At 37.6% G+C, this 144179-nt stretch overlaps 3 protein-coding genes and 1 long non-coding RNA gene across 4 annotated transcripts; 2 read left to right on the top strand and 2 right to left on the bottom strand.

Moving 5' to 3' along the window:
- Positions 1–12320: 12320 nt before the first annotated feature.
- On the top strand, positions 12321–19726 carry LOC103098089 (uncharacterized). Its single transcript, XR_457332.3, has 2 exons — positions 12321–13479; positions 19487–19726. It is a non-coding gene; the product is annotated as an uncharacterized LOC103098089 (long non-coding RNA).
- Positions 19727–57494: 37768 nt separating this feature from the next.
- On the bottom strand, positions 57495–90724 carry ALKBH1 (alkB homolog 1, histone H2A dioxygenase). Its single transcript, XM_001373902.3, has 6 exons — positions 90551–90724; positions 85053–85161; positions 79008–79170; positions 66873–66963; positions 59960–60153; positions 57495–58764 (listed from the first exon to the last, which is right to left on the bottom strand). The coding sequence occupies exons 1-6, from the start codon at positions 90722–90724 to the stop codon at positions 58350–58352; spliced, it is 1146 nt and encodes a 381-aa protein (XP_001373939.2). The 3' UTR covers positions 57495–58349.
- A 78-nt stretch (positions 90725–90802) lies between these two features.
- SLIRP (SRA stem-loop interacting RNA binding protein) lies at positions 90803–96868 on the top strand. The gene is made up of 4 exons (XM_007472729.3): positions 90803–90942; positions 93697–93755; positions 96191–96298; positions 96764–96868. Exons 1-4 carry the CDS (start codon positions 90849–90851, stop codon positions 96824–96826), a joined length of 324 nt encoding a protein of 107 aa, XP_007472791.1. The 5' UTR covers positions 90803–90848; the 3' UTR covers positions 96827–96868.
- Positions 96867–129359, bottom strand: SNW1 (SNW domain containing 1). Its single transcript, XM_001367052.5, has 14 exons — positions 129228–129359; positions 126267–126420; positions 121207–121368; positions 114382–114477; positions 114186–114292; positions 110967–111071; positions 110800–110869; positions 106061–106126; positions 103944–104060; positions 101997–102138; positions 100988–101084; positions 99349–99466; positions 97669–97832; positions 96867–97583 (listed from the first exon to the last, which is right to left on the bottom strand). The coding sequence occupies exons 1-14, from the start codon at positions 129239–129241 to the stop codon at positions 97385–97387; spliced, it is 1611 nt and encodes a 536-aa protein (XP_001367089.1). The 5' UTR covers positions 129242–129359; the 3' UTR covers positions 96867–97384.
- Positions 129360–144179: the final 14820 nt, after the last annotated feature.

Genomic DNA, 144179 nt, shown 5'->3' with positions numbered 1-144179 from the left:
AATGATTGCCTTAATTTCCTCTTCATTGGAGGTGAGTTCTCCCTTTCCATCCATGATATTGTTAATTTGGTTTTCTTCTTTCCTCTTTTTTATTAGATTGACCAGTACTTTGTCTATTTTGTTTGTTTGTTTGTTTGTTTTCAAAATACCAGCGTCTACTCTTAGTTCAATAGTTCTATCACTTTCTATTTTATTAATTTCTCCCATAATTTTTAGGATCTCTAATTTGGGTTTTCTTCTGGGGGTTGTTAATTTTCAAGTTTTTTGTTTTCAAGTTTTTTGATTCGCATGTCCAATTCATTGACCTCTGCCCTCCCTAATTTGTTAATATATGAACTCAAGGATATAAATTTCCCCCTGAGTATTGCTTTGGCTGCATCCCATAGAGTTTGAAAGGATGTCTCATCATTGTCATTTTCTTCAGTGAAATTATTAATTGTTTCTATGATTTGTTCTCTGACTAGCCGATTTTGGAGAATCATATTATTTAATTTCCAATTAATTTTTGATTTGGCTCTCCATGTACCCTAAATGATCATTATTTTTATTGCCTTATGATCTGAAAAGGTTGCATTTATTATTTCTGGTTTTCTGCATTTGTATGCCATGGTTTTATGACCTAGTATATGGTCAATCTTTGTGAATGTACCATGTGCTGCTGAAAAAGTGTATTCCTTTTTGTCCCTATTTATTTTTCTCCATATATCTATTAACTCTAATTTTTCTAAGATTTCATTCATGTCTTTTACCTCTTTCTTATTTATTTATTTGATTTATCTAAATTTGATAGTGGTAGGTTCAGGTCTCCCACTAGTATAGTTTTACTATCTATTTCCTCCTTCAGTTCCACTAGTTTCTCCTTTGGAAATTTCATATATGTTGATTACTGATATTTCCTCATTGTCTATACTTCCTTTTATCAGGATGTATTTACCTTCCCTATCTCCTTTAATCAGATCTATTTTTACTCTGGCTTTGTCAGATATCATGATTGCCACTCCTCCCTTTTTTCTATCAGTTGAGGCTCAATAGGTTTTGCTCCAACCTTTAATTCTAACCTTGTGAGTGTCTACCCACCTCAGGTGTTTCTTATAGACAACATATGGTAGGATTTGGGATTCTAATCCTCTCTCCTATTTGTTTTCATTTTATGGGCAAGTTCATCCCATTTGCATTCAAAGCTATGATTGTCACTTGTGTATTCCTCAGCATTTTGATATCCTCTCCTAGTTCTGCCCTTTCTTCTTTTGCTATATCCTTTTAAACCAGTGGTTTGCTTTTAATCAATCTCCCTAATCTCCTCCCTTAATATGCTTCCTTTCTGGCCCCTCCTTTTCTGTTCCCTTCTTATTTTTTCTAGGGTCTGTTAAGTTCTCTCCCCCTCTCTTTCTCTCCCTTTTTGTACTCCCCCCATCCCCCTTATTTTTCCCATCTCACTCTCCCTGTAGGATAAGATAGAATTCAAGACCCCAATGGATCTAGATGCTCTTCCCTCTCAGAATTGATTTCACTGAGAGTAAGGTTTAAGTATTACTTATTAGGACTCTCTTCCTCTCCTTCTTATAAGAGTATTCTTCCCCTCCCCTTCCCATGTGTATCTTTGTGTGATAAAGATTATCCTATTTATTTTATTTCTTCAAGTATTTTTTGGTGCCATCTTCAATTCCCCCCTTCCTTTTTCTTTTTTTGCATATCATCTTATAGCCCTTAATGCCCCAATCTCTTCCTGTGAATGATTCTTCTAATTACTATAATAGTGAATATAATTTTTAAGAGTTACAAATAACATTTCCCCATATATTAATATAAATATTTTTACCTTATTGTAGCCCTTAAAGAAGAAAGTTTGAATAAAAAAAAGTTTTGAATAAAGTTTGAATAAAAAAAGAAGAAAAAAGTTTGAAAAAAAAGAAAGTTGAATAAAAAAACATTTTCCCCCTTTCCTTCTCTTTCTTATTTAACTTTTCATGTTTCTCTTGATCTTTGTGTTTGGATATCAAACTTCCCACTTAGTTATGGTCTTTTCTTTACAAATACTTGGAAATCTTCTATTTTATTGAATGCCCATACTTTCCCCTGGAAATATATAGTCAGTTTTGATGGATAGGTGATTCTTGGTTGAAGACCCAGTTCTCTTGCCTTTCTGAATATCATGTTCCAGGCCTTGTGGTCCTTTAGTGTGGAAGCTGCCAGGTCTTGTGTGATCCTGATTTGTGCTCCTTGGTATCTGAAATTCCTCTTTTTGGCTTCTTATAGGGTTTTCTCCTTAGCTTGAAAGCTCTGGAATTTGGCAATTACATTCCTGGGAGTTGTTTTTTGGGGATTTAGTGTAGAGGGTATTCTATGAATTCTTTCAATGTCTATTTTGCTCCCTTGTTCAAGAACTTCAGGACAGTTTTCTTGGATGATTTCTTGTTGTATGATGTCAAGGTTTCTGTTTATTTCTGACTTTTCAGGTAGACCAATGGTTCTCAAATTATCTCTCCTTCCTCTGTTTTCCTGATCTGTCACCAGTGAGATCTTTTGTGTTTTCTTCTATTTTGTCAGTCTTTTGACTTTGCTTTATTAATTCTTGCTGTTTTGTAAGATCATTGGTTTCTAGTTGCTCAATTCTGGTCCTTCAGTCCTGGTTTTCTGCCTTAACCTTCTGGTATTCAGCTATGATTTCTTCATTTTTTTTTTAACCATTTCCCACTTCTCTTGCCAGAAGGCTTCCATCTTTTTGATAAGCTCCAATTGAGATTCTTCTAGGGCTTATGGACAATTTCTGTTTTTTTAGAAGGTTTTGCCTTTATTTGAATTTCATCCCTTATTTCTTCTGTAGCCTGGGTTTTTCCTGCATAAAAATTCTTGAGGGTCACTGCCTTTTGTTTTGTTTTGTTTTGTTTTGGTTTGGTTTTTGGAAGGATTTTGAGGCTCCTGTGCACAATTAGTCATCACCAAGGATGTTTTTAGTCAGAAATCTGAGTGAGCTGGGCAGGTTCTCTGTGTATGGAGTTAAGAAGCAAGGATTTTGCCTGAGGCAAGCTCTCGAATCTCCGCAGTCCTTTGCAACTCTTCTCTGTGCTACCTTTCCAGGGGCGCCCAAGGTCTGTGCTCCCCTGCCCACCAGGGTTTCTTGTCTGGCTGCTTTAAGGGGTAGGTCCCTGGTGGTCCTAGTCATCTCCCAAGGACCTAGAGGTACCCCTTGCTCACTCTAGAGGTGCTTCTCACTCACTCACTGGTTCTGGCATGCACTGGCTCTGACTCTGGCTTCATAGGTGGGGTTGGGGGAGGGTGGCTCAGCTCATGTTTGTGTGGGGCCTTTTTCACTCTCTTATAGTGTGCAAATGTCCAAATCCCACATACCTTCAATGCTGCACCCTACTGTACAGTTCCTCTGTTCTTCTGAAAATGATTTTTAAGATCTTTTGAGGTAGTCTTTGTTGGTGTTTGCTGGAGAGAGGAAGTGCCCCACTTCTAGACTGCTGCCATGCTTACCTGGAAGCCCTACAGCTAATCTGGACTGACCATTTAGCAAATTTCATGTTCACCTATCAATATTATTGCCTACTTTACACTTCAACCTGGGGTGAAAGCAGTGGGAATAAGGGGGGGGAAAGGAAGGATAAGACAACATTTTGGTATGAAATTAGCAGGACTTGTGAAATTGTGACAAAATGTTTAGATTTTAGTAGAGGGTCAAACAGAGCTAATATCAGAGTCTAGACCCATTTTGGTGAAACTATGGCATGTGTGCTATGGAGCATACCAAAGGGCTGCTCCCCTTCCCCTCTCCACCTACCTGAGGACATTTCTCCCATCACCTACCCCTCTGCCCAGCAGCCCAGTGGGAGTGCTTTCTCCCTCCTCTGTCTAGGGCAGAGCTCTAATGCTGCATGAGGACTGGAGTTTGGGCACTGTCTCTAAGATTTCTAAAAGGTTCGCCATCACTGCTTGAGACCTTATTAATCAGTCAGTTCAAAAAAATTTATTAAAGACTTACTATGTGCCAGACACTATAATTAAGTGCTGGGAATACAAAAATAAAAAGAAAGTCCCTTCCCTAAAGGAACTTACAATTTAATGGGGGAAGACAAAAGGAAGCTGAAAAGTGGGGTATAAAGAAGATACCTGGTAGAGAGGAAAGATGGAGTTCAGAGGAGTACAAATGAAGAGATGGCTGACCTGAACATCTCCCTTAAAATGGAAGATCTGGGAAAAACTCTCCATTCTCCAGGCAGAGGGAGAGACCTGTGAATGTTAAAAACTGTAAATGCCAAAACTGTAAAAGTTTTAGCCAAACTGGTAAGATAATTTTAGTATTTTGACTTAAAATCTAAATAGGTGGTCACCATGGGAAATTCCCAAAATATGAAAAATACTCAAGTCATTTGGGGTTTTATGGAGATTTTAATTAATATAAATGAAGGAATTAAGGGAAGGAGAGAGAGAGAGAGAGAGAAAGCCAAGCAGTAGAAAAGGGTCTAGGCCAAAATGGCTTAGGCCTGAGCTTAAGGGAGAGCGAGTCAGTCTTTTATCTCTCACCACAAGATCCCAAGCTGGGTTCTTTCACTCCAAACTGAAATCCTCTCCAAAATGAATTCAATTGCGAACTCAATTTAAAAATGGTCTCACTTCAAATCCAAACTCCAACTAACTAAATTACCATTTACCTCTTCCTTTTAAAGAAATTTTCTCTTATGTCGCCTCCCCTAAGTTTTCACGTCTACCAATCACAGTAGACACTTTTCCCCAGGACTGCCCATTCTTAGTTCTCATCTTCTTTGGTTCCCACCTTCTCTGGTTAGATTAAATCCTCTGAGTACTTCACACCTCTTTTGTTAAGCTTGCCTTTTGTAAGTTGCTTGACCTTTTAGGGATTAATTTAACCTTTATGGGTACTTAGCACCTTTTTGTATTAGATCTAAAAATAGACCTAGCTTAAGGTTCTAGCTTTACTATAAGATATGTTAGGGACTTTTCATTATTAAATCAGGAGTTTGCAACTTTATCTTCCCCTAAGGCATTGTCTGAGTAGGGTGGAGTAATTTTAAAAGTTCTCAATACATTCCTGATCAAGTACCTCCATTGTTAAAAATGGGGAATAGCTTAATCAAATCTTCTAAAGTAGAGTCTGAGTAGTTTTAAGATTCACAGACCCCAGGAACAGAGGGTATGGATGATATATGATTCATAACTGAAATGTTCTTGTAGGATGAAAAGATTCTTGAGTCATGATGGAAAAATCTAAAGTTAAGCAGCTAGAAACCAAGAAGGAGGAAATTCTTTTATTTTAATTATTATTTAAAAATTTAAACCTTCACCTTCTGTCTTTATCAGTTCTAAGACAGAAAAGTAGTAAGGGTTAGCCAATTGCTTTGCTCAGGGTCACACAGAATAACAAGAAAAAGTAGTACTGGGAAGGAATTATCTGAGCTAAATTGACTTTTATCTGAAATTTATCTATCTATCTATCTATCTATCTATCTATCTATCTATCTATCTATCTATCTATCCATCTATCCATCTATCTATATGTATACATATACAAGGCATGCATTCATATATAGTTATTCATATATATCTTATACATATATTAAATATATTTTTTATTAACAAATTATATATGTTTGTATGCATAAATATGCATATTTAAATATATACAGAGAATATATGTGAAATGTTCACATGTATGTGTATATGTGTATATTTCATAAAATGCCAAAGGTGGAAGGGACCTTAGAAGAGCTGGAAGTAGAGGTTGGGGCAATGGATGTCAGATATTGCATAACTGAGTAATGAGGTATAAGTGTCAATTGGTTTTGCTTAACTGGTTTTCCTTACGTAAGAGTATGATATTTATTCCATAGGAGTGTCCCATGGTATTGGGTAGGAGAGACATATCAGAAAATGACTATGGCATATTTCAGAAAATGATTATAGCATAAAAAGCAAAAGGCAGCAATAAAATTTGTAGCTGAATAGATTAGACTAAGAAGGCAGATCCCTGAAGCATGTATAGATATTTCTTCCCTAGTTTCAAAGTGACCATGTAGAACACTGAATGAGGAATTTGGATTGTGTGGTGTTTCGTAATTGGCTGCAGAGTCATAAGAACTAGTGACTCAGATTTCTGAATAATAATTGAATAGTTATACAAAAACAGAAGTCTGCCATTACATCTTCCTTTTATTTCTTTAAAGTTTTAAGGAGGCAAGGCTATTTAGAACTGGTCCCAAGAATCTTCTGGGAAAGATCATGATCAACAATATTAAAAATTCCAGTCATTCTGAGTTACTCCCTGGAATTGTGAAAGGAAATCGCCTCTTGTTACAGACCTGGCCCATCATGCAAATGGGAAAGGGGCTGTAGTTTTGTTTCTCACACATCTATGGGTACCTGGCCACAAACACATGGTTATTTCTATTTCTTTGTGCCTATCCTTCCCTCAACTTAGTTTTAAAAAAATATTAGAAATGGAAGCATTCTGGAAATTTTATGAATCTGAGAGATCCAGAGATGCTACTGGCAACCAGAAATGGAAGAAGTATCATTGGAATGGTCATGGCTAATGACTTGGGAGCAGCAGCAGACAGACAGATGTAGAAAGGCTTGACAATAGTGGTGGCTTCAGGGTAAGTAACCCTTAAAGATAGTTTTGAGAAGACTTGAGTATGACGTTGGCTATGGATTTAAGAAAGACAAAGGGAGGGGGCAGCTAGAGAGGTCCTAGGTTCAAATCTGGCCTCAGACACTTTCCATCTGTGTGACACTGGGCAAGTCACTTAACCCCCATTGCCTGGCCTTTACTACTCTTCTGCCTTGGAACCAATACACAGTATTGATTCCAAGATGGAAGGTAAGGGTTTAAAAAAAAAAAGAGAAAGACAAGGATCTTGGGTCTCTAGCTTGGACTGCTCACCTAGTGAGGAGCTACATACACCTAGGACTGTGATGGCAAACCTATGGAATGTGTGCCAGAGAGGGCATGCAAAGCACTCTCTGAGGGCACACCATGCCATCATCTGCCAGAGTTCATTCCATCAGCCTAATGGGAGTGCTCAGGGAATAAGGTGGGCAACTCACAGGCAGCAGAGATGGAGGGGAGCAGAGCCCTTGAGCTATGCATACTGAGGATATTCCTCACTTTACCTGCCCCTCTGCTCAGCAGCCCAATGGGAATGCTTTCTCCCTCTCTTGTGTGGGGTAAGAGGAGGCAGGGTGCATGTCATGACACCAGGTCTCTGGGGAGGTAGGAAGTGAGGCATGGCACACAGTCCCTAATAAATTCACCATCAGTGACCTAGAGAGAGTTGGTGAAGACATGGTAAAGGGAGAAGAAGCTTCCCAGTTTCAGAAGTATTGTCTCATTCATTACTTTTGTACTTTAAATTTGAGCCCAGGATCCCTTGGGATCATGTATGTACAACATCATGATTTGAAAGGGTAGGTATTTTGTAGCAATTGTTCTTACTATATCATCTCAATTAAAACCTTTCATAAATGTCAATTAACTGACTAATTGGAAGCAAACTACTGGGGACTCATGATCAAGTATTCTAAAAATTTTAGTCATGCCGAGTTACTCCCTGGAACTATGAAATAAATGGTCTCTTGCTAGGGACCTGGCCCATCATGCAAATGGAAACTAAGGAAGTAGCCTTGGAGGAGGTGCTGCATTTAAAATTGAAAGAAAAATAAATTAGAGTTACTCTCACAGATTGGACTAACTAGCTTTGTGACTAGCAAGTCTCTCCTCTCTCTGAGGCTTAGTTGTCTCATCTATTAAATGAGGGGAGTGCACTAGATGACCTCTGAGATCCAGCTCTAACATTCTTGAGTTTATGAAACCATTTCTTATCCAGCTGTAAGTAGTTTAAACAGATGCAATGGACTCTTTATGCCCTCTGGGAGCAGATAACAATGACACATAAGGACTGATAGACAACTAGAGTGAAACTGAACCGGATGAATACTCTACAAATCTAAGAATGTAAACCTACAACATTGAGTGCTGAGCAATGAGAGAGTCATAGAAGTTACATCCTCAACTACATTAGGTTATTGAGAGATTGCCAATCTTTCTAATTAATCATAGAAGGTTTTAAGGAAATAATGTGATGTCACTTCTCTCTCTGAAAGCCTATTTCAATATTATTTGTATTCATAAACATCAACCCTGAGTTAAATGCACTTCCTTTTGCATTGGGACATAATCATTTGTGTGTCTTTAAAATTATCTTTTCCCTGGTTTCTTTCCCTGTATCTTCCTCAAGAGGCTTTTTTTTTTTTTGACAATTCCTTTCTCCAATCTCTGCTTTTCTTCCTTCCTCTTCACCATACAACCCCATGGCCACACTTCCTGGTCGCTGGTGCTCCAAAGCACCATTTTAGTCCCTGCTTAGAATATTTTTTGAAAGGACCTGACCAACAAGAAATCCCTGAATGATTAAAGACCATAAAATAGCTTCTCTCAGGTGGCCTACCAGAAGATGAAATGAGGAAAAAAAAAAACCCAGCACAAGTTATATGCCTTCCTCCTCCTCCTCCTCCTTCATATAGCATTTTGTCATCATATAGTGCTTTTACATCCATCCACACATTCAGTCCTTTTGTGGAAGGGGGAGTATGCAATGAGTTTTCTCTCTGTGTGAGTTGAGAGTTCCTCAAAGAGAAACTAAGTTATTAAGACATTGGAAGTAGGATTGCCCAGTGACTGAGGGATGAAGTTGGTGAGGGGAGGGGGGGAGAAAGAAGGGAAAGACAAAATTTTATTTGTGGGCACATAAGTCATCTATTCCTCTTTGCCTCTGCTTTTCTTAGACCTTCAAAAGGATTTCAGGTCCAATATGCAGGTGCCAAGTGTAGAGAAGAAGTAAAAGAGAATTTCCAGGAGATCATGTAGCCACTGCTAATCATTCCAGGGAGCTGGTTGCTACTGCTGTCACAGACTGCCCCTATGACTTAAGTTAGGAGTGAGAAATCTGAGCCAAATCCTGAAAATCAGGGCTGTCTGCATCCTGAGGGAAGAGATGAGACAGAAGGTGATACAGAGTAGTTTGTAGGAATATGTGTCTACCTTAACCATGTGAAGACTTCTCCCAAAGGAAGGAAGGGGTAGATGAGAACAATTTGTTCCAATGGTCATGAAATTGGTGGAAGCAGCACTTTGGAGTGCTTAGAACTTGGTTAAACATTGAAGAAGTCAAGACAACCACCACCACCAGGAATATGGATGGCATAGGACTGGATTGATGGCTGCCACAAAACTTACTTATTGCTAAGAATGCCAGCAGACCAACTATACCCCTAGTACCTTTTATGCCTCATTGCTTTCATTTTTATTTCAGGCACCTGGCATTGCTTCTGGATAGCAGCAGCACTCTACCTTTCATCACACACTTTCTATAACCTAGAATGTGGAAGGAGGGATTGAAACAAATGGCCAAATGAGATAATTATTTGTATAGTACTTGGTACAGTGTCTGGCACGTAGTAGGTGCTTAACAAATGTTTATTCCATTTATCAATCCATTGGGGTTGCTACTTGAAGGGGAAAGGATTTAACCATCTTCTTTTTTATCTTTGCGATAGCTAGTAAGCTCTGTGATCACTGAATGTTGCTTACCTGTAGAAAATGAATATGGAAGTTCAAGACCTACCAATGAAATAGCCCATATGCAGTCTAGGGAGAAAGCCATATATTTTCCCAATAATTCGAATATATTTCATCATCCCCTAGTTTAGAATCAGAGCTCACCAGCAAGAGTTTCCTCCTTGCCAAGCCTCTTGAAACATGGAGCTTTCTAGAGTATGTGGCGGCAAAATACATATTTAGAGGGACTATTCTCTTCTACTCATGTCAGAGAGATCTGAGACTTTTGAGTTGGTGGCTTTATTATATTGCCACCTGCTGGTCATATTAAAAGTGACATCTACTCATTTATCTAGGAGATGGAGCCAATTATTTTAAAAGAGCCATTTCCCTAATTGACAAATGATCAAAAGGATATGAACAGGAAATTTCAGAAGAATAAATAAAAATATCAATAGTCATATAAGAAATTCTCTAAATCACTACTGATTAGAGAAATGCAAATTAAAACAGCTCCAAGGTATCACTTTATACCTATCAGATTGGCTAGCAAGGCAGAAAAGAAAAGTGATAAATGCTGGAAGGGATGTGGAAAAAAAGATATACTAAATGCACTGTTGGAGGAATTGTGAACTGACCCAATCCTTCTGGAAAACAATTTGGAACTATGCACTATGAACTGTTAATTCTTGGACCCAGCAATACCAGCTAGGTTTCTATCCAAAAGAAATGGGGAAAGGACCTATGTGCGCAAAAATATTTATAGCAGCTCTTTTGTGGTGGCAAAGAATTGGAAATTGAGGGGAAGTTCATTATTTGTGGAATGGCTGAACAAGTGATATGTGATGGTGATGGAATACTACTATGCTGTAAGGAATGATGAGGGGGACAATTTCAGAAAAACCTGGGAAGACTTACATGAACGGATACAAAATGAAGTGAGAAGAAGTAGAACACTGTATACAGTAACAGCAATATTTGTAAGGATGATCAACTGCGCAAGACTTAGCAACTCTGATGAAGACATTGATTCCAAACAATTCCAAGGGACTCATGATGAAAATGGCTATCTACCCATCGAAAGAAAATTGATCAACTTTGAGTACAGATTGGAGATTGAGATAATTTTTGCTATGTTTCTTTTTATTGATTCTTTTCAACATAACTAATATAGAAATGTGTTTTGTATGACTTAACATGATATTGACATCATATTGTCAATGGATGGAGTAGAGATGGCAGGGAAGGGGAGAATTTGGAACTCAGTTTTTTTTTCTTTCTAATAAACCCTTACCTTCCATCTTAGAATCAAAGGCAGAAAAGCAGTAAGGGCTAGGCAATGAGGGTTAAGTGACTTGCCAAGGGTCACACAGCTAGGAAGTGTCTGAGGCTAGATTTGAACCTAGGACCTCCCATCTCTATGGAACTCAATTTTTTAAAAAAGGAATGATAAAAAAAAAAAGAACCACACTGTCTTGCTGGTTAACTGCAAAGTCATAGCCTGTCTTCTTGTGGATTTAAGGAAGGTAGGACATGAGCGAGATTAAAGTACTATTGCTAATACAGTACCTCAATAATGAACAAGTACACACATGCACACACACCCTGCTCCACTTACAACAACCATGTGAGATAGGTGGCACAAGTATTATGATCTACTACGCTAGAGGTCAGGAAACAAGTTCAGAATGTTAAGGGACTTTCTGTCAGTCAGCTACAGTTAGTAAAACCAAGACTTAAACTCAGGTCTACAGATTCCAAGTCAATTGTTCTTCTGTTCTTCCTCCAATTAGCCAACTCCCGCATGACACTAGGATTCTTGTCTTCAGAAACTGAATAAAAAAAAAAACAAAAACCCTGTAGCATGGATCCTTCATGATTCTAAAACCCCTTGTTACTTTGAGTTCCTTCCATCCACTGTGTTCATTTCAACAGAAAAGAAAAGAATTATAGGCAGAGCTTTTACAAACGAATATATTTACTACTTCCAGCGTTATCCTCACAAATATACATACTTCCTCCAATGAGTAGGAGGCACAATCCTACTTGCCTTCTGCAGCACCTCAGTTACTGGGTAGAGAAAGGGGAATTAGGTTCATAGTTTCCCTTGGAGTTCTCTTAGAGCACAGTCCCCATTCCAAGTCCAAAACACTCCTTGGGCTTGAGCCTGAGGCACTCTGTCATCTCAGGGTTCAATGGCAGCCTGATTTTCTGGAGCAATTTGCCTGCCATTCCAGCTCCAAAGGTGCCATGACTTGAACTCCCAGTCCTGTGGGCAACACCTGTAATGCTGGAACTGAGGTCAAATGATGAAGAATGGAAAGCGATGCCCTCTAAGTCCATTTCTCATAGAATTAAGGGAGGGTAAGCCTTTGTGTGTTCAGCACAAAGACAAATATGGATGTACTTCTTATTTTTAAGAATCATGACTTGAAGGCAGAGAAACAACTAATGGATTTAGTAAGAACAAAGGTGCCAGGGGTAATGTTTTTTTTTTTTTTAAACCCTTACCTTCCGTCTTGGAGTCAATACTGTGTATTGGCTCCAAGGCAGAAGAGTGGTAAGGGCTAGGCAATGGGGGTCAAGTGACTTGCCCAGGGTCACACAGCTGGGAAGTGGCTGAAGCCAGATTTGAACCTAGGACCTCCCGTCTCTAGGACTGGTTCTCAATCCACTGTGCTACCCAGCTGCCCCCCAGGGGTAATGTTAATGGAGGTATGTTTTCCCACCTGGAGATGGCACATTGGATAATATGCTGAGCCTTAAGTTAGGTCCATCAAATCCAGTCTGAAGTATTGACTAGCTGTGAGTTTCTGAGCAAGTCGTTTAAACCTCTGTCTGCCTCAGTTTCCTTATCTTAAAAAAAGGGGGCAATAATAATGATATTAACCTCCAAGGGTTGCTGTGAAAATCAAATGAGCTAATATTTAAAAAGCCCTTAACACAATGCCTGGCACATAGTAGGTGCTTAATAAATTCCTGCTTCCCTTATCACTCCTTTGTATTTGATTGTCAGAGCCCAGAACTGTATCACTTCCCTTTCAGTCTCAGGAATGGCAGGAGTGAGGGAGCAACAAGGGTGTGGAAAGTTAAAGTATAAAAAAATGTAAGGACTGATTTTGTAAATAAATGGAACTCTCACTGAACTTTAATAAAAAAGAAAAAAAGAGAAGGAAGGAAGGAAAGGCCCAGTGGGTGGGGGAGAAAATGTGTCAACACAGGACATTTAGAGGGACAGGAAGCCAAAAGCTGAAATGAAATATGAGAAGGAGAAGTGTGTTTGTGTTCATGTGTTACCATGTGTGCAGAGGTCTGTTGGCGTTTCCCTGGACCTCTGTATGTGCTTCTGGCTACATTTTTCACTGTGTAATTATTTAGGAAAAAGGTCATGTGTGGATATTGGCATCTACCTTGAAATCATAAGGGAAAGGAGATTAGAGACGTAGATATAAGCTCTGGATCATAGTGTTCATTGCCAGGTTCCTACATGGCTGGCTCTGATAAGGTGTCTTGAAGTTGATCAGAACTTCCTTGGGGGTGGGGAGGAGGTTAGAGACAATGCTGAGAACTGGCGTGAGGAACATAGCCAATGGAGGGGAGAAAAAAAACACAAGGAAAGGTTATAATTTCCAATCCATTTTGCTTTTTTTCTGTAAAATTGGGAGGAAAGTCAGGAAAGCAGATTCCTTGGCAGAGACAATATGGAAAGACAAAGGTTCTGGGGCAGCTAGGTAGCACAGTGATCAGAGCTTCAGACCTGGAGTCAGGAGGACCTGGGTTCAAATTTGACCTCAGATACTTCCTAGCTGTATGACTCTGGGCAAGTCACTTGCCCCAATTGCTTAGACCTTCCTGTTCATTCTACCTTGAAGCTAATAAGTGTATCAACTCTAAGGCAGAAGGTAAGGCTTTTTATTTTTTTTTTAAATACCTACCATTAAAAGATCACTTTATTGCAAATATGAATAATATGGAAATAGGTTTTGAACAATGATACATGTATAACCCAGTGGAGTTGCTTGTCAGCTCTGGGAGGGTTGGGGAAGAGGGGTGAGAAAAATCTTGAATCATGGAAAAATATTTTTAATTAATTAATAAAAATAAATGCCTACTTTATTCTAGGCACTCTACTAGATCACAGAGATACAAACGATAAACATGCCCTCAAGGAACTTATATTTTACAGAAGGCAAAGGGAGACACTGTAGGGTTCTGAGTAATTTTGACATGATCACAGTGATGAATTAGGAAGATTTCTGGGGCAACTCTGGGAAGGATAGTTTGGAAAGGAGACCAAAAATATGCCGGAGGGAGACTGATGTTATAAGGAAGAGAGGGCTATAGTAAAAGTTGATGGTCTGCAGAGGACTGCTGCATGAGGAAAGATTCTGGAATGTTGACAAGAGGGTTGAGCTGAGAACTCAGGAGCTGTGAGGCTCTCTGGGGGTTTGCTAACTGTCAACTCCTGGGAGGATTTTGCTGCCAAATATCTGGTGGAGTTCCTATACCTGTCCTTGCTGTTGATCCCTGTGTTTTCCTTGAAAGATCGTTGAACCTGAAGCCAATCTGAAACAGCATCCAGTCATCTGCAGCTGTCTGGGTCCATCTGCAGTGGGAGGTCTGGGTCCATCTGGACTTGGGATCTTTCCCGTGGGTCCCTGTCTAATTTACCCCAGACCAATACCTCTATTAACCATCAAAGGAGGCTTGGGATAGTGCAGGGGAGCCAGACTTTAGGGTTGGGGATTTTAGGTGAGAGAGGAGAGGGAGGTAAGAATAGTCAATCCAACTCTGAAGACCCTTCTTGCAAAGGTGTAGTTCCTGGGATCATTAGATAGAAATTAGTGATAGAAATCCCCTTTTCCCTTCAAACCTCTTTTAATAATAAAATTACAACATCTAGTAACTTTTGCCTACCTAGTGGTCTGCATGCTGGACCCTAGACCGGGCTTCTGGCCTGGGCAAGGCTGCCTTGTACCCACAGTGTAAAACCTGTTACTGGCCCAAAGTAGTTTACTTATCCTATCCAATCCCATTTCCCAAATTACCCCCATTACACTACATTGACTAATTTCTGTTTTTGTTTTTTTTTAGCCTTTATCTTCTGTCTTAGAATAGATACTAAGAATTGGTTACAAGACAGAAGAGCAGTAAGGGCTAGACAGGGTTAAGTGACTTGTCTGAGTGTCTCAGTTCAGATTTGAACTCAGGACCTCTCATCTCTAAGGCAGGCTCTCAATCCCCTGAGCCACACAGTTGCCCCAACCTATTTTTATAATCACCTTGGAGAGAAGAAATGACAGGCTGAAATAAGCATGATTGCTGTGGGACTAGAGAGGAAGTGGCAAAGGAGAGAGAGAGAATGAAATGATTAACAATGGGATTTGGCATGTGAAAGGGAAATAGAGGAGTCTAAACTGATTCTAACACTTTAAATCTAGAAACATGTTTGTGTTTTCTCATAAAGAGTAGCTAAGGAATGTATTGGACGCCTTCCTCTTGTTCTTTAGTATTTCAGTAGTGCCCTGAGCCACATAGGTTGTCCATCTTTAATACCTTAGTCTTATTACTGATTTTTTTCCCCCTAGGCATACGTGTCCTCTCTACGGGTTGTTTTTTTAAAACCAGTTCCTGAGCTCTATATCCTCATTATGGGAACTATTAAACCTTAGATTTTTAAAATACTTTAAGTGCCTTGTTTTGTCTGAGCCCTAAAATAAAACTATGAGGTAGGGGCTACCATTATTTCCATTCTAGATATAATCCATGCCCCAAGTCCTCCCGAACTCTGGGCTTCGGTCAGCCAGGCTCAATATTAGAGACTAACCCAGGTCACTAATCTTTGGCTTTTGCTTCTGACTGGAGTTTCTTCTGGGAAGCATGTCTGTTTCCACAAATGCAGCCAATGGGATCTCCAGTCATACAAGCTTTAAAGGTGACAAATGAATATTAGGGAAGCATCAGCCTTGATTTAATCTAACAAAAAATTCAGAAGGACAAAAGACTCAGAAGCCTAAAAACAGATGCAGAATATACTTAAATTACTCATATAGTCCTCAAGCATGCTCCAGAAGAGAACTGAATATTTCATTGCCATTAAGCCAAAAGCCTGACTTTTCAGTGAAGTCTCTCTTTCTCATTGTCTCACACAGTCCCTCTTAGACTCATAGAGCCAGCCTATGGCTTAGACTTTCCTCAGAAAGAAAACAACTTCGGGCTTGCTGAACAGGAAGTCTTCTTCCCCCCAGATATTCACTATCCAAATAATTCACAGTAATAATAAGGAATAAAGTAAACGTCTTGTATTCCCCTATATCATAGCTTAAAAAAAATTATTTTAGCCTTTACCTTCCATCTTAGAATCAATATTGATTCTAAGGCAGAAGAGTGGTAAAGACTAGGCAATGGGGTTAAGTGACTTACCCAGGGTCACACAGCTAGGAAGAAACTGAGGACAGATATGAACCCAGGATCTCCTGTCTCTATATAATATAGCTTTAAGAGCCTTACTGGTCTTGGAGTTAGAGGCCACATGAGCTGCTTCTCTCTATGAGGTATATTGTTCATAGCCTCCTTCTCTTAAATTAGAAGGAAAGTTTATTCCCATTAATTGGAGAACAACTAAAGAAACATAATATGATATTATTATTCTATAAAAATGGTAAATATGAAGAATTTAGAGAAATTTGGTCATATTTTTATAAAATGAGTATGAAAATGTATTCTTGTTAAAGCTAAATTAAACTCTGGTCCTTAATGTTCATAAGAGTTTATTAATATTTACTTGAATAAGAGAAGGCAGACAGAGAGAAGGAAGCCTATTCTAAACTAGCCACACCTGGGAGAATAGAGAGTCCACTTCCTGGAACTCCTTCTTTTATTCCTTCCCTTTGCCCCAGATCCATAACTGGATCCTTTCCTAGTCAATGTGCCTGGGTCAGTGTCCCATGACCCACATTCTCCTAAGAGAACTAGATATTACTTAAACATATTTATTTATTTACCTTTTTATTAATATAGAGGTATTTTTATGTTATATGTTATTTTATTCATATACTTACTTTACTTAGCTCTGCAGGGGAAAATTTCCAGATTTCCAGATAAATATATATGTGTGTGTTTGTATATACACACAACCAAACTTCTAGATCCATGACATAGATGAAGACAGGTAGCACGTGTCAAATGTGTGAATGATACAAAACTGAAAGCTTAATAACATGCCTGGTTTTGCTTGAGAACATGTGGGTGGGGTGGGGGCATCTAGATGGCTCAGTGGATTGAGAACCAGGACAAGAGGTGGGAGTTCCTAGGTTCAAATTTGACCTCAGATACCTCCTAGTTACTTAATCCCATTACCTAATCCTTAGCACTCTTCTGCCTTGGAACCAATACACAGCATTGATTTTAAGAGGGAAGATAAGGGCTCCCAAAAAGAAAGGAAAAAAAAAGAATACATGGGTGACCACATGAGCATTCCAAGATTTGGACACATTGAAATCATATGGCCCAAATAATGAAATGAATAGGGATAAATGTAAAGTCAATTATTAACAGTACAAGTAGAAGATGGGGGTAATTATTCTAGGTAAAATAAATATCATTTCTTTTGTGCCTTCAAGTGAGGTGTGAGAAAGGAATTTATATTTTTATTAGATCAATCAGAGATTTAGACTTCCCTTCCATTTGTTTTGAATCTGGGTCAATCAACAACCAGGGAATTGATCCCACAAGCACTGCCCCCTCTGGGTGGTGCCAAACTAATTGAGAAAATATGATTGGTTCTTGGGGGGCAATGTAGGAGAGCTAGTGGGTGAAAGGAATGGCATATAAAGAGAGACCCAGCAAGAAATGGGGGTGGGGATATTTCTGAGACTGAGATTCAGAAGCAGATTCTGGGTTGTTAGGCTTTAGGTTAGGTAATTCTTTACCTCCTTTCTATATTTCCCTCTCTTATAATATTTATTTTACTATAATAACACTATTAGAACTATTAACAGTCTTGTGACTTAAGGGTTAATTTCTATAAATGATGACCACAGCATTTTTTACTCTTATAATTTAGTCAAACCCATTCTAATCATTACAGAGCTCAGATGAGGAAATGATAACTTTCAGCTTTTCAATTGACACAATGCTTGGGAAGGCTAGCTAAGATGTTGGACAACAGAATCAGCCCCACAAAAGATGCTGAGCATAGTCTAGACCTGTGATGGTGAACCTTTTAGAGACTGAGTGCCCAATCTGCACCCCTCGTGCTGAATGTGAGCCCCCTCTCCCCCTGCCCACTTTACTCCATATAAGGGAGGGAGGAAGTGTTCCTATTGGGCAGCTGGCCAGAGGGGAGGGGCATGTGGGAAATGTTCTCAGGCATGTGGAGAGGGGGAGGGGAGCAGCCCTCTCAGGAATTCTCTAGCATGTATGCCACCTGTTCACCAACACAGGTCTAGAGGAGTACCTGAGTCTCATAAAAGGAAATTTAGTGTTGATAAACGTATACTGTTATAGTTATGTATTTTTTAAAAAGCAGCTTGGGGTGGCACAAAAGATCTGAAGCTTTTTGTGGCTTGCAAGCTCAATATGATTCAACAGAGTGATTTGATATCTGAAAAAAGCTAAGGTGTTAGACTGCATTAAGAAAAGTGTCCAGAGCTAGGGAGGTCGTAGACTTCTTGTATTCTGTCCTGGTCAGGTCTATTCTGGAGGCTCCTACTCATTTCTGGACATCACATTTTTAGGAAGACTTTATAAGAATTTTGACAAACTAGGTGGCCAATAGATAGAAAGCCAGTCGGGAGGTCCTGGGTTCAAATTTGACCTCAGACACTTCCTAGCTTTGTGATCCTGGGCAAGTTGCTTAACCCCAATTGTGTATCACTTATTGCTCTTCTGCCTTGGAACCAATACCTAGTGTGGATTCTAAGACAGAAGGTAAGGGTTAAAAAAAAAAGAAAAGAACTTTGACAAACTGAAGTCTGTCAAGAGGAGGGCAAGAAGATGGCAGGAGGACTAGAAAAATGCCATATGAAGATTTATTGAAAGAAATCCAAATGTTTGTCTTTCAGAAGAGAAAATGTAGGGGATATGATAGTTGTCATGAAGTATTTGAATAGCTCTGATATGGTAGAATTAGACTTCTTGATCTACAACAGGTCTAAGTGTAAAGATTAAAATTTTGGGAACTGAGGCAGGTAGAAATTAGTTTCTCTCTGCAAGGAATATTATATTTTTATGAGGTTTATTAAAGGTTAAGGATTAAAGAAAATACAGAATAAGAAAGACCATGTCTAGGCCAGAGAGGCCTAGACAAGATAACCTCACATCATGAAAGAGACACATCTGCTCCAAAATGGAAGTCCAAAAGAGGCCGAGCCTATTCACAACCAGGTTTAAATACCCCATCTCGCTCTCGGCCCAGGTGAGAATTCAGTGATATTAGAGGGCATTCTGGGGAAATGGAGCAAGGATTTCTGGGGATTGAAATCCTGGATTCGAGTCTATTTTTACATAAGAACTGTGGGGAGATTCTACAAAGGTAGAACTAGGTTTGGTATAAATGAAAATCTTACCAACAATTAGATATGTCCAAAAGTTTTGGAAGCTAGTGAGTTTCCCTTACTGGAGGTAATGTGGGTTAAATGACAGCCAATTGTTGGGAAGGCTAGAAAGAAGATTTCTGTTCTAATTCTAGATGGCCCCTTGGATCCCTTTTCATTCTGAGCCTCTGTGACTTGTAGACAACTTGCAGAGCTGATATTAGATCCATTTTATAGATGGAGAAACTAAGACTTGGGGAGAGAAGGTGACTTGTCCAAGAATATAGGCTGTATACATATTCCTCATCTATACCTTTATAATTGACAATTGATTAACAAGAATTTATGGTTGAAATATTTTTCTTTCTTTTAGGTACTGCACAGATGAATCTACATGAAACCCTCCCTAACTTGCTGCTGAAAGTGATTTATCTTTCCTAGAATTTCTGTTGCTGCTTTGGACCCCTCCTTCCTTCTTTATCACATTCAGTTTTGTGTTAATTTTCATCTTTTTTTTATCTGTGTCTTATCACATTAAATTATAAGTTCTATGAGGACAGGCAGTGTTTTTTTTTTTGCACCTAGTAAGCCTTAATAAATGTATTAAAGTGAATTTGTCTCTCTCTGACTTCTAATTTGCCTATCTCTGCCACCGTCACCAGCTAAAGGCCTTCTGTTGCATTATAGTGTGTTAGTCTTGACCAGTCAAACCTCAGCCTCTCAGAAGCAGAGAGAAAATGACAGTAAACAAAGCTGATTCCTAATTTCCAGGGTTTTGTTTTGTTTTGGTTTGGTTTTGCTGTTGTGCCATAATTGGGCACTAGAGGGAAGCTTGGTCTCAGAAATACCACTCTTTGGTCTGGGTGGGACTTAATTCCAAAGGAGCAATATCCCAAAATTTAGATCAGATAAGACCCAACAAGGTCCCTGCACTCATGGCCCTTGCCCTTTGGTAGATGATATAAATCCCATCTTCAATGATAAATGCATTCAAGAGTTGCAGAATTACTCATTCATTCACATGATAGACTTAAAAATACAAAAACAAAAACAAAAATCCCTTACCTTCTCTGTTTTAGAATCAGGACTAAGTACTGGTTCCAAGGCTGAAGAGTGGTAAGGAGTAAACAATTGGGGTAAAGAGACTTGTCCAGGGTCAGACAGCCAGGAAGTATTTGAGGCAAGGTTTCAATGTAGGACCCCCCATCTCCAGGTTGGGCTCTATAAACGGAGCCATCTATCTGCTCCACAATAGACTTTTATTAAGAGCCTATTATAATACCATTAGTAGGTCTATATCCCAGAGAGATTTTTAAAAAGGGGAAAGAACCTACTTGTACAAAAATATTTATAACTGCTTTTTTTTTTTTTTGGTGGCAAAGATTTGGAAATTGAAGGGATCAATTGGGGAATGGTTGAACAAATTATGATAGATGTTGGTGATGGAATACTATTGTGCTATAAGAAATGATGAACAGGATAATTTCAGAAAGAGCTGGAAAGACCTACATGAACAGATGCAGAGTGAAATAAGCAGAACCAGAGAACATTGTATACAGTAACTGAAATGCTGTGGAATGATCAAATGTAATAAAATTAGCTACTCTCAGCAATCCAATGATCCAGGACAATTCTGAAGGACTTATGACAAAGAATGTGATCCATCTCCAGAGAAAGAGCTGTTGGAGTAGGAATGCAGATGAAAGCAAGTGATGATTTATCATTTGTGTATTTGGGTTCTGGTTTTGGGGTTTGGGTTTTATATGATTATTCTCTTACAAAAATGAACAATATAGAAATAAATGTTTTGTTTGATGATACATCTCTAGCCCAGATTGAAATGCCTGCCAGCTCCAAGAGGGGGGAAAGAAGGGAAGGCAGGAGACAAGTTTGATCATATAGCTGCAAAAAACATGTGGATTGTTTATATGGGTATATGATTTGGAGGTGTGGTTTTAAAAGATTATTCTGTTAGAAAAACAACTGCTTGATCACATGGGTTGATGGGGATTATGACTGGGGATGTAGACTCTTAAAATATATATTTATATAAATAAAAAATAGATATACACATATTTTTTACCAATTACATGTAATAAGTTTCCACATAAGTTTTTTAATTTATTTATTTTTAAAAATATTTTCCCATGGATACATGACTCATGTAACCATGGGAAATTCATCCCACACCTCTTTTCTCCCCACTCTCATAGCTGATAAGCAATTGCACTGGGTTATATATGTATTACCACTTAATACCTATTCCTATATTGTTCATTTTTGCAACAGAACAATCTTTTAAATTTAATTTAATTTTATTAATTAATTTAGAATATTTTTCCATGGCTTTTCCATTTCCATTCCAAGAACAAGATTCATGTTCTTTCCTTCCCCTCTCCCCTCCCATACCCAAGGAGCAATTCCACTGGGTTTTACATGTGTCATTGATCAAGACCTATTCCCATATTATTGATGTTTGCAAGTACTTTTTGGGTCTCTGTTTTCATCACAATCTATATAGTTTAGGCTCAATAAATGCTGATGATGACAGTGATGATGCTTCAGACTAACTGGGTCAATTAAGAGGTTTGTTTTAAATTTTATCTATTCTAACTGATCAACCCTATAGTGCTGTTAAGACTTTGACTATTTTTTTGTATCAGAACAATGTTAATGTTTAAATAATATATAAATTTCTGTGTAAGGAAGGGGCCATTAAGGCAGAAAATGGTTTAGTAGGTTGATGAAGGCTGCCAGGGAAATAGTGTTAGGGAGCCTGGAATAGAATCAAGTCAATTCCTCTGGCTCTTGTTCTAGTAAATCAAGAATAATGAATATATCCACATCTTTTTTCAGGAGCTGGTCACATATTTTTCTTATAAATGAACCAAGGGAAAAGTCTTTTGTTTTTTTCCTCTACAATTAAAAAAACCACTATGCCTTTCTTTCCCAACTTGCCTTTTCTAAAGTGGTGCTAAATCAGTAGTCATTGGTGTCATCTGTCTTGTCTTGAATACTCCAATCTCCTTTCTAGTCTCTTTCTTTCTCCTTCCCACTCATTAAGAAAAATTGCTACCAGAATTAGTGCAATGATAGCATCGTCCTTTTCTGCCCTCTTAGCTCCCAATTTCTTAACTTCATCTGCTCTGCTTCCCCTTAAATCACTTCTCATCTCTGCCTTCTTCCTTCCCCTTCTCCATTCTTTGACTTTGCTTGTCTTCTGACTGCTATTTGGTTTCCTTGCTCATTATGAATAGAAGAATTATGGATTAGGTAGTTGAGGCCTCTCCTGAGTGTTTAAAGAGCTCCAAGAATTTCACAGATCCCATTTTACAACTTACATCAGAATCTGCCTTAGATTTTCTCAAAAACTGGCCCCCTCCAACTTTCTTCGGCTTTTCACAATTCACCCTCTGCCTAAAATAAACAATGTAGTTCCCAAATCTACTGTTTCACTTTCAAATTCCATTACAGAAATTCTTTTGCCGATAATTTTTTCCCTTTCATTTCTGCAAGTCTGAGGTTTTCCCCTTCCCCCAGTGAAGAAACCTAAAGAAATTTAAACCTAAAGGAAGGGAACACTGAAGGTCAGGGAAGAGTAAAGGAAATGGCTATCTGGGGTCACTCTTTGGGGGGAATGCTTGGTGCAGAATGAGATTTATAAGAGCTGGGCAGAAAAATCAATTCAAACTGATCTCCAAGTAAGTAGGAATTAGGGGCAGAGCTGTGGTTAAATATATGAAGATGCAAGTGTTCTGAGGAGGGAGAAATTATTGTAATGATAGGTGTCACTTTGGAGCCGGAAGATAGTGATAGTATATGGGTCCTAGGCCCAAATATATCCACTTATCTGTCTCTGTGAGTGGAGATGTGTGGAGTGGTACATGGGGACATGAGAATGTGCCTAAACATGTTAGAGTTTGATTATCTGGAAGTATTTACCTGAGCGTGTGTTGTGTTCAGTTGTATTACCTCTACCCAAGAGATTGAATGGGTATCCTCAGAGTTTTCCCAAGTTTTCATTCCTCTGTCCCTTTTTCTACATAATCTATATTTACCAGCTCTGTAGATATGGCTTACAAATCTACATTTCCATTTCTGACCTCTCAGCTGCCCTTCAGTACATATTTCTAACTCCTAATGGAACATCTTGTAAGGGGTAAATTTTATGGTTGGACTGAATAAATATTTTAGTTGGTCTCCAGGGATTTAAATTCTAAATGCCAATGAAATACTCAAGTCAGAATGGAATTTTATGGTGGTTTATTTACAATAGAAGGAAGAAATTAAGAATGAGAGAGAGAAAGAGAGGGAAAAGGGAAAAGATCTGCGCTGGCCTGGTCTGAGTCAGGCAGGAGTTCAGAGGCCTCAGCCAAGGGCCTCTCCAGAAAGCTAAGGAAAAGGGGAATCAGCCTTTTCATTCACCATGTGATTGTCTAAAGGGAAGCAGTCTGAGGTCTCCCTATAGAGCTCCTCCAGGGTCAAATTCCACGGCCAAGTCCCTCTCATAGGAAGTGATGTGAAATAAAGGCAATTCTTTATGTCACCTCCTGTGTCTTACATGTACCAATGGTGGCTTAAATTTGGCTTTGGACAGCCCAGGGGACATTCAGTTGTTTCTGATTTGTCATTTGCTAACACACTCGGGTCATAGACCTTCCTCTCCCACACTTAATCCTTAAGAGGGGGTATATACATTCCTGGCTGCTAGAATTCTAAAAACTAAACAGGGTGGAGTAAAACTAAAAAAATTCACAATCTCTACTTAGTCTAATGTCAATTCTATCTCAACATGTCCCAAAATGGCATTCTTTTCCAGCAAGCTGGATTCTCTTCCAAATCCAGAATTCTGTCAACGATCAGTAATTAATCACTCAATATTCATTTATTAAGTACCTACTATATGCCAAGCACTGTATAAGGCACTGAAGATACAAACCCAGAGAATGAAACAATCCAAACTCTCAAAGAGGTTACACCATTTGTCTTCTCCAGTCTTGTACTAAAAATTTGGAATCATCTTTGACTCTTCCTTATCCTTCAACTCCTATGCCATATCTGTTGATTCTTCTTTTAAAATATCCATCATGATATTAAGGAAGCCTCCAGAAGTGCCATGATTTCACAGAACTGATTCAAAAATGGAAAAACTATAGAGGATGTTGTAACCCTGCAATAACCTTGAAACTTTATAAAATACAAAAAAAAAAATTCCCTGTAATAATTCAGTCATGAACTTCTCATACACTTAACAATAAAAACTGTACATGCCTAATACTTCAGTGTTTTTACCAAATAAAAATAAGAAACTTCAAAAATTTAAAAATAAAATATCCATCATATTCATTCTTTTTTCCTTTAAAAAAAATCTTTACTTTCTGTCCCAGTAACAACTTGAAGACAAAAGAGCAAGAGCCAGGCAACTGGGGTTAAGTGACTTGCCCTGGGTCACAAAGCTAGGAAGTGTCTGAGACCAAATTTGGACCTGGGTCATGAACTCCAGACCTGGCTCTTTCCATTATACCAGCTCACTGCTCCTACCATATTCTTTTTTTCTTCTCCATTCCCACCATCCTGACCCAATTTGTAACCTCATCCTCTCACATCTATGACCATGAAAATGTGGGTTTCAAGACTTAAATTGCCAAAACTGTAAAGATAATTTTTAGTGTCTTGAGTTAAATAAAAAATAAGTGGTCGCCATTGGAAAAATTCCCAAAATATTAAATACCCAAGTCAGCTGGGTTTTATGGAGATTTAATTAATACAAATAAAGGAATTAGGGAAAGGGAAAGAAACAGAGTAAGAGGAAATAGTAGGAAAAGGCTAGGGCCTTTCTCTTTCTGCCCTTTCTCTTTAAAAGAGAAACTAAGTAAGTCTTTAATCACTCACCACAAGATTTTGTCCCAAGCAAAACTCTAGCGTTCAGAGATCCAACTCCTTCAGAGAGCCTCCTCTGACTCCTGACCTCCAATTCAGCTTCCAAAGCTGAACTAACTTCAGAGGACTCAAGCTCCTTCCTTTTAAAGAAAATTTTCTCTTGTGTCACCTCCCCTAAATTTTCACATCTACCAATCACAGTAGACACTTTTCCTAGGATTGCCCATTCTTAGTTTTCACCACTCTTTAGTTCTCACCTTCTCTGGGTAGATTATATCTTCTGAGTACTTCATACTTCTTTGCTAAGCTTGCCCTTTGTAAGTTGATTGACCTTTTAGTGATTAATTTGACCTTCATAGGTACTTAGCACCTTTTGTATTAGATCTAAAAATAGACCTAGCTTAAGGGCTTTTGTCTCACTATAACTATGAGTTAAGTACTTTTTCATTGTTCAGTAAGGAGTTTTACAACTTTATCTTCCCCTAATGTATGCCTAAGTATGGGTGGAATAATATAAAGTTCTCAATACATTCCTGATCAAGTACCTCCATTGTTTAAAATGGGGAATAGCCTTAACCAAATGTTCTAAGGTAGAGTCTGAGAAATTTTAAGATTCACACATCAGGGCTGGAACCTCTTAGCGGTTCTGTCTTTCCTCTAGTTGATCTGTCTTACTGACAGAATTGGAGGTGGACTGAATCAGAGAACCCTGCCTAGGCACCATTTGTCTATTTCCTCCAACCCCATGACTACCTCATATGCCACTGGATGAAAGTTAGGATGCCCACTGGGGGTACTTGGATCCTACCAGTGTTTAATCCTCCTTACTAGGGAGAGATATGGAAATGGAGAAGTACAGGGAAATAGCCATCAATGATAAGGAAGTGGAAACAGTGTATGACTAGGCAGTGTGGTATATTTCATAGAATATAGGACTTAGGATCAGAAGACTTGGGTTTGAAACCCAGTTCTGCTCTTTGGGCATCGATTTCTTTAGTTATGGAATGAGAAGTTTGTTCTGGATAGTCTTCTAGAGTTCTCTGAATCCTATAAACCCATGCCAGCAGTAGACATCCATTTAGGCGTATTACAAAATTTTGAAGAGATGGCAGTATGCGTCCATAGGGAGAGTCCTTAGGGAGACTGTCTATCTGGAACTTATGCAAATTCAGATGTTGTGAGAGTGGTGGGGGATTCAGGACAGATGGATGCCTGTGTTGTAGAGAGAAGAGGTAGGGAATGGGGTTGTGTCTCATCTACACTCTGCAGTTTGGTTTGCATCAGGGGCTGTGCATGTGTATTGTGGAAAGGGTGTAGGACAGGGTGTGATGTGCATCTGTATGTGGATGTGACCAAACTCAGGGATATGCTACTGTTAAATGAAGCGAGTCATTGCCATGGCAACAGAGCTCTCTGCTCCCAGCCAGATGCCAAGCCCTTAAATTATATTTTTCTGGCTGAAAGCACCTCAATTGCATTTAGTCTCCAAAGCAATGGGACTGTCAGGGCCCCAGATGCCTAACCCCATCTACAACCCTTCAAAAAACCCCAAGAGAGTGTCAAAGGGGAAAACAGTGGTGTGAGTTGGGGGTATCAGAAGCTCTTTCAGTTGTTTTATTTTCCAGAGAGACTTGGAGTCTCCCACTGATCCACTGATAAATGCAAGTCATTAATCTTCCCTTAGTCACATGCTTTCCATGACCTGGTCTCTGGCTCTATTTCCTTCCCAATGATTTGATATTACTAAGGAATCCCTTACAATTTAGTGGGGTCATAGTATACAAGGTAAGCCTGGTTTGGATTGGGCAGACAACATCAAAAGTGTCTTTGTTACCTATTTCCTTATTGTGGTAAACAGTGCATTTCTAAGTGGTGCTGCTTAGAATTCCAGAGTAAGCAAAATGTGGGTCTCCTCTTCAGAAAACAATATCTTAACCTGATTAGTTACATAGCTGTCTTGGAATAATTCTGCCTCTAACAAATGAAATTCTCCTGATTCTCCTGAGTCTATATATGTTAAATTTAAGTTAATTTATTAATTGGCTTCTCAAAATTTCTAAACTAACAAGTGGACCTCCCTTCACCATCTGAACGGATGTCAAAACCCCTCAAAGAACCTGAGGGGAGAAAGGGGAGTCGAGAGAGAGAGAGAGAGAGAGAGAGAGAGAGAGAGAGAGAGAGAGAGAGAGAGAGAGAGAGAGAGAGAGAGAATCATGAGTTAAGGGAGGAAGAGACACTGACTTCTAATTCCTTCCTCCACTGGACATTGTAAGAGGTCTCTGATTGGTGAACAGCCACAGAGGAAGTGGCTTATGAGACCTCCTCCTTCATACCTTCATTGCAGGAAGAGGAGTGTCCTAAGGAAGAGGAGTGTCCTAAGGATGCCAACACATTTTCCACATGGCTGGATCACTGTAGTTCAAAAATGTTGTCTGCCTAGCTCACTGATATCATTACTTAATCAAGTGGCTACTCAGCCCTGTCCCTAAATCCTGTTATTGTTTTTTAAAAAATCTTAACAAAAATGGAGGAAACAACTTAGTTTCATGTCCAAGGGAGGGGGTGTTGTTTGAGCTTTAAAATCAAAAGGTTTCATCCTGACTCTGATGGGGGGGACAAAGAAGAAAAATGATTTTACAAAAATATCACAGTTCAGTATTAGTTTTCCACATGTCCTACTGTTAGTATGGTATGCACCATGCTTTTCTCATTATAGGCAACCTATGGAAAACACTGAGAACAAGTAACATTTAGACAAAAAAGGAAAAGGATAAATCTATCGTAATAACTGTGAACTTGATGCCTGATCCAAGAGAGTGTGAGCTTTGAGATATAAGCTTTAAATTTACACTTCTGGTCAGCTCTTTAATTATATATTTAGAGTTTTCCAAAGCATAAACAGCTAATAGTACAGATATTCTGTCATTGTCTTCAAAGTTACAGAAACTCAATAGTGTGAATTTTAGATTTACTCTACCCTGCTTAGTCTAACAAAACAGGAATGTATACACCCCCACTTAAGGATTAAGTGTTGAGAAGGATGGCCTACGACAGACATGTGCTAGCAAATGACAAATCAGAAACAACTGACAGATCCCCTGGACTGTCCTAAGTCAAGTTTAAGCTACCATTGGTACTTATGAGATGCAGGAAGTGATGTAAAAAATGGTCTATATATTTTGCATCACTTCCTCTCTCCAGCCTTTTTTCATGGAGAGGTGGCTCTGGCTCTGCTGGCGGAGAGGTGGCTGGTGGCAGCATGCTGGGCATCTTGGCATCTTGGCATCTTGGCATGGCTGCAGCTATTGTCTGGGTTTGGCGGTGAGTGTCCTTGATTCAATACTGAGAGAAGCTTAGTAGCTTAGTTCAGGTGAGGCATCTTCCCTGACTGAGCTCTCTCAGAGTTTAGGCTGATTCTTTTTTTTTCCTTTACCTTTCCTAAAACACCATCCTCCTAGGAGGCCCCTCATGTTGGAGGAGGCCTCGTGACTGGAAGGTCTCTGAAATCTGCTTGGCTCAGGCTAGGCCAGAGAAATCTTATATCCTTTTCCCTCTCTTTTCTTCTTAATTCCTTCCCTCTCTATTAATTTTAAAAAAAAAAAACCCTTACCTTCTGTCTTGGAGTCAATACTGTGTATTGGCTCCAAGGCAGAAGAGTGGTAAGGGCTAGGCAATGGGGGTTAAGTGACTTGCCCAGGGTCACACAGCTGGGAAGTGTCTGAGTCCAGATTTGAACCCAGGACCTCCCATCTCTAGGCTTGGCTCTCAATCCACTGAGATACCTAGCTGCCCCCTCCCTCTATATTAATTAAATCACCATAAAATTCCCAAACTGACTTGAGTATTTTTATTGGGATTTGAATTAATCCCTGGCCACCAACCAAATTTATATTTCAGTCAAAAACCCTTAAATTTACCACTTACAATAGAGATAGCTTACTCCACCCACTTCTTCCCTGTAGAGGCCTGGAGAGTCTCTATTCATTATTATTATTATTAATACTACCAAAACTAGTTCGTGGTGATTGGAGATTTGCTATAGGGTTCTGAATTTAGAGGATGTTCTCACTGTGGCTCTTCAGCAGATGAAACAATAGAAGAAAGCACCAACTACCAAGGAGAATGAATTAAAATAGGAAGTTACCACATGGCCTGATTTCTCCCCTTCCAGTAGTCAAACACAAAGTGAGTTTTTCTTTGTTCCTGCACCTCACCCATATTCATTAAAAATTTTTTAAATTCCAAATCCCTCCCCCCCTTTCCATCTTCCACTCTCTTACTTCCTCTCCTCAGTTCTCCTCCCCAAGATGGCAAGCAATCTGATATAGATTTTACATATGCAATCATATAAACCATTTCCCCATATTAGTCATTTTTGGGAAGAGATCTCAAACAACAACAAAAAGAAGAAAGTGAAATATAGTATGCTTTGGTCTGCTTTCAGACTGCATCAGTTCTTTCATATTGAGTCTCTGGGATTGTCTTAGATCACTATATTGCTGAGAATAACTAGGTCACTCACAGTTGTTCACCAAAAAAATATTGCTGTTACAGTGTACAATGTTCTTCTGGTTCTGATCACTTCACTTTGCATCAGTTCTAATCTTTCTGCTCATCATTTCTTATGGCCCAATAACTTTCTATCACAACCACACCACAACTTGTTCAGCCATTCTCCAACTGAGGATATGCCCTCATTGTCCAATTCTTTGCTTCCACAAAAAGAGCTACAATAAACATTTTTATGCAAATCAGTCCTTTTTCCTACAATGCTGATTTGAAGCATTTAATGCTATATGTCCTCAGAACAGCAAAATACTTAGTTTATTATTAAGAAATATGGATAGGAAATAGGAAGGGGGAAATGAAGGTAATTTTATACTGGATTATAACTATACCCAAGATCCCAGTCCTATCTAAATTTCTCTAAAAGACCCTACATCTATCTTCTGCTAGGCTGAAGCCCTCACCTACTTTCCTATTTTCTCTATCTGATAATATAACCACTATCTATCTACCTTATCTACCCAAGTTAATCAATAATCAATAAAGCTATTAAGTACAAAGATTGCTAGTTATGACTCTGATTATTATTATTGTCAATTTGTCATTGCATTACCTAGAATTATTCTAGCATCAGATTATGTGGTTTCTAAGGACCAGCCTACATATGGAGAGGCTTATAGCTGGCTGATGAACTGGCTAAAGGATGACACATGACTAAGGCAAACCATGAAATGAAGAAAAATGTTTTAAAGACAGTCTTTAGTGATCTCTTCCCACTTTAACAGTGATGAGAACAGGGTGGTAGAAAAGGGGACTAAACAATGCTAAGAACCACAAACTTTTTTAGACTAACTACAAATAATAGTTTTATTGTAACAATCTCAATGCCTTGTCTAATGGCCAGCAAGTTGACATACTTCCGAAGGAAGCGAAACATATCAATATTGATATATTTTTTTAAACCCTTACCTTCCGTCTTGGAGTCAATACTGTGTATTGGCTCCAAGGCAGAAGAGTGGTAAAGGCTAGGCAATGGGGGTCAAGTGACTTGCCCAGGGTCACACAGCTAGGAAGTGGCTAAGGCCGGATTTGAACCTAGGACCTCCCGTCTCTAGGCCTGGTTCTCAATCCACTGAGCTACCCAGCTGCCTCAATATTGATATTTCTACAATAAATGAAACTAGAAGGATTGGCTTATAATTGGCTTATAACTTCTCCTAAAAGAGAATGATAAAGGAGTTGGGAGAGTTTATCTTATTATAAAAGAAATAGAACTATCTGGGCCATAATCTGGAATTGAAGAATCCAACTTTATTTGTGGGTGAATAGAGCTGGAGGTCATCACCACACTCAGAATTTATAACAACCTCATTTAGATGTTTAAAAGTGTTTTTTTTAACAAGCTTTTGACAGTTAATTAAGAAAGATGATTAACAGGACCACGTGTTCAGAATATGTTAGAAACATGTTAAAATATTTTGGTAATATTTGCTAAGAGTTAATAAATTGTAGTACAAGGTTAAGATAATATACAATATCAAGCATTTTAATTAATCCTATAAAGAATAGCCTGGCACCCTCAGACTCCGTCCATCACATTGACTCTGGGAGGAGACTTGAAGATAAGCCGGACACATCTCTTGGTTATAAAACTCTGAGGTGACTGTAGTGAGCACAAATCCCCACAAGAGCAAATATGATCCTGGACATGTCAAGGTTGTCTTCCTGTTATCTCATTAGGACAAACAACTCAAGCTGTGTACTCAACATTCCAAATGAATACAACTCATCTCCTGCTGCATGAATTACAGCTCCCCTAGATCACTACAAAGACCTGAAGTTTTACTCTTCCAACAGAAGTTCTTGATATTGTTAGTTGCTATTAAATTCTAATACATTAATATGGTTAATATTCTTCTTGGTTACTGGTATGCTTACATACAGTTAATTTAATAATGAGGTCTATTTCTAAAATCATAATTGCAGTTGCCTAACTAAAGAATTATATGTGATTCCTTCTTTTTATAATAAATGCAATAAAGGCAATTTCCTTTATAATTAGAGATCCAAAAGAAATTAGAAATTCCATCTTGTTTACTTGATCAATATTAATATTTTACTTTACTAATATTAATATTTCTTTCCCCTAATTACATATAAATACAAATTCAAACATTTTTTTAAACTTTGAGATTTAAATTTTCTCACTAACCTCCCCCTTCCCTATGATGGTAAACATTCTGATAGAGATTTACATGTACATTAATATAAAACATTTTTCCATCTTAGTCATTTTGTATAAGAGATCTCAAACCAACAACCAAAAAGGAAGAGAGAAAAATATAGTATCTTTTGATCTGCATTCAGACCAAGGTTGGAGTGGGAGGACCTAGTTTCAAACCTTGTTGTGTGACCCTGGGCAAGTCACTTAACTCCAAATGCCTAGCCCTTACCACTTTTCTGCCTTAGAACTGATACTAAGACAGAAGGTAAGGTGTTTGGTTTTTTTTTTAAGGCTCTTGGTCATTTAGAAATACTCTGTTCATAATAGAAAATTTTTTTAAAAAGCAGAAATTTAAAAAAAAAAGACCTCTGCCACCCAAGAAAACAATATTGTGGAATGATCACATATGAAAGGCTTAGCTACAAACAGCAATGCAATGATACAGGACAAATTCTGAGAGACTTATAACAAAGAGTTCTATTCACCTTCAGAGAAAGAACTGTTGGAGTATGAATGCAGATGAAAGCATACAATTTATCACTTGTTTATCTAGGTATATGTTTTGGGGTTTGGGTTTTATATGGAAATATGTTTTGCATAATACACATATAACCCAGATTGAATTGTTTGCCAACTCCAGGAGAGAGGAAGGAAGACAATTTGGATCACATAACTTTTATACATAGGTTAACACTAGATAAAACTGATGCAAAGCAGGGATGAAGTGAGGATGGTGGAGAAAGAAAGTAGAAAAATATTGTTCAGAATTAGGAAACGAAAGAAGTCAAAAGCTTTCTGTGGAAGCTCCTATATCATAAGTACTTCCATATCAAAGAAATTGTAGCTGTTGGACATGGTAAGCACCAAATAACATGATGGAAAAAATTGAGTTAGATTCTAAATTAAGTTAGGAAATGATTGACTAATAATTTGGCAGTTATTTCTCAATCAACTATGACTTATTTGTGAAAAGATCAAAAGCAACACTAAACTAAAAATCATGAGAAGATAATATGATGTGCAATTAAATCAGCTCCAACCTGATTTGTTCAAATAAGAAAAGGGAAAACAAAGTAAGATAGATAATTGATTTTTTTTCTGTGAGTGTTTAACAACATAAAACAATCATAATGGCAAGTTCAAAAGAACTTGGAAACTACATCAGTCACTTGTTTTAAATGCCAAATGAAGAGATAAGGCATCCAAAGGCAACTCTAGTTTAGGATACAAGGTCATTTGAAAAATCTTAGAGGAATCTTCTGTTTAAAATGGCAATGTCACAGTAACAGCAATAATGTGGAATGATCAAATGTGAAAGACTTAGCTACCCTCAGCAATACAATGATCCAGGACAATTCTGAGGGACTTATGACAAAGAATTCTATACAGACAAAGAACTGTTGGAGTCAGAATGAAAATGAAAGCAGATAAATTTTCAATTGTCTATTTGAGGTTTTGTTTTGGGGTTTTAGTTTTATATGATGATTCTCTTACAAAAATGAACAAATATAGAAATATGCTTTGTGTGATAATACATGCATAACCCAGATCAAATTACTTGCCAGCTCTGGGAGGTTGGAGTGGAGGAAGGAATTAAGGGAGACAAGCTGGATCATATAACTTTGGAAAACTTATGTAGAAATTTATTTCATGTAATTAGTAAAATTTATTAATTAACTAAAAACTAAAAATAAAAAAAATTAAATGCTGATGTCAAAGGTTATGCAGGATCCTACATGTTCCATATATACTCCAATGAAGATATTGTAAGGATAATTTAGGGTTGTGACCTCATTTAAATTAATTTTGGTTGCCAGGGAATATCCCGAATAAAATACCCGAGTCAACTTGGAAATTTATGGTGGTTTAATTAATATAGAGGGGAAAATTAAGGAGAAGAGAGAGGGAAGGGATATAGGATTTCTTCCACCTGGCCTGTGCCAGGGAGAGTTCAAAGTCCTCCGCCACGAGGTCTTTGAAGATTAGAGGCTTTTTCTGAGCGGATAGTGTTTGGAAGGTAAAGGAGGAAAGAATCAGCCTAAAACTCCAAGAAAGCTCAGAGAATACGCCTTACCTGAACTAGGTTACTAGACTTCTTCCAGTATGGTATCAAAGAAAACTCACCATTAACCCGGATAATAGCTGCCACCATACCAAGATGCCAAAACATCCAACACGCTGCCACCAGCCACCTCTCTGCTGCCAAAGATTCTGGAGAGAGGAAGTGATGCGAAATATATAGACAGTTTTATATCACTTTCCTGCATCTTAGATGTCCCAATGGTAGCCCAAGCTTGACTTAGAACAGTCCAGGGGTCTGTCAGTTGTTTCTGATTTGTCATTTTGCTAGCATATGTCTGTCATAGGCCATCCTCCTAAATACTTAATCCTTAAGTATGGGTGTAGACATTCCTGTTTTTGTTAGACTAAGTAGGGTGGAGTAATCTAAAGTTCACAATATAAAAATGTCACCATATTGAATAATGATCAAGAAATCTGAAGAGAAAAAATAGTAAACTGCTACATCCAGTCATAGATTGTACAAAAAAAAAAATAGCCAAAAGCCTGTGGGAACTAGGAGATCACCCCTACCAAGGAAGATAAATGAATTCAGGTAAACTATGCCATGGAGGAAGAGGTAAGAGGAAGAATCTCACACCATTTTAACCAGGGAGATCCAGAAAGTCTTGAAGACTAAGCTCTGACTGGGAATGCTGATTCTCTATATGGCATGAAGCCTGAAACTCTATGAACCTGGATTGTCACAGGGGCCCTAGACTTATATCACTCTGAACAAAAACCCACCAGTCAGTAGCAGGAGTCCTGAAAATTGAGCCCTTTCAAACAGTTATGGGTCTGATTGTCTCATACAATTATACAGGAGGGGGCAAAGCCTGGCCTTAGCACAATGTTCATGACTAGGAAGTGAGATTAGAGAAATGAATAAAGAAAAGGCATCTCCAAATACAATGAAGAAATATTATGAGTTAAAAGAAACCCACAATGTAAATTCCAGAAAAAGAGATTAATTCTACAAGTACCAGCCTGGCTTTGGATAAAACAAAAGTAGGGTAAAAAGACTTTAAGAGTGATTAGAAGAAATCAAACAAAAGATAAAAATGAATACATAAATTAAACAAGATTTTTGGAGGGAAAAAATTAGAAGAATAATAAATTGCTTGAATACCTTACTCAAGGAGTACACTCCCTTGTGGTGAGTAAATTCTATAAAGGTAAATTGAATCAGTGCATATGCTAAGTAAAATCAATTTTTTACCTGTGATGTTTATAATTGTTAAAAAAGAATACAACTCAGATTGCCTCAGTAAGGCCAGTGATTCCAGTGAGAAGGGGATGGGAAAGCTTCTTTATTGACATATAGGAAAGGAGGAGATCTGGATAGCTGGGGAACATGACAATTAGTTATACTAGAGAAAATAGATTGACATTTAGGTGTGGCTAATCATGATCCTCTGACAATTAAGGAATTTCCATTGTTTTATGGAACTCATCTGACTCTTGTAATCTTGTTTGGGAAATCAGAATCACCAAGTTAGTTGTCTCTTTGGGAGAGATCAAATCTCCCCTAATTGAATAAGGACAGGCAAGGACATATAACTTGTCTTTTATGGGGAATAGCATCAGATTAAGCTGTTTGGGGTTTAAAGACAACAAGCAGAGGTCTGAGGGACTAAATGGATGAATGACAACAATTTTTCTTTTCTTTTCAGACAAGCAGGGCAAAGTGACTTGCACAAGGACACACAACTAGGAAGTATATAACAGTCCCTTTCAGACACACCTTTAAAGTAGCTTAGAGGGAAAACTGAAACGGAATAAGAATACTAATATAGTTATAAAAATAAATATGGCACAAAATTAATTACATCATAAAATTAACATATTAGAAATCAGAGGTAATATTAATTTTTATCTTTTCACGCCTTGTAAAATAAAATTAAATAAAGAGAATTTGAATGACTCCAAAAAAACAACAGTAACTATTCAAGCAAACAAACAAAGAAAGGAGATAAAGAAGAGGATGAGGACAGAGGAGGGGAAGGAAGAGGACAAGGATGAGGAGGAAGAAGAGGAAGAAAGGTATATGATATCCAAAAACAACTAAGAAATGATTTTTAAATCATCATACTCCTTGAAAACTATGACCAAAAAACATCCCAAACCAAACCCTAAAACTCAGATACTAAAAATATAATTCAAACTGAAATATTCAGGAATGGTATAGTAAAAATATAGAACTTTCAGGTAAAAAAAAAATAACAGTCAGAAAAAAAGGTCAACCAAAGACCAATCAGGATACACAAGACTATGCTGTAACTACCTTAAGGGAGAGGATATCTTGGAAAACAATATCACAAAAGGGAAAAGATCAAGCCTTCAACCAAAAATAACTTATTCTACAAATCAGCATAATTCTCCAAGGGGAAAATAGATATTTAATAGAAGACTTTCAACCATTCCAGATGAAAATACTAGAATTTAGTAGAAACTTTGAAAATCAAAGGAGTCAAGAGAAACCTAAAATGGGAAGTATATTTGAGCATTTGAAAGGAACTAAATTATGATGAACTGCTTACATTCTAATAGGGGGAGAAGAGGCAAGTATCCTTTCAGATCCCTGCTCCATTCATGAGTCATAGGTAAGTTAAGAAAGACAAAAAGAGGACCCAGAAATGGCTTTGTACTGTTTTGAAAGAGAAAAGAAAGGTGAGGTAAAAATGAATAAACTAGAGAAGAATAAGAAGAAGATGAAAGAACTTAATATTTCTTATAGTTGAGGTACAAGAGAGGAGTATACAAACATAGAGAAAGGGATAATGATAAAGGACATCTCACAAACTTATCTGAACCAGACAAGGAAGAGTTGAAAACACACACACACACACACACACACACACACACACACACACACACACACTGAATTTGGTGTAGAAATGTAGGGAAATAGGCAAGAACAAGTAGTAGGAAGGGGATGGGGTGGTTAGGAGGGAGAGTATGGGAAGGAATAGTAACCAGAAAAACAAACATCAGTTCTGGAGGGTGGATCAAATCAAATGTGTGAAAAAGCTATTACAGTGGAGGGGAAGACAGGGGTAGGCTGGCAGGCAATACTTGTGCCTTATTCTCATCAGATTTGATTCAAAGAGGAATACCATACATACTCAGTTGGATATAGATATCTATCTTACCATATAGGGAAGCAAAAAGGGACAGGGATAAGAGAAAAGGAGCAAATTGAAAGAAGTGAAGATGGATTTGGAGTGTTCAAAAGTAAACCACTTGTGAGGAAGGACAGAGTAAAAACACAAGAATCAACAGGGTAAAACTAGGATGGAGAGAAATACACAGTTAATTATCACAATTATAAGAGAATGGGATGTGAATAGCAGAATGGATCAAAACCCAGAATTCTACAATATGCTCTCTACAAGAAACACATTTAAAGCCAGGAGACACATATAGAGTAAAGGTAAGGGACTTCAGATGAAATAAAAAAAAGTAGCAATCACAATCTCAGACATAGCTAAGCAAAAATAGATCTAATTGTAAGAGATAAGGAAGAAAATTATATCTTGTCAAAAGGTACCATATGCCATGAAGTAATATCAATACTAAACATATATACATCAAATGGTATGTCACCCAATTTTCAAAAGAAAAGTTAAATGACTTACAGAAGGAAATAGTAAAACTATATTAGTTGGGGACTTCAACTTTTCCCTGTCTGAACCAAATAAATCTAACCAAAAAATTAAACATAATAGACTTCTGGAGAAAATTGAATAGGTAGAGAAAAGAATATTTTTTTTTTCTCAGCAGTGCATGGCAACTAAACAAAAATTGACTAGGTATTAGGGCATAAAAACCTCACAAGCCAATGCAGAAAAGAAGAAATATTAAGTTCCTCTTTTTTAAATCATATGCAATAAAAATTATATTCATTAAGGGGTCATGGAAAGAGATTAAAAATTAATGGGAACTAAATAATCTAATTCTAATGAATAAATAGCTCAAAGAACAAATAATCAATAATTTCATTAAAAAGAATTCAACAATGAGATAGCATTCCAAAATTTATGAGACATAGCCAAATAATACTTAGGAGAAAATTTATATCTCTAAATGCTTATATCAATAAATCAGAGAAAGAACAGATAAATGAAATGGGCATGCAATTTTAAAGTTAAAAGAACAAATTTTAAATCCCCAATATTAAATACCAAATTGAAAATCTTGAAAATCAAAGGTGAGTATAAAAAAAAATGAAAGTAAGAAAATCATTGAATTAATAAATAAAGCTAAAAGTTGGTTAATGCAAAACCAATCAAATTATGACAACCAATCAAATTACCAGTATAAAAAATGAAAAAGTTCAATTCATCACCAATGAAGAGAAAATTACAGTAATTAGGAGTTCATTTACCCAATTTTATGACAATAAATTTGATAATTTAAGTGAAATGGATAAATATTTACAAAAATATAAACTTCCCAGATGAACAGAAAAGGAAATAGAAGACTTAAACAAATCCATAGTAGAAAAAGAAATTGAGCAAGCTATCAATGAAATTCCAAAGGAAAAAATCCCCAGGGCCAGTGAATTCCAACAAACAATTAAAGAACATTAATCCCAATACTATAGTAAACTATTTGGGAAAATAGACAAAGAAGGAGTCCTACCAAATTCCTTTCATGACACAAATATGGGGATGCTATCTAAAGTAGAAATAACAAAAGCAGAGAAAGAAATGTATAGACCAATTATCCTAATGAATATTGATGCAAAAAATGTTAATGAAATACTAGTAAGGAGATTACAGCAATATATCACAAGGATCATTCACTATGACCAGGTGGAATTTATCCAAGAATGGAAGGCTGGTTCAATATTGGAAAACAATTAGTATAATTGGTCCTATCAATAACAAAGCCAACAGAAATCATACGATTATTTCAATAAATGCAGAAAAGGCTTTTGACAAAATACAATACCTATCCCTACTAAAAACACTAGAGAGAATTTGTATAAAAGGATCTTTCCTTAAAATGAATTGTATAGCACTAAGATCATCAGCAAGCATTACTTGTAATGAGGATAATCTAAAAGCAAAAAAAGAGTAGAAAAAGAAAGAATTATAATAGGCAATGAAGAATCAAAACAATCATCGTTTGTGGATGAAATGATGGTATAGTTAGAAAATCCTTGAGGATAAACTAAAAAATTAGTTGAAATAATTAGCAACCTTAGCAAAGTTGCAGGATAAAAAATAAAGCAACATAAATCATCAATATTTCTTTATATTACCAACAAAACCCAGCAGTAAGAGAAAGAAAAAGCAATTTCATCTAAATTAACAATAGTGTGAAGATTAAATTTAACACTCCCCTGATTATAACAATGAAAATACTTAACTCTCCCCTGATTGTGAAGATTAAATTGTTAACACTTGTCTATTTTTAGATTTAATCCCCATAAATGTAAACACGGCACTTAAAAGTTAAGTATGAAGATCTGCCCATTTAGATCTAATCACCAAAACTGTAAATATCCCACTGAATCATGAAGTGGGAGGTCTGTGAAACACGTGTAATAGTGGGTGATGAATTGGAATCACTGACTGCCTTCTGGGTAGTTCTAGAGGAGACTGTCAACTGTGATTAGTAGACTTAAAATTAGGGAAAGGCACAGGAAGTGACACAAGAGAAAAATACCTTTAAAAGAGAGAGTGCTACAAAGAGTTTATGATTTTTGGAGCAGAGTTCAACTTGGACTTTCACTTCTGCTGGAGTTCAATTCTTCAAGTTGAGGTTGGTGAAGAGGGGCAGAAGGATCTGTTGTTAGACTGACATGTGGTGAGTGAAAAGCTGACTCTTAACTGTTGGATTTTCTGAAAAAACTATTCTCTGGAGAGACCTACTCTTGAGAGACTTATCCTCTCTCTGATTTCTTGCTTCATTCTTTCTACATTTTATAAATAAACTGTAAATAAAATATCTTTGGAATTAATTCTATTCCTGGTGACCACACTCTTAAATAATCAAGTCCAACCTTTAAAAATTAACCCCATATCCCCCTTAGAGTAGACAGTATAAAATACTTGGGTTTTTATCTGCCAAGATAAAACCAGGAACTATATGAACTCAGTTACAAAACACTTTTCACACAAATAAACTCAGATCTGAACAATTAGAAAAATATTAATTGCTTATTATACATCTAAATTTAATAACAGTAATAATTTTAACTAACTCTAATTATGTAGTGCCACAACAATTAAACTACCCAAAATTTATGTCAGAGCAAGAAAAAATAACAAAATTCATTTAGAAGAACAAAACACCAAGAATATCAAGGGAATAAATATTAAAAAACTAGAAGGTAGCCTAACAGTACCAGATCTCAAACTGTATTAAAAAGCAGCAATCGTCAAAAAATTTGGTGCTGGCTAAACGATAGAGTGGTAGGTCAGTAGAACAGATTAGGTACATAATAACTAGTAATAAATGTCTATAGTGATTTAGTGTTTGATAAATCAAAAGATCCAACCTTTTGGGAGAAGAGATTTGACAAAAACTGGAAAATGGTATGTCAGAGACTATGGATAGGCTAACATCTCATACCACATACCAAGATAAGGTCAACATGGATACATGACTTAGACATAAATGGTGATTCCATAAGCAAATTAGAAGAGCATGGAATAGTTTACCTGTCAGATCTATGGCTAAAGAAAGAATTTATGACTAAAAAAGAGGTAAGAAAGCATCATAGGATATAAAATGCATAGTTTTGATTATATTAAATTTTAAAGATTTTGTATAAACAATGCGTCCAAGAGTAGAAGAAAGCAAAAATCTAGAGAAAAAATTTTACAGCAAACATCTCTGATACACGTCCCATTTCTCAAACATATAGAGAACTAAGTAAACTTTATAAGAAAAGAAGTCATTATTCAATTGATAAATGGTCAAAGGATATAAGCAAGCCATTTTCAGATAAAGAAATCAAAGTCATTTATAGTCATATGAAAAAATGCTCTAAATCACCCTTGATTAGAGTATGCAAATTAAAACAACTCTGAGATACTACCTCACACCTAGCAGTTTGGCCAGTGTCCGAAAAGTAAAATCATAAATGTTGGAGGGAATGAAATTGAGACACTAACGCATTTGATGGAGTTGTAATCTGATCCAATCATCCTGGAGAGCAATTTCGAACTCTGCCCAAAGGGGTCTAAAATTGTGCCTATCCTTTGATTCTTCTAGGTGTTTTCTAAAGAGATTTTTAAAAAAAGGGAAATGGACGTATTTCTACAAAAATATTTATTGTAGCTCTTTTTGTGGTAGCAGAATTGGAAATTGAAGGGCTTTCCATCAACTGTAGAATGACTGAAAAAGTGTATGATGAGTAGGATGACATTGGAAAAACCTGGAAAGACTTATATGAACTGATGGAAAGTGAAGTGATCAGAACCAGAAGACTATTGTACACAGGAACAGCAATATTTGATGAACAACAAGTGAATGACCTAGTTATTCTCAGCAATACAAAGATCCAAGAGATTGATAATGAAAAATGACATCTGCCTTCAGAGAAAGATCAGATGGTATCTGACTGCAAACCAAAAATAAGCTGTATTTCACTTTCTTCTTTTTTTTCTTTTCTTTTGTTTTGTTTGAGGTCTCTTCCCCAAAATGACTAATATGGGAAAATGTTTTATATGATTGCACTCATAAAAATCTATATCAAATTCCTCACTGCCTCAGAGAAGGGGAGAGGTAGGAGGGAGTGAGAAAAGGAGGGTGGGTAGGAGGGGGAGAATTTGGGACTCAAAAAATTTGTTAATGGATGTTTAAAGACTTTTAAAAAGTAATTGGAAAACAATAAGATATTATTATTAAAAATAAAAAGAAATATCTGTCAAGATTCTCACAGCATAATCTTTTCTCTCTCTCAGTAGATCTGCCACATTTGGACTCTTGAACTCATGTGACAGTTCCCCATAGTATGTGAAAAAGCAAAAATAACAGTAAGGAAAAGCTAGAATAAGGCAAGTACCCACCAAGGAGACCTAAGGTGATTGTGAGGGGTTGAGAGACTGATTCCAAAGGTGTTAAAGTGGAAGAAATCCAATGTTATCAGATTAAAAAATGGCATTTGATACAATATCAGTTAGTATTAATCAATATCTCTGCTTTCACATCTTTACAAAATCATTATAAGAATGATCTCTGCATATACAGAGTTGTTTCTCCTTTGTTTCTGACAGGGACCAATGGCATCACCAGGTAATGTCTTGACATACGTGAATTGGATTTAAGTGGGGCAGAGTTGCACAAAGTCATCAGCCTCACTCTCTCCTCCCAAAATATCAAAGTTCAGTGGCAAGACAAAAGTCAGGATGACTGGCAATGGCCTGGGATACAGTGGATGACCTTGGTGTCTTCAATATCTGACCAAATTCTAAGCTCTCCATAGCATCTGCTTTGGTTGCCTTCATGACTGTTGGAACACATTGTTCTCATCTGCCCACTATGCCAGGGGAAGTCCTAATATGCTTCACACTCACCAACAGGTCTGTGATCCAGAGTGCCAGGTAGATGCCTAAGGTGACTAAGAAGCCCCATAAAGGGCTCAGCAAACCCTCATGCCAAAGGTGCTAGTCCTCCTTAAACCCCCATATGGCTCATATATGGGGCAAACTTTTAATGAAACTATGGGAAGAGAGCAGGTAGCCTTTCACAAATGTTATTCTGTAGCAGAGCATGTCTTTATTATCCAATGGACCGAAAAGGCACAGAGAATGCAAGATACTGTGCTTATTGTTTGTTGAATTTTTAAAATCAATTAAGTAGTGCAAAATGCAACCCTAAAGGCTCTCTTTCAACCAAGTCTCTCATGCCAATGCTTGAAGTCTCAAAGGATCTCTTAAAACTTACAATAAAAATTATTTTGAGAACCTTCTGATTACTACCATCAAAAGAGGCACAAAACAGAAAGGTGTATGCTTGCCAGAAGTGTTTACCTCTGTTATGGAGGAAGTCCAACACAAATTAGATTCCTTTGATGGCAAACTTCTCCCAGTGTTGCTGTTTGGGAATGACTGCATCAAGTTCGGGAAACACTGCAGAAGCTTCTGAATGGGGGAGGAAGGGGATGGGAACAAATATTTAAATAGTAACTACTATGTACTGGGCACTGAGTTAAGTGCTTTTTACATTGGATAGTCATTTAAATGAGAACAATATCATTAATTTTGATCAAGTCATAGTATAAAGAATAATGCAATTAAAAAAAAATCCTTTTACCTTCTGTCTTGGAATTAATACTGAGTATCATTTCCAAGGCAGAAGAGCAGTAAGGGCTAAGCAATTTGGGTTAAGTGACTTGCCCAGGGCCACACAGCTAAGAAGTGTCTGAAGGCAGATTTGAAACCAGGACCTTCCATCTCCAAGCTTAGTTCTCTATCTACTGAGCACCTTCTATGGGAAGCCTTTCTCAAATGCTTTTAATTCTGGTGCCTTCTTTCTGTTAATTATTTCTTATTCATCCTGAATGGAGGTTGTTTTGTATATATTTGTTTGCATGTTCTCTCCCCCATTAGACTGTAAGCTCTTTGAGGGTTGCTTTTTATATCCATAGCACTTAACTCAGTGCCTGGCACATAGTAGGCACCTAATAAATGTTTATTGATTATGACAAAAACATTAAGCTGTATAAGTGGAAATTTTCTATCCTTTGGACTTCATCTCCCAGCATTCTTTCCTCATCCCAAAATTCCCTTTTCCCTTTCTGTTTACATGTGTCCTTCATGTTATGGGTTTAAAGCTATAGATAATGCCTCCCTCACTCTTTTCCATGTGGAAAGCTAGTGAGCTCTCGGTTTCTCTAGTCTTTAACTTTCCCTTTGCTTCAAGTTAAATATTAATAAATATTAAATATAATACTTGGAGTATTGAATATTAATTTTTGAAATTTACAAAGCAAAAACAGTGCATACAATTTTCTGTCCTAGTATTTCTTTACCATGAGGGAGAAGCTCTTCACTAGATGGTAGGTAGAGCTGGAGGGAATCTCAGAAGTCATGTAATCCAACTCTAACAATTTATGGCGGAGGACACGGAGGAACTGAGATGTTCAAAGAAGTAGCCATGATCAGACAGGAAGATGTGGTAAGGGGCAAAGTTGAGTTTCAAACCCAGGTTTGAATATGAAATTCTAGATTTAATACTTGTTCCATTGGATCATGCAAGTTGACTTTAAAGGTCCTCAGTTTTACACTGTGAAGGAAGTCTAGGGGCCAGTGCTGGTGGATATCTAATTCTTGTAGGAAGCCTCTGAGGTCATTAGGGAAATTATCATTACACTTCCACTTTACAGGTAAGGAAAGTTGAGGCTCAGACAGTGAGTGACCAACCTAAGCTCACCCCTCTAGTAAATATAAGACTCAGGTCTTCTCCATCCTTCCTGGTTTAGCGTTCTGTCTACCACATTATACTTCAACTCTAGAAATTTTTAAAACAGGATTGATGGGGTTTACTTCCTTCTTTGGGCAATTCTACCTATCATCCGAAATATCATAATATGCTTAAAAAATTCTGGATATTGGAGAGACCATCTAAAATCATATTTACTATCTTATTAGTTATACAATACCTTCCTGGCTAATGTGATTCAATCAACCAATTAACAAACATTTATTAAGCACTTAATATATGCCAAGCACTATGCCAGGTTTGGGGATAAAAAGACAACAGAGAAGTAGCTTACAGCTGAGCTAAAGGAAACAACACACACATATACCTATGAGTAGACACAAAACAGATAGGAAGTAATTTTGTGGGGAAAGGCATTAGCAGCTGACAGGAGTTGGGAAAGACTTCATGCAGAAAGACAGAGCTTGAGCTGAGTGAAAGAATGTAGAATAGAAAATAAGAAGCTAAGGTGATCAGGAAGTATATTCTAGGCCCAGAGGATGGCCAATGCTAAGGCACAGACAGAGAAGAGAGATAAAATGCCATTAAGAGGAATGGAAAGAAATTAAAGAAATTTGAGTTGAAAGGGCTGTTAGATATCATCCAGTTCCATCTCCTTATAGTCAAGGAAACTGATGCCCAGAAAAGTTAGCTGACTTGCTCATGGGCATACACCATATTAATCACAGGCTAAGATAACAACCTCCTGGTTCGTAGTTAAAAACTATTGCTGTTAAGTCATTTTTTAAGTTGAGTTAGAAGACTCTCCACAACCCCATTTGGGGCTTTCTTGGCAGATACTGGAGTGGTTTGCCATTTCCTTTGCCAGCTCATTTTCCAGGTGAGGAAACTGAGGCAAGCAGAGTTAAGTGACTTGCCCAGGGTCACATAGCTAGTAAATGTATGAGGCCAGATTTGAACTCAAGAGGATGGGATTTTCTGACTCTGGGCTGCATTTCTAGCCACTACCTAGTTACCTGCTCTTTCTATTACACCATGCAAGAAAGTGTTTCTTATGACACAAAATTCTTATCTCTATTTGTGCATACTGGAATGGAATTGCATTAGCTGTATAGCAATTTGAAAATAATAAAACAAATCTCCTTCCTAAAAGTAATAAAACTGCACATTTGGAATCTTATCACACTTCACTAGCCTAGAGAAGTTCCATTTATTCTGAATCAATGAGGTCTTATTAAATATTAAACTATTTACATTAAGTTGAGATAAGCTAAACACTTGTGAAACTGTCAAAAATAAGTAATAATTAAATGTGTATATTCAATTATCTAACTTAAATATAATTATTTATTCAAGGAGTAAGATTTCCTTATGAATGTACTTAGTACATTCAATTCTTTTAATAGCACATATCTCCGGGGGCTGTTGTGAGGATCAATTGTGATACTATCTGTAAAGTGGTTAGCATAATGCCTGGTGTATAGGAATTTCTTTTTTCTTTTTCTTTTTAAAAAATTTTAAATATTATTTTATTTGGTCATTTCCAAACATTATTCATTGGAAACAAAGATCATTTTCTTTTCCTCCCCCCCCCCTCCCATAGCTGACCCGTGATTCCACTGGGTATCACATGTGTTCTTGACTCAAACCCATTTCCATGTTGTTGGTATTTGCATTAAAGTGTTCATTTAGAGTCTCTCCTCAGTCATATCCCCTCCACCCCTGTAGTCAAGCAGTTGCTTTTCATCGGTGTTTTTACTCCCACAGTTTATCCTCTGCTTGTGGATAGTATTTTTTAGATCCCTGCAGATTGTTCAGGGACATTGCATTGACCCTAATGGAGAAGTCCATTACCTTCGATTGTACCACAGTGTATCAGTCTCTGTGTACAATGTTTTCCTGGTTCTGCTCCTTTTGCTCTGCATCACTTCCTGGAGGTTGTTCCAGTCCCCATGGAATTCCTCCACTTTATTATTCCTTTTAACACAATAGTATTCCATCACCAACATATACCACAATTTGTTCAGCCATTCCCCAATTGATGGGCATCCCCTCGTTTTCCAATTTTTGGCCACCACAAAGAGTGCAGCTGTGAATATTCTTGTACAAGTCTTTTTCCTTATTATCTCTTTGGGGTAAAAACCCAGCAGTGCTATAGCTGGATCAAAGGGCAGACAGTCTTTTATCATCCTTTGGGCATAGTTCCAAATTGCCCTCCAGAATGGTTGGATCACTTCACAACTCCACCAGCAATGAATTAGTGTCCCTACTTTGCCACATCCCCTCCAGCATTCATTACTTTCCTTTGCTGTTATGTTAGCCAATCTGCTAGGTGTGAGGTGATACCTCAGAGTTGTTTTGATTTGCATCACTCTGATTATAAAAGATGTAGAGCACTTTTTCATGTGCTTATTAATAGTTTTGATTTCTTTGGCTGAGAACTGCCTGTTCATGTCCCTTGCCCATTTAGCAATTGGAGAATGGCTTGATTTTTTGCACAATTGATTTAGTTCTTTGTAAATTTGAGTAACTAAACCTTTGTCAGAGGTTTTTATGAAGATTATTTCCCAATTTGTTGCTTCCCTTCTGATTTTAGTTACATTGGTTTTGTTTGTACAAAAACTTTTTAATTTGATGTATTCCAGATTATTTATTTTGCATTTTGTAACTCCTTCTAAGTCTTGCTTGGTTTTGAAGTCTTTCCCTTCCCAAAGGTCTGACATGTATACTATTCTGTGTTCACCTAATTTTCTTATAGTTTCCTTCTTTATGTTCAAGTCATTCACCCATTTTGAATTTATCTTGGTGTAGGGTGTGAGGTGTTGATCTAAACCTAATCTTTCCCACACTGTCCTCCAATTTCCCCAGCAGTTTTTATGAAATAGTGAATTTTTGTCCCAGAAGCTGGGATCTTTGGGTTTGTCATATACTGTCTTGCTGAGGTCACTTATCCCGAGTCTATTCCACTGATCCTCCTTTTTTTCTCTTAGCCAGTACCAGATTGTTTTGGTGACCGCTGCTTTATAATATAGTCTGAGATCTGGGACTGCAAGGCCCCCTTCCTTTGTATTTTTTTTTCATTATTTCCCTGGATGTCCTTGATCTTTTGTTCTTCCAAATGAACGTTGTTATAGTTTTTTCTAAATCAATAAAAATTTTTTTTGGAAGTTCCATGGGTATGGCACTAAATAGATAGATGAGTTTGGGTAGGATGGTCATTTTTATTATATTAGCAGTTAATGTTTTTCCAATTGTTCAAGTCTAGTTTTAGTTGTGTGGAAAGTGTTTTGTAGTTGTGTTCATATAGTTCCTGTGTTTGTCTCGGGAGATAGATTCCTAAGTATTTTATTTTGTCTAAGGTAATTTTGAATGGGATTTCTCTTTCTAGTTCTTGCTGCTGAGTTGTGTTGGAATTATATAGAAATGCTGATGACTTATGTGGGTTTATTTTGTATCCTGCAACTTTGCTAAAGTTGTTGTTTATTTCGATTAGCTTTTTGGTTGAATCTCAAGGATTCTTTAAGTAGACCATCATGTCATCTGCAAAGAGAAATAATTTGGTCTCCTCCTTGCCTATTTTAATGCCTTCAATTTCTTTTTCTTCTCTAATTGCTACTGCTAGTGTTTCTAATAAAATAATAGAGGTGATAATGGGCATCCTTGTTTCACTCCTGATCTTAATGGGAATGGATTCAGTTTATCCCCATTGCAGATGATATTAGTTGATGGTTTTAGATAGATACTGTTTATTATTTTTAGGAAAGGCCCTTCTATTTCTATGCTTTCCAGTGTTTTTAATAGGAATGGGTGTTGTATTTTATCAAAAGCTTTTTCTGCATCTATTGAAATAATCATGTGATTTTTGTTGGTTTGCTTGTTGATGTGGTCAATTATGTGGATGGTTTTCCTAATATTGAACCAGCCCTTCATCCCTGGTATAAATCCTACTTGATCATGGTAGATGACCCTTCTGATCACTTGCTGGAGTCTTTTTGCTAGTATCCTATTTAAGATTTTTTGCATCTATATTCATTAGGGAGATTGGTCTATAGTTTTCTTTCTCTGTTTTTGGCCTGCCTGGCTTTGGAATTAGTACTATATTTGTGTCATAAAAGGAGTTTGGTAGAACTCCCTCTTTGCTTATTATGTCAAATAGTTTGTATAGTATTGGAGTTAGCTGTTCTTTGAATGTTTGATAGAATTCACTGGTGAATCCATCAGGCCCTGGGGATTTTTTCTTAGGAAGTTCTTTAATGGCCTGTTGGATTTCTTTTTCTGATATGGGATTATTTAAGAAATCTATTTCTTCTTCTGTTAGTCTAGGCAATTTATATTTTTGTAAATATCCATCCATATCACCTAGGTTGGTATATTTATTGCCATATAGTTGGGCAAAGTAGTTTTTTATGATTGCCTTAATTTCCTCTTCATTGGAGGTGAGATACCCCCTTTTTATCCTTGATGCTGTTAATTTGCCTTTCTTCTTCCCTTTTTTTAATTAGATTGATCAGTACTTTGTCTATTTTGTCTGTTTTTTCAAAGTACCAGCTTCTAGTCTTGTTTATTAGCTCAATAGTTCTGTCACTTTCGATTTTATTAATTTCTCCCTTAATTTTTAGGATCTCTAGTTTGGTTTTCTTCTGGGGGTTTTTAATTTGTTCGTTCTCAAGTTTTTTGATTTGCATTTCCAATTCCTTGATCTCTGTCCTCCCTAATTTGTTAATATATGCACTTAGGGATATGAATTTTCCTCTAAGTACTGCCTTGGCTGCATCCCATAAGGTTTGAAAGGATGTCTCGCCGTTGTCATTTTCCTCAACAAAATTATTAATTGTTTCTATGATTTCTTCTCTAACTAACCAATTTTGGAGTATCATATTATTTAATTTCCAATTAATTTTTGATTTGGCTCTCCATGTACCCTTACCGATCAATATTTTTATTGCCTTGTGACCTGAAAAGGCTGCATTTATTATTTCTGCTTTTCTGCATTTGAGTGCCATGTTTCTGTGACCTAGTGTATGATCTATTTTTGTGAATGTGCCATGTGGTGCTGAGAAGAAGGTGTATTCCTTTTTGTCCCTATTTATTTTTCTCCATATGTCTATTAACTCTAATTTTTCTAAGATTTCATTCACCTCTTTTACCTCTTTCTTGTTTATTTTTTGGTTTGATTTATCTAAATTTGATAGTGGTGGGTTCAAGTCTCCCACTAATATGGTTTTACTGTCTATTTCCTCCTTCAATTCTCCTAGTTTCTCTATTAAAAATTTGGATGCTATACCATTTGGTGCATACATGTTGATTAATGACATTTCCTCATTGTTTATACTCCCTTTTAGCAGAATATATTTACCTTCCCTATCCCTTTTGATCATGTCTATTTTTGCTTTGGCTTTGTCAGATATCATGATTGCAACTCCTGCCTTCTTTCTATCAGTTGAGGTCCAAAAGGTCTTACTCCAACCTTTAATTCTAACCTTGTGAGTGTCAACCCGCCTCATATGTGTTTCTTGAAGACAACATATGGTAGGGTTTTGGGTTCTAATCCAATCTGCTATTTGTCTACGTTTTATGGGTGAGTTTATCCCATTCACGTTCAAAGTTATGATTGTCATTTGTGGATTCGCTGGCATTTTGATATCTTCCCCTAGTTCTGACCTTTCTTCTTTAGCTATTTCCTTTTGAACCAGTGATTTAATTTGGGTCAGTCCCCCTAGTCCCCTCCCTTGATATGCTTCCCTTTCTAGCCCCTCCCTTTTTATGCTCCCTTCCCCTCCCCACTCTCCTTCCCTCCCTTTTTATGCTCCCTCCCTCCCCCTCCTTAATTTTCCTTTCTTTCTTGCCCTAATGGATAAGATAGAATTTAGGATCCCACTGGATCTAGATGTTCTTCCCTCTCAGATTTGATTTCACTGAGAGTAAGGTTTAAGTAATTCCACTTCACGCTCTCTTCCTCTCCTTCTCATATGAGAGTTCTTCCCCTCCCCTTCCCATGTGTATCTTTATATGGGAACGATTATTCTATTAAGTCCCCCCCCATTTCTTGAAGTAAATCTTAGTGTTATCGACGGTTCCCCCCTCCCTTTTCCTTTCTTTGCCCCCACTTTCCCCAAATCTTCTTAATGTCCCAATCTTTCCCTATGCATGCTTCTTCTAACTACTCTTATAATGCATACAATTTTTGAGAGTTACACAAAACATTTTCCCCACATATTAATATATATAATTTGATGTAAATGTAGTCCTTATAGAAGAGAGTTTGATTTAAAGAAAAAGATAAGATTTATCTCCTTTTCCCTTTCTTTTATATTTACCTTTTCATGTTTCTCTTGCTTTCTGTGCTTGGATATCAAAATTTCCACTAAGTTCTGGTCTTTTTTAGCAAATGCTTGGAAATCTTCTATTTTGTTAAATGCCCATACTTTCCCCTGGAAGTATATAGTCAGTTTTGCTGGGTAGTTGATTCTTGGTTGGAGACCCAGCTCTCTTGCCTTTCTAAATATCGTGTTCCATGCTTTGCGGTCTCTTAGTGTGTTGGCCGCTAAGTCATGTGTGATCCTTATGGGAGCCCCCCTATATCTGAAGCTCCTCTTCTTGGCTTCTTGTAGGATTTTCTCCTTTTCTTGGAAGCTCTTGAATTTGGCAATTACATTCCTAGGGATTGTCTTTTGGGGATTTAGTATAAAGGGTGTTATATGAACCCTTTCTATTTCTATTTTGCCCACTTGCTCCAGAACGTGTGGGCAATTTTCTTTTATGATCTCCTGTAGAATAACATCGAGTTTATTGTTTATCTCTGGTTTTTCTGGGAGACCGATAATTCGGAGGTTGTCTCTTCTTCCTCTGTTTTCCAAATCTGTGACCTTTTCAGTGAGATATTTTATGTTTTCTTCTAATTCATTAAGTTTTTGGCTTTGCTTTATTGATTCTTGCTGTTTTATGATCTCACTTTCTTCGAGTTGCTTAATTCTGGTCGTTAGGGACTGGTTTTGCTTTTCAGCTTTGTCTGCCCTTCTATTGGATGCTTCCAGCTCTTTTTCCAATTGAGCAGTCTTATCTGTCAGACTGCTGATCTCTTTCTCCCATTTTTCCATCTTTTGGGTAAGCTCCAGTTTGAGATCTTCCAGAGCTTGTTGATAGTTTCCATTTTGGGAGGCATGTTCTGATTTTTTTTTTTTTGGATTTCATCCTCATTCTCTTCTTTTCCTTGGGTACTCCCACCATAAAATTTTCAATAGTCACCTTTTTCCCTTTCTTCCTGGAGGCTTGATTTGGGGCCATGTGAGCCATCCCTTTGGTGGTTTTATTCCCCTTTCCTTTTTGGTCTGGGGTCTGGGTGATATGGGTGGGTTTTCTGTGAATTTAGGTTGCCTCAGACTAGTTCTTCCCAGCCTCCGAGGTTTCTTAGAGCACAGGCCCCTGTTCTCAGCATAACCACCCAGGTGATCAGCTCCGCCCAGATAATCAGCATGTGGTCCACCCCTGGTGTTTAGCTCTGCCCAGATGCTCAGCGCAACCGCCCCGAGTACAGCTCCCTGGGTCCCCTGTGCTCAGCGCAGGATTCTCCCGTGAAACCGCTGTGAGACGTTTTTTCCTGGAAGTCCCCAGATCCCAAGGACCCTGGAGTGCCCCCGACAGAGACGTTCCCCACTCACTCACTGTCCCAGTGAGCGCTCCGGTAGCTCACTCTGGTTTGGTGGGGGAGGTGGGGGGAGGGGAAGGGTGGCTCAGTTCACGTTTCTGTGCAAGCTTTTCCTCCTTATTATAGTGTGGAAATGTTCAAACCCCATGTACCTTCGCCTCTGTGGAGTACTGGGGAGTACTGGGGAGTCCTTCTGTTCCTGCAAAGGTGATTTTTATGCTCCTTTGATGTAGTCTATTTCGTTCGGTGCCGGGGAGAGGAAGCGTGTGGCGTCTAGATTGCAGTCATGATTACCCAGAAGTCCGGAGTTTCTTAATAAATACGTTTTTCCTTCCTTCCTTCCTTCCTTCCTTCCTTCCTTCCTTCCTTCCTTCCTTCCTTCCTTCCTTCCTTCCTTCCTTCACCTCTCCCACATTCCTAGAACTTCATGCTTATTCAGCCTCACTTAACCCAGCTATGGTTTGGAAAAACTGGGGGCGAAATAGCAATTTTATAAACATATTTAAGTTATTATGTTTCATGATCTTCTTAAAAGACTTGCACTGATTTTTTTTAGTTACTAAACGTGTGACTAGCGATTTCTTTCTTTTACATTGTTATAGTCCTGATTGTTGCTCTCCTGGTTCTACATATTTTACTCACCACTCATATAAATCTTTCTATGTTTTCTTTGAATCCCTTGCATGAATAATTCATTATGATAGGAGGAACTAGCTGACTCTGCAGAAAGAGAGCAGGTCCTAGATTCAAATCTGACTTCAGATATTTCCTAGCTGTTGTAATAAGGAGAAATAAGGGACTATATTGATTGGTAATTGATAACTAAAGATCAGGCAGTTATTTTCTTTCTTTTGCTTTCCCTCCTCCCTATCTTCTTCCATTCCTCCCCTTTCAGCCTCCCTACCTTTCCCCTCTCCCCTTCCTTCTTCTTCTTCTGGTTTCTCTAAATCAATTCAGGGGTGAGTTTATGATGTTTCAAATGAAATACTCTTTCTCTTCTTTATCTTAAGTAAGGGGTTAATTTGGGGAAGACAGGAAATGATAAGGAATGGAGGTAAGAGGGGTGGAGATTTTCCTAATACTCCAGTGATTCTTAGATTGGAGGATTTTGGAATACAGTTCAAACTGAGAGAAATGTCTGATAGGTCTGGAAGTTTAGTCACTATCACCAACAGAGCAAGTCAGAGAGATGTCTGGACTTTTGTCTTTCTTTCTTCTGTCTTCAGAATCACCAGACCACCTCCTTCCTGCCTTCAAAGTTAAAAGACATAACCCTTCAGTTTGTCTCTTCTCTTCTTCCCTCTTTCAAGGTGACCAGGGTCCACCAAGCAGTTGATCAGGCTTCCAACTGTTTCTCCCAGTAACATTCCAAATCAGAATACTTTCATTTGACTGACAGGTCATCAGTCTCAGCTGTTCCATGTCTTTGTTGCATGCTTTTCCAATCTCTCTCTCTCTTCCACACTGTGTGACCCTGGTCAAGTCACTTAACCCCCATTACCTAGCCCTTACCACTCTTCTGCCTTGGAATCAATACACAGTATAGATTCCAAGACAGAAAGTAAGAGTTTAAAAAGTAAAAATAATTTATTTCTATATTCTATTAATATCTTCTATATTCCACTAATAAACATTATAGGGATCCCATTTACCAATGGAGGAGGCATCCACTTTGTTTATAGTTGTTTGTATCCACAAAAATCATAACTATGTTTTTGTATATGTTGGATATTTGGTTGTTGTTTTTTAAGTTTCCTTGTAGAATTACTGGGTCAGGAAGCATGAACAGTTTAGTTACTTTTCTTATTGAAATTCAGAATGGGGTGGTGGGGTGGTGGGGTAGTTAGGTGGCTCAATGGATTGAAAGCCAGGTCAAGAGACTGGGTTCAAATCTGGTCTCAGACACTTCCTAGCTGTGTGACCTGGCTTTACTTAACCCTCATTGGCTAGCCCTTACTGCTCTTCTGCCTTGGAACCAATAAACAGTATTGATTCTAAAATGGAAGGTAAGGGTTAAAAAAAAAATTTCAGAATGGTGCAACCTCTTTGCAACTCCTCCATCAGCATGCCCATCTTCCTATAGCCCCTTTAATATTGACCCTTCTCATCTTTTGTCATCTTTGCCAATTTTCTTGACATGTGAAGGGTCAAAAGGTTTCAAATTTTCCATTTCTTTAATTATTAGTAACTTGGAATAATTCCTTCAGATGGTTGTTGACAACCTGCAATTCTTTTGAGAAATGTTTGTGTTTTGGCCATTTTTATGTTAAGGAATGGTTCTTGTTTGCTGTCAGTTTTATTGCCTAGATAAATTCTAATAGCTTCTGAATTGGTTTCCCTATTTCCAGTCTCTTCCCTCTTTTATTTCCCACTGCAATTGCCAAAATTATCTTCCTAAGACAGATTCCCTGCTCAAGTATTTTCAATGGCCCCCAATTCCTCTAGGACCATGTTGGCGAACCTATGGCACACATGTCAGAAGGCACTGCTCCCTTCCCCTCTCCATGTGCACCTAAGGACATTCCTCCCATTACCTGCCCCTCTGCCAGCAGCCTAATGGGAGCACTTCCTCTCTCCCCAGTTTGAGGTAAGGTGGGGGCTCACAAGAGGCATGAGGATTGCAGTTTGGGCACTTGGTCTCTGAAAAGTTCACCATCACTACTCTAGAATAAAATGACTTCTCATTAGAGCTTCTACATAGCTGTAGCCTGTCTGAAACCTATCAGACTTATTTCACACAATTCTCTTTCATTCACTCCAAGTTCTAGCCAAACTGTTGAACAAATTACTGACCACATTTGGTATTCCTTCTTCTCTCCTTGTGTCCTCATGCCTGAAATACTCCTCCTTCCCTTCCTCTTAGAATTCTTCTCCCCTAATCTTACCTCCTTAGAATTGATACTAAGAATGGGTTCCAAGGCAAGATCTGTTAGAGCTAGGAAATTGGGATGGCTTGATCACACAACTAGGAAGTATCTGAGGTTCCCCCTTAGAATTCCTAGCTTCCTTCATAGCCTTTCCTGATCCCCGTTGGTAAAGGATCTCTTCCCATCTTAAGCCTATTTGTCCTTGTCCCTGCCAAGGAGAATATATATAAAAAAAAAAAAATATATATATATATATATATATATATATAAGCTCCCTGAAGGCAGGAATAGTTTTCCATCTCTAGTGCCTAAAACATAGTGTTTAATAAATATTTGTAATGGAAAAATACTATGTAATTTTTTTTTAATCTCCCTATCTCTAGAGCCTGGCATGTAAAATGTACTTAACCAATGTTTGTTCAAGTTAGTTGAACCAAAAGGGGTATAATTCCAACTTACAGTCAGGATCTAGATACTATAATTTCATTTGCTCTTTTCATTATAACCTTTGCAAAAGAAAGCAGATGCAATGTCATATTCTCTTATAGACCCTGCTCCACCAACTCCATCATACTGAAATCAATAGCCATCTTGAAGGGCTCCTTTCTGCCTCATTACCATTCTAATTTGCCTCAGTCAAACCCATTCAGGGCTTTAGACTTTTTTTTTCTTACTCTAATAAACAGCCTTTTCCCCCCCTTAAGATTAAAAGGAAAAAGCAGATAAGAACAGCTCTTATCTTATTGAAAAAGGAATAGAGAAAATGAGAAATTACCAAGGAGTGCTGTTAGTCATTTTGCTGGGCCTCTACCCAGGTTAGCAATCCATCTTCTCATCCAGTTCCCAGAATCCTTCTAAGGAAAGTCAGCTTGCTGTGCGGATAAGAGGCAGGAAATGTAGGACAAGCAAGACAATCTGTTGAGACTAATGAATGAACTTTTCTCGACAGGAACTTTTCTGGTAAGAGACTTGTCTGTGGTGTGCGGGCCATTTCATACAGGCCTCTGGTAGTGACTTAAGTGTACATTCTCCTTCCAGATACTACACAGACTGGATGAGTTCACACATTTCAGGGTCTTAATAGCAATATCACTCTTTCCTATGATGCAACTAGGTTTAAAAGAGGGCTCTTCATGAAGAGGAAAACCAAACTTCCCATTTGTTTAAGGTTAAAATCTAGGTTCCAAGAAATGACTTATAGATATATTCTTCCATATTAGGGCTGACTCTTATCTGTAGCAAAATAGGTCCTACTTGGATCTGGATGGTCAAAAATTATCCACTGTATTTTTAAGTATGAATTTAGTATCAATTCTAAGTGTTAGGTAATTGAGGTGAAGCAATTTGACTAGGCTCACATGGCTCATATAGGAAGCATCTGAGACCAGATTTGAACCCAGGTCCTCCCGACTTGAGGCCTGGAGCTCTTCCACTGTGCTACCCAGTTGCCTGCACTGTATTTTTATCTGCCAATCACACAATCCCCTTATTACACTCATTTTGAAAAAATACTGTTATTTCTCAATTATTTCTAAGAAACAGAAAAGGATCATCTGACATTATTATTAAGTACAGATAGGAAATCAGAATACTGAGCATGCAGGAAATATAGACTTGAAGTGAATCCTAATTGCAGACATGATATTTTAGGCATCAGGTGCTGGTTTGCCTTGCATTGTTTTTTTTTTTAAACCCTTACCTTCCGTCTTGGAGTCAATACACTGTATTGGCTCCAAGGCAGAAGAGTGGTAAGGGCTAGGCAATGGGGGTCAAGTGACTTGCCCAGGGTCACACAGCTGGGAAGTGTCTGAGGCTAGATTTGAACCTAGGACCTCCCGTCTCTAGGCCTGGCTCTCAATCCACTGAGCCACCCAGCTGCCCCCTGCATTGTGTTTTGCATAACAGGTAGGCTAGGATATTTCATTTGCTATAATAGTGAAAACCATATTGTTATAATGTTTCTATTAATTTCCCTTCAATTGAATCATTCTCTAACTTAAATTTTGGACTTTTCTATCCCAACAATTCTACAAACCATGTTTATGTCCTGTCCTATTGGGTTAAGGCCTTTATATTGTTATTGTAGACATTATTCAGTCATATCCAACTCTTTGTGACCCCATTTGGGGTTTTCCTGGTAAAGATACCGTGAGTGGCTTACCAATTTCTTTTCCAGATCATTTTTATACATGAGGAACTGAAGCAAACAGGGTTAAGTGAGTTGCCTGGGGTAACATCGAATGTCTGAGGATGGATTTGAACTCAGTAAGTGGAATCATCCTGATTTTAGACCTGGTATTCTATTCACTATGACACCAAGTTCCCCTGCAAAAGAGCCTTTTATTAGGAGTGGCCAAAACTTAGGATGCAGGCCATAAACTGGCCTACTGACAACATTTTTGAGGACTCCTGGGACGCACTAAAACCCATTATCACAAAAGCACAAATCAACAACATTTTTCTATCACCACACCCTTATGAGGATGTAACAAACATTTCCTTTTCATAAATGAAAAATGCAGGCAGAGATGAAATGACTTGCTTGAGACTATAGTGAGTTGCATCAGTGGGAATAAAAGATTAGAGCCTAACGCCTGGAGCATTTCCCAAGCTGTCTCCTGACAGACAAGTATACAGTCATTGCAGGATATCAAGTGATAGTCCCTCCTATGCGAGGGCATCACAAAGAGAACTCAATGTGCCAGCAGCAAGGCAGGGAGGTGCTGTGAGAAAGCAGCCAGAGGGCTCTAGCAGCATGAAGACAGAAAATAGCTATAAAGAAAAAACCCCCAGACATATGAACCTTTTAAGACAGATAGAGATCTTTAATTTAAAGCAGTTAGTTTATTCCTGGAGAAAACAGTGAGAGAACACCCTGGGACTTGGAATTTGACTCCAACAATTAAAACCGCATTTAAAAAGCTGATAGAGAAGAGTTGGGAGTCCTAAAGAAAATGTTTTTTAAAAAACCTGCTGTTTCCTTTACTCGGATTAAACATATTTATCTGTTGGGCAAGAAAGATAGCTCCTGAGTCATTTCTTTTTTGAAGGATAAGATTTACAACTTCAGTGTTTGGTGTGTGCACCATTTTCCTTTGAAAAACCATAACAGGAAGGTAGAGAGTGAAGGGGAATCCAGGCATAATCTAAAGAGGTAAGAAGATTGCATGAAGGGCGGTAGAGGATCACATTTTTCTCAGTGGTTTCCTAGAGAGAGTGGAGGAATCTCTCTCTAATAATTAATGTTCACCTAAGCCTGTGGCCTATAAAAAATCACGCAAATATGAAAGTTCATCATTAGAAATGTTGGCAGAGGACCAGCTCTGAAGGGAATCCTGTTTTTTGAGTATTTCATATCTCTGTGGATGACTGAGGCAAGCTTGCGAGCTGGTACAGGATATGTATCATGTGTCAAATCTTACTAGGATAAGAACGAGTGAGTTCTTTATAAAAGTGTTAAACCAGGCTGTTGTGGCTTTGTTTTGTTTTTTCCCAGAAAGGTTTTCATAGACTTAGTGCAATCAGTGAGGAACTTTACTGTTTGTTTTTTCTAGTGAAAACTTCACACGAGCCGGTTCCTCCAGATGAAGCTCATGGCAATATGAACTGTGACAGTAGATTATAGGACCTGCCTAAGTATTGGGGTCACCCAATCTCAACTGTTAGGGTTCATCCTGGGCCGCTTTGCTTCATTATCTTTATCGTCAAGGTGGCAAGCATTTTCGCTTGTAGTCTCCGTTTCTCTTTCCTCCCAATCTTGGCCAGGGGCCAGCACTTGCCGCACAGTCATGTTAACCCGAGCTGTTTGTAGATAGTTGGCACACACTTGCCAGTCCTCCAAAGAACAGGGTTCTGCAACTGAACCTGCAGGTAAGGCATCTGGGAGTGGTATCTCCAGGCAACAAGGCAGGCTCGTCCCATCAAAATTTGGGAGGACTCGTGGGACAGCGTGGTTCAACAGACGGCTGAATCCTGACATCACCATGATGTCTCCACTATGCATGAACATGGCTGTGGGGACTTCATCTCTTTTGAGGCCACCCAGAAGAAAGATGGCTGACTGTCCAAAGCTACAAAAAGTACAGAAAAAGCAATAATGAATTTAGCTACTGGTGGCAAAACTATTCCAAGTTAGTAATGCTTATAGCTATTAACTGGGTCATTCCCAAAATTAAATTCTGCACTTTTCTTAAAAAACAAAAACAAAAAAACCTTTACTTTCTATTTTAACAACTCTAAGTATGAAAAGCAAGGGCTAGGCAAATGGGGTTATGTGACTTGTCCATGGTCACACAGCTAAGAAATGTTTGAGCCCAGATTTGAACACAAGACATCCTGACTCCAAGCCTGGCATTCTATCCACTGTGACACTTAGCTGCCCCAATTCTGTCCTTTTCTATGCCCCAACTACTCCACAAATGGCATTAACATACTGCACTATTGTCTTAAAGCCTCTTATTAGGGGTGGCCAAAATGTGAAATACCGTTTTATTCTTGCAATGCACCAAAACCCATCAATTCTGTAACAAAAAAATGACATACTGATAAATTGCTATTTTATAAATTTTAAAATGACCAACTTAATATATTATTTGCTAGTATATTTTTATTGATGTTCGAGTATTTTAATAAAGATGATTAAAATGTTATCATTTTGGTATATTTTTTCATTTTAGGCATAATTAGTGAGGGTTAAGGTACAATCCATTATATTTTAGGTTCTGTTCCAGCACTTATATATAATGAAAAATCTGGACAAATCTCTATTGTCTGAGGACTGGCCTGGTAAAGTTCTGAAAGGCTGCTTAAAGAGTGATGACTATCTCCACACACAGAATGTAGTCTCTTATCAGTTGAAGCAGTATTCACACCAACAAAATCATACATTCTTGACTTATTATGGTAAATAAAAAAAAACTAATTTCCATAGATCAAAAACTGATTTTAGGGACACTAGGAGAATGGGCTGTTACTTTTCAATCAGCTTAGACTAAGAGATTACAAAGCTCTGTTTTATGCTATATTACCGCCCTACTCCATAGAGCCCTGGCACAGTATCTCAATCACAAAAATCAGTCCTAATGTAGCCGGAAGAGAGTTGGCTAACTCTCTTTCTAATGAGAGAAACTCATTTAATTTATGCCTGGTCTTGAGAGGAAAGATCATTAAGAAGCTGAACATGAAATACATTTAACCTTGATGCTTAGCTTAAACAAGCTTAAGACAAAAAGGACAATCACAAACCTCCTTCTTCAGATTGATTACCTAAAGGACAGGAGCGGCTTGGAGTGATCTAGTTCTGATCTGTCAACGTGGATCCCCAGTGTGGAATCTAATCGATAATAATTGAGGATTCCAGCCTCTGCTTGGAAGCCCTGAAATCCACATGCAGCAGCCACTTGTTCTGAGAGGTAAGCCAGGTCCGGGGGGAAAGGTGTGTAGTGGTCAGCAGAATATGTCTTTAATAGAAATAGAAGGGAAGGGGAAAAAAAACAAAAAAAAATTAGGAAAAGAAAAAGCTGTTGCATTTTCTCAGTTACCACTACAAAACAATCAATGCCAGTATTAATATTCTTGCTCATCACTCTATGGCTAATATGCTGGCTCTTAGGGATATAAAGGCCACAGTTTGTTAGTTTGGGGTTTCTTGGCCTGTGAAGGAAGCTGTGTCTCTGCAGTAATGCATTTGGCATAACGCTTACAAGCAATGGCTCAAAACTGATTTTGAATTTTGGCTCCTGGGTCATCAGAAGGTGATACCTATAAATCCTTTCTTCTCCTGAGCTGGCTGAGAACTGACAGCAGTAAGTAAGTCACCACTTCCAGCACCAACGCTCCCCTATATTCTTTCTCCTTAATAATCTAAGGGTTGGGGGCAACTAGGCAGCTCAGTGGATTGAGAGCCAGGCTCAGAGGCAGGAGGTCCTGGGTTCAGATACCTCCTAGCTGTATGACCTTAGGCACGTGACTTAACCCACATTGCCTAACCCTCACCGTTTCTTTGCCTTGGAACCAATACATAAGAGTGATTCTAAGTCCCTTGTGCCCTCTCTTGTCATAAAACCTTTATGACTTGACAATTCAAGAACCTGCCAGGGCTGTAGTTTTGATGAAAACTTCAGTCTCACAGTTTGCTTTGCCGACATAAGGCTAAAGCATATCTTGGCTAAGTATGTCTGCAGCCTCCTGAGGAAATGCTCTCTTGTTTAGGTACTCCTTCCCTTTCAGTCCTTTCCTAGCCAAATCCAAATGTGATGAAGAAGTCTGTTTTTATTCATATCTTTACCAGTCCCCAAGTATCTATGACTGGACCAGCTATTGATAGGTCAGAATGAGCAACAGCTTTAGGCCAAATGATTTGAACTCAAGTCCTCCTGACTCCAGGCCTAGTGTTCTAACCAGTGAGCCACCCAGATGCCCTGATCTGAATGCATTCATTTAGGTAAGTAGCAGGCTGATGGCACATGTTTCTCAAAGCAGGTAAAATGATTTGATCATGCTTTTGTCTCTTTGCTTTTAACCTTGCTAGCAGCTCAAGAATCTGCTTTTCTACAATGTTCTATCTTTTATCAGAATTGGTCTAATAAAGACATAGCACTCTAAGGAATTGCCATTTGATCCTTATCACTCTGTGAGATACAGAATACAAACCTCCTTAACCTTTTTATTTTAACGGATGAATAAACTGAGGCTTGAGTAAGTGAAATGACTAGTCTAAGGTAAGTGGTAGAAACAGGATTTGAAACTCAGCTCTTCTAGCACAATGCTCAACACTTTCCATTAAAACAGACCCTACCCTTGGTAAGCAGGTGAGACAGTAAATGGGACTGAATTTGCTATTTTTAAAAAAATATTTGCTTTCTGTCTTAATAACAACTCTGAGCCAGAGGGGCAAGGTGGGCAAATGGGGTTAAGTGAATTGCCCAGGGTCATCTAGCTAGTGTTTGAGACCAGCTATGAACCAAGGTCCTCCCAACTCCAGGCCTGGTTCTCTATCAACCGTGCTACCTAGCTGCCCCTGACATTGCTATTTCTTAAGTTTCTGATTTGAGAAGTCCCTTCCACCCTGCCTGCCTTCCCTTCTTCCCTATCCCACTTCCCCTTTTTCCTTCTTCCTTTCTTTCTTTCCCTCCATTGCTCTCATCCCTCCTTGCTTCCCTCCCTCCCTCCCTCCATTCCTTCCTTCCTTTCTTCTTTCTCTGTCTTGTTGCCAAGGCCACTCAAAGTTCCTTTCCTTATTTCCTAATGAATGCAAATTTCCAGAACCAGGGTGTAGGAAGAGAACTCAGAGAGAGTAGTAACATAAAATCAAGAGGAAAGAGTATCCAGGAGAAGGAGGTGGTCAGCTATAGCAAATGATGCAGCGAGGTTAAGAAGGATTAGACTTAGCAATTAAGAGATCACTGGTAAGTGTGTAGATAAATGGTAAGTGTGTAGATAACCATTTCAGTTGAATGATGAAACTGGAAGCCAGAATGAAGAGGGTTGAAAAAGAGTGAGAGGAATGGAAACAGAAACAGTGGAAAGGTATTTAGGTGGAACATTAGAAAGAACACTGGGCTTAGAGGAGGGAGGTCTTGAGTTCAAATCCAGCGTCACACATCAGCTATATAATCCTGGGTAAGGGACTTGACCTTTTCCTGCTTCAGTTCTGTCACTTAAAAAAAGGGATAACAATAGCTCCTACCTCCCAGGAACTTAATAAATGTTTATTGATTGTTGAGGGGAAAAGTAAGAGAATATTTATAAAGCATTTTACAAACCTTCAAGGGCTAAATAAATACTAGCTATTATTATTAAGGTAGACAGTAAATTTTTTCACACTTATCTGAGAAAGGGAAAACTACAGGATGATAGCTAGTGGGAAAGATCTATTAATCAATTAATAAACATTTAAGTGCCAACTATGTATCAGGTACTCTACTATGCACTGGGGATATTAAAAAAAAGATACAAGAAGCAACAAATATATATAAAGCAAGTCAGGATAAATCAGAAATAATTAATAAAGAGAAGTCACTAGGCTTAAGAAGGATTGGGAAAGGCTTCTGTACAAGGAGAGATTTTTTTATTGGAATTTAAAGGAAGCCAAAGAGGTGAGCATTTAAAACAGAGGAGGAAGAGCATTCTAGTCATGGGGCAGCCAGAGGAAATGCCGGAGCTGAGAGATGTGGAGTATGTTGATCACAAAACTGCCAAAATCAAGGAATAAGATGAAATAAGGTTTAAGAAGACTGGAAAGGTAGGAGAAGGCTAAGCTATAAAGGGCTTTCAATGCCAAACAAGAGCATGTTGTATTTATTCCTGGAGACAATAAGGAGCCAATGGAGTTTGTTGAGTAGAGAGATGATATAGATAGATCTGCACTTCTAAAAAAATAACTTTATTTTCTGTGTTTGCAACATAATACATGTATAACCCAGATCAAACCACCTGCCTGCACCAGGAGGGAGAGGGGAAAGGAAGGGAGAGAGGGAGATAAGTTTGATCATATAACTTAGGAAAACTTGTGTGGAAATTTGTTATTATATGTAATTGGTAAAAAAAATGAAAATGTAAAAATAACTCATATTTTCTGTCTTAATGACAATTCTAAGACAGAAGGGCAAAGAGAAGGCAACTGGGGTTGTGATTTACCCTGGATCACACAGCTAGGTCAAAGTTGGACCCAGTTTTCCCAACTCCAAGCCTGACACTCTGTCCATTGTGTTTCCTAGCCTCTCCGGGAGCTGTTCTTTAGGAAAATCACTTTGGTGGCTGAATGGAGGCTAGTCTAGAGTGGGGGTGAGACTCTACACAGGCAGATTCATTAGCAGCCTCTTACAACAGTCTAGACATGAGATGATGAAAGCTTCCACAAACTCCTGAAAATCTGATTTCTGAAATTAGAACCTCAAAATGGGAAGTTTTTCAAGATGAAGATGATCCAGATGTAGAGGTGGATCAAACAGATGCTGTGTTAAATGCGCAGACTCATTTAAGCATGCATAATTTTCTCTCAGGATCTCTCAGTAAATCTTTCCTGCTTGAAGAAGGTTCTCCAAAACTTGGACCTCTGGAGAATATACAGGAACTAGTCACCTTGACCCACTAAGAAGCAAATGTACAAAAATTTTCAAAGAAAAGAATCTGAGAACAGAACTCAGAATGTTCAGCTTTCCAAGTAGATCTTAAAGAAAAGTAGCCATACAGGATCCTTTTTATCTGCTGAAGAGAACAAGATGGATGGAGGAGATGGCAAAAAGGAGAAAGTTAAAAAATGAACTTCTCACCTACATCATGTAAATTGGAGTTAAGTGACTTGCCCTGGGTCACCCAGCTAGGAAGTATGTGCGGCCAGAATTAAACCCAGGACTTGTTGTCTCCAGGCCTAGCTCTCTATCCGCTGAGCCATCTAGCTGCCCTGAATTTCAGAGTTCTTAACATGAAGTGGAGCACTTGTGAGTGATGGCTAGATCAAGGAGGAGAGAATGCCTGATAGAATGAGAGTATAGAAGAGGCAACAGAGAGCAAGAAGTATTGAAACTCCTCATAGGAACCAGTGGGTCAAGGGGTATGAAAGAAAGTTGAGCCAGTACTAGAAAGAATGACTAGGAAAGCACCTGGAGGGAGTCAAGTCTCAGTGAATGCTGTCAGATGAATGAAGCAAGAGAGGAAAGGTTTTAAAATGAAAGGTAGTTTGTTATTTATGGAGTAGGAATTCCAAAGACTAGAGTGGAAGGGACAACAAGTAAATCAGAAGAGTCAGCTTTACTAGGATATGGAGAGTAAGAAGGAATAGAAGTATATTATCACTGGAGAATGAGTTCATGGAGGTTATCTATGGATAGTAAAGTTCTGTTGGTGAAGGCAGGTGCCTAAATGGTACAGCCTTCTTTTGCACAGTCTGATGGTAGGTGGTTTTGTCATTATATGAATTGCAACTACTCAATAAACTAAATAACTACAATGACAACCCAACAGCTACCGATCCATACCTCATCCTCTTTCTTCAAAGCCCAACTTTATTAATTAATTAATTAATTGATTGATTAATTGATTTTAAGCCCATACCTTCTGTCTTGGAGTCAATACTCTGTACTGGCTCCAAGGCAGAAGAACAGTAAGGGCTAGGCAATAGGGATTAAGTGATTTGCCCAGGGTCACACAGCCGAGAAGTGTCTGAGGTCAAATTTGAACCCAGAACCTCCCGTCTCTAGGCCTGGTTCTCAATCCACTGAGCTACCCAGCTGCCCCCAAAGCCCAACTTTAATGACATATCTCTTGTAGATGATCTTATCACCTATTTTACAAAGAATAAAGCCATCTACAATGTTCTCTCTCGTCCCTGCCTGTTTCCCCCCGACTTCCAATCATTCCTTTTAGTGATTCTTCTTCCTTTTCCAAACTCTTAAGTAAAAGATGTCTCCAAAGGCTCTAAATTCATTTCTCTTCTCTTTCTACATTCTATCCCTTACAATCTTATCTACTTGTGGAGATTCAACTATTACCTCTAAACAGATGACCCACAAATCTATACATACAGTTAAATTTCTCCCCACATAAATATGTGCCATATTTCCAATTACTTTCTAGAATTTCTATTTGGACATTCTACTGGTACTCCAAACTTGACATATTTAAAACTGAACCCATAATCTCCCACATAAACCCACTTTGCCTCCCTAATTTCCTATTTCTGTTGATGCCACCATTTCCCTAGTTTTTCAGGCTTGATATCTCAGTTGCATTTGCTGTCTCTTCTTCCTTGCTCCCACACCTAATCAGTCATCAAATTCTATCAATTGTACCTCTACAACATCTCTTACTTGTGTTTCCTCCTCTTTGAACACATTTACACCATCTTTGCTTAAATTCTTAACACCTCTCAGCACTACCGTTGTGGTAAATTCAACACTGTTTTTTCTTTTACTCTCTTTTCCAATCCATCCTTCACTTAGCTGCCAAAAGGTCCAAAATTCTGACTATATCAGACCTCTATTCAACAACTTTCACTGATCCCAAATAGAGAGGCAGGCCTAGAGATGGGAGGTCCGGGGTTCAAATCTGGCCTTAGAAACTTCCTAACTATGTGCTCCTGTGCAAGTCACTTAACTTAATGCCTAGTCCTAAGCGCTTCTGCCCTGGAACTGATTCTTAGTATCAATTCTAAGACAGAAGGCAAGGGTTAAAAAAAATCAAATACAAACTTCTTAGCATGGCATTTCAGGACCATTATAATCTAATTCCAACCTATCTTTCTAGCTGTACTTAACATTATCCCCTTTCATGCATTCTATGTTCTTACTGAATTGACTACCAGTTATTTCCACTCTTAATCTTAACCTCTCCTTGTGCTTTCATGCATTTATGCTGCTATCTTCATATATGAAATACATTATCATCAAAGCTGTCTATTGAGAGACCTCTATTTTGAAGAGCATAAGCAAGTCCTAATCCTTCCATGAAGCTTTCCCTAATCTTCATAGCTAAAAATGATCATTCCTATCTCACATTGCTTATATCACTGACTAGAACATTTTAAAACCATAGCATATTGACATCATATTTATCTATGCACAGGTTTTATTTTTTCTTTTAGATTATAAACTCCTGACGACAAGAAGCTGCTTAAAAAACTGCATGGCATATGGCAGACACTTCATTATTATTTGTTAAAACACTGCTCTTGAAAAAGTAGAAAGTGGGTAGCTAGGTGGCTCAGTGGGTTGAGAGCCATGCCTAGAGATAGGAGGTTAAAATGTTAACTCGGTTAACTGGGTTAAAATGTGAACTCGGAAATTTCCTAGTTGTGTGATCCTGGGCAAGTCATTAAACCCAAAAGTCTAGCTCTTACCACTTCTGTCTTTGAATTGACACTTAGTATTAACTCTAAGACAGAAGGTAAGGGTTTAAAAAAAATGTAGAGAAGTAAAATTCATGACACAGCCCTATAATAAAGGAAACTCTAAAAAGTTCTGAAAAAGACAAGTTATGAGTGAAGGATCACTACTTTTCCTGACATATTATTCACTTTTCCTTGAAGAATTTTAAGAGAGATATTAAGAAAAAGTAAATTAAAAGGACCGACTATCAAATCTGATAACTTGGGTCTACTCAGGAAATTGAATCATTTAAGCCAAAGAAGCATGAAACTAGAAAAAGATCAGAATTGGAAAAAAAAATTAAAATTTAATACCTTATTGTCCCAGTTGTAATGGTAGCCCAGGGTCACCCAACGTAGTTTTTCTAGCAAACTTCGAGGTCTCTTTTTATTCACATCTTTATTTCTGAAAAGTTTGGGGACAAATATGAATTTATTAAATTTAAGTTGCAACACTCGTAACACTGTGTAGCTCCTTTATTTAAGTATGAACTCAGTGTTCCAAAGATATTGTCTAGTGTAAGTACTGTTACCCATAGTTGCAGAGGGGGAAACAGGAAACAGGGAGAGTTAAAAACTATTTAACTGATACCATAATGACTGCCAATAGAGCAGCCCAAACTGGCTGTTGCTACTTCTGATATCAACTTTTTGCTTTATTCCTCTGTTAAAAGAGATCAAGTTTAAATAGGAAGGAGTAACTCTCTAAAATATCTCAATAAAAATACAATAAGGTTGAATATCTAAAATTAAAATGAAAACCTGGCTAATGCAGTATTTCCATTTCAGCTTTGCTAAAAGGAAGATATTAATTAATCACAGCTATCAAGTACTTCTATACTAATGGTGGTTTCTCGAATTGCTGGTTGGAAAAAATTATTTTGGAAAAATATAGCATATAATTTTTTTTTGTTGCTCTGGATAATGTAGCTTGGATAATTGAGATTTAAATAATAATTTAAAGCTTTGTTCTAATTGAGTTGGCTTCTGACATTCGCTCTTTCAAAATACAGAAACATACTTTAGTGAGTTTGAACCAGATAATAACATTTTGTTGAGATAACTCACAGGTTATAGTACAAGACACAGCATTATAGCTATATCAGAATTAAGAGCCAGTGCATGAGGACCAGGAAAACCATTATATATAGTAATGGAAATATTATATGATGACCAACAATGAACAACTAAATTATTATCAGGAAAACAAGATTCTAAGATAACCCCAAGGGGCTCATGATAAAAATACTATCCACAGCCAAAGAAGAAACCATCAAAATGTGATTGCAGATGAAAGCACATCATCTTTCCTTCATGAGTTTTTTATTGTATGTATGATATGTGTCTTGTCACAGCATGGGGAATATGGAAATATGTATTGCATTAAAATCACTGGTATCACCTCTATCTGACTATTTACCACGTTGGAGAAGCAGGAGAAAGAGAATCTGAATTGCAAAATGTCTAAAATTGCTAAAAATTGTTTTTACATGTAACTGAAAGGAAAAAAAAAACGCCAAGACTGTGCCATGGCCCAGACAGTCTATTCCAGTGATGGTGAACCTTTTAGAGACTGAGTGCCCAAATTGCACCCTCATGCCACATGTGAGCTGCCCCCTTACTCCCCACAGGAAAGGGAAGAAGTGCTCCCATTGGCCTGTTGGGCAGAAGGGTTGGTGAAGTGAGAAATGTTCTCAGGCGTGCGTGGAGAGAGAGCAGTCCTCTACAGGCACACATGTCATAGGTTTGCCAACAAGTATATTCTGCAGTTGCAACATGAACCAGAGCCAGTAAAAGTCCTTAACCAATTCGTTAGTCTGAACTAGGGGCCTTGCAAGAAGCCTCAAAAGTAAAATCTATGACACTGGATTTATTTATTTATTTTTAACTTTTTTTTTTCCAGGTTATATTTTCCCCCAATTATTTAATTTTTTTTTAGAATAATTTTCCATGATTACATGATTCATGTTCTCAACCTCCCCCCTCCTCCCAGAGATGACAAGCAATTCTACTGGTTTACACGTCTTACTACTCAAAACCCATTTTTACATTATTCATATTTATAATAATTTTTTAAAACCGCAACCCCAAATCATAAACCCATATAACCAAGTGATAAATCATATGTTTTTCTTTTGCATTTCTACTCCCATAGTTCTTTCTCTAGATGTGGATAGCATTCTTTTTCATAAGTTCCATGGGATTGTTCTTAATCACTGCATTGCTATTAGTAGCAAAGTCTATTACATTTGATCGTCCCACAATGTTTCAGTTACCATGTACAATGTTCTGGTTCTGCTCATTTCACTCCACATCAGTTCATGGAAGTCTTTCCAGCTCATATAGAAATCAAGCAGTTCATCGTTCCTTATAGCACAATCGTATTCCATCACCATCAGATACCATAATTTGTTCAGCATTTCCCAATCGAGGGGCATTACCATATTTTCCAATTTTTTGCTACCACAAAAAGCACAGCTATAAATACAAACACTTAAAAAACCTTTGTACTAGGTACAAACCTAGTAGAGGTATTGCTGGATCAAAGAGCCCGCTTTCTTTTAAAGCCCTTCAGGCATAATTCCAAATTCACAACTTCACCAGCAATGCATTAGTATGACACTGAATTTATATCTGCCAGGATCACAGCAAGGGAATGATATCACACCCACCTGGGGATTGTGTGGAAGAGAAGACAGAAAAGGGCAAAGACCAAAAACTAGTGCTCTACCAGGAGACAGCTTGAGTTGTTTGGGAAGACTTCATGATGGAGGCTCTACCCATGGCTTAGAATAGATGGTATTTAGATAAGCAAAGGAATGATAGAGGTAGGGAATTAGAATGAGTATTGTAAATCTTGAAATTTCTCAGACTTGTGAATGTTAAAAATTTCCCCATCGGGGAATTCTCAATTGGAACAATTCCTTACTGGGAACATTCCCCATTTTGACTGTGAGAACTTGCCAGGATCAGAAATGGGAGGACCTCTACTCCACCCTAAGACTGCTTTAGGGGAGAAAACTCCTTGCTAAACAATCAAAGTGCTTAAAACCATACTTATAATGAGGCAAGGAGTTCTTTGAGCCATGCCTGTTTTTAGAATTGATACAATGGGATGCTAGGTACCTATAAAGGTCGGGCAACTTGTAAACTTGCCAGGAGCAAAGAGGTGAAAACTTATTCAGAGGTTTTCTCTTGAGGGGATTAGTCGACTCAGCTGTGTTTTCTCTGGTTCAAACTCACTAAAGAGATTAGTCGACCCAGCAGTGTTTTTAGAATGGGGTGTCCTTTAGAAAACGTTTACAGTGATTGGTAAATGTAAGGACTTAGGGGAGGTGACATAGGAGAAAACCCCCTATTTAAGAAAAAGCAGAATCTCTTGAAAGACAATCCTTTTGGATCCTCTTATGAGGATTGCTTGAGAAGGAATCTCTTGAGAGAGGCTCTGGAGAAGGGAAGCTCTTGGAGGACAATCTCTAAGGAGGTCTCGCTGGAGCTCCTCTGAGGGGACTCTGTCCCTCTGGAGGCTCTGGAGAGAGGCCCTTTGAAACAGTCTCTGGCTGGATCTCTCTTTGAGGAGGACTCTGGCTGGAACTCTCTCTGGTGAAATCAGCTGAGATGGAGCTGGCCTGGTGTCACTAGAATCCTTGCTTAGACAGACCTTGTGGTGAGTGATAAAAGACTGACTGACTGATCTCTCTCTCTTAAGACTCAGGTCTAGGCCATGTTGGCTTAAGGCCCTTCATACTTATTTCCTTTATCTCTCTCTCTCTCTCTTTCTTTGATTACTCATTGTATTATTAATTAAAGTCTCTATAAAACCCAGTTGACTTGGGTATATTCATAATTGGGAATATTTCCCTGGCGACCACCTTATATTTGATTTTAAACAAAACACTGTAGTGAAAACATTTTCTGCGGTCACAATTTACTAACCCACTCTTATATCTAGCATAATTTGTATCTTCCACCATTTTAACTCACTACAGTTTATGATATCAACTATTTAAAATATAACAGTTTATGGCTCCCACTCTTTTAACGGCCACAGTTTATGGCAGACAACTATTTTAAATGTAACAGTATAAGAGCATAAGGACAGAATATTTTCTGAGTGCTTACACACAATCAAGTAACTAGAACTTGATTAGTTTCAAGAATTAATCAAAGAAATGGGGTGGCTAGGTGGTTCAGTGGATTGAGAGGTAAGTCTAGAAAGGCCTGGGTTCAAATCTGGCTCCAGATACTTCCTAGCAATGTGACCCTGGGCAAGTCACTTAAACACCATTGCCAAGCTCTTACTGCTTTTCTGACTTGGAACCACTACATAGTATTGATTCTAAGATGGAAGGTAAAGGTTTAAAAAAAGAATAAAAGAAGATTTTCCCCTTATCTCAAAAAAATATACATTCCAGGATAGATGCAACACACACACACACACACACACACACACACACACACACACACACACACACAAGCAAAAGCTGAGAGGGTTATGGTGACTATAACATATGCTGATAAATACAATTATTATTAATATGAAAAGAAATTTAACATCAGATATTCAGAGAAAAAGATTTATTGATTCTAAGACACCAACTAACTTCAGTTAGTTGACCAATATGGTTATAATTTAACCAATTATAGATTATAATCTATATGCTATAGACAACAAATTAGTTCTTTAATGACTAAAGTAAAAAAAATGTGATATAGCCAAAAAGCAATATATTAAGCTACTGCAGTCAGTTGAATCAGGATTACTGTAGGTTCAAAATGTATGAGAAGTCAAAGAAAAGGATTTGTTGGTGCCCTCCTCTGGAGAGCTAAAGAACACATTGTTTTAGAGAACCTATCATTCAGAACTCAGCTAGATAGGCAGTGTTCTTCAAAGCTCTTTAATGTCTGTATTAAGATGCAGAATAACATCCCACTCTACAGAGTATATACAGTAGTAATGAGGCTATTTTGATTAATGGTGATTACAAATATGGCTCCACTGAGACAAAGATGTCCTACAGTTTTTAAGAGTCTTTTTTCTCTTTCAAGTTTATATTTTTGTTTATATTCTCTTTCAAGTTTATATATTTGGTTTATATTAAGACAGAAAATAATGCTAAGAGGATGGTGATTTCACATATAAGTTATGATTTTTTTCAATTATGTTGAAATTTAAGAATAGACTATATAAGCAATGATAATCAGAATGATGCTGAACTGTTAAAGATGTGTGGGTGCTAAAAAGAACCTTTATTTTTTGATGAATATATTTTTATTGATGCCTTTTGTGGCGAGAAAAGAGCCTCCCATTTCCTTATCAATTTTGAGCAGTCCCTTGTAACAAAAATGAGGGTGGGGAGAAGGGTGGTAAAGGGGGGAAGGCTGTTCATCAAAATCATCACATTGAGTGTTATCTGCAAATGTATTTAAGATTCTGTACTTAATTCCCCATTTGCTGCAATGCAACTTTCTTAACTTTTCTACAGGGCCAAAATTGGTCATTATAATTTACCATATTTAGTTTTATTTACTGTTCTTTTATTGCTTAATTTATTTATTATTTTTCTGTTTATTTTATTGTTCATTCTACTTACACTGATGTACTTGTAGATGTATTATTTTCCTGCTTATCTTTATTTCACTTTGCATCGGTTCCTTAAATTTTCCCATATTTCTTCTGCGTTCTTAATATTCATTGTTTCTTATTCCATTCAGTGTTTAGGCATTCCTCCATTTGATTCCTACTTTGTTTCTAATTCTTTTCTGCCACAATTAGTGATGCTATGAATATTTTGGTATATGTGGAACCCTTCTTTCTATCTTTGAATTCCTTGAGTGAGAGCATTTAAGATACTTAAAAAAAATCCTTACCTTCCATCTTACAATCAATACTACGCATTGGTTCTAAGGCAGAAGAGTGGTAAAGGCTAGGCAATGGGGGTCAAGTGACTTGCCCAGGGTCACACAGCTAGGAAGTGTCTAAGGCCACATTTGAACCCAGGACCTCCTGTCTCTAGGCCTGGCCCTCAATCCACTGAGCCACCCAGCTGCCCCCTAAAATACTTTTTAAAAGTATATTCTAGATGGCTCTCCAGAACAGTTGTACCAATTCAAAACTTCAGCAAGTGTGTACCAATTTGCCAGTCTTCTCAAAGCCCTACTAAAATTGCTTCTATGAGAAAAAACTTGATCCCTATCCTATTTGAGCAGATTCCTGCTCATCTTAAATCCATGATTTTATCCTTCTGTTAATAGCCAATCAATATTATCTAGTTTAAAGTGATTCCACTGGGACAGTGATTATTTCTTGATATCTCTTTTGTATTAACAAACACAGGGGTTGGGGGTTATTGACATACATTTTGTCAGTTAAGGATAATTAACACATTTTAATACAAAATATAATTAGGAGTTGTAGATTAGGTTTATAGTTGAATATTCTTTTCTCTTATGTTAAACTTTAACTTTCCAGCATGACTTGTAAGATTATAGAAAGAAGCCTCTATTCTAGGCCTGAACATTTAAGTACTTCATGATAGAGATGTCACAAGCTTCAGTGAAAAGCTCTCAAGAGTCCCTCTACCCTGTGTCACTTACTTCTCATGACCCACTCTAGGCAGGTCTGGGAAACGAGTTGAACCCAAGACTTAGCAACAGCAGTGCTGGTTGCCATGTTCTTTTGTGTCAAAATGACTTAGAGGCTTACTAAGAGTTTGGAATCCACCAATGAAATCACACACTTTGTACAAATACTGCCTGGATATGTGCCATCCAACCACATAAAGACTAGGTTGGGCCCTGAAGGGTATAAAAGCTGTGCTCTGGATAAAGTAAGGTTTTCAGATTATGAGCAAAATCTGAGATCCTATTTGTTGGAGGGGGCCAGGTCCTTCTAATAAATAGTTATTGGCTCAGTTGTTTTATTGCAAATTGAGTAGATTTTTTGGCATTACACTTCTTTCCATCATTTATCTTTGGATTTTCTGGGTAAGGTGAAACCTCAGCACTGTTTTGGTCTACATCTCTCTGATTCGGAACAATGTTCACATGATGTTAATGGTTTCTAGTACTTCCTTTGAGAATCACTTATTTTTATCTTTTGTTCACATTCATTGTGGCCTGGCTATTGGTCTTGTATTTTTGCTTAATTCTCTATATATCTTGGATATCAGGCACATCAGAGATATGTAATGGAAAGCCCTTTGCTTTCAAAAACAATAAATACAATCAAGATGAAAAAAGTTATCATAATAAACATCTGGAAGAGATTTAATGGAAAATTTCACTGTGGGAGAAAATTTTTGCCTCTTGTAAGATTTAAAATGGTTGTCATAAACTGTAGTGATTAAAATAGTGGAAGATATAAATTATAGTAGATATAAGAGTGGGTGATTAAATTGTGACCGCAGGAAATATGTTTTCACCACAGTGTCTTGTTTTAAATCGAATATAAGGTGGTCGCCAAGGAAATATTCCCAATTATGAATATACCCAAGTCAACTGGGTTTTATAGAGAATTTAATTTAATTTAATGCAATGAGGAATTAAAGAGAGAAAGAATAAGAAAGGAATAAGTATGAAGGGCCTTAAGCCAACATGGCCTAGACCTGAGCCTTAAGAGAGAGAGATCAGTCAGTCTTTTATCACTCACCACAAGATCTGTCTAAGCAAGAATATAGACACCAGTTCAGCCAGCCATCCTTCTCCAGAGATTCTTCTGACTGTGTTTCAAGAGACTCCTCCCTAGAGACTCCATAGAGACTGTTTCTTCAGAGCCTCCTCCTTAGAGCACTCTCCTTCTAACAGCCTCCTTAGAGCCTGTATTTCAAGAGACTCTCCCTGTCCTTTTCTTATATAGGGGGTTTTCTCCTATGTCACCTCCCCTAAGTTCTTCCATCTACCAATCACAGTAGGCATTTTCCAAAGGACAGCCCATTCTGAATTCACACCTGAGTAGACTAATCCTTTTAGTAATCCACACCTGAGAAGGCTAGAATCTCTGAGTAAGTTTTTTCCTCTTTGCTCCTTGTAAGTTCACAAGTTGCCTGACTTTTATAGGTACTTAGCACCCCTTTGTATTAATTCTAAAAATAGGCATGGCTTAAGTATGGGTTTAAGTACTTTTCATTGTTCAGCAAGGAGTTTTCCCCCCTAAAGCAGGCTTAAGTACTGGTGGAGTAGAGGTCTTCACATTTTTGATCTAAGTAAGAGTTCTCACAGTCCAAATGGGGAATAGTCCCAATAGGAAATTGTCCAATGGAGAATTCCCCAATGGGGAATTTTTTAACATTCACTAGTCTGAGAAATTTAAAGATTCACACTCTCTATGGAGAAATGGGTAGTTTTTTTGTCAATTTTTTCAGACACATGATGGCCCAAGAGTTTGCTTCTTCCTTCAGGCCATCTCCTGAGTTCCATTTTTTAATTTGTCTCCACATTCTCTGGCATTAAAATAGCAACTGTTTTAATCACTGTTCCTTCTGTTGTAAATGTAAAAGGAAACATTAATTCCTGGGGAGCTCTAGAAGGTATTGCTGCCTAGCTAATATTCCATATTCTTCCGGAGAGTATACTAAGGAAGGTACCAGGGTCCTAAGGATCTTTAAAAAAAATTTGGTTTTAACCTTTACTTTCTGTCTTAGAATCAATACTATGTATTTTCCTTCAAGGCTTTTCTATGTCTCCTCCTACCTCTCCCAACAGCCCCCACCTCTCACTCCCAGCTATGAAAAGTTCTATCCCTCCTCAGACAATTATGTATATAGTTATCTAACTCTATGTTGCGTCCACTCAACAAACTATAAGGTCCAACTGTTAACTATTTTCTATTTGTATCCCCAATGCCCAGCACAATGTCTTGCATATTCTTGTTGGAATGGATTAGAAATGCACTGAAGTATACTAGCACCTAACAGCTCTAAATCTCTGCCCAACCATTCAAACGACCATATTTTTACATCAATAAGAACCCTAAGTATGGTACTAAGGTCATTCAGAAAACTGTCTATTTTATGCCCAACTCTTGACTTCTTCCTCTAGGCATTCATTCACTTTGAGGATGATGGATGTATAGGCAGACAGCTTCCCCTCCTTGGCAAATGTGCCCACAGAGCCCACTGATCACTTCCTAACATAGCTAAGTCCTTCAGAAGAGTGCTTGGCAGCCATTACCATGCCTTTCCCCCCATTTTGTCTAAAAGGACAAACAAATCCTCTTATTCATTTTGGACAAGGAAAAGGAAGAAAACCATTTGTTTTAGGGGTCTTTCTCTCCCACTTCAGTCATAAAAGAACTTTGAATCTTGTCTTCCATAACTGGATTCTTTATCATCTATAGTCTGTCAACTGAGTATCAAACTCAGCACCCTGCTTACCTCAAGAGTAGAAATTCCCCTTTCCTCCAGAAAAAAAGAGCTCTAAGCACTCACACAAGTTAAGTGATTTAACATACATTATAATAATTCCCAATTTTGCCAGTTTTGGGTGAACATGACTGATAAAATGAGCTCTTTACTCTCAAAACAGGTGCAGAACAAACACTGACAGAATCTGTATTTCTTCCCTCCTATGATGTTTTTGACAGCACATCACATTCACCATATATAGCTATGGTTTCTGACTCTTGTTTTTTTTCTATCCTTTAAAAAAAACAAAACTCAATTTCATTTTATTTTTGGTTCCAAATTCTTTCCCTCCCACCTTCCCCTCTCCCACCACCTACTGAGAAAGCAAGAAGAACAAAACACAGCCTATTTCTTTCTGTAAGAAATTCAGTCTTTCACTAAAGTTCAGGGATTTTATTTTCATTCTTTATAATCTAAGTTCTGTTTTCGGTCACAATGGCTCAGTGAACAGCTTCTTCTAAACTCTACTTTCTATCTCAAAACAACAAAAAATTCACCAAGGAAGGTAAATAAAACAAAAGATAGAAATGCTGGCATAGTAACCCTGATAGAAAAAAATTAATAGCATCTGGTTCAACTACTGGCTTCTTGCAGCCACAGAAGGCTATTGGGGCTATCAGCAAATGTGGCAGATCCCCATTCCCAGTCTCCACCTGTCACTCTGAAGTTAACTATGGCCTTTCAGAGTCTGTCTCACTCTTCTCCCTGTGAAGCAGTTTCAAGGGACTCTCCTGCCCTTGAGTAGGTAGAAGCTCATGGGTTTGCTCAGCTCTAGTAATCTGAGTAAGGAGAGGTAGATAAGCACAGGATGAAAAATGGCCCCATAAACAGTAGCACTGTCTGGAATAGAGGGGAAAGAGGCTCTGGAAATGACTGTGATGTAAAATGAAAAGGATGAAGAGTATATTTTAAAAATTAAAGTAATTCAGTTCTTGGAGGGAAATTTTATTTCTCTAAACATTTATATCAACAAAAGGTTTTAAATGTATAATGAAGACAATAAGAAAACCAAGAAACTAGCATTCTAATCCAAACAAACAGGCACTGATGATGTGCCTACTACATATAAAACATTGTGTTAGGGGCTAGAGATTAGACAAAAAGAATAATAGTTCTTATATTCTACTGAGAGGAGGGGAATATAGTAGTAAATACATAAGTATATAAATGATAAATCTTTTTTCAGTTTTTTTAATTTTTAGGCAAATGTGAGTCTGGGGTACGTGGCAGGTGTTAAGTGACTTGAATCCAGGTCCTCCTCACTCCAGGGCTAGCACTATATTCACTGAGCCATCCAGCTGCCCCTGTACATGAAAAATCAAAGACAGAGACAGAAAGAGAGATACACAATGAGAGAAAGAGAGAAACAGAGTACTGCCTAGGTAGGGTGATCAAGAAAGGCTTCCTATAGGAGGTGGCACATTAGCTGACTTTTGAAGGAAACTAAGGATTCTAAAGGGCAGCAAGACAGAAGGCATTGCATTCCAGACATGGAGAAAGTCATTGTAAAGATGTGGAGCTGGAAGATGAAAGGCTCAACTGGAAGGGTGGGGGAAGCAGGCCAATTTGAAAAGAATGAAAAGCACATGAAAGGAAGTAATGAAAAAGAAGTTTGGAAAGGTAGGCTAGAATCAGATGGGAACAACTTTAAGTGTCATGCAGAAGAGTCTGGATTTTGATGGAGAGACAAAACAGACATAGAAGCAAGGGAATGACACAGTTAGATAGGCTTCAGGAAAATTATAGCAGTCATGGTCAAGATGGATTGAAGAATAGAGAGTAGAATCCAGTTCTGTAGCTGTTGCAAGAGTCCAGATATGAGAGGTAAAGTCGATCAAGAGAATGAAGAAACACTATCCACATTCAGAGGAAAAATTGTGGGAGTAAAAACACCAAAGGAAAACAACTGCTTGAATTCATGGATCGAAGGGTTATGGTTGCAGATGTAGACTCTAAATGAACATCCTAGTGCAAACATCAACAACATAGAAATAGATTCTGATCAAGAACACAAGTAATACCCAATGAAATTGTGCGTTGGCTGCGGGAAGGGTGGGAGGAGAGGAGGGAGGGAAATAAAATAAGTATTGTAACCAAGGAATAATGTTCTAAATTGACTAAATAAATTAAATTTTTTAAAAAAGAGAGAATGAAGAAAGGTATGTATGATGAATCATAACAAATCTAGTTCTGCTCTTGTGCTCTTTCTCTCTCTCTTTTTTTTTTAAATAACCCTTACTTTCTGTCTTAGTAAGAGCTCTAGAGCAGAAGGGTAAGGACTGGGCAATGGTGGGGCTGAGTGACTTATGGAGGATCACACAGCTAGGAAATGGCTGAGGTCAGATTTAAACCTAGATGCTCCCAACTCCAGGCCTGGCTCTCTTAGAATTGATACTAAGTATCAGTTCCAAGGCAGATGAACAGTAAGGGCTAGGCAAGTCCCTTGCCCATAATCACATTGCTGGGATGAGGCCACATTTGAACCCAGGACTCTCTGTCTCCAGAACTGGTTCTCTATCCACTGAGCCAGCTAGCTGTCCTTCACTCTTTTTAAAGGCTTCTCATTCATTATAAAAAATAACTTCTCTTTGCTTCTATTACAATTAGCATGCCACATAGTTAGGAAACTGCCTTAATTATTTCTATTCAAGACCCAGTGGAGGACTCAATGATGGCCAAAAGCTGCCTAAGCAAGAGAGCAAAGAGGCATCCTTATCTGACACAATGTTACAAAGTTAGCTTGCTGTCTCAGTCTCCCAAAAGGGTGAGTAGCTACTGCCCAGTTGCAAGAGTTACATTAGGCAAAAAGCTGTTCTTATATTGCTGTTGATCCTCCCCCCAAAATGATATCTGAAACAAAGGCTCCTGTCCAACTGCATTTTGAAGTAATAAAACAATATTGGAGTAATTGCTTACAATCAGGAAGTATTCAAAATTAAATAGATCAATCCCCTTTGCTACAGTGTTATATGTGGAACAAAGAAGGCAGTCCCATAGGCCTGAAACTGAGAGTACTTACAAGTTAGTGTGTCAATATTAGCCTCACCTCAGGAGCTCTTGGCTCTGACCCCATAGATCCCGGGTCTCTTCTGGAACCATATGCTTGTCCAGGTTACAGACATTGGGTTTCCTGGAGTAAAGCTTAAGGCACTGTTTCACCCAGTGACGCTGATAACCAGGGAGGAAAGGGTTTGGGATAAAAATAAATCCTGTACAAATAGAAGAGAAAATCCCATTGTTAGCTGTTTGCTTGTCTTGGCAGTTTCTTTCTTTTCTTGACAGCCTCCATAAACAACCTTGTTACAGCTCTTTATAAGAAGTTGATCTGTCACATGTTGTATGAGTGGAAAACTAAGCTCTGATGACAATGAATTTCTTAAGCTCTCATTTTTTTAGGTTATTCTCAAGGGCAGTAAGTGTTTCAGGACACTGAATATCACATTAGTGATATAGTGATGAAAATATCATATTAGTGATATATTCATTTTTATTTCATTTTGTCCATGCATTTGTCCATGAAAGTCCATGATACTTTCAAAGAAAGTATTAATAGTCTTCTTTCAGATGGACAATTTTGTATATTTTTAGGCATATGCATCTCTTAATTTCTCATTTCTCCTAGGCACAGAATGTTGATATAGCACAAGGATTCTTAACCTTCTTTTGTGTTATGGGCTTCTGTGGCTATAGGTGAAATCAGTGGATGGCTTCTCAGAATAATGTTTTTAAATGCATAAAATACAAAGGATTATGACAGAAACCAATTATATTGAAGTTTGGTTATCAAAAAACTAAAAAAAAAAACACACAAATTTGCAGAACCCAGGTTAAGAATCTCAGGTAAAGCAGAAGTAAGGAGAATAATATAAAATTTTCTATTATCAAGGCATTGAAAAAAGTGTTGAATTTTGGGTCAAAGGACCTGGATTCAAATTCCAGTTCTGCCACCTATATGATTTTGCACAAACTACTTTTGCTATTCTAAGTATTAGTTTTCTCCATCCTAAATGAAGAAGTATGGTCTGAATGATTTTTTAGGTTCCTTCTGACCTTAGATCTATGAACCCATGATCCTATAAAAGACAGAGACTCTTACTTTGGCTGCCTGGACAAGTTGACTAAGATGTTAAGCTGCTCATATGGAACTGATGGGACTTTGTTTTAACAATTCAGTTACCAGTGAACAAGCAGGCCTAAAAAATTGGTCTAACACACACACACACACACACACACACACACACACACACACACACACACACACACACACACACACATATACCCCTTACCTTCTGTCTTAGAATCAATACTGTGTATTGGTTCCAAGGCAGAAAAACAGTAAAGACTCTGAGTTAACAGACTTGCCCAGGGTCACAGAGATAGGAAGTGTCTAAGGCCATATCTGAACCCAGGACCTCCTGTCTCTGGACCTGATTCTTGATCCACTAAGCCACCTAGCTGCCCTCCAGGTTTGTACTTAGGAAGATATCCTTGACTTTTCCTCCTCCCTCAGGCCATATATCCAGCCAGCTGTCAATTCTTGTCAATTTTAACTCTATAATAACTTTCACACTTAACTTCTTACTCTTCACTTATACAGGCACCTCACAAGTACAAATTTTTTATCTCTTTTCACTTAAACTAATTTAATAGCCTTCTTAGTGGCCCACCTACTTCTAATTTCTCTTATCTCTATTCCATTTTCCACATAGTTGCCAAAATAATCTTCCTAAATTACTATCTTGCTTATTCATGTGTGGGGTCCCTAATGCCCTTGGGATGAAATATAAATTCTTCGACTTTGCATTTAAGGCTCTCCATAATATGGTTCTATCCTATTTCTCCAGACTTCTTCCATGTGTACTCCATGTTCCAAAATGGGCAACTAGCTATTTCCTGAACCTGACTTGACATTTCTTGCTTATGTGCATTTATACAGGCTTTTGTGGTGTCTACAGTGTGTCCTCACTGACTCTAGGAATCCTTTGCCTTCCTTCAAGAACCAGCTCAAGTGCTCTCTTCTTAGTAAATATTTTCCCCTATCCCTCCATTTATAGTTATTTGTCCCTCCTGAAATTATTTAATACCTAGGTTGTAACCCCTCTCCTTCTCCCTTCACCGCAAAGAGTTCTTTGAGCCAATGGTTATTTTGTATTTTGTTTCTGTTCCTTGCATGATGCCTTGCAAAAAGTTGATATAATAAATGTCGGCTTAATTTGTTGAAAACAGAATCTAATATCCCTCCAAAAGGATACAAATACCATTCCTTTAGAGAGGACATTTAGCTCAACTTCCTATTCGATACCAGGCTCTGATCTATAATATCTCTTGAAATTCCTAGAAGATTGGTTTAACATTATGCTTCTAAACCTCCTAAAATATCTTTTAACAGCAACAGTTTTCATGATACTCATCCAGGAGCTTATTTATGACTAATCTTAAAGTATCTGCAAGAAATGACATAAAAGAGATTATGGATTACTCTGAAATCAGCACAGTGCTTTGACTATAAGCCAAATGTCCAACAAAGTTGGATATTGGTATCAAGGAAAAGCACATGTAACCCAAGATTTTCACCAATAATATAGAAATGAAAAGGAGTCCAGAATTCTATTTAGGCAGCACACTGTTTAATGATCTATTGATAAAAGAAATAAAGAATAAAATAAGCAGGCTGAAGGAAGGAACATGTACAATGCATATATAACAGCCACTTATATAAACTATAAGCAACTATCTGGTAAGCATAAAAGGACTGGCTATAAGAAGGAAGACAAAAGCAATTTTATGAAGACAATTTCAAACCTTTATGGAATGCTAGGAAAAACAAAGAGTATAAAAGTCAACCTGGTGTAGCAAATAAAAATGCAGTTGTTAGTACTGAGCAAGAGTGTTAGAATCTGCAAAAAAAGAAAAGCAGAGAATCAAGAGTTCTAAAATAAAGAGTATGAATAAAAAATTACAGGGCAATTCTGAAATGCTGTATTTATACAATGTACAGAAGTCAGCTCAATAATTTTTTCTTCAGATACAAAAGTATTCTTAGCATCAAAAATAGAAAAAAATTATAATACATCTATAAGAGATGCCATTTAGATATTTCCTCCATCTCTTTGCACTGCATACTTTACACAAGATCTTAAAACAACAACAACAAAAAAACAAACAACCCCTTTTCTTCTGTCTTAGAACCAATGTAAGTATTGGTTCCAATGCAGCACAGTGGTAAGATTTAGGCAATGGGAGTTTATGACAACCAAGGTCTCACAGCTAGGAAGTGTCCCAAATGTAATCCAACCTATTCCCTTCCCCATATGAAGGAATCTTAGCAGAGTATATGGTACACAGTAGAAATTTAATAAATGCTTGTTCCCTTCTCTACCACCCTTCCTAAAATAATTCTGAAACTAATTAATTTTCCATGTTCAATGCCTATCCCCAAAACAATTTATGATAGATTAACCTAACAATGACTATTTGACTGCATTTTATAATATAAGTAATAGAAACTTTTCACCCATTTAGTTTTTCCATATTGCTTATTAGGCCAATCTCTTTTGTTTTAATTTTAATGTATTTTTTCTCCCTTCAATCTTCCTTGGCTCTTCTTTTTCAGTTACAAAAAGGAAAACAAAATTCCTGTAGCAAATGTGTTTAGTCAAGAAAAACAAATTTCTGCCTTGGCCACATCCAAAAAATACATCTCACTGTGCCACCCTGAGTCCATTGCCTCTTTGGCAGGAGGTGAGCATCACACTTTATCATTGGTACTCTGGAATGTACCAAGGTCACTGCATTAATCAAAGCTCTTAAATCTTTCAAAACTGAATGAGTAAACAATTGTTCTTCTGGTTCTGCTCACTTCACTCTGTATCAGTTCACACAGTCTTCCCAGGTTTCACCAAAACTGTACCTTTTCTCATGGTTTATAACACAATAGTATCCCATTACATTCATATGCTATAATTAGTTAAGTCATATTGCCATTGTTGGGCACCCCTTTGGTTTCCAATTCTTTACCTCTATAAAAAGAAAAGTTATGGGTATTTTTGTACATGTGTAATCTTTTACTCTTTCTTTAATCTCTTTAATCTAGAGGCATAGTTAGTAGTACTTCTTGGTCACAAGGTATAAGCAATTTAATAATTTTCAAGACAAAGTTCCAAACTGCATTCCAGAATTGCTACACCAATTCATAGCTCTATCACAAAAAGTGCATTGTTTTTTCCAATGCAGCCCCTCCATTACCTGTCATTTTTTCATTTTTATTAGCTGTCAATCTGAAAGGTGCAAGAGTGAAACCTCATGGAGACAGCAGAGTGGCTTAGTGGACTGAGAGCCACACCTAGAGATGGGAGGTCCTAGGTTCAAATCTGGCCTCAGACACTTCCTAGCTGTGTGACCTGGGACAAGTCACTTAAGCCCCATTCCTTGGCCCTATCTGCTCTTCTGCCCTAGAATCAATATACAATAGTGATTCTAAGATGGAAGGTAAGGGTTTAAAAAAAAAAGAGTGTAATTTAAGAGCTACTTTAGTTTGCATTTCTCTAACTATATATAATTTGTAGCATTTTTTTCCACATTTTTAGTAGCTTGGATTTCTTTCTTAGAAAACTGCCTTTTCAACTACTTTGATCATTTATCAATTCAGAAATGTGGATCAATCTCTTGAATAATCAAGGATCTCATTAAGGAGGTCTATGTTGTTATATAAAACAAACCAAGAAAATCCCATCCCAAACTGCCCAAAACAACAATAAAAACACCCTAGACTTATGCCATGTCCTTGCATTTTAAAAGATATAGAAGAATAACTAGCTTTTAAAAATAAATCTACTTTCTTCTTTTGGACAATGTATATTCAATTTTATTATACCTAAGTTAATTCTATTTCTTTTAGAAATAGGACAGCCAGTTTTCCTCAAATATGTTATGATCATTAATGTATGTATAGGACCTCCTGTCTCTAGGTTCAAATCTGGCCTCAGACACTTCCCAGCTGTGTGACCCTGGGCAAGTCACTTGACCCCCATTGCCTAGTCCTTACCACTCTTTTGCCTTGGAACCAATACACAGCATTGATTCCAAAATGGAAGGCAAGGGTTAAAAAAAAAGAAATAAAGCAACTTAGTTCTACAGGCAAGATTAGAATTCAGAATTCTAGAATCTATACAGCCCATGACAACTGCTGGTTCCAGAGGTTGTAATTCTATGCTCAAATTTTTATATCCAATATGTCAACAACTTTTTTAGTTGTCATTCCACTCTGAAGGGGTATGGAAAAAAGGAGGGTAGGAAGTATGCAGAATGTATGGTAGTAATAAGGAATAGCATTGCATCTTCTATAATGTCTTTACTATCAGAGAGATGGAGGTAAATAAGGGAGAAGACCCAGAAATTTGAAATGATGACAAGGTGTCTAATATAAAGGCACATACTGTAGATAGTTGCCTTTCTTCTGGCAAATATTCTTTGGCATGTGAGCCAGGGTCTGCTGACTTCTAATCTATACTTTGATCAACCAACAAGTATTTTTTTTTAACCCTTACCTTCTACCTCAGAATTGCTACTATCAAATCCAAAGCAAAAGAGTGATAAGGGCTAGGCAGTTGGGGTTAAATGACATGCCAAGTCACATAGCTATAAACTATCTGAGGTCACATTTGAACTCAGTACTTGCTGTCTCCAGGCCTGACTCTCTAACTACTGAGCAACTTAGCTGCCCCTCTAAGTACTAACTAATAAGTCAAGAGAGACAGTGTTGCTCGATGGATAGTGCTGGCCTTACAGTCAGGAAGGCCTATATTAGTCTCTGGCACATACTGGCCATTTGTTGGGCAAATTACTTCATCTCTCAGTGATCTAGATAAATCTTTAAGATAGTTTTTTTCTTTTCTGAGGTGTTACATTGGGATGGGAGTCCCTCTGGGAGATCTCTGTATTAATGAAATCATGGGCCCATTATCCTTCAAAGAAATCAAAGGCAGAATTTTAGGCTGAGTGTTATCATGAGGAAGTGTCTACCTATCTATCTACCTCTTTCATTAAATAATTTGTCATTGACTTCACCTCATCCAGAGTAGAATAAGCTTACCTGGATAGCCTTCTAAGCCATAGGCTTTCCACTTGCTGACTGGTTGAAGGCCTGCTCTACACGCATCTTGCTCACTGACCGAGGATACACTTAGTGGAGATCTGAATACCTGGCAAGAAGGCAAGAGAAGTCAAATTGCCAAAAAATGGTGAAAATGACATTCTGGAAAATCACATCTACCTCAAAGATCTGGGACAAAGATGCCTTATCACTTTGCCTGAGGTTGAGTTCTACTGGCAAGTGCTTTCCACTTAACTGCTCACCCCTGGCCAGCACCGAGATAATCGAGCTGAAATGCTATGAGCCGGTGAGCTGCAACTCTCCTGAATTTCAGAACTAGAGCAGCTGACTGGCTTGCCTAGACCCACCAGTCTTTTTCTTCTTTTTTCTTCTTTTCTCTCTCCTTTTTCCTTCTCCTTCTCCTCTCTCTCTCTCCTTCTCCTTCTCCTTCTCCTTCTCCTTCTCCTTCTCCTTCTCCTTCTCCTTCTCCTTCTCCTTCTCCTTCTCCTTCTCCTTCTCCTTCTCCTTCTCCTTCTCCTTCTCCTTCTCCTTCTCCTTCTCCTTCTCCTTCTCCCTCTCCCTCTCCCTCTCCCTCTCCCTCTCTCTCTCTCTCTCTCTCTCTCTCTCTCTCTCTCTCTCTCTCTCTCTCTCTCTCTCTCTCTCTCTCTCTCTCTCTCTCTCCCCCTCTCCCTCTCCTCCCCTCTTTTCCAGATGGACAATCTATCCTATACTCCACCCCTGCAAAAACCTTACATTTATTTATTTGGGGTTGAAGGTTTTTTTTGTTGTTCCTTTAAAAAAATTTTTTTTAACCGATTTCGTGTAATAAAAAATTTTTACATAAGTTTTCCAAAGTTATATAATTCAAATTGTCTCCCTTTGATAGTTCATTAAATAAATAAGGAAATCTAAGATTCTTGAATACTGAAATAGCTATGTTGGATAAAACTGGATCTAAAGTAAAGTGAATAAATCAAATTCTTTCCAAAGAGATTGAAATAAGAATGAAAACATATCACAGAGGCAAGGTGGTTGGAAAGAATACTTGGGGAGTTCTCACTCAAAATCCATCACCAGTTCCTATAGTTACCAGATGTATAGCCATGGGCCAATCTGTCTGAGCTGACTTTTTTGAGCCTCAAAAGCCACATAAATCCTCTACATGATGTATTTTATTTATAGCAGGGACCCAAGTATTTTAAAATACCTACTGTGTGAGGAGGCACTGGGGATACAAATACAAGAGACTTATATTTCATCACTGATTATCACCTGAACATATATAAGTATATGTAAAAATAAACAACAATTAAGGAGGGAGGATGCTAGCAACTGGGGTCAGGAAAGGCTTCAGGTAGAAGGTAGCACTTGAGCTGTGTTCTGAGGAAATAAAAGGGTGGGTTGAGGTATGTGGCTGAGATAAGGAAGCACATTCCAGGCATGGGGGAAGTCAGGACAAAGGCACAGAGATGGGAAATGGAGGGACAGGAGAACAGAGAGAAAATCAGTTCAGGAAAGAATAAGGTCATAAAACTGGAAAGAAGATGTGGCCACACTGTTAAGAGCTTTGAATACCATCAAGAGTCTATAGTTTATCCTAGAGGCAATAGAAAATCACTAGTTCCTTGAGTAAGGGAATGATAAGACCAGATTTGCACTTAGAGAAATTATTTTGGTAGCTGTGTACAAAGATGAACTGTAAAGTGGAGAGATCAAGTAGGCAAACCCCTGAACTAGACTAGAAGAAAGGTGATAAGGACCTGGACTAAGGTAGTAGCTATGTGAATAAAGAAGGGGTTCACTGCAAGAGATATTTTTGAAGCATACCAATAAAGCACCATGTCAGAAGAGCTGAGTTGAAGTTTGGTGTATACCAGTCACCTGAGGTTTAGAATAGCTAAGCATAGAATCTCATTATCAATTTGGCCAAAGGATGATGAAATTCAGACAAAGCAACGCTGAATATGAAAAATGGGAAAGAATTATAACTTTCATCAGTGGAGAGAGTACCTACACTGTATGTAGATCCTTGACTTTTAAAGCATTCTTATAGTCATTTAGAAGAATGGTGTCAAACTCAAGTAGAAAAACAGGGGTTATATTCGGATTTAGAAAACCACACATTAATATGATCTACACTTTATAGTATTTTTGTTTGTCAAATACCTCCCAATTATATTTTAATCTGATTTAGGCCATAGTTAGATGTACTGTGGGCCAAATATAGTGCAGACCATTCTGCTTTAAAAAATCTTCTGGAGGAGGATATGGTAGAACATTATGAGAAGTTTCCCCTCATAAAGGAGAAAGGAGTAGTGAGGGGAAAAACAAACTTACAGTCAGCATGACCAGAGCTCCAACAAGCCATATCATGCCAAGAACATTTAAGGATGTAACTAAAACAACAAACAGGAAAATTGGGAAAGATCTGTCAAGATTTCTAAAACAATGAAAGTAGAGCTACCACATTTTGAAGCTAACATCAGTTCTCAAAATGTGGCAAGAAGTAGAACTGACACTGAAGGAAACAAAGACAGTAACAGCAGCTGGTCTATTCCATGTATATAAAGTGGAAGTCCATACCAGAAGCAACACAAGTCTAAAGAAATCAAGAGACTAAACTCTTGGAAAATGTTACAGATTACTGTGTGGACAGTAGAAGAATCAGGTCGAACTGAAATGTATATAGATTATTTGATAATATACTAAATGGTTCTTAATTACTGAGCTTTTAAAATATTTTCTGGCTTTTAGTTTCTATGTCCTCCTCTGCTGTTCTCCATCTGTCACTTCTTGTTGCTTTCAATACATGTCAATATGATAGTTCCTCTCCCTAATTCAGGTTTATTGCTTTTAATTGACTATAGGGTTTATTCTCTATGACTAGACTACTATTATTACTACACATAATAATAAAAACTGATTATGAAAGAGCAATTTATGGTTTACAAAACACAATACATCAGCAAAGTAGATAATTATCTCTATTTTAGAGATGAGGAAAAATGAGACCTGAGACTGGTTAAGTGATTTGCCCAAGTTAGAAACTATTGGGCTAGGCATCAGATCAAAATCATCTGAGTCTTTCCATTATTCTTTCCACTATTTCAGTCTGTTTATAATAGATAAGAATTGCATATAAAATTTTTCTTTAAAAAAATGTTTTAATGGCTAATGTGAAAATGTTTTACATGACTTCACATACATAATTCATTCCTTCTTGATGGCTGGGGAAAGAGGCTGAAGGTAGGAAGAGTTTGGAAATAAAAATTTTAAATAAAAAAATGAGTAAGGGAAATGCCCAACCTGGGGTCAGGAGGACCTGGGTTCAAATCTGACTTTAGACACTTCCTAGCTAAGTGACCCTTGGCAAGTCACTTAACCCTGTCTGCCTAAACCCTGCTCTTTGGTCTTAAAGTTGTTGCTATGACAGAAAGTAAGGGTTTTAAACAAAGAGATGACAATATAAATGACAACAAAAAGGGATTGCACATAAAAACCTAAATGGGCTTGGAGTAAATGATTTGGTGCATAAATTTTTGTGACACCTACTATGGCTTTTGAGAAGTTTTCTACTTATTTTCTAATTTTAGGCTTTATCTGAAATAGGTGAAATTTCAGGATAGCTGAGTTCTAAAGAGTCAAAAAATGACCTGGTTTATAAATGTTATATTGCCTATGCCTCAGATATCTATAGAATGTTTGAAGTGTATGTGGTAGGAAACTTTGGATTCCACTACACTGTCTGCAGTTTAATATTTTTTTTAAATTTTCTTTTTTAATTGAGATTAATAATCTTCAACAAATACACATTTCAATGCAAAGAACAAGGAGGATTGTGTAGAAAACTATGAACTTCTTAGAAGTTATAGTAGGAGACAACAAAAAGCCTTTCTGATAGTTTTTACACTCAATTAGCAGGGAAAGGAAATGTAATAAGATTCATTCCCAGTGCAATGAGTAAACCTTTACAGGTAGGGACAGTGGCCCATGCCTCAAGGGGCATAAGAAAGACAAATCAGAAGACTAGGTCAAATTTATAATTCCATTTACAGCTGAGGCTGGTGGATTTCTTGAGGTTGGGAGTTCTGCCAGATATCAGTATTAACATATTAAGTTCTATGGAAGTGGGAAGGAGATTGAGGGATGGGCAAACCAAGTTTCCTGAAAAGGGGATAATCTGTCCAGGTCTGAAAAAAGAACAGGGATAAATTCAATAAACATCTATTAAGCACCTATTCTGTGGCAGACACAGGAAGCACTCCAACTGGAATAGACTCAGCCCAATGAGAATAGCTCCTGCACTTCCAGTATAGGCAATAGAAGGAGATCCAGTCTCATTTAAGGGGAGGAGTCCTTACAAAATGGGAAGAGCACTGTAATTTAGTCAAAAGATATGGGTTCAGTTGTACACAGAAACTGATAAATTGTGGCACAGTCAAATGTAATGCACTTCTTTACTAGTAGTAATGCAATGATCCAGGGCAATCCTGAGGGACTTATAAGAAAAAAACTATCTACACCCAGAGAAAGAACTGTGGGAGCAAAAAATGCATAAGTAAAACATATGATTAATCACTTGGTTTGATGCCTATATGACTGGGGATTCTGACTTTAAATGATCACTCTACTGCAAATATGAATAATATGAAAATAGGTTTTGAACAATGATGCATGTATAACCCAGTGGAATTGCTTGTCAGCTCAGGGAGGAGGGAGGGAAAGAACAGGAATCATATAGCCATGGAAAAATATTCTAAATTAATTAATTTAAAAAAAGATATGGGTTCAAATCCCAGTTCTTCCGCATATTACCTAAGTTTGGGCAAATGATTTCAACTTTCTTAAGTTGTCAAACCAGATGACTTTTGGAAGTCCCTTCCAGCCCTAAATCTTTCTAAGACATCTTTGCTCAACTCTAAGAGCCTCATTGCTAGCAATTTGGCCAATGGGTAGTGGTAAGTTTCAAAAAGTTATTTTATTTTTTAAAACTGTATTTTCGGTCAGAAATTCTCTCCCTCCATCCCCTTCCCAACCCACTGAGAAGACAAAAGATAGAGAGGTGGTGAACGTTCCTGGACAAAGCGACTCATTAACCCCAGGTGTAGACGTAGGCCTCACACTGATGAAAAAACGCACGCTCTGAAAGTAACCGAGTAATTCGTATAAATACTTTTTGAAGTACTGGACGCCTACGAGGCCAGATGAACCAGAATTTATGAAGCGCGTACTGTGTGCCCGGCGCTTTGCAGGCCTGGGAGAAAAGATGGGCCCGGGATGAGAAGGCACGGATGAGTGGCGATCAGCACCGCAGATGGAGAGAAGATCCCCGCCATGGAAGGAGAGCTCGCACCAGTCCCTTACCCGGGTGGGTGCGACGAATTGAGGGAGGTGGAGGAGGCAGAAGGGAGGAAGGGCCCGGAGCAAAAGTGAGAGGAAAAGCCTGCAAGATGAGGCCGGAGGAAAGGCTGCGCGCCCCGTTCCCCTTGACACCGTACCTTGTGGGCACCATAGCCGCAACCGGGTGCAGGGAGGGCCTGAGTGAAGTCGATCACTCCTCGCAGATCGGCAGTCCCAGGGCGGCACTGCCGGTAGAAACGGAAGAGTTTCCGAAAAGCATCCTCCCTTGGATCGGCGGCCAGTGCCGCCATCTTCCCCATCGTTCCCATCATTCTCCGAGGGGTCCCTAGCCCGGAAGGACATCGCTGGCCCTACTTCCGGAATACTGACTCCTTCACCTTGGCTACTCTAACGTGGATTACTGAGACTCGCGCGAGCTAAGAAGATTGAAAGACTATGGCGTCGGCAGTGGAATCGTCTTTGCGTTCGCCCGTGGTGCGGCATTTGGCCACAGTTTTTGTTAACCGTATTCCCTGGACTGCAGCCGCTAGTGAGTAGCTGGAGAAAAGGGAGGAACGGGTGGTTTGGTATCGGGGGTTTCCGGCTTTTCTGGGGAGTGAGCGTGGGGATCCGATTTCGCCCCTCGAACCTTTGTCACTCACTAATGCTCGCTGATGTTTTCATAGAGCTTTTAAGTTTGCCAAGCGTCGTACAGACATCCCGTTTTATGCTTAAATCACCTCCTTATGTCATCCTCCTTATGGATGGGGAAACTGAGGCGGGCAGGGTGAGCTACTTGCCTTGGGGTCACACTGCTAGCAAATGGCTTGAATTAGGATTTGAATTCAGGACTTTAGGTCCAGTTCCTCGATGCCACCTAACGGCCTGCGACTGAAGAAGGCATCGCAAATGCAAAGAAAAACGAAGGGCATCTTGCACAGGAGAGGAGTTTATGAACTACTGGAAGGGCTTGAAGACAGAAATCGGGCCAGGGGAAACTACAGGCCCGTCTAAGGGTTAGATGGAGGAAAGCGACCTAGGGCCATCAAATCCCGGAGGCCTAACCTAGCGAGATGAGGCTTGAGCGTCTCCTAGGCTCATCCCCTCTCCCAACCAAACATCAGGAGGTGTTTACTGCCTCCCTTAAGCGATGGGATCTTAACTTAAAAAAAAAAAATCCTAGGAAGCACTACATTTTCATTAGTAGTTAGTGGAAATAAAGTTGTAAAATAATTCTGACCCCATCCAAGTTCAGGGATGCCCTGAGTCACATTAACCATTTCTTAAGAACCGGTCCTTTAGACAGAGCTATGGGCTCATCCCTACTCTGTAAAAAGGACTTATAAAAGTAAGATGCTTCCCAAATCAAGAAACAAACGGGCTGAATAATAACAGCAATTACAATAATAATTGCTAACGTTTATATAATGCTTAGTATGTGCCAGGCACTGTGCTAAGGGCCTTCCAAGTATTTCATTTGATTCTCCCTGCCAGACAGGTACTAGGGAGGATGATCTCCATTGTACAGAGCTAGTGACTGTCTGAAGCTAGATTTGAACTCTTCCATTAGTCTTCTGACATCTTGGCACTCTCTCCACTCCCATGCTGCCTCACAATTTAAAAAAGATACACACACATATTTTAAATTTTTACTTTCTGTCATCAGGGCTCTGCAGACAGGGCTAATTGACTTTCCCAGGGTCACACGGCTAGAAAGTTTCTGAATCTAAATTTGAACTCAGGTCCTCCTAACTCAGGCGTGGTGCTCTAATTACTCAGCCACCTAGCTGCACTTCGCCCCCAATATTATTATCTTGACATGGCCAAGCTGGCAGAGGGTAGGAGTTGGGTTTTTGGGGGAGAACATTATAATCTAGTATGGTACAGTAGAAAAAAACACAGGTGCAGAATATGCTTTTTATTTTTAAATTCTGAACTTAATAGCAAAAAAAAAATACATTTCCTTGTATATAGCAGAATAATAAATGAAGTTCTTATATGAAATTGCAAGGGTGTTGGATCTGAAGAGGTTCCGGATTTGAATCCAGCCTTCACTATGGAGCTAATGTAACCTTGGGCAAGTCCCTTTTAGGTCTGTGGGGGCCTCAATTTCATAACCTGCAAAATAAGGGGCTAAAAAACTACATGACCTCTGGTCTGGTTAAAATAGAAATTATGATCCTGAGGTTTTGTTCTACACCAGGCTTTTGCCATTCTCTATTGATTTCAGCTAGTACATTCAGAAAATTAGGATGTTAAGCTAATTAACATACCCTGAAGTATGTTAGGGATTGTTTGGGATGGAGAGGACTATAGAGGAGATATGGGGGGTGGGGGGTAATTGCACTTTACTGGGCTTGGTCCCAGTGGGCTTGAAAAACAGAACTGGTGGATGGAAATTAATGGAAGTCAGATTTCAGCTTAAAAAACAAAAACAAAGAACCAAACCCACAACTTTCTGATACTTAGAATTGATGGGAAGTGCTTCTGTTGCTTAGTGAAGTAGTGAGTTCCTTTTCATTGGCAGCACTTGTATAATACATTAAAAAAAGATCCATTGGGCCGAAAGTTAGATCAGATGACTTCTAACCTTCACAGAATATCAGAGTTGGAGGGGGCTCTTATTAGCTCATTTGATCCTCACAACAACTCTGGGAGTTAGGTGTTATGATTATCCACTTTACAGATGAGGAAACTGAGGCATGAGGCTTGCTAAGCAGAAAAGGAATATATTTGGAAATGAATGTGATTTATCTGATCATAACTTTTCACATCTTGGTTGTCTCCCCTGGACATCTTCTAGTTTAACAATGTTCTTAAAATTGGTGCCCCTAACTAAATTTGATATTTAGATATACCCTTAAATGGTAAAATCGGTAGAGGGAACAAGAACAGGAAGTAAAGAAAACTGAAGTGGTACAGACTTTCAAATAAAGTTTGAAAGGTAATTTGGGGTAAGAATCTACAAGACTTTTGAATGTCAGGACTGGGTATTTGTACTTATTGGGAACTTAATGACTGGTGCAAACTGGTCGTTTCTCTGCATACCACACCTGCAGGTAATTTACCACATAATGGCACCTAGCAACCCTAAACACTACTTAATTTTATTTTGTGTTTCCATTCCTGCCCCCCCCCCCCCCAAGGTCAAGGCCTTCAAGAAAATAGCTTTTTGTCTTTAAAAAAATTGAAAATTGAAACCTGGGGCTAGATTATGGTTAAAAATGCTTTCCAGTTATAAAATTCTGTGATAAAAAATCTAAAAATTAATAACTTGCCTCCTATTTTCTTTTTCTTTCCACAGATGAGATCAAGCAGCACTTTAGTCAGTTTGGTACTATACGAAAATGTTTCCTTCCATTTGTGAGTGTCAACTATTTTGTTGATTCTTTACCAAAACAAATTGGATATCCAGAAACAATTAGATTCTAATGGTGTATATCTACCAAAAGTCTGATAAAATCATAGATGATTATCCAAGAAACTTTAGTTATGTACTATATCCACAGAATACAATCCTATGGTGTAATAGTGCTTCTTCCAGTGAAATTGTGAACCATTTAAAAAGTTGAAGATAAAGAGTATTATATTGGAATCAGCTAAACATTTGTTTACTAAGACTTGACAGCTCCCAAATCAGAATGTAAATTTGTCATTCCCTTCAGTTCCTGAAAGTCTGTTAGGTTACAGGGTCTGTGGCTTTTTTTTTTTAAGGTTCAAAGTTTTACCTATATTGCCTTTCTAGGTCTCAGACATTTATTCTGTACTTTCAAGAAATATTAAATTTCTTTTATGCTTTCATTTATAGAATTCTAGATTTAGAATTGCAAGGGGCTTTAAGAAGTTAAGAACAGGATGCAGCTAGGTGGCTCAGTGGATTGAGAGCCAGGCGCAGAGATGGGAGGTCCTGGGTTCAAATCTGGTCTCAGACACTTCCTAGCTGGGTGACCCTGGGCAAGTCACTTGATCCCCATTGCCTAGCCCTTACCACTCTTATGCCTTGCAACCAATATCCAGTATTGATTCCAAGATGGAAGGTAAGGGTTTATATTTTTTAAAAAAGTTAAGAACAAAGTTATTATTTTACATATAAGTTTAACTTCCCTAGTCATCCAGCTTTTAAGTTTCTGAGGTGAGTCAAACTCAGGTCTAGACAGACTTATGCCTATCATTATTCACTACACTGCATTTATGAGAAATGTTGAAAGCAGTACTTTGTTTATAGACATGAAGCGATGGTATTCCTGTCAGGTTATCACAAATTTTATAAACCAACCCGAGTATCCAGGGAATTTAGTTACTCCATGTTTAATAGCTTGAACTCTAATTTTGAAAACATTTTAGCTCTGGAAAGGGCTGATCCAATCTTATGGCATAAAAAGATGCCTTTGAAGTACAGTGCCTCTTTGCTACAGAATTGTCACCCTAGGAGGAGACTACTACTGCTATACTGTAACTTTAAGTGTCTATTGAACTACGTCACACTACATTATATGTATATTATATGTATATACACACATCTGTATATAAAGTTAAGAATATTTTGAGAAGGGCCTCTGGACTTTGCCATGCATATTATGATTAACCCTGTGCTAATCTGGAGATATAAAGGCAAAAGAAAAAAGCTCTTGAAGAGCTCTCCATCTAATGGAGGAAACAATATACAACTCATGTACAAACATAATTTGCATGGCAGGGTTTGAAGACAATTCTCCTGTGTCCTCCACTCTCCCTAGTTCAAGCAATCCTTCATATTGCGATTTACATGATCAAGAGAGCCCTTTCTCGATATGAAGTGGTGGTGGTGAGGACTTTTATTTTTAAAAAAATCCTTACCTTCCGTCTTGGAGTCAATTCTGTGTATTGGTACCAAGGCTAGGAGTGGTAAGGGCTAGGCAATGGGGGTCAAGTGACTTGCCCAGGGTCACACAGCTGGGAGGTGTCTGAGGCCAGATTTGAAACTGGGACCTCCTGTCTCTAGGCCTGGCTCTCAATCCACTGAGCTACCTAGCTGCCCTAGGTGGTGAGGACTTTAAATGCAAAATGGCTAACATAAATCGGGTGCGGATAATAAATAAGGGCTGGATAAATGAGATTGTATTAATTTTTTTACTATAAATATCTACATAAACATAGATACATGTCACTGTACATAAGATTCTGAAGAAATTAAAAGTTTACACACATTAAGAGTTACAAAAATGGAGGGAAGACTAGAATTTATCTTTGTGCTCAAGATTTACTTGTTAGATGTGGCTAGAACCTAGAACCTTGAGAACACTGAGAAAAGAGCTTGATCAGATAGAGTATACTAGAGATTATCTAACATCATCTGTGGACTTTTTATTTACTAGCATATAAGTCTAAGAGTTTGCTTAGGTGTCTAGGTATATTTTAGATATACAGTCATCCCTCACTATACTGTGGCTTCACTGTATTGTGGGTTTTAAAAATATATATAATTCTGTATTGTGGAGTTTTCACTATTATCATGGGATTTTGCAGATGAATACTGTACTGTACACAATGGAAATGCAGTATGCCACTTTGCCAATGTGAGATTGTACAGGGCACACTATTGACTGATGAAAGGAAACCAACCACAGCACTGTATTCTGTATCCTGGGTGCTGATTGGCTCAGTGTTTATTAAGAGTATGGGAAGGGTTTATAAAGCCTTAAAATATATATAATAAAATAAATATAATGCATGTAACTGCCACAATAGGTGAGGGATTACTATTATCAGATTATACCATGTTAATTCAAACTCACAAATTAACTTTTTTTCCTTCTTAGGAAAAAGAAACAGGATTTCACAAAGGGTTTTGTTGGATTGGATTTTCTTCAGAAGAAGAACTTCAAAGGACATTACAGCAAGAAAATCATTTCATTGATGGAGTCAAAGTAAGATAAGTTCTGTGTTGTCATTAATGGTAACGATTAGTTGGATCTGTTGCTTCTCTAGAAAGTAATGGTAGCATGGAACCAACAGATACATCAGTTTATTAAAGTAATAGAGAACCATTTTTCCACTGGTTAAGCAGTATGGGTATGTGTATTCAACAGTTTCATTTGATAGGGATAAATAAAGTAAAACGGCTTGTACACAGTTTGTCCATGGAGAAGCTACAGAGACTTGAGTTAGGAAAGCATCAAGGAAGACTAGATAATTCTGTTGCTGGATTACCTCATTTTAATCTAATGTACTTTATTACAGAGAAGCATAAGAACAATTCAGTGCTATTGTTTTGCTTCTTGTATTTAAGGGATCAGGCCCATATAACATTCCTTCTCCTTTAAGGAATACTAGAGAATTCATTTCAACTTTAATATGCTTTTCCTAGTTATACTAATCTGAGTCTTTTTCAGGTCTATGTTCATCGTCAAACAAGAAGACGCATTCAAGATATGAAGAAGAATTATCTGGATTAGTATAAATGTGCTGATGAAATAAATAAACATTAAGCTTGGGAACATTTGTCTAAATGTTTTATTTAAAACAGTTGTACCACACAGAAGCTGACTCTCCCATTCCAAATTAAAATTAGAAACACACAATGGGGACAAACATTCAAAAAGCAATGGACAGCTCCATTGTGTGAATACCTCCCCCAATTACTCTGCAAACTTTTATGTACAAGGTCAGGTCTACTATGAAATGTTAATTCCCCCTTCCCCCCAACTAATGTCATTAAAGATATAATAGCCTTAATTTGGTAATGCTGAGTAGTATGGAGCTTCTGTGGCTGCTAATGGGGTAGGGTGATTGAGAGAGGAAAGCAAGGGCCTTAGACTGAGAATGTGGCCCACTCCCATTAAAAACAAACAGACTAAAGTGTATTTCTCTTTCCCCCAACCCCAGTAATAAAAAGTAATGGGATTTACAATCCCAGATTTGGTTTTCATCCTGACCATTTACAAAGAATTCTCCAATGACCAGTGTCATCAGAGTTAAGGAAATAGTTCATTCTCAAAGAGAGGCTACCCTACTCACTCCTTCCTCCTCTTCTTGCCTTCATGTTCGTGTTCCTTCGGGCGACTGCTATCTGAGGGTCTTTTAGACCCTCCATGCTGTTTGGCTTCTTCCAAAAATTTGTCCAGACCAAAGGGATCTTCCTCAAATTGAACTGGTCCTTCTCGGCCTCTCTGCCTACGATCTGAGCCAGAGAACTCCTTATCAGGAACAAATCTAGAACAGAATGAAATGGATCAAAAGTTGTCATCATTTTTAAAAACTATTTTAAATATTAGACCCAAATAGTGCCTCTTACTACCTATTGGTCTTTATTCGGGCCTCTAGGTCATCACCATACATGTCTTTGTCCAAATTTTTACTGGGTCTGTAGATATTTTGGGCCATGTCTTTGCCACTTCTCCATGGTTGATCATAAACATTATAAATTTCATCCTCTCCGCCAGCAAAACCACTGTCCATGCCCTGTGAAAGAATGAATAAGAATAAAAAACCAACTGTGTAACATCTAAAAAAGTAATTCAAAGAGGTGCTTTCCTTGTGCAAATCTTTAGTTAAAAAGGCTTTGAGGAAAAGGAGTGCTCCTGTGATTCTATCAGGATCTTATAGTCATGCATAAAACTTTTACCTAAGGATAGTTTGTAAAATAAGGTTTGTTCATTTAAGTTTCATAAAGTTTCTAAGTTAATAGTAATTAAATAAAATAGTAATTAAAAGGATGACAACAAAATCAGTACCTGGAAAGCAGACTATTTGTTACCAGTGCCATGTAATGGCTAAGAAAAGAGCTACAAGAAGGGTGAATTAAGTATCAAAGTAACAGTGACTAGAATCCAAAATTCAAATGTTGGCCTTGATACTATGTTACCCTGTGCAAATCATTTAACCTCAGACTGTACTTAGTTCCTCATTTGTAAAAAAATTAGACTAAATGATATCTGATATTACTTTCAGATCTACCATGCATGAGCCTCATTTTGAAGTACAATAATTCTATGCCATATAACAAGGTTTATAACAGTACAACAAATCTTCATATGACAAACCTTGAATTAAGAAAAGATTAAGTTGCTACAGTGTATATAAGGAAAGAGAACTGGATTTGGAGGTTGACTTAGAAGGTTTGGCCTTAAAACTATTACTGTGACTGTGGGCCTTAACTTAGGTTTCTAAATTGAAAAATGAACAGTGGTATGTATGGAGTAATTTCTGAGGTTCATTCAGTTTTAAATCAATCCTCTGACTTAAATGGTTGATATAAAAGGAAAGGAAGAAAAGAATCCATTTGAAGCAAGATTTATAAAAAAATTGCATTTTTAAGTGTCAGTGGTTATTTAGGAAGCAAGTTCTAAATCAGGAAAGTTAATTATAATGTTAGAATATTAATTATTAGAATATTATATGCCAAGTAAAAAGGATGTAGCAGGCTTCTTTGATTAGTCACACCTAATCATTTCACAAGGAAAATGAAGCTTAGGAAGATTAAATGCTAAGTTTATTGGCATACATATTAAGTGTCAGAGACAGTATCTGAACATAGAGCCTCCCCCATGATTTCAGGTCTCAAATCCTCTCCAATGCACAAGATTGCTTCTCAATCTTGTGCTTGCTTTGTCCTAATTCTTAATAACCTAACTTGCATGTTAAAATGTGCTTAAATAGCATTTTTGGGAAAATATATTAGGAAATACCTTTATAGACTTTTGTTTTTATTTTAGAAACAAAAATTAGGGGCTAGTTCTTGAAAAGTAATTAACCTCATTTTTACTCACTTAATTCTAATCTCTTAGAACTCTAGCCAATCACTTATTAAGATTAGTCACCAATATACTTCCCGCACCCACTGCAAGCCATATTCCAATCCAGTCAACAGTCCTACATCAATCTAGTAAGCATGGTAAATATTCCGTGTGTTTGTGTTAGTGTATAATAAGTACATGATATTCTTCTAAATGTATCAAAACTTTTGAAATTTAAATACCTTAGTCTGGTTGAATAATCTCTGGTCATACTGAACTTCATTGGAAGTCCGAGGATTGGGCACACCAAGAGCAATGACTTCACTGATATCTCGAGTCTCATTTCTCTGGAGTTTTGACCTGTATTAAAACATCACCAATTATCCACTCAATTTCATAAACAAATTGACTTGCAGTTTAAGTACAATCAGTAACAAATGTGCATGCCTTGTGATATTATAGAGTCAAGTTGGCAGCTCTTACAGCATTTCAGATGCATGATCATTCGAGAAGGTAAGGCCTTACAGTCTGGCCTTCTTGATAACTCAAGGAATGCCAACAGACTACTAGCAGTCTGAAATACAATTCTTTTATTAAAAACAACTAGTCTATAGAAATGCTAGGATGCAGTTGCTATGAAATGTGTTTTATATTCTTATATTGGAGAACCAAGGTTGTTGTAGGATCACTTGTGCAAATTTGGCTTGCCATTTGACCCTCTTAAAAGAAATACAAATCAGTTCCTTAATGTAGTCAAAGATATTAATTCTGCTCTTACCAGAAAGTTTAAGGAGGGGAAAAAATGCCTACCAATGATGGGATTATTTTGTGTTGCTTTGGGTTTATTGCTTAATGAAAACTGGGAGATGTCACTATTTCATTAAAAGTTCAAATCTCACAATGACTTCTAAAGGCAGGAGAGTCACTCAACTTCAGAATTAAAAAAAAATCAGACTAAAAAAAATAAGGGTACAGTGACTTTATGAGTACTTAGGGCTTACACTGAATCCCTGATGCCATTTTCAGAGTTCGTAAAATTCAGTCTGTAGGAGGCTTTCTAACTGAGATATAAAATGTTCTCTTTCAAATACAACCTATTCTGGAGCAGGTAGGTGCCTCAGGGGGTAGAGAGCTGGTCTTGGAAAGAGGAGGTCCTGGGTTCAAAACTAGCCTAAAATACTTCCTGTGTGACCCTGGACTAGCCCTTATTGCTCTTCTGCCTTGGAACCAATACTTGGTATCAATTCTAAGACTGAAGGTGAGGGTTTAAAAAAATTAATAATAAATAAAAAATGAAATGAAATGCTAGAACGTATTCCTTACTCACTTCCATTTCCTAGGATCTTGATCTTCCTTTAGAGCTGAATCAAGTACTACTACCTACTATATGAAGCCTGATTCCATCAAGTGCCCTCTTCTCCCCAAGTAACTTGTAGGGAGCTGTAAATACTACTGAATCTATATGGTATATATCCCCATAATTTAGCTCAGTGCCTGGCACAAGAAGGCATTTGATGGAATAGCCTTGAAAGTCATTTAAATTCTTTGAACCTCAATTTTCTTATCTGTAAGATGCAGAGAACACCACTTGTCCTTCCTCTTTTAATAGGGTTGCTGTAGAGATCAAATGAGGTTATGTGAAAATGCTTTGAATATTTAAAGTATTACTGAAACATAAGATGGTGCCATTTATGTAAGTATATAGTTCAAACTTCTATACTGCACCATGGGAAATGTTTCAAAATGATTGATCACATGAACTCAATGAATAACTTTAAAGTCCTAGCAAATTTATCAGTGTTGCAAGGCAGAATCCGTCTACATTGTATAGAAAAAAAGAACTTTAAATTTTATCTTTTTCTTGGGCTCTTCCAGACTTACCTCTTATCAGGAGCTGCTCTGGAAAGATTCCTGTCATGCTGCCTTTCTTTGCGTCTGTCATGTCTTATTTCATCCCGTTCACGAGCCTCTCCATCCTCTGTAGAGAACAGAAGTTGCTTCCTTATTACACTCTCCAGCAATACGAAAAATATGGGGAACCTTTCTACTTTAGGCAAAAGTTCTATTAGCTGCTGAGTTAATCCTGTTTCAGTTCATTAATCATACTTGTACAACCAGATAAAAATTGAATTAGTTCAGTAGCATCTTTAAATGTTAAGAACAATGATATCTCTAACGTTTAGGTAGGGAATAAGCGTAATTCACAAAATGAATTAGGTTAAACTTACATTTTTGCATTTAAAAATAGTGTTATTTTAGGAAAGAATTTTGACTTCATATTTGCCTTTAATAAACTGCTGACAGGTTTCACTCTATATTGAAATATTGTTGTGGAAATAGAAACATGTTATGAAGACCCAAAGGACAATGGCGGATATAAGAAGGCTTCAGCATCTTTCCAAATGACCTTCTATGCTAAAAAAAGTAGCATGAAGATTATATATCATCAAGAAACTGTATAATGATAAAAGAAGGTGGGCTGGCCACATAGTAAGGGGACAGATGGATAGCCCTAGTGCTCTACTGGTACCTATATGGTCTAAAAAATAAAATAAAATCTAGGTAAGGGAATTTGGGGTGGATTATTTAAGAAAGAAGACTGTCAGAAACTGCACATGATAAGAAAATATGCACAGACTGCCATCTATACTTGAAAGACCTGCACCTGCATCAATGTGATGACAAATCCTCAGGATACTGAAGAAATATAACAAAGACAAAAAGTTTCTTAAATAATGGCAAAGAACATATGTGAAAACATAAACACAATCTGGGAATTTGCTAACTATTCTTACTCAGCATATCTCCTTTTGTTAATGGGTAATTACAAACTTCTACCTTTAGCCTAATCCTGCCATTCACCCTTCCCTTAAGTATGAGACTGACAAACCTTTTTCTACATGGGTCTTGATTCCAGCTCTCCTCTCCCGAGCTTTCTGGGCCATTTCTCGAAGCTTCTCTTCATGTTTCTCCTTTTCTTTTTGGGCCATCTTTCTTTCCACTTGAGCACGCATCTCTACTGCCTCACGAGCCTATCAGTCAAATCATATGTTGAACAGTTCAAATGATTACAGTTTACTGTTAATGAGAATAATACAAAAACAGTTGGAGGTCACCTACTCCAACCTCCCTCAAGATTTTAGTAGTTATGTGACTTGCCCAAAACCGGCTTGATGGTGCTGTTGATAGAGCCATTTTTGTAAAGACCCAAATTCAAATCCTAATTTCAGACACTTAACTGGGTGACCTGAAACTAATTGCTTAAGTTCAGCCTCAGTTTCCACATTCCCAAAATGAATGAGTTGGACATGACAGTCTCTAAGTTCTCTTCAAACTCTAAATCTATGATCCTATAAAATCTTGATCACTGATTCAAATGTCAGCATCATATATCCTGACAGAAAAGGAATTGGCAAACTTAGATCTCTACATTAATCTCTCAACCGAAAAACTGAGGAACATGATTCAACTTAACAAATCAATGTTACCCTTGTATTTTCACAAGAAGAATCTGAAAGCAAAATTCCACAAATATAATATACAATATATTTATGTGTTAAGGAACAATGTGACAACAATAATAGAGTCTGGAAACTACATAACATCTTCTTAGAAAACTTTGCATATGGGCACAATTCTCACCTTATTTACTCAATATTCTTATAGGGATGTCCTTTTCTAAGTATTATACATATGCTATACTGCCTTTAAGGCTTGAAAGTTAATAGCTAATGCCACTTAATTGCAATTTCTATGAAAATCAACTTCTCTATTCACTTGCTTTTTTTAGGACTTGATGTAAGTGTTACTGCCACGATTTTATGAATTACAAGGATATGTAAAGTGAGGAAGGCCTGATTTGGTAAAAACAGCAGAAAATTTAGTTCCAAAGGACCTGGGTTTAGGGATTAGCTTTGCTATTTAGTGGCTGTGTGACCTTAGACAAGTCATTTCACTTGTGACCCTAATTTCTCATTTGTAAAATAGGGGAAAATGGCCAGTTATGTCCTTTTGGAATTTGGATTGATAAGGATTTTTCCTCAATCAATTTTTCTGATACATGGAAACTAAAGCTTCTAAGTAGTAAAATGAATTACATTGTAAAAATCAAATTACCCACAACATGGTATGAAAGCAAACTTGCTTTTTAAAAAAGTACTTGAAGAGTTGGGGCAGCAAGGTTGGCACAGTAGACAGAGCACAAGGCCTGGAGTCAGGAGGACTTGGGTTCAAATTTGACTTCAGAAACTTCCTAGCTGTGTGACCCTAAGCAAGTAACTTAACTCCTAACTGCCTAGACATTACTGCTCTGCTTTAGGAATGATGCTTAGCATTCAGTCCAAGACAAAAAGTGAGGGTTTAAAAAAAAAGAAAAAGTACTTGAGGGATATATGCAATCTAAAACATTCCATCAAAAAATATAGGAGGCTAAAGATGAAAAAAACAGTAAGTCAAAGATAACATTATTTCTAATTCAAAACAAAGCTATGACTCTAAACAAAGAAATTTAAAAGAACTAATCCAACCCTAGGAGCTTCTGCTATTTAAGTTTAGCAAAATGGGGGGAATAGGGGTTGGCAATTTTTCAAAGTAGTGTTAAATTGGTTATCTCAATTTCTTTTGCTATGCTGAGAGACAAAGTGAATACGCACCACTCTGGGATGCAGTAAGGAGAGAAACACAATGATGTTAGCCAACCAACATATGTGATATTTTGTAGGGTATTGTTGATTCCTGAATTGAATCACTAAGTATTCAATGTTGCAGATGAATTATTATTGGAGAAAATTAAAAATATCAGAACCTTAGGAAAAAACCATCAAGCTAAGAGACAAACCTTTCTATCAGCAATGTAGAGAGCTTCAGCAAGTTTGGCAAAGTTTTCATTAATGTGAACTGTTTGCAGTCCTCTCCCATCAGCAGCCAGACGTTTGTCTAATGGAATAGTATAGCCCTAGTATGAAAGAAAAGCACTTATCATTTGAGAGACATTTTTGTGCTCTTTTCAAACAAACCTAAGTTTCTTACCTTTCTGTGGGTGCAGTTCATTTCCCTACATTTCTGTTAAAACTATCTTACATGGATTTCTAACATCTTGTATTTTAAATATCACTCTTTCCCCCAAATACCACCCATTTTGAGTTGATTTGGGGCACAGTGTTTGGTAAGCCCCATGTACCTTAACCTAATCGCTCTATTCCTAGAAAGCATCTTGAATACCTGGTATTAATACGAACTTCTGGGTATCAGTTAAAATCAAGGGGCTAAATGGCTGCCTCTTAAGTACCTAATTGTAACTCTCATCCAAAGAGAGAACAACCCACCATTATCAAGTAGTGCTTACCTGCAACCACTCAAGGGAGGCTGAGCCTAGAGGATCATGAACTGGGGAATTCTGACCTGCAGCTAGGATAAGCCACCTGAAAAACCTACATTAAATCTGGACCAAATATGGACAGTCCCAGGGTGTAGAGGACTACCAGGCTGCTTTAAGAGAGACAAAGCAACTCAGACTGGCACTAGAGCTAACCAAAAGTGATCAGTAGTGGGACTGAGTCTGCAGGTGACCCCTGTACTTCTAGCTTAGGTGAGATAGGGAGACTGAACTTAAAAAAAATCTATCGTGTTAAACATCACATTCTTATAGTTATGATATCATGAATTTTGGCAAACCAAAAGTGGCCAAGGTTAACTAGATAGTTTTAAAATGTGGTGTTTTCAAATTGTTCTCATTTTAACAACTTAAGGAAGACAATTTAAATTTCATATAACATGGATTGGCTTTATTCTCCCAAATCTGAGGTTTCAAACTAATCAAAAGATATTAAAATCAGGTTAAAGGTGTCTATGTCTATGTCTACAAAGGACAAAAATAGCATATCTCTTTGGGTACCTTATGTCTGGATTTTCTCATGAGCTTCAATTTTTGTTCATACTAATACATCCTAGACTATGCTAAATAATTTATGCTCTCTCTATATTTACAAACTGGCAGAGTTTCCAGGGGTTACAAGAAAGACTAAGAAATTTATCCCATGTTATTCTGTCATTATTTTCCTAAATCAAATTTTGCTATTTTATTAAACTTTATAAGTTGTAAAATATCCCTAATGCCGTTAGGCTTAGGTATAATGCAAGTGATATCATTTATACTGAGAGATAGCTAGGTGGAGTTATTTTTTCCCATTAAGGTCTATGTCCTTAAGTAACAACTTCTAGAAGAGGTGACTGTTTTGTTATTTTTGTTTTTTAATTAAAATTAAAAATCCATTTTCTTTCCCTTTCATCTCTCCAACCCCATGGTAAAAAAGGAGAAAAAGTAACTCTTGTAAAAAGAAAATGTTTCTCTCCAACCTAAGGGCATTAAGGATCTTTTATAGCTCATGAAGCTTAATAAAATCATGAAATCTGATTTTAGGAAAATGATGATATAGAATAACATGAGATGAATTTCTTAGTCTTTCTTATGATCCCTGGGAGCTCTGTCAATTATGAGCTTCATTATTTGTTCATGCTAATACAAGTCTAGGGTATATTAGCATGAACAAATAATGAAGATCATGAGAAAATCCAGAAACTCAATATACCCAAAGAGAAATGTCACTCTGTCCTATGTAGTACATATGCATCTTTAGTTTGATTTAACTTCTTTTGGAGGAAAAAAAAGGATATATCTGATTCTGATCCCCATGACACAAGCTTTTTTGTATATAGTTCTTAGTAATCCTTTTCTGTATACTTTTCTATATGGTATTCATAGCCTGATACTTTGACATTTCCATTACACTATTTAAAAAAAAAAGTCAAACTATAAATTATGTGTTTCATTCTGAAAATAGATAGCTAAGTAAGTTCTTGAGGTTTAAACTAATGCTATTCAGGCTGAAATTCTTTCATGGAAGTTTCCCAGTAGGATAAAATATTAAGAGACTGATTTTATGACAACTTAATTACCTTTGCATTTTTCCAGTTTGAAATACAAGGAGGAATTTTCCACTCTTGCTGCTCCTTCACAGTCATCTGATATGGGAAAGAAGTAAAAAAGCACAAGACATTTTTAGATTTAAAGCCCTGCTAAAAATCTCTATATGATTTTCTCCTCAGACAGTTTCACTTGTATAATATTTAAAAAGAAAAGAGACAAACATATATATCAGCTGTCTGACAATATATACAGTATTCCACACTCATACTCCCCCATCTATGTCATGAAGAAAGGCCATTATACAATTTTGCTTTTTACAAAGACCACAGATATTCTTTAGAATTATGTATCAGAAGGCTTACAGAGTAAAAGATATTTGGAAATAAATGTGATATAAAAAAAGCATCAACACATTAAAAAAAAACTTAACCTCTGTCTTAGAATCAAGATTTAAGTATTGGTTCTAAGGCAGAAGAGTAGAGAGGCACCTGGGGTTAAGTGACCAGAATCACACACCTAGAAGTAGCTGAGGCCAAATTTGAACCCAGGACTTCCTGGGTTCAGGCACAGTTCTCTATTCACTGAACCATCTAGCTACTCCCATCAATACTTTTTTGAAAAGCAATTATAAGCCCTATTTTGGTAGCAAAGTATACCATGGGCTCATATGTATTCTTAGAGAAATTTTAAACTAATGCCAAGCTACCCCCCCAAAAAACACAGAAAAGAACCCAGAAAGATTTTTCAGCAGTTATAACTAGTATTTTTAAAAAATGTTTCAATATCAGGAAGTAGGGCATGATTTCTTTCATATACAAACTACTTCTTTCAGGAAGAGTTGATATAACATTAAATCTCAGATATCTGGAATCTATGAGGAATTAATGCTTCTAGATAGGTTAATTATCAAGATAACTAGTTTTCTTGATGACTCATGGTTATAACCAGAATTTGTGATCCGTGTACTGTGATATAATAGTGTGATGTCTTTAGGGTCTTTTGAGGTGTCATTAGGGAAGGCAGCATGAAGAACAACATATTGAAAGTTTTATGACCTTGGATAAGTCAATTTAATTCTATGGATTCATCTCATGAAGAATTAGAACTAGATAACCTCAGATATCCACCTAGACTATTCCTGAGATCTATGATACAGTATGAAACAACTAAAATATGCTTTTTTTAGAATTTGAAACCCTGAATTTAAATGCTAGTTTTTATATTTAGTGCCCATGTGTTGTGTTATCCCTGTAGAGCTATTTACAACCATGTTTTTGGAAGACAAATAGCCTCTAAGAATATCTTTGGGATTAGTGAACATTAGCACATGGACAATGGGACACCAATTTTGGGTATTCTGAAACCTTACTAGCTATAGCGAACTTCCCTGATCTTGGTTTATGTTTAAAGTAAGTAAATTTCTGAGACAGATGTTCTCCTGGTGAGTGAGATGACACTATAAATGAAGAAATACTTGTATCATATAGATAATAGAATAGTTGAAGGATCAGAGATATCATGATTTATTTCTTGAAATATCCAATCAGACCACCAGAATCAACACAAACTTAAATACAAACTGTTGCCTAGGGATCAGGGCAAGTAGCACAAAACACTTGAGTCAAAAAACATGGCAATCTGGCCTCAGCCACTTCCTAGCTGTGTGCCCCTAGGCAAGTCTCTTGATCCCCCACTGCCTAGCCCTTACCACTCTTCTGCCTTGGAACCAATACACAGTATTGATTCTAAAACAGAAGGTAAGGGTTAAAAAAAAAAACGCAGCTGTGTGGCACAATGGATTGAGAACCAGGCTAGAGACAGGAGGCCCTGGGTTCAAATCTGAACTCAGACGCTTCCCTAGCTATGTAACTCTGGGCAAGTCACTTAACCCCCACTGCCTAGCCTTATTGCTCTTCTGCCTTGTGTGAATTTTAAAACTACTCCACCTTACTTGGACTGTACTTTAGAAGATTTGATTTAGCTATTTCCTGATTTGTAACAATGGAGATACTTGGTCTAACAGAATCAGGTCTTGGGAACTCTACATTGCTCCACCCTACTTAGTTTAACAAGGTCAGGAATGGCTGCACCCATACTCAAGGATTAGGTATCTAAGATGGCCTTCAACAGACGTACAGAAACAGCTGGCAGACCCCTGGGCTGTCCTAAGTCAAGCTAAGCTAACATTGGTACAGATGAGACACAGGACAGTGATGTAAAACTGTCTATATAGGGCATGTCACTTCCTTTCTTTGGCCTTTTCCCCCGGAGAAGCGGCTCTGGCTGGCAGTATGTTAAGCTTTCCGACATCTTGGCGTGGTGGCAGCTATTTGTCTGGGTTTTGGCGGTGAGTTTGCCCTTGAGCTGATTCAGGTTCAGGCATCTTGGCTGAGCACTTTTAGAGTTCAGGTTGATTCCTTCCTCTTTTACTCTCCAAAACCTTACCTTCCTAAAGCCTCTAATCTTCCCCCTGGCACAAGCTGGGCAGGAGAAATCCTACACCCTTTCCTTCTCCCTTCTTCTTAATTTCTTTCCACTATATTAATTAAATCACCATAAATTTCCAGCTGACTTGGGTATTTTTTTATTTGGGATAGATATCCATGGCGACCAATAATTAATATAGTTTAGGTCACAAAGCTAAAATTATCCTTTACACTTGGAACCAATAAACAGTATTGGTTCTAAGAGGGAAGATAAGGGTTAAAAAACAACAACAAAACCATGGCAAATACCTATGAATCAGATTTGACATTCATGATGTGAAAATAATTTCAGTAATTAAGACAAATGCAGTTGAACAAGAAGAACTAGCTACTATTGTGGTTAATCTGTTGCTAAGCTGATGAAGGAGAGATTTGTGAGAACATTTTGCATCCACATTTCAAGGTCCTTTGGGCTTTATCCCTGCCCTATTTATGGTTCTGACAAATTGTAAAGGAGTGGCAGCCTGGCAGCCTGGCAGTTCAGTGGATAGAGCCAGAACTGGAGATGGGAAGGCCCAAGTTAAATCTGAACTCTGATAAGATTTAGCTGTGTGTTTAGTGCCATACCCACTGAACTCCCAAAATATTTCTTTACTGATTTAGAAAAAACCATAACAAAATTAATTTGGAATAACAAAAGATCAAGGATATCCAGGGAAATAATGAAAAAAAAAACACATATATGATGGGGGCCTTGCAGTCCCTGACCTTAAACTATATTACAAAGCAGCAGTCATCAAAACAATTTGGTACTGGCTAAGAAACAGAAAGGAAGATCAGTGGAACAGACTGGGGGAAAGCGACCTCAGCAAGACAGTATACGATAAACCCAAAGATCCCAGCTTTTGGGACAAAAATCCACTATTCGATAAAAACTGCTGGGAAAATTGGAAGACAGTATGGGAGAGATTAGGAATAGATCAACACCTCACACCCTACACCAAGATAAATTCAAAATGGGTGAGTGACCTAAACATAAAGAAGGAAACCATAAGTAAATTGGGTAAACACAGAATAGTATACATGTCAGACCTTTGGGAGGGGAAAGACTTTAAAACCAAACAAGACATAGAAAGAATCACAAAATGTAAAATAAATAATTTTGACTACATCAAATTAAAAAGCTTTTGTACAAACAAAACCAATGTAACTAAAATCAGAAGGAAAACAACAAATTGGGGAAAAATCTTCATAGAAACCTCTGACAAAGGTTTAATTACTCAAATTTATAAAGAGCTAAGTCAATTGTACAAAAAATCAAGCCATTCTCCAATTGATAAATGGGCAAGGGACATGGATAGGCAGTTCTCAGATAAAGAAATCAAAACTATTAATAAGCACATGAAGAAGTGCTCTACATCTCTTATAATCAGAGAGATGCAAATCAAAACAACTCTGAGGTATCACCTCACACCAAGCAGACTGGCTAGCATGATAGCAAAGGAAAGTAATGAATGCTGGAGGGCATGTGGCAAAGTGGGGACATATTCATAAGCAAAGGATAAACTATGGGAATAGAAACACCGAGGAAAAGCAACTGCCTGACTACAGTGGTTATGGGGAGATGACAGAGGAGAGACTCTAAATGAAACTCTAATGCAAATATTAACAACATGGAAATGGGTTCGAATCAAGAATACATGTGAAACCCAGTGGAATCACGTGTGGCTATGGGGGGTGGGGGGGAGGAAAAGAAAATGATCTTTGTCTTTAATGAATAATGCTTGGAAATGATCAAATAAAATATTTATTAAAAAAAAAAAGATTTAGCTGTGTGATCCTGGGTAAGTCATTTAACCCCCATTACCTAGCTATTACCATTCTTCTGCCTTAGAACCAGTATTGGTTCTAGGACAGAAGATAAAGGTTCAAAAACAAAACAAAAAAAACTCAAACTATAGAAAATGAAATTCATAATCAAGGCTCAAAATAAAAACTTACACACATCCTCATAAGTACCTAGAAATGAAAATTTTTTATTTCCTTTAAAGATTCATTCTCTATTTAATCTTGAATAGGTAAAAAAGAAGGAAAAAAAACCCACTAGATGAAACATGATTTTGTAGGCACAAGATGTTGACCTAGTTAACAATTCACATTTATTTGATGCTTTAAGATATACAAAGCACTTTCCTCACAGTCAGCTACTGGTGCGGCAGATAGGGCAAGTATAATTCCCATCTACAGATGAAGAAATAGAGAAAATACCTCTTATCTTGAGGTACAATAATTCACAGCCACAGGACAAGAATAAAGGACTTTAAGAAAGTAATGACACATACCTTTCGGCTAGGAGAATGCATGACAGGTGCAGGAGGAGAAGGAGGTCCACGAGGAATTTTCTTATTAATCCTAAAGGATGAAACAAAGAATAATCAGCGAATGATATCTCTCTCCTATAAAAAAGAACAGGTCTAAGAGTTCAGCCTGTCAAAGTTAAAACACTTACTTGAATCTTGGAGGCTCCATTGGATCTTTTTGCATTTCCACCATTCGAATAACTCTTTGCTTAGCTCCAGAATTGAAAGCCACTCCTTGCTGAGATGGTGTATACCTGAAGAATGCCATTGAAATTAAACATGTAACTTGTTTTGAATAGTGTAATAGTCTTTACTGAAGTAACTTTTAATTTCCCTTATAGGTATTAGAGTACAAATTATACTAACATCATAATCAATCAACAAGCTTATTATGCAGAGCCAATCCCTATGCTAGGGGATAGGAATACAAAGAAAGGTAAAAAACAGTCCCTTTCCTCAAAGAGATTACAATCAAACAGGGAAAGAAAATATGTATATAAATACATACAGAAAAAATGAAGGTAACCAGCTAAGGGAACTGTAATTGGAAAAGGATAGAGATAAAGATTTAAGAGAAGTGGAAGGCTATCTTTAAGGCACATGCTAGGAACTCTAGAGAAAGGATTTTAGCAGGCAAGGGGAAGAGGAGAAGTTTGAAAGGAACAACTGTTAGAGTCAGTGACTTCCTGTGGAAGTGAGGCTCTCTTCCTGTCCTGAAAGGATGAGAAAATGCAAGCTTGCCAGAGTTTGGCTACCTCAGCATATCTGTGAAGGAAAAACCCTAAAATCATCTTGGGAGGTTCTCTGAATGGAGAACATCTAGCAAAGAATCTGACTTTACCTACTGTGTTTTTATCAACTTTCCAAAAGGTTTTGTCTAAAATCTTGTCAGGTTGGCTTTGAGGTTTTACTTCAGGGGTTTTACTAAGCCATTTTGAAAGCAGTCATAATGGGTTTTGGAGACAGCTTTTGAACTCAATCAAACCAACTACTGAGGGTCATAGATAGGCAGCTTAGTCAGCTCTTTTTGGGGAACACCTAGGTAGAAATAGGGAGCCAGTAAATTAGCTTGAAGACTGGAAGACTCTCTCTTGCAAGGGACGTAGATGGTGGGTTGGCTAGCTAGATCCTTTAGAGTCAGGGGCACCTTGTTTTGATACTCAGTTTGTACCCTCTCTTTGAATAAATAGAGATACTGATTTTATATAACATTGTCTCCAAGGCGTTTTATGCTACTGGCCCAGTGAGAGAAAGTTATTCTGCTTTACTCTCACTAACAGAGGCTAGAATATCTAGAGACCACAGCTGGGTATTTAGGGAGTTCTCTAAGTGGAAACTACATCTATCCACTTGAATCCTCTTATTAGCCTCTAGGTTATTATTTAGGCATTCTGTTTTTTTTTTTTAGGACCAAGAAAGACCTCCTCAGATCTCAGATGAGATCTGAGCTGAATCTTGAAGGAAACCTGGGATTCGAAGAGGCAGAGGGAAGGAAGGAGAACATTCCAGACATGAAAGACAGACAGTGTACAAAGGCATGAAAACATAGAACGGAGTGTGAAAAGATGAGCAAATAAGCTAATGTGTCTAGATCAGTACAGAGAGGGAAGTAAGTTTAAGAAGACTGGTAATGTAGGAGGGGGCCAGGTTACGGAAAACTGTGTGTGTCAAAAAAAAGTCTTATATCTAATTCTGGAAGTAAGGCAACCACTGGAATTTACTGAGGAAGGCAATATGGTTAAGACCCACACTCTGGTAAAATCACTGTCAGCTGTGTAGAGAAAAAATAAAGTAGGGACACCCATTAAAAGACTACTCAATAGTGCAGACAAAGTGAAAAGGGCCTGAACTAAAGGGAAGTTTGTGTCTGGAGTTCCAAAGGTATGTGAAGAGAAAAATGACAAATTGTGGCAACCAACTGGAAATATGAGATAGATGAGGAGGAGGAGTCTAGGGCCATGGTGGCAAACCTATGGCACACATGCTAGAGGGGACACTCAAGAGACCTCTCTGTGGGCACCATCACTCCAGCAGAGTTCACCAGAGTTTGTTACGAGAAGGCCAGAGGGAGGCAGAGCTGGGCTGCTGCTCCCCTCCCCCTCTCCATGCACACCTGAGAACATTTCTTACTTCCCCCACCCCTCTGCCCAGCAGCCCAATGGAAGCCCTTCCTTCCTCCCCTGTCTAGGTTAAGGGAATGACTCACATAGGGTATGAGGGTGCAATTTGGGCATTTGGTCTCTAAAAGGTTCACCATCACTGGTCTAGGGTGACACTAAGGTTGTTAACTCAAATTAGGCTATGGCAAAAGGCTAGAAATAACTATGTGTATTTGTCTTTCCATCATACCTTCAACCATGCAAAGGCACAGTACTTAGTTTCACAGTTAACAAATTACAGAAAAACACCTCTAATGAATCTATATATTAAGGGGAAAAAAATCCTGTAGACTCTCAGCAAAAGATTCATTATTATTCAACTTTTGGTTGCAGCATAGAAACTAAATAATGAATTACAACCTTGCTAATTCTAAATTTTCTTTCTTTCTTTCTAAAAACTCTTACCTTCTAGGTTGGCAGCTGAGTGGCTCAATGGATTGAGAGCCAGACTTACAGATGGGAGGTCCTAGGTTCAAATCTGGCCTCAGACACTTCCTAGCTGTGTGGCCCTGGACAAGTCACTTAACCCCTATTGCCTAGCCCATACCACTCTTCTGCCTTGAAACCAATACTTAGTATTGATTCTAAGGTGGAAGAAAAGGGTTAAAAAAAAACAAAAACCTCTTACCTTCTGTCTTAATATCAATTTTAAGATAGAAAAGCAGTAATGGCTTGGAAATCAGGGTTGAGTGACCTGCCAAGGGTCACATAACCAAGAAGTGTCTGAGGCCATATGTAAACTCAGATCCTCCTGATTCAAGGACTGATGCTCTATCCACTGTACTACCTAGCTGCCCTTCTACATTTTCTTTCAACAGCTCTGTTTCCATCTTGCCAAGGAAAAACTTGGTGAATTACAAAGCTTAACTACATAATTTAGAAACAACTAAAGATGCATTTTTTAAAATAAGAAAAACATTTCTTGACAATAAGTCTGAGTGGTCTCACATATCATAGGATAAACTTTTTTGACAGATAAAAAGTCTGAAAAAACATCCTAAATGCTATCCATTAAATAACAGTTACTATCACTTTAAAATGGCATTCAAGAAGGAGTCAATGGACTTTAATCATGAATTCTTTTTTTCCCCCATTTTGGATAAGTAGGGCAACTAATTCCTTCAGAGAAAAAATCCTGAATAAGATCATCTATATTGCTGAGGCTGATATTAAAACTTCTAGACATAAGACTATTAGTTTGATTCATACCGGATATATTGAGCTGGAGCTAGTTTATCTGCAGCTCGAACTGGCATAGCAGCAGCAACCTTCTGAGACACAGATTTCTCTAGGGCTACTCGTGTCTTTTCTGTAATCTAAAATCAAAAACATAGCTTTAATTGGCTTAACAATCAACAAGCTCTAAAAAGATAATTTTATAATAATCATATGCATAAATATGTACCTCTTTAATGGCTTCTTCATCAGGTCTTTGTAGGTCTGGGTCATCTGCATTCATAACTTCTTTGGGAACCAGGTCAGTATACTTGCTATAAATGACCTAAAAAACATTAAACATAACTGGGATGAGAAAGAGTAAAGAATAAAGGCAGCAACCTCATTAAGTTATTTTAGAAGCTTTCCCTTGTCTCCATACATTAAAGTAACTTAAAATCACTTTAAAAAATCAGCTCCAAAATAAAGTGCCAAAGAAATCCCTTATACATCATTTTGACAGTGATGACTAACAGGTCTTTAAGGACTTATAAGGTTTTTAAATTAATGATACAAATTATATGTAGCAATAATCACTCATTATAAGCTCAGAAGCTCTTAAGGTGAGCTAGCAAATAATTTTCAAAATTCAGTCCCCTCAAAGAATGGATTATTCCTATCAATCTTTATGCTGTTTTCTTCTGTTCTCCATATTCAAAAGCTTAAACAAAATATTAACCTATGGCAAATATACTCTTGTACCTATTACCTCTTTTGGAAACCCTGAAATAACTCCTTTTGCATAAAAGGAGGGGGAATCTTCTTTGGAATGAAAAATCTTAAATAGAATATTAACTACTAGAAGCTATCAAAATTTCATGGCAGAAGGAGTATTGAAACTGACTTGGCATAACCCTTTTGATTTTTTAATGGTTTTAAGACTCAGGGGATAGAGTTGTAGGGCCAGAGCAAGGAAGATGAGTTCAAATCCAGCCTAAACACTTACTATATGACCCTGGGCATGTCACTTAATCTCTGCCTTAATCCACCAGAGAAAGAAATAGAAAACCACTCTAGTATCTTCGCCAAGGAAACCCATGAACATAGAGTCACAAAGAGTAAGACACAACTGCAAATGAACAACTGAAGAACAACAAAAAACAGAAGTCCATGCCAAAATTTGTAGTCAGTCAGGTCTGGTTTATCAATCCAGGACACAATCCAGCCTGGACTACAAGGCTGTGACAAGTGAGGGATCAACTCTATCCATCAGCCATACTACATTTAGAAATGAATCTAGTAGGTCAAATGGCTTTAAAGAACCTGTTTTAAGTTTGAGCTCACTCTCCCCAGATATAAATGTATATGAAGAAAAATGTATATTAATGATATTAAGATGAAGTGTTTATACTAAAGTTCTGTATTAGTAATTTCACTTTGTTTTCTGCAATTCCTTTAGAATGTTTAAAGGTATTATCTTGTGGATCTCATCAGGTACTCTCTCCAAAGATGCAGACTATAATCTATGTGTGCCCATCCCATGCAACTCTTATCTATGCCTTCCTGTAAATCTTTAAAAGGGGTCTGCTCAATGAGTTGGAAGCATGCTCTTCTAAACACTGAATGTAAACCAATGGAACACATGGACTAGCCATTAGTTATTGCCTATTCTCTATCTTTAACCAACACACACTTCCCCACCTATTCATATCCTTTATGTTGCTTCTTTGCAATTCTGCATTGGCTGCTGTCTGCTTACATCCTTTATGGATCTCTCTAGTTCCTTTTTGGTTCTTTTGGATCATCAACATTAACTTTATGGAGCAGTATTCTATAACTCATAGCCATTCAGGGAAAGATGACACTTTTAGAAAGAGGTCTGGAGTGATTAAAATTAGTGCACAGGTTCCTAAAGCAATCCACTGCCCTGTCCTCTTCCTGTTCTGCTCTGGGCCCAGTTTATCATCTAAGATATGTATATACATAGACACACAAATATTCTCTCTCTGTCTCTCTCTCTGTCTCTGTCTCTCTCTCCCCCCCAATGGAATTCATTCTATGCATTGTTTATTCAACTCAATAATAGGTATTCTTCACCTATTCTATTTTTTCCTGTATGTAAAGTAAGACCAAAAATCTTTTGATTACTTAAGGAACTGATTCAGAAGGCTGCAATACTCCAAACAGGAACAACTGAAGAACCACATCATCTATAAGGAATTTTTCCATTTGGTCTTTGTATTCAACATTTTCTATGACAACTGTGAACATGATTGGTGAGAATATTTTTATGCTTTTCTTAATGTTAAAAATCAGTAATGTGGATAAAGTTACTTCCTTTGTTACACCACTCAAAGACTCTTTTAAGACTGTATGGGCGACATCTTGTTGAAGGACAGCCTTTAAGGTAGCCAATTCAATTTTTTTTTAATGGTTGCCCAAATCACTTCAGGTAGGGTCCCTGGAAATGCTATTTCACTCCAAACTCTTGAATTTTTTCCCATTACTCCTCAAAAGGTGCTTTGAGTTTATGTTGCGTTCCTCCATTAGAATTTAAGCATCTTAAGGGCAGTTAGTATCTTGCACGCTTGTATTTACATACTCAACGCTGGTACACAGTATGGGTTTAATAAAATACCTTGTTTCGCAATAAACAAAATGGGATCTGTATTTAAGTGATCAGTTTTAGAACTAGAAGGGGCCTTAGAGAAGCCATCAAGTTCAATCCTTTCACTTCTCAGTTAGGGAAGCTGAGGTCCAGAAAGCTGAAGTGATTTGCTCAATGTCACAGGTGGCATTCTGGTGGCAGAGTTATGTGAATTTAAGTTCCTTGACTCTGAATCCAGGATTCTTTCCACTACTACACTTCTCACACCTATCAGTCACTTGTACAAATATAAAGATGTGATCTCTTATAGAATTTCATTTGCAAAAGGCTGAATGTCTTCTTAAACTTTCCCAAGGATGCCTTAATGCATGTAGGGATAGTATGTATAGATGTAAGAAAATTGTTATGAGCCAGTAATTTCTGATATCCTTCAAATTGTGCTTTAAGTGTTAAAATAAGGTCCAAGATTAAAAAAAAAAAGTTTTGGGTGCCCTCCTGAGGCTGAATCTCTTAATAAAACTTAATGCCTTCAATTCAGACCTCCCTTTGCATACAATCAGGCTAGTGCAGCTACTCACTCCCTTGCTTGGATTCCTTCAGTGCAAGCCCAGGATTGTAAAGTCTGGTTCCATTGTCATGGAGGGTGAAGAGCTGGCAATAAAAATCTTTAGATATTTTCAGTTTGGGTTTTTTTTTCATCTTTTTTCCAGCTTAATCCTTCAATATTCTCTAGCTGACTTTCTGCTGGGTTTTTTTTTCCGCCAAATTTTCTATATTCACTTGTTCTTCCCTTCATTGCTTCTTGCTGTTTTGATGTGATATTGCTTATGAGCACCTACAATATTTTTCACTAAGATTTTATGGATGAGATTATGTGACAAGCCAGTGTTGTCATTAGTTAATATATCTCTCCATTTAGCAAGATGATGAGGTATTTACAGGCTATCGGAATGCTCAAGCTCTCTTGGTTTCCTTGCTATAGTGAATAATTTACATTAAATGAACTTCCTTGGTAAGTGGTGACAGCCTGTGCTGATGTTTGTTTTTTTTCATTTTTTGGTGACAACAGACTGTTTAACTACATTAAGCTGATAATGTCTCAATTGTATGCCATATCTTCAATGAAAAAGCATTTATTAAGCTCTTACTATATATATGTAAAGCCTAAGGGACATAAATAGAAAATCAAAAGAGTCATAAGGGTCTCACATTTTAATAAGAGAAAATAATTATGTAACAAGAGGTTATACAAAAGTATGAAAACACACTATATATAAATGACATGAAATAATTTTGTGTCCACTGATTAACTCAATTGGAATGCAGTACAGGGACTCAGAGTCCCTAAACAAGCTAGTTTCCTACTACTTCATGGTCACAGACAATATTTCTAATTATTCATTTCACCAATGATAAGCAGACCAGCTGGGGCAATAAGAATAGCCAGACCCAAAACAATATTGTAAAAACTCAGAATTCATTCTTCTTCATATAGGCAATAAGCTTTCTTCTTTATAAAAGGTCGTAATACAAAAACTAGCTGCTTGACTATCCTGTTAGGCAAGAAAATGCTATATCACCAAAGAGCAAGCATATAACATCCACCATTAAAGACCATAAAGAGTTAAGTACTAACCCACAATCACTACAGGCTAAAATTCTAAGACTTCTAGTAATTGGGTCTAACAACAAACTTAATCTGAAGCTGCAATACTAATTAGCATACAAAATAATTTATTGCCTCTTATTCTAGTATTCAAAAGTCAATAATCCCTTAAGTAAGCATCAATAAGATTCTAACAACTCACAAAGCTGAGTGAAAGATCTGAAGAATATGATTCCTCTATGGTAACTAACTACAAAACTCGAAATTTTTACTGTAGAAGTACCAAATGTGCTGGAGAAGCTCAAAAAATCCCAGAAGGTAGAGAGCCTGGGGGGTTATCTGAAAAATACAATATACCCTTCTAAGGTGCCAGGGGCACAAATGAGCTTTGTGAACAAGATAAATCCATAACTCATTATCGCTAAACAGATTATTACTTATTATGTGAAAACTGGCAAAGGACCAGATTGTCAACAGTGATTAAGTCTAGCATTTCACCACAAATAGGGTAAAACTACATCTTCAAACTTAACTGGACACCAAGTTTGTGAGATTAAACAAAAAAAATAATGCTATAAGAATTTACTCTGGGTCACTTCAAATAAAGCAAGCATTTTCTTCTGATAATATACTTCTGGTGCTTTCTAAGATACTGCACTGTCAGTTACTAAACGATATCACATTTCCCACAACGATAATTTCAAAAGGAAAAAAGACAAAAGCATTTCATTTTGAGATTCTTCATTGCAGTCAGAGATCAAAGTAAAATTCTTAAAGTTCTAATGTGATTTACTCCAATAAGTTTTTCTTTTTAGATTCTCTACTAATAAGAAACCTTTGGGAATGGTCAGTTATGCCATATAAAGAGACATTCTTATTTATGTTTCTGGCATTCTTCATCTAGAAAGAATTACAGATTGAAGGAATCAATCAATCAATATTGGTTAAGAACCTTTTTTGTGCCAAGCCTCATGCTAAAAGTTGGGTATACAAAAAGTGGCAAAAAGACAGCCCCTGCCTTCAAGGAGTAATCAGTAACCTCTGTACTGGCAGAGGAAGAGACAATGATTTAATGGGCTGATTTGGAGTGTCCCCAATATGGGAATCAAAAGTCTTTTAAACAACACAGTAAGACTCCCTAGAAATCTATGTAGGGTAATCTCCCATTTACCCAGAATTCATACAACCAGAAAATCTTAAAAATAAAAATGCATATTATTTTCCTTTAGTATTTTACAAAAACTGATTTCATGATGGCTCTAATGCATTAAAAGATCTGAATAAACATTAAATTTTGTATAATTTAAATGTTTTTTACTACATTCTAGTTCTTTCAAATTTGATAATAAATTATGGTACACAGATAGTAGCTCTGAGTATTATAATACTTTGAGACTCACTTTTAAAAAAAAGAACTATTTTCTCAAAGGATTTCCTTTGGTTTCTTAGGTTTTTCTTGGGTTAGCAAGGAGGTAATAAGTTTTGTTAAAGCTTCATTAGATCTAAGGGGGGGGGAACCCTTAAATGACAACATTTATACACATAAATTAATAATGGCCTTTTGATTATTAATTTTTATCACCTTTTGTATTCTAGGTAGCCCAATTGCTATTTCTTTAAAGATTTAAGTAAATTTAAGAAATAAGGGGACATATTTTGCTATAGCATCTTTTATGTTATTCTACTTGCTCTTAGCAGTATGAGTTGTAATAAATAATGTGACACTATTTAACTTATTGGCAGTGTGGTCAAAATTAAAATCTGAATTAAAGGCTAGCCATGTGAATCTCTTTCATTATTATATTAAGATCAAAGAAATATGAGCTGTTGCACAAGTGTTATATTTTAAAAACCAAAAAGGATCAATAATGCAAGAATCATAAGAAAATTTTGAAACAGCTTCTAGAAATTCAAGTACTTTATTTTTTAATCTTGAAGTAGAATAAAAAGCTATTAATATTTCAACTGAAATTATCGGAACACTTCCTTTGTCATATTCTATTGCCCTAATTTGCAGCTCTTCCCTACTAGAAAAGAGGATATAAAACCATAATTACTTCAAGAGAGAAAGTGACACGAAGCCAGAGTCACCTATCTCCAACTTACGGTAGCAACATTCAAACTCAAGGTATGCACCTGTACATATGGAGCAAGAGTGCCAGTGTGAAGGTGCCTGTTTTGTTATTTTTAAAGAAAGTATTAAGTTTTATGGTGAAGAATTACTTTTCTTGAACACTATTACATAAAGAAAGCAAATATATTATGTTCAACAATAAAAAAGGTTCTAAGTTATTCTACCATGACTTGCAGTTTTAAAGTGATTCTTTTTCATCTGGAGTACTGCATCTACATAGAAAAAGCTAGTTTGGGCTTAAAAGAGTTCAGCAGCTGAACTGGGTTTTTGAGGATATAGGACTATCCTAATTCTATATGGCAAATGTCTAGAAGCTTGCTTTATTCCATCTACCCACATGAACCAGTGAAGGACAACTTGATACATCGGCTTTGGAAATTCTGAAAGAATCATTTAATATATCAAAATTAACCCAAAACATTTTGAGTTTTTATTATTTACTTGAAAACCCCCAAAATGATAAATTGATCTTTTCCAACTGTCTTCAAACTATTTACCCAACGTAAATGTAACACTTTATACTTGTTTTAAAAAAACAAACCAAGTTTATGGATAAAGAATACATGTCTAGATATTAGTTTCTCATTCTCTCTATCTTACTCATTCAAAGGCTGAATGGTTGGTTACTTGTTAGATTCTTGTTCAAGCATGAGTTGTATCAGATAGTTTCTGAGGTCACATCTAACTCTGGAAATCTACATAATTACTTATGAAAACAATGGAATACCTTGTCCTTTGATTGTCCCTGTCGAGCAATTGCATCATATTTAATTTTTCCCTCTGCATCCACTTGAATGGCCAATGCATTGGACATTTTCTTCTTTCTTCCCATATCCAATGGGTATTGGGCCACGTGTATTTCTGGAAAGGCACCGCCATCTCCAAAATCCTATGCAGCAAAAAAAGGAATTAAATAAGAGTACTCATGATGATTCTCAAATTTAGGGCAAATATGATAGGCTAGGAAAGTTAGCATTTTTCAGAACAATGCTATGAGACCAAATCACAAAGTACTTTCCATAATAGTTATGCCATAAGTCAGTTGCCATTTGAAAACAGCACTATTTGCTAAACTAACATTTTCAAGAAAAGCTAACAGTTTTTTTTTTTTAATAAGATAAGTAGGGGGAGGCTGGGTGGCCCAGTGGATTGAGAGTCAGGCCTAGAGATGGGAGGTCCTAGGTTCAAATCTGGCCTCAGACACTTCCCAGCTGTGTGACCCTAGGCAAGTCACTTAACCCCCATTGCCTAGCCCTTACCACTCTTCTGCCTTGAAACCAATATACAATATTGACTCCAAGATGGAAGGTAAGGGTTTAAAAAAAAAGATAAGTAGCTTTCCAAAGCAGATTTGAGAACCTTTTTATAGTTTAAAATGAAACAGTGTATCATTAATTAAATGGTTTTATACATCAAGCACTTATATTTTAAAACCAATCTCTCTCTCTCTCTCTCTCTCTCTCTCTCTCTCTCTCTCTCTCTCTCTCTCTCTCTCCATCTCTCTCTCTTTTCTCTCCTCTCTCTCTCTCTCTCTCTCTCTCTCTCTCTCTCTCTCTCTCTCTCTCTCTCTCTCTCTCTCTCTCTCTCTCTCTCTCCCTCTCTCTCTCTCTCTCTCCCCCCCCTCCCCCTCCTCTAAAGGATAGTCAACATTTCTGTCTAATAAGCAAAACAATAAATATTAAAATGATAGCAAAAACAACAATGCATAGTTAATATGAATCACTCCAAAGCTATGACAATGTTTCTTACTAACTTTGCAATTCTGTTTTATGTTACTTCCCGTTCTACTTTATATGCCATCCAGAGGATACTACCCACTAGTCCCTGAACTTGTCCTGCCCTGTGCCACTTCAATGAATTTGTGACTGGTCTAAAGCAGTCATTCCACTAAACAGTATCACATCCTGTTTAAATCATTCCCTTTCTTTATATTCTCTATGAAAATCTCTATTTTCAGTTAACAGAGGTTCTTTCCGTCTTAAAATCTCTCATGCCACACTCTGACTTCTCCTATACAATTTTATTTTTCCTTTTCTAAAGGGTCTGTAATTTAACCAGTTTGTATACTGTTTTCTCTGATATAGATTACAATTTCATGACACCTTAGTGGAGAGTTTTTACCTCTCTGATCAAAAGTTTATCACCTGGCCTTCAAACCAGCATTAAGCTTTGAAACCCGAATAGGCTTTGACTCAGCTGTCTTATTTCCAGAATGTCACTAGGCCCATTAAAAAAAAAAATTCTGACCACCTGTCTTATAAGCATACTAAGTATTGGTTCCAAGGTAGAACAGAGGTAAGGGCTAGGCAATTAGAGTTAACTAATTTGAACCCAGGACTTCGTGTTTCCAGCCTTGGCTCTCTATCCACCTAGATGGGTCAGGTTTAAAGATTTTCCCATTTAGTATTACTTGTCACAGCAATTAAGAATGCAATATCAAGGGGCAGCTGGGTAGCTCAGTGGATTGAGAGCCAGGCACAGAGATGGGAGGTCCTGGGTTCAAATCTGGCCTCAGACACTCCCTAGCTGTGAGACCCTGGGCAAATCACTAACCCCCATTGCCTAGCCCTTACCACTCTTCTGCCTTGGAACCAATACATAGTATTGATTCCAAGACAGAAGGTAAGGGTTAAAAAAAAAAAGAATGCAAGATCACTCCAATAACTTTTATCAAAGTATCATGTCTAACTTGTATACATTTTGTCCCCTCCCAGTAAATCTAAATTAATCTTAAATTCTTGAGAAGACAATTTAACTTTAAGACCATTGTTTTTCAATATACCAATGTCTGGAACATATGATAGGTGCTTTATAAATGTCTGTTGAGATTTAATATAATTAACACCTAGAATAGATAGAATGGCTAGAGTGGATAGAGAATTGGCCCTAGAGGGAGGAAGAACTGAATTGAAAGCTAGCACTGAACATTTACTAGCTGTGACCTGAGTATGCCTGATTTCTGCCTGCCTCAGTTTCCTCACCTGTAAAATTGGGATAATAGTACTTACCTCCCAGGGTTGTTGTGAAGATCAAAGGAGATATCTATAAAGTGTTTAGTACCTAGCACAAAGTAGGCAAATTCTTAATAAAAACACGTTTCCTTCCTTCTCCATTACTTTTAGGGGAATGACTAAAAAAGTTGTTGAATGCAAAGTACTAGAAATATTACTGTACCATAAAAAAAATTAAGTCAGTTTTGCTAACCTTTTTTCCTTGTATTTCTTTATTATTTATTATAAGGGATCACTGTCAAGAAGAGTGAGGGGATACAGTGGGAAATGTAGATAAAAGAAAAACAAACAATATCAATAAAATTGCTTTTTAGAAAAAGACTTGTTGCATCTAGTGGAAACAACTGCACTAAAATGCAAGATAACTGCCTTCCTTGAATTGTATGCCAATAACTGCTGCAAAGAATTTTAACATTTTGAAAACTGAAGAATACTAAGAGAAATACATTTCATCCTGAATTAGACAGAAACAGTTAAAGCATACCCTAGAAAGGTGCTGCCTATATTCTTGCTGACAATTTGACACATATTAAGAATTGTAAGTGTTTTTTCAGTATAATCAACATTCAGGACTTTGACTGTGGAATTATGTGGTCATTAAACCTGCCAGAAAAATCACAGCTTTTATTTTGCAAACTAGAACAAAATGCTTTTTTTCTCCAAACATTCACTCTTCTGGAAAAGTGCCCGTGGCATTTTCAGATTAGCAGGCCAATTTAGTTTGACTTTTTAAAACCTGTTCTGTTCTACCTGACTTTATGAAATCTTGGCTATTAAAAAAATAAGATTTTCAAAAATTCAACTATGTCATGAAGTTAAATGTAGATTCCTTTTAAGTTACATAAAATCTGAAATGCAAGAAGGCTGCACTCTCTAATTTTATGTAAAATGGTGCTTGTGAAAGAAGCAAATGACATAGTTACCTTGTGTCAGATAAACCCAAACCTAGACTATTAGGGCAAGAATTCCCAATTTAACAAAAACTGCTGGGAAAATGGAAAAGTGATCTGGTAGATACTAGGTATGGACCAAGATCTCACAACAAATACCAAGATAGGTCCCAAAGAGGTGACTTAGAAATAAAGGATGACATCATAAACAAATCATAGGAACAAGGATTATCTCTTACATCTATGGATTGGGGGAGAACTCATGACCAAACAAGGGATAGAGAAGATTCTCAGAAGTTAGCATGGGAAATTATTAAATAAAATAAAGGTTTAAACAAAGGGAGCAGGTAATTGGGGGAAGGGGAAGGAATCTTTGTTTTTTTGATAAAGGTTTCATTTCTAAGGTATATAAGAAATTGACTCAAATACATAAGGGTCTCAACTGATCAATGGTCAAATGACACGAACAGGCAATTTTCAGAGGAAGAAATCAATGCTTTTTTAATAGCCACATGAGAAAATGCTTCAGATAATTTATGACAGAAATGCAAACTAAAGCAACTCTGAAGTTCCATACCCACCACATCCATCACACTGGCAAAGATGACCAAAAAACAGAAACATGACAAATTCCAAAGAAGATGTAGGAAAACATATTAATGCTCTCTTGGTTAGAGCTATGCACTGGTCCGCGAAAACTATGTTTCAACATTTATTAAGCTATACATACATTTTTGACTCAGTTATAGCACTACAGTAATACTGCTATGAGGATAATGTTCTTAAGAGATCAAAGAAAAAATTTTTAAAAACCCCATACATACAAAAATATTTAAAGCAGCTCTTTTTGTAGTGGCAAAGAACTGAAAACTCTTAGGCACTGGTGATTTAGAAATGTCTGTTGCCTGACAATCAGTTAATCTAAGTCTGTAAAGTTTCATCCCTAGGTTGGTAACAGGGTGTTCTGAAAAAAAAAGAATTAATCAGTGTTCAAAGACTGAACATCAAGTCAGAGAAAAGAAGCAATCTCAACAATACAGGAAGTGTTCATGCCAACAATTCAACAAGCATATATCAAGTGCCTGCAATGTTGAAGAAGTTGTGTAATATAAAGACAAAATGAAAAACAATGTTGCCCTTGAGGGGCTTATTCCATTAGGATACAAATTTTTTAAAAAGATAAATATAATATGACATGTCAAAGATTCCTGAGTAACAATTCATATTTATATAACACTAAGATTTAGATGATGTTTTCCTTGCAAAAATCTAGTAAGGAAAATGGTGTAAACATCATTATCTCTATTTTTCAAATAAACAAACTGAGGCCCAGACTATGCTTTCCATTATAGACAATCCCTCTTGTGCCTCAATTTATTTTTCCTATGAGAGGTTTGGACTAAATTAGCTTTAATGTTTTTTCTCTCTCAAATATCTTACAATCTACAATTCCAACTTTTCCCTGATACTTACAATAATCTTCCAGAGCTACTTTTCTATCCTACTCAAATAAAAAAAAATTTTTTTGCATACACAAAGATTTTTGGAACTGTGATAGAACTGATTCCATTCTTCCATTACTCAAGTTCATACCTTTTGTGAGGAATGTTAGGCACTTAAATTTAATAATAGTGACTAGAGAACTATATTTAGAAACAGTATTGAAGTAGATGCTGCAGAGCTCCAAGGTTTATGTACTTTAAAATATTTCTACATCAAAGTCAAGTGATAGCAAGAAGATGTCTTCCTCCCTAGTTACCTACTCTTGGTCTAATTTTAGCCACATTAGTTTGGCTTGTTCAAAAACTTTTTTTATTTTAGGTAACAAAAATTATTCGTGTTACCCTTGATTGATTTAATAAATCCAAAGTGAAGACTAATATTACCTCTAACAAACGAGGTATCCAACCTTTTCGATACCCATAAGGTGGAGGTTCTCTTCGTGATGAGACCAGAGCAGTCTGCCTTGATCTCTGTGATCGTGCTCTTTCCTCAGCTTCAAGCTGGTCCTGAGAAAGCTGCGTTGGAGCAGGTAAAAAGCTAAAAAAATTAAGGATAAGAAGAAAAGTTAGGATACAAATAAAAATAACTATGTTATTTAAATTAGCAAAGAAAATAAAATTGTTATTAATTTCATAAAAGGGGGAATTTCTATTAATCTGTAGAAGTACCAATACCAGTCATTTTATTCCCTAGGTAATAATGTAAGCTTCACCAATGGGATGAAAAAATTTGACTAAATGCAGATGAGATGAATTCTATAACCCCATAATATAGCTCAGGTACTTTGAAGTTTTTGAATCTCTTGTAACATGAGAGTAGATCCTTAATTATTCAGAGGATGATGCCCAGATCATCAATTTTCCTCTTGTTCCCTACTTTTTAATCATTTTAAGTACCAATACTAGAGAAGTAGAAATAGAGAGAGAAGTTAAACTCTAAAAAAATGAAAGGAACAGGGAAAAGTCATGTGGCATCTAGGGAAAAAAAAATAGTACAGTTAAGGATCATTTTTTAAAGAGGATTTATTCAAAAATTAATATATAGAGGACGATTTAAGAAAAACCCAAGAAGACCTACATGAACTGATGCAAAGTGAACTGAGCAGAACCAGGAGAACATACTAATGTACTAATGTCATACATGCCAACAACAATATATGAATATTTATGAATGATTTAGCTATTCTTAGCAATAAGTGATTCAGGACAATCCACAAGAACTCATGCTGAAAAACACTATCTGCCTCCAGAGAAAGAACTAACACAGAAAGATGTTTTACACTATTATATATGAAGATTGCTTGCCAGTTCAGGGAGAGGGGAGGAGAGAGAGGGAGAGGGATGAGAAATTTGGCTCAAACTTTTAAAAAAACTATTAAAAAAAGAATTAATGTATATAAGCTTAAGTAGTAATGAAATGGCTGATTTTCTGAAAAGTTATTAACGTTAAAGTAATAAAAGTAGTACCAACTTGAATTTTCTTTTGACTATTTATACTTTTAGTGTGTCATCATAATAAATGTTGTTATTAAATGGAAAGATCTGGTGCATTTATACTGAAAATAAAATTACAGTACATGCACAAAACCTTTGACATTCACTAAACAAAAGGTTTAATGAGCCCCCTAAATATGTTGGTCAACCAAGAATAAAAAGAAAAGCCAATCAGTGCATTAAATCTATTAGAATCAGAAAAGCAATTCAGTCTTTGGCTTAGAAAGAACTCTTATTTCCATATACAAATATAGCATAGATTAAAATAATTTATATTAATCTTCCCAAAAAAATTTCTACTGAAGTTGCCAACAATGACTCTTATGGAGGTTATGGGCATTTTATATTTTAGAAAGTGCAAATAAAGAGAGAAATGGTCAAGAAGTAGTATGAATTCCTAGTAAAAATAGTTTAGTCTTCAAGTATTTTAAGATTTAAACTTTTCAGGCTTCATGAAGTTAGGAAGACCAAGTTCTATGAAAATATAAGAACCACCAATCTACCTTAAAACTAAGCTAGTATATATGGGCATGAGAGTATCATTAGTAGCATTTCCCTGTGTGTATAGACATATGTGTGTGTGTATGTTTTATATGCATGTCACCCCTCCTGGGAGATTGAACTCAATTACCCTTACTGATAAAACTTTTCCTTACTCATCTTCCCATTGTCTAACTCCTTTGGTACTTATTTCTGTCTCTTCACAAAACTTAGCATTATATTACAGTCTAACTGCTTTCCATGTCTTTATTTTGTTTGGAGAAAGACCTTTGTTGGCCAAGGTTCACCTCTTGAGCTTCCTTCTCCATATGCTACAACATCTAATGCATGGTGCTGGGCATGTAATAATACTCCCTTACTGGTTTCTCCCTCAAGATTCGCTGTTCTGATCTCAGAAGGATGACTTCCTAAACGAATTAAGTGGGAAAAGGAGCAAAGAGGCACAAGCTGAGGATAATAATGAAGACATAAGACTGTAAGCTCCATGGGAACAGACTGCTTTTGCTCCTTTTTGTACTCTAAGTGCTTTGCGGGCGCTAAATAAATGTTTATTGACTGACTTTCCTCAAGTTTTCACTTTACTTGCCTTTTTTTTCCCTTTTGATCAAAATCTTTTCCACTTAATAAGCACCTGTGCAGGGAATGGTCTGTTACATAATTTTTTCCCCAATCCAGTGAATTATGCACTGGGAATCAAGGGCCGCTTTCATACAGTTTCCACGACAACGCGGAGAAGCAAGAATTAGATTTGAAGGGAAGGGGAGAAAAGGCGAGGTCTTCAGCCGCCAGAGAAAGAAACGGACTATTATAAAGAATACTACGAATCTCCGACCCCCAATGGGGTCTCCATTCAAAGATGGAGAAGTTTATCTACGTGCTTGTTTTCCGAGAGTGCAGAAGATAAGGGTGGAGACAGTGGTGAGCAACTCCTCCTTCCACCTCAGTTTCCACCTCCGTCCTCCCACCCAAATAAATCATTGTCCCTTTCCCCTCCAGCGACTCCCTCCACGGTTGGAGATCTCTTCACAACTTCGCCACCAAAAACTAGAGAAAGTCAACTTGGGCAATTCCTGAACGCACGGGGGCAAGGAAGGTTCAGCCACGCCTAGGGGCGGCCCGAAGCCGGGGTAGGAATCCAGGAAAGGCCCCGGCTTCGGCGAGGCCTGGTGACTAGCAGGAAGTTCCGGCCCACAGTTCCGTCCCAAGGAGTCGTTTCTCCCCCCTACCCGAGACTTTCCCCAGAGTGTGGGAGCTGAGAAATAAAAAGGTAAAAGCGAATAGAATCTCTTTTGTATTGAAGATTCACCCTACCTTCCCTACCCCCCCCCCCCCCCACAAAAAAAAACATACCTGGTCAGCGCCATCTTTTCCGCTACTTCCAGAGCTCGCGGCGGCTGAACAGGGAGGGGTTTACTAGGCAACTGAAAGGGGAGGGGAGGGTGGTAAAGCTAAGATATGCGTAATGCGCATGCGTCCGTAATGAATGGCCTCTTGGGATTTGTAGTATTCTTTGACCAGAGTGCGACGAGGGGCGGGGCGAAACACGGGGCGAATAGAGCAAGGACCCTGTACTCTATACATGATGTCACCCATACGGTTTGGCGTTCAAGGCTTATCCTGAGGAAAATTGTGAAATCTGAGGATTTTAGTATTGGATGCTTCCTTAGAACTGTCTAACACGGATTTTGGTCTATGTAATGACAACATTGTTTTTAGATAATTTCCAGAATGGTAAAAAAAAAATGATTGAAGTAACTGAGTTCTTTCACCTCTTTCCCACACTTGGGAAGAAAACCAAAAGGACCTTCCCAAATGGGCCGGCTATTGCACTGTTCCCAAATTTGTCAACTCAAGTAACCTGACTTTTGCCTCCACTCTCTTTTCAAAAGACTTTAAATGTTCCTCTGTATAGTTCAGTGGAAGTCTCAGTTCTGTGCGGCTTTCCAGATTAATCTGTCTGCCTTCTTTTGTAACTTTGTTGGTAGTTCTGTATTTTTTCAGGGCAGTAGTAAGGTGTCAGCTAATGGGATTTATATTTTGGGGGAAAACCATGACAACTCCTTAAGTAAAGCACTGGACCTGGAGCCAGAAGAGATCTGAATTCAAATGTGACCATTTATCCTTACTCGCTGAGTGATCCTGGGCAAGTTATTTAATTTCTCTCTGCCTCAATTTCCTCATCTATAAAATAAGGGTAACAATACCACCTACTTCTTGAGATTATTATGAGGAAAAGATGAGATACCCCAAATAGGGTTGCAAAAAATCAGACATGACTGAAAATAACTGAGCAATATTTATTATTTGCACAATCTAAAGAAGTATCAAAATGTTATTCAGTCGTGTCTGACTCTCAGACTCCATTTAGGCTTTTCTTGGCAAGGATTCTGGAATGGTTTGTCATTTCCTTCTCTAGCTCATTTCCCATACAGATGGGGAAACTGAAGCAAACAAGATTTAAATGAGGTGACCAGGATCATACAACTAGTAAGTATATGAAGCTGGATTTTAACTCAGCTTTTCCTGACTCCAGGCCCAGTACCCCATCCACTGGACTTTAAAAGTCAGGAAAAGCTGAGTTCAAATCCAGACCCAAAGGAATACTATCTTTAATAATATAATTGCAGGTACTGTTACAGGATTGAGGGGAGATATTTTGGGACAGGAGGAACTGTTGCATGCCTTTCAAAGAAACAAATATTGTAATACTTCTTTGTATCTTCAACATCAAGGAGAGAGCCATATCCATAGTACTGTGTTGGTGAACCTATGGCATGCGTGCTGGACAGGGGGCTGCTCCCTTCTCACTCTGCACATGCGCCAGAGGACAATTCTCACCTCACCCATTCCTCTACCCAGTAGCCCAATAGCAACACTTCCTCCTTCCCCTGTCTGGATTAAGGCAGGATGGGAGAGGGGGCTCTCATGTGGTATGAGGGTTGCAATTTGGCCACTCAGTCTCTAAAAGGTTGACCATCATTGCCATAGTATGATAGTAAGTCAGAAAGCATTTATTTAGCACCTACTATATAAAAACTGCTCAGCTTAGGGGGATATGAAGACAGAAAAGAAAGTCTCCTGCCCTCAAGGAATTCACAGTCTAATGTGGGCCCTAATAAATTTCCTTTCTTGATGATGACAGTGATAAGGACATGAAACAAAAAGTGCTAATACTAAAGGACTAAGTTCTGGTTTTCCTACTTTAATACAATAGTTAATTACATTTATAAATGAGGCACCCAACAGCAAGGGGAGCCAGAGTTTTCTGGGAAAGCCTATTAATTTCAATAACTTATCTCATTTGAGCTTTACATGAGGTAGGGACTGTAGAGGTTATCTCTATTTGACAAGTGGGGAAACAAAGGATTATTGGAATTCCATGATTTGTCCATAGTCACACAAAAATGGTAATTATGAGAGGGAAGTTTTCATTCATTCACTCAAGTATTAAACTTATACTGTGTGCAAAATACTCTGCTATGTTCTGGGTCTCTAAAGACAAAAATTAATCAATCAGTAAACTTTTATTAAATACCTACTATGGGCTAAGTGTTAAGCTAAGAAAAATAGTCCCAGCTTTCAAAGAATAAACATTTCCATAGAAAGCAATAGTTTATGAACAGATAAATTGTATTAAAATTATTCTATACACACAGTAAATGCAAAATATTGACTGGGAGAAAATACTAATAAATAGGGGTAGGGCCCTTTTGTTAGGGCACTTGAGTTGAAACTCAGAGAAAGCTAAATATTCTAGGAGAGGGAAGTGAGAAGAGAGTAATATATTCTAGACATAGGTGCCAGGCTACAAAAAGTCACAAAAGCAGAAGATAACAATAGCTAACATTTATATAGCACTTCAATGTTACATTTGTTATCTCATTTGATCCTCATAACAATCCTTTAAAGCAGGTGCTTCTTATCCATGTTTTTTCAGATGAGGAAACTGAGGTTAAGTGTCTTTCCCAGGGTCACCCAAGAGGAAGGATTTCAATTGAGCTCTTCCTAACTCCAAATTCTGACTGCCTGGGCCACCTAGCTGGTCCACCATGTTATGTATGTGGAATAATCCAAGTGGTCCAGTTTGGACAGGACTTTGAATATGCAAGAGGAAGTAAAGTGAAACCTATCTAAAACTATAGATCAGAACCAAATTGTAAAGGGATTTAAATGGCAAACAGAGCACTTTACATTTGACCCTAGAAGCAATAGGGAGTCCCTGGAGTCTCTTGAGCAAGAGAATAATATCAGGCTAGGCATTAGTGATATTGCTTTGACAACCATATAAAATTTGTATTGTCAAGGGAAAATATTAGAGGCCAAGAGACAAATTGGAAGTCCAGACAAGAGATGATGAGGAATTTAAATCCAGTGGTGACTCAACACAATTGTATATAGAGGCAAAATCAGCAAGTCTTGAAAACCTATTGGCTATGAGTAATATAGGGAGGGAGAATGAAGCGTCAACACTGGTTCCAAAGTTTAGGGTAAGTTACACACCTAAGTGATAGTGAAACTTCAAAAGAAACTATAATAGTAGGAAGAGGTCTGATATGTGGATTTAGTCTTTTTTCAGTCACATCTGGCTCTTTGTGACACCATTCAGGGATTTTCTTGGCAGAGATATTGGAGTGGTTTGCCATTTCCTTCTCCAGTACATTTGAGAGATGAGGAAAGTGAAGTAGGGTTAAGTGACTTCACCAGGGTCACGCAATTTCATGTTTTGACATAAGACTGGTGATGTGTAGAAACCTCAGATTATAATCTTCTTGCCTCAATTAAAGACCCTTTATTATTGCTACTTTGGTATTTTTAATTCATATTGGTAGTTTCATTAACCATTAAGTGTTGATAACTAATAGGGATATGGTCATTGATTTGTTGTTTTTTTTGTTTGTTTAGTTGTTTTCAGCTGTATGACACTTCATGACCCCTTTGGGGAATTTTCTTGGCAAAGATACTAGAAGGGTTTGCCATTTCCTTCCTGACACTTCATCCATTTGTCAAATACAGCAATGACTATCAGTTGCTCTTGATCCATCCTGTCTAGATGTCACACTCAGATGTGAACCACATCCAGGAGGTCTAAGGTGTCAGGATCTTAAAATATACTGAGTTGTGAGTTACCCTTTGTCAATCATGTCTGTAATAAATGTTACCATTGTAGGTTTAAGAAAACTCCTGAATGTTATACACGGTAACTGAAACATTGTGGGACAATCAAATGTAATAGACTTTGCTACTAACAGCAATGCAATGATCCAGGAAAATTCTGAGGGTCTTATAAAAAAGAATGGTATCTACCTCTAGAGAAAGAGCTGTTGGAGTAGAAATGTAGATGAAAACAAATGATTTATCACTTGTTTATTTGAGTATATGTTTTAGAATTTTGGTTTTAAAAGATTATTCTATTACAAGAATGGATAATATGGAAAGAGGCTTTGAGTGATAATACAAAGAATAACTCAATTGAATTGCTTGTCAGCTCCAGGATAGGGGAGGGAAAAGGAGAGCGCTGAAGACAACATGAATCATGTAACCATAAAATAAAGAAATTAAAAATAAAAAAAGACACTTCCCTCAGAAGCTGTGTTTTTATAACTACTTTTCTTGCTATATGGTATTTGAGTAAATGTATTTGCTAAATACTAATTAAGCCTGCTGATTATTTGTTTTCTTTTTTAAAAAAACTTATATTTTAATTTAACAAGCACTTTTTTTTCACCCACCCCTTGTAACAAATATATACAAGTAAAACAAATTCTTGCATTGACCATATCCAAAAGTGTGAGTTACTTTCTGTCTCAGAGTCTGTCACCTCTCTATTAAGAAATGAACATGGGGCAGCTGGGTAGCTCAGTAGATTGAGAGCCAGGCCTAGATATGGGATGTCCTAAGTTCAAATCTGGCCTCAGACACTTCCTATCTGTGTGACCCTGGACAAGTCACTTAACCCCCATTACCTAGCCTTTATCATTCTTCTGTTTTGGTTTTTTTTTTTCCCCCACTCTTCTCTCTTGGAACCAATACATTGTACTAGTGGGCATTCAGGAACCAAAGGTTGATAAGTAACTGAGAGGGAGGGAACAGATAAAGAGAAAAGCCACTTCTCTCCCAGGCAGAGCTGTCTCAGAGAAAATGGAGTTGGATCTCTGTCCAGAGCTGAAGAGTAAGAGAAAATCTCCTTCAATCTCTGGTTTCTATTCTCTTCTCTAGATGACTGTTATCTGTGATCCCCTTAGTATATTGAAGAAAAGATAATTAGTTCTTCTTTAAGTTATAAGGTCTATTTATTAGTTGATAAGTCTAGAATGGTAGGTTAGGGAAGAGGGAAACAGGAAGTCCCTATTCTATTTTCCACCTAAAGTTTCCTCAGGGGTTGAGGCTCAGGTCTAGGGATGTAAGTCCCAGAAGACCTTAGTATCTTTGTGGAGTCAGGTTGGTGTAATTTCCTGAGACAGAGATACAGCTTTGAAGGAAATCTTTGGGGTGGATAGTTTATTGCCTTCCCCAAAGGGAAAAAGTCTCTATCCACCACTTATAAGGAAAGATGGTTAATCTGGCTCTCTTCAGATCAATGAGAGAATGTAGCAGAATAAGATCAGCAAGATTGCTTCTTTCCCTCTCAGTACAGAAGGACAAGAAGACTATTTTTCCAACTGTCCACCTGCTTTTCTTAGCTGGAGATTCTAGCCCCATCCCCTGTTGGCAGCCAAAGTTCTATTTCCTTCTTGCATGAGATTTCATTGTAAAATCCAGTCTTTGCAATATATTGTATCTCTCTCATGTCCACAGCTCCCCTCTTTCTCTGTAGTACAGATTCAACCTGACATCTGTACCAAAGTACAGTACATACCTTCTTAATTATCATTCTCTCCTGTTATGTAAAATATACTATTCTAAATATTCCTCTTCCCCCAAAATAACAAACCTTAATCTGTCCTAAATATCCTAATCTACCTAAATTCTGTCTAAGATCAAGATTATAGGAAAGTGGAAGGAAAAAAAGTATTTCAAATACATGGTTATTTTTCAACATAGTAACAATTTTTCAACAATGTAGCACTTTCTGTAACAATCTAAATTTTCCTGTTTCAATGGACAATTACAAATGTATAACTATGAACTCTTATGAATTCTTCTAACTTCTATATTAGTAATAACTTTTCTTTTTAAAAATTATATCACAAGATATGATATTATTCTGTCCCTAGTCTATCTCTAGTTCCAAACTTCCCTAATCTAATCTTTCCCTATTTTAAAATAATTAATATATTAGTCCACCTTATATTATGCTAGTATACTAGATCATTAGTATCATACAAATGTACATTGTTTTTCTGTACAAACTTTACATATGTACAAATATGTTACATTTTTACATGAATGCTGACCAGAAGTCATTCAGACAAGAATCCTTGTAGTTTCTTGTCTGTATGAGTCCTGCAGAAGCTCATATAGGTTGATCCTCTCTACGATGCAACCCCAAAATATATCAGTGTGTATCCGTGTTCATGTACTAATTATATAGTAATGGATGCCTACTTATTCTCCTTCAGGAAATCCTCTTCACATGTTGCCTGTGTTTTAAAAAAAAATAAAATAAGGGAATGTTTGTACCCCCAGGAAGGTTTGGATTTTGGTATGGAGAGGGGGACAGAGAGAAGAACCCCCTTCTCAAAGCGGGGTTCAGGGGAGATAGCAGATATAACGAATTGGCTCAGAGAGAGGAGGGGGTGTTTGAAGATTTTTTCCCTTCTGCCTTCCCTCCTTAGCTAAAGTGGCTCTCCCCAATTCACTCTTGTCCCTCTTGTCCCCCCTCCACTACTTGAGACCAAAAGGTCTCCTCTTGATCCATTCCCTCACACTCAGCTTGGGGAACAGATAACTTTTAATGTTAACTCAATCATATAATACAAAAGGACTAACGGGCAGGGAAGAATGGGAAAAGGAAAGTGGGAAAAGGAGGTCCCTATCTCTATCTAAACCCTTTCCCCTCTCTCCTCGAGTTGGGGGGAACTCAGGCCTTGACAGCCTGAATTCCCTGAGAGAGAGTCAGGTTGCCTCACTCCTGGGCAACAGGAACTGAGGTAAAGTCTGCTCAGGTTTCTCTTCAGAAGTCCCTTCAATTGGGAAGTGTTGGGGGGGAAAGATTTCTAGTCACCAGCAGGAAAAGTGGATAACCCTCAGGAGAAAGTCTTTTTCCACCTTCACTCTTCAATGTCCCAAGACTGAGAGACCCTCATTGGTCTCCAAGCCAGAGTCTCCTCCTCCTCTTGAATCCACTCCTGGGACCCCTCCCCCATCAACTTTATCAATTTCCATATTCTTCAGCTTGGCACTTTTTCTCTAGTGCCAGCCTCTGTCACACCTGAAGATCTATCATTCATTCTTCTGGTGGCAATCCTAATGTGGATGTGGATGCAATTCCCTATATGTGAAATTAATGTGTACAACGAATAATTTTTTTTTAAACCCTTACCTTCTGTCTTGGAGTCAATACTGTGTATTGGCTCCAAGGCAGAAGAGTGGTAAGGGCTAGGCAATGGGGGTCAAGTGACTTGCCCAGGGTCACACAGCTGGGAAGTGTCTGAGGCCCCAGATTTGAACCCAGGACCTCCCGTCTCTAGGCCTGGTTCTCAATCCACTGAGCTACCCAGCTGTCCCCTACAACGAATAATCTTACATGACCCATTATCATAATTTTTAAATTTTAAAGTTCTTTTATTGTCCTTGGTGTTGACTGATATAATTCTATTGATCCGGAGAACTTCCTCTGTGCAGCAAACGTACAAACAAACTTACTGTCTGATTTTGAATGAAGTCCTGTGTTCTCTGATGATTATAATATACAGGATCATGCATGCATGTAAGATTATCGTGTGCATGCATGCAAGATTGATTTTTCTGTACATGTGCATACAAGTATCCTACTATATACATCTTCACATATGTGCGTATGTACTAAATCTTCTTAGCTTATTGTAAGTATATTATAATTATATGGTTTTAAAATTTGGAGATGGAAACTTCTTCAGTTGTTGATTTAACCATATTTTGATCTTAGCAGAGATTTTTTTGATATTACACGAAGCTGTTTCTTGATATTCAAATTACTGTGTATATTTATGCAGTACTTTATGCTATTTCTTCTTCCCTCTCATTGTTCTCATTTGTAGGGACAATTTCAGTTATTTCTAGGGCATTTGGTATTACATCAGATTCTGATATTTCTCTTGCAGTCTCTTCTGGATTTTCTAGATTTTCTGTTGTTCTATCATGGGCATAATGTTGTTTCATGTGAGAGGCATGGTATCATTGATCTTTGCCTATTATTTTGATGGATGTAGGAGTAGTTAATACTACTTTGAGTGGGCCAGTACATCTAGGCTCAGTAGATGTATTTCTGAGAAAATTCTTCACACACTTTATCACCTGGCTTGATATTATACAGCAAGAAATCAAGTGGTACCCTTTGAACTAACAATCCTAGATTACTTAGTTCTTCCAACCTATTTTGTATTTCTACTAGATAAGTGTGAAGCTGGCATTCTCCTCCTAGCATGGATGTTGTGAATAAGGGAATGGCCAAAAGCAAAGAAAATCTGAAATTTGAAGAAGATGCTTCAGGAGGAGTAAATGGAACATTCAGAGGGCCTACAGGGGATGGGAGAGCTCCAAGTTCAAAAAAGCTGTTGGAGTCAGAAAGGTCTTTTTCTTCTTATCTAGGACTCTCAGGGAGCTGGATAGGAGAAATATTCATCTCAAGCCCCTTTGCCTGAACTGAACTGAATGAAGTTTTCTTGCCCAACTGAAGACAACCTTTGGAATAGAGACTATATCTTTCCCTTAGGGGAACTCAGAGCCATATTCCTTGAAGAGATTTTCCTTGGTCTTCAAGAATTGTAGGTAGGAAAGAAATAGTAGGGACCTTCCTCCTTCCCTCTGCCCTTTCCCTTCCTTTCAAAATAAATTAGATACTTTGAATTATATCAGAATTGATTCAGAATTTATGTAATAGAAGGGGAATTTCAATCCATCAAAATTTAGGAAGAAGCTGTGGGGAATAGACTTACCCTCTAGTCTGAACTGCTTGACTCCATTAGGGACTACTTAGCTTAGTGGAAAGAAAGAGGAAGTGTCATACAGAACTCAGTTCCCCTAAACAGCTATTCACTGGTTCCTTCACCTTTTAAGTTCCCCTCACTATTACAATATGTACAATGGTTTAGCTATTCATCCATGCCACAACGGTTATCTATATAGAATTTTGAACGGGGAAATATGCAAGTCTCCTCTGGGTCTGGTTCTAAGGTGGAATAAAGCTAAAGGAAGAACATCTGTCCACTTTAGATGTGTTTGTGCACAGAGTTTTCCTATGGTTGTTTTTAACTCTATTCATCTTCTCCATCTGACCTGAACTTTGTGGTTTGCAAACATCGTATAGACTACTTTAAATTCCTAAGGTCTTATATACTTTTTGCAATATCTGTGATGTAAAACGAGATCCCCTGTCCAAGTCAATAGCATCAGGAATGCCATATCTAGGAATTATTTCTTTCAGTAGTGTTTTCACTACTAGGGCTGTATTATTGTTAGTAGCCAGATATGCCTCTATCCATCTAGCCAGACGATCCATTATTACAAGTGCATATATGTATCCCTAGTCATTAGGCATATTAATGTAGTGAATTTGCAAACATTGGAAAGGTAAATAACTTAAAGGTCTGCCTCCTAATGCTTTGTTCTTGAAATGACCTTGATTGAATTTCCTACATATATCACATGCCTGACAAACTCTAATACCATTTGTAGGTATCCCCAGGGCTATCCAAAATCTCCTAATGTCATCCAAAATGGATTTTACTCCATAATAACCTTTGGAGTGAATCACATTAAATAGATGTTGATAGAGTTTTCTGGGCAGTATGGGCTTTCCTCCTTCTGCTAGCCTATTCCTTTCACTAATTTGGCTCTGTTAAATTTATGGTTGGACTGATATTAAATTGATAGGCACCAAGGATTTAATTTCTAAATCCCCAAATGAATTACTCAAGTAAATGGAATTATGGTAGTTTATTTTACAATAGAGGGAAAATATTAAGGAAGAAAGAAAATGAGAGAAATAGAGAGAGAAAGCTCTGGCTTCCTCTGAAACAGTTAGAAATTCTAAGGCACCAGTCAGGGGAATGGAGTCTCAAGACAATGGGCCTTTCTCAGAGGTTCACACCTCCAGAAAGGGCAAGGAAAGAGTCAGCCTTTTTACTCACCACGGTGACTGTCTAAAAGGAAAGCAGTCTGAGGTCGCACAAGCTCCTCCAAGGGTCCATTTCCACAGCCAAGTGTCTTCATTCCAAGTCTGAGTGTCTGTCCTACAGTCTCTCCTCAAGTGTCTATCTTTCCTCCAGTTCTGAGTGACTGTCTTCATTCTAAGTCCAAATGACTGTCTTCCAGTCCAACTCCAAGTGACTGATGATCTTCAACTCTGAGCCTGAGTGACTAACTGATTGATTTGTGTGTCTCTGTTTCCGCTATTTAAAGACCTTTTTCTCTTGTGTCAACCTCCCCTAAATTTTTACATCAACAATCACAGCAGATGCTCCTCTCCAGGACCACTCTTTCACATGTGGGCCACAGATCTCCAACTCAATGTATGAAATGGGTGTTCATACCTTTTGTGGTTAGTTCATACCTTTTTGTGGTTAGTTCATACCTTTTGTGGTTAAAATGGGTGTATCTACTTTAAATACTGGGTTTACACTTTGGGGATTTAATTCTAAAAATAGACAGGGGATTACAATTTAATCTTCACAATAAAGGAAGAAGTAAGTACCTTCATTGTTACAATCAGGGGAGAGTCAAATCCAAACTTCACAGCTCCTAGAGGTTTTTACCAATCTCATCTCTGTGATACACTTTAGTAATATCATGCTTTTCCACCAGAGAAAGATTCAGAACACAGAAAGGACCAAATCTTGCTGCATATCCCGCTATTATGGCAGCCTTTTGGTTCCCCTGGGATACGTTGTCCTTGCCAGAAGTATGTGCCTTGCAATGTATCACAGCTACTTCACTTGGCAAATATAGTGATGCTATTAGGCAGATTAGGCTGGATATGAGATCTTTATATGTAATTTGTTTCCCAACTGATGTTACAAAACCTCTATTCTTCCATGTATATGCATTAGCATGCAAGGTTGCAAAAGCATAACTTGAATCTGTATACACATTTGCTCTTTTGCCTTTTGCCAATTTAAGTGCCTTGTAAACCTCAAATTTCCTTAGACTTATAATTGTTGAAAATTTCACCATTGGGATATTTCATACTTGGAAAATTTCTTACTGATAGTCTATTGGAATGGGAACTCCATTGGCATGGGAGGTTCCTTCTCTTCCCTTCTTAAGATTACTTTAGGACAGAGACCCTTTGCTGAACAATGGAAAGGACTTTGACCTATGCTTGAGCATAGAACAGGAATTTCTTTGAGTCTTGATTGATTTTAGAATTGATACAATGGAGATACGCCACCCTATTCAGTCCTAATAGGATTGAGTAAGGGCTGCAGCCTAGATCAAAATTTAATTATTCCAATCTCTACCATACTCAAGTTAACAGGATTTAGAAAGGGCTGTAGCAAAGGAGTATAGATTTAATCATTTGAAAATATGACCTTCAACAGACATGTGCAAAAGCCAGAAACCTCTGGGTGGTCCTGGGTTAAGCGAGAGCCTCCATTGACAGGGAAATTGATGAAGAGTGATTGGTAGATGTGAGGACTGAGGGGAGGCAACTTGGATGGTTTCCTTAAAGATAGGAGGGGCTGGAGACTGGAGGAGGTGGAGTTTTGGTCGGTGTGGTTCCTGGGCTCTGAGGGAGCTTGCTCTGAAGGAAGCTGAAGGTGGGGGCCTCTGAGACTGTTTCTCCATTTTGGACACGTGAGTAATAGGGACTGATCTTTTTTTTTTTGCCCCAGCTATCTAAGGGCTTGGGCCTTTTGGCCCAGCCTAAACAGAAGGGGTATTTAAGCCCTATTCCCTTCTCTCCCCTTTCTCTCTCTTTATATATATATCTAATTCCTTTCTTACTCCTATTGTAATTAAACTCCAAAAAAGGCTGACGGCTGACTTGAGTTTTTCATTTAGGAATTACATAGCTGATTCCTTGGCGACCTTAAATTAATATATATCAGTCTTTTAAAGTGATTCCCTTGTAACAGCCTGCATGAGAGCTTTTAATTCTGCACCTTGAGTGATGACATGACCTTATAGTGAAGCACGCCATAGTGTCCTGTCATTGGTCACTATTGCTGCACCTGTGACCCTATGTTCTCTAAATATGTATGGGGATCCATCCTAATATAACTCAATGTCTAGGTCACTGAGAGGTGTATCCTTTAGGTGATCCCTTGGTTTGTATATCATTTCTATTATTTGGGTGCAGTCATGTAATGGTTCTTCTCCTATAGGCGAATCAAGAATCAGAGTTGCTGGTTTTAGAGGTACACATCAACGAATGGTCAGATTATCATTTCCTAGAAAAATGATTTCATACTGAGATAGCCTAGCAGCTGTGAAAGCATGCATATTCTGTGACCTTAAGATTTTTCAATTTGGTGAGTGGAATTTACATGTAGCTTATATCCCAGTACTATATCATTTGCTTTTTTCACCATGAGGGTGGCTACAGCTATACTCCTCAAGCAATGTACTGTGCTACCTTATCTAAGATCATACAGTAAAATGCTACAGGTCTTAAATTAAGTCTTAGGTATTGTGCTAGAACCCCAGAAGTTATGCCCTGAGCTTCATGAACATATAGATGAAACTCTTTGTATAATTTGGTATCCCTAATGCTGGGGCTGTTAGAATTGCCTGTTTCAACTTTAACAAAGTGTGGAGATGTTCTTTTGTTAATTGCAATGGTTCTTCTACCTCATTTTTTGTCAAGTCTGTTAAGCATTTAGATATATTAGAATACCCTATGACATATTGTTGTAAAGATTAAAATTTAGGGAAGACTGAGGCAGGTAGAAATTAGTTTCTCTCTGTAAGGAGTATTATATTTTTATGAGGTTTATTAAAGATTAAGGATTAAAGAAAATACAGGATAAGAAACACGTGCCTAGGCCAGAGAGGCCTAGACAAGATAATCTCACATCATGGAAGAGCTGTGTCTCCTCCAAAACAGAGGTCCAAAAGGCCACAAATACCTTCTCGATCTCAGCTCACGTGAGAATTCAGTGAGATTAGAGGGTATTCTGGGAGCTAGCAAGGACTTCTGGGGAATGGAGTCCAGAGTTCAAATCTCAATTTTACATTCCCCCCATTTGATCCTCTGGGAAGAAGGACTTCCCCAAAGGATCATAAAAATATAATCAATTTAAAGATTACAACAATTTGAGGATAAGAGGGAAAAAAAAAGAACAAAACCAATAATTGTTAGACGCATTGACAAAAAGCCAGTTAGGGGGTAATCCCCTTTGGCATGAGAGTATACATACAAATAAATGTTCAATCAACCACACCCAAAGTTCAACTTGTGCAACTTGTGGTCTGGAGGCTTCTTCATGGTGGCTTCTCCAACAGTTCAGTTCTGGATTCAGAGAGGTAGCATCTTTATTTACCTAAAATTCTTCTCAAAAGGAATTTAAACTTTGCAATTTAAATAATGATATTTTTTACATTCCCCCCCATTAAGAGGGTGATTAAAAATACAGGATCACTTAGGGATGCATGGCTGAGGTATGAGGTATATGAATCAATTGGCAAGAGATATTAAAAAGATATCAGAAAAATCCAAATAAAAAAAGAAAATACTGGATGAAAATATAGACTAGCAAAGTCTTATGTGTAAAAATTCCAAGTGAAAAGAAAAATAAATCTATAACTGGTTCTTGAATCAGGGCCCAATCAAAATGATCTAAGCAATGATGCATTTACCCAGTCAGTAGTCCGGACTACAGAAAGGTACTGCACTATGAGAGGCAGAAAAGGGGACCAGATTATAGGAACCAAGGTTTTGGGGATACTCGTCTGTGAATATTTTCAGAGTGAGGGTGGACACAAGGAAAGCCTATGTCAAACAATGATAAACACAGTAACCTCGAGTCTTCACACTAGGTTCAAGACCTTTGTATTGGCCTAGAAGTGCATCAATCCATCCTGGATTGGCTTTTCTTTGGCCCTGTGCAATGGCTCTTGTGTGTATCTCTTGTCCTGGAATCAGACAGAATCATTAAGTAAAGTCCCATAATTTTTTAAATAATTAGTGGCATCATTTTTATAGTCACAAGCTTTTTGGGCATGCATTGACAAATGTATTTTAAACTTATATTACTGAAAAATCTAAATAAAAAGAAAAATTTATGTAAAATTGAGATTTGAACTCTGGACTCCATTCCCCAGGAGTCCTTGCTAGCTCCCAGAATGCCCTCTAATCTCATTGAATTCTCACGTGGGCTGAGATCGAGAAGGTATTTGTGGCCTTTTGAACTTCAGTTTTGGAGGAGACACGGCTCTTCCATGATGTGAGATTATCTTGTCTAGGCCTCTCTGGCCTAGGCATGTGTTTCTTATCCTGTATTTTCTTTAATCCTTAATCTTTAATAAACCTCATAAAAATATAATACTCCTGGGGCAGCTGGATAGCTCAGTGGATTGAGAACCAGGCCTAGAGACGGGAGGTCCTAGGTTCAAATCCGGCGTCAGCCACTTCCTAGCTGTGTGACCCTGGGCAAGTCACTTGACCCCCATTGCCTAGTCCTTACCACTCTTCTGCCTTGGAGCCAATACACAGTATTGACTCCAAGACAGAAGGTAAGGGTTTAAAAAAAATATATAATACTCCTTACAGAGAGAAACTAATTTCTACCTGCCTCAGTCTCCCCTAAATTTTAATCGTTACATTGCCAAGAGAAATCTGCTATCCCAAGGAATGTTCTAACTTGTTTGTTAGTTCTTGGGATTCCTAGCTTTTGGATGTCAGCTATTCTTTACTAGAGATTTTCCTGTGTGAATCTTAAAATTGCTCAGACTATACCTTAGAAGACTTGGTTAAGGCTATTCCCTTATTGTAACAAATGAAGGTACTTGATCAGGAATGTATTGGGAATTTTAACATTACTCCACCCATACATAGGCATAATTTAGGGGAAGATAAAGTTGTAAACTCCTTACTGAACAATGAAAAGTCCCTAACTCATACTTATAGTAAAGCTAGAACCTTAAGCTAGGTCTATTTTTAGATCTAATACAAAAGGGTGCTAAGTATATATAAAAGTTAATTTATAAAGGTTAAAGGTT

This window comes from Monodelphis domestica, chromosome 1 (assembly GCF_027887165.1).
Source record: "Monodelphis domestica isolate mMonDom1 chromosome 1, mMonDom1.pri, whole genome shotgun sequence".
Classification (NCBI taxonomy): Eukaryota; Metazoa; Chordata; class Mammalia; order Didelphimorphia; family Didelphidae; genus Monodelphis; species Monodelphis domestica.
Note: the sequence above shows the minus strand (reverse complement) of the source record. Positions and strands in the feature narration are given on the sequence as shown.

Excerpts from the sequence above, each read along its gene's own strand:
- SNW1 (XM_001367052.5), bottom strand. Across the intron at positions 104,061-106,060 it reads CAAACTGGAAAAATGCAAAG|GGCTATACTATTCCATTAGA; the intron begins GTAATTAAGTTG and ends CTTTCATACTAG. Across the intron at positions 101,085-101,996 it reads CAAGACCCATGTAGAAAAAG|AGGATGGAGAGGCTCGTGAA; the intron begins GTTTGTCAGTCT and ends TGTTCTCTACAG.
- ALKBH1 (XM_001373902.3), bottom strand. The coding sequence starts at position 90,724 with ATGATGGGAACGATGGGGAAGATGGCGGCACTGGCCGCCGATCCAAGG. Across the intron at positions 66,964-79,007 it reads CAGAGCCAAGAGCTCCTGAG|AAATAAAGATGTGAATAAAA; the intron begins GTGAGGCTAATA and ends CAAACTTTTCAG. Across the intron at positions 60,154-66,872 it reads ATTACAACTGGGACAATAAG|ACATATTCTGCTGACCACTA; the intron begins GTATTAAATTTT and ends TTTCTATTAAAG.
- SLIRP (XM_007472729.3), top strand. The coding sequence starts at position 90,849 with ATGGCGTCGGCAGTGGAATCGTCTTTGCGTTCGCCCGTGGTGCGGCAT. Across the intron at positions 90,943-93,696 it reads TCCCTGGACTGCAGCCGCTA|ATGAGATCAAGCAGCACTTT; the intron begins GTGAGTAGCTGG and ends TTCTTTCCACAG. Across the intron at positions 96,299-96,763 it reads ATTTCATTGATGGAGTCAAA|GTCTATGTTCATCGTCAAAC; the intron begins GTAAGATAAGTT and ends AGTCTTTTTCAG.